General features: G+C 45.7%; 1 protein-coding gene and 1 pseudogene across 1 annotated transcript; one reads left to right on the forward strand and one right to left on the reverse strand.

Annotated features, from left to right (window-relative positions):
• Positions 1-13,253: 13,253 nt before the first annotated feature.
• Positions 13,254-88,169, reverse strand: LOC119283490 (annotated as a pseudogene).
• Positions 88,170-88,532: 363 nt separating this feature from the next.
• LOC119285730 (putative ubiquitin-like-specific protease 1B) lies at positions 88,533-98,329 on the forward strand. Its single transcript, XM_037565057.1, has 9 exons — positions 88,533-89,274; positions 89,678-89,757; positions 89,847-89,940; positions 90,050-90,148; positions 95,183-95,275; positions 95,355-95,474; positions 97,144-97,247; positions 97,570-97,642; positions 97,822-98,329. The coding sequence occupies exons 1-9, from the start codon at positions 88,651-88,653 to the stop codon at positions 97,882-97,884; spliced, it is 1,350 nt and encodes a 449-aa protein (XP_037420954.1). The 5' UTR covers positions 88,533-88,650; the 3' UTR covers positions 97,885-98,329.
• The last annotated feature ends 13,922 nt before the right edge of the window (positions 98,330-112,251 follow it).

Genomic DNA, 112,251 nt, shown 5'->3' on the forward strand with positions numbered 1-112,251 from the left:
CTTGTTCCTTCCCCCCTCCTCTGCTCTCTCTATCGCGCGCAGCCCGAGCGGAGCTCATCGCCGCCGTCCACCGTTGTCGCGGCCACCGGCCTTCCCTCGCCCCTCCGTAGAGTCCAGAAGCTCCGCCACGACCCCCTCTACCTCCTCATCAAGCCACGCACCTCCGGACGCGCTCCATCATCGACACCGTCGCCTTCATCACCTCCGGCCGCCGCAGATCGCCATCGCCGTCGATTCGCCGCACCCAGGACGTCCCCGAGCACACTGGCCTGCTCTACGAGTCCGCCGTGAGCCCCTCTTCCTTTCCCCTCACCTCTCTCTCTCGCGCGTGCCCTGTAGCCGCTGCCCCGCGAGCGCCCGAAGCCGCCGTCCGCCATGGCCGGCGAGCTCCGTGCCCCCGAGCACCTCCGCCTCGCGTAGTAGCTCTGACGTGCTACTGCTGCCTCGTAGCTACCGCCTGTGCTCTCCGTTCGCTCGAACGCGAGATGCAGCCCCACGCCCGCGCTATCCCGAGCTCCGGCCGCCGCCGCGAGCTTTGCTCCGGCGAGCTCCGGCCTCCCCAGCTCCTCCCACCTGCCCCACCAGATGCGCGAGAGCCCGGGCTACGCCCCGGTGCTCTCCGACGCCGCCCCCGTGGCCTGTATCACGGACGTCGCCGCGTCCAGAGGTCGCCGACGACGACCTCGCCGGCCTGACGGGTGGGCCCCGTCGGCCAGGTGATTAGCTTAGTGCTAATCACCGTTAACTAACCCCCCTGACACTGACCAGTGGGCCCCAGCGCCACTAATCCTTTAGTTAGGATTAAACTAACCCTGTTTAACCCCCTGTCACTAACGTGTGGACCCCACACGTCAGGTTTGACCAGTCAGCGCTGTTGACTTGCTGACGCAAGCATGACGTAGTGCTGACACAATTATTTATTTTCTGGAATTAAAATAAATCAGGAAATTCCAAAAAATGATTTAAACATCAAAAAATCATAGAAATTCAACCGTAGGTCAGATTGAAATAATTTATATATGAAAAATTATCAGAAAAATGCAACCTTTCCATCTGTACTAGTTTCATGCATGACAAACCAACTTATACATGCTGTATATGAGAAAACACATTATGGCATTTATAATAGCTTACTTTGGAGATGCATTTGAGCTTTTGGTTCAAATGGACTTCAAACCAAATGAATACTAGTTGCATTAGCTCAACAACATCACATCTACATGCCATGTTCATGCATCATATTGTTGCATATGATTGTGTATTGATTTCCGGCACCGTTCCTTCTCGATAGGTCCTGCTCCGGAGACCGTTCCAGAGTACCTGTCTGTGAAGCAGTGCCTCCCTTGTTGATTTACCAGGCAAGCAAACCCCCTTGTTCATTCCGATATAATCCTACTCTCTCGCTCCTGCTCTCAGTTATTGCATTAGGACAACAACGATTCATCTGCTACTTTGTGCTGCGGTAGTTGAACCCATTCCTCTGCATGACCTGTCATTGCCACAGTAAATAGTTGAAACCCACTAGCATGTGTAGGAGTTGATTGAGCCATGTTGTGTTCCTACCATGCTATGCCTGCTATTGCTTAGAGTTGTGTCAGGTCTGATTCATTGGGAATGAATTGGAGTGTTACGATATGTTCTGGTGCTAAGAGTTAAGTGTGTGAACACGATTTGGTAAAGGTAGCGGTGAGAGGCCATGTAGGAGTACATGGTGGGTTGTCTCACTGGAACCGTCCTTAAGCACTGAGTTCTATGTATGTCGTCCAATGACTAGCTACTACCACACATTGGAATGCTTAAGTGCCCCTCTCGATTTATTAGCCAACTTGATCTCTGTCCAGGAGTCGCAACTAGTTTCTGGTGTTTGTAGGTAGTGCTATTTTTCTACCAAGTGGCACCCGGCAGGGTGGGCTTGGGACAGACTAGGCACACGTGGCCCGGTGTACCGAGTGGCACCCGGATGGTGGGCTCGGGAACCCTGCACACATCATTTGGGGCCGTGAGCGACACCCCGGCCGGATCTCCTTACGGATGGAACCCGAATAGGCGATAAACCTGGGCTAGAGTCTTGTGTGGTTAGTCAGGTTGTGGCCGACACCCTCGCCAGGCTTCCGCTTGAAGGTTGCCGAGATACATGACGTGTACATGGCGGTAAGTGGCGAGAGCGTGTGTGAAGAAGTACACCCCTGCAGGGTTAACATGATTTATTCGAATAGCCGGGTCCGCGGTTATGGACTTCTTGGATGCTTACATGGTACATAGACAACTTGAAGTGGATACTATAAAATGCTCAAGACAAGTGTGAGTGCTATGGATGGCCTTCTCGTAGGGAGACGGGGATGAATCCATAGTGGAGTATTTGTGTGGTGATTAGCGGACTCGTGTGCGCCATATCACCTCAAAGAAGTTCTGGTAGTCGTAGGACAGATTAGCCACAGAGTCAAAGCTGGCTTGCTGCAACTAAACCCCACATTACTCTCTTGAAACAAGTGCATGTATGATAGGATCTGATGTAAGTCTTGCTGAGTACCTTTGTACTCACGTTGCTTTATTTATGTTTTTGCAGCGGAGACTTCGGTCTTACTAGTGTTCTCGTGGACTTCGACAAGTAGCTTGTGCCTCAGCTACGATCTTGATCGGACGTTGTAGATAGTCAGGCTTTCAGCCTTTTTTTCATTTATAGATGTCTGTACTCAGACATGTAATGCTTCCGTTTGTTGCTTGATTGCTCTGAATGTTGGGTCATGTGACCCCTGTTTGTAATAAATGCTATGATGGCTCTTTGAGCCTTATCTATATGAGTTTGCGTTATGTTGTGATGCCATGTTGTACAGCACATACTTGCATGTTATGCATACGTGTAACTTGTATTGCTATGTGTGGGATCCGACAACCTAGTTGTTTATCCTTGGTAACCTCTCTTATGGGGAAATGTAGTCTCGTGCTTTTGAGCGATAGTAGTCCGCTACAGCCCGGTTCACCGGAGTCCTTCTAGCCCAGCACTACTGCTTGGACACCTGACTGGCCGGCATGTGTTTCACCTCGTTCCTATGTCTGTCCCTTCGGGGAAATGTCACGCGGTGATATTCGGAGTCCTGCCTAGCCCGCTACAGCCCGGGATACCGGAGTCCTGTTAGCCCAGTGCTACAGCCCGAATTCATACGTTGATGACCGACATGCTCGATGTGATTCATGTATGCCTGTCCCCATAGGTTAGTGCCACTTTGGGTTCACGACTAGTCATGTCGGCCCGGGTTCTCTGTCATATGGATGCTAGCGACACTATCATATACGTGAGCCAAAAGGCGCAAACGGTCCCGGGCCATGGTAAGGCGACACCCGTGGGAATACCGTGTGTGAGGCCGCAAAGTGATATGATGTGTTACATGCTAGATCGGTGTGGCATTGAGTCGGGGTCCCGACAAAGTCTCAACATAATCATGACCATGCTCCTGCTAAAAGCCACGTGCCACAAGACGAGCTTTGTAGCGCTCAAGAGATCCATCGGAGTGAGTCTTAACCTTGTAGACCCACTTACAAGTGATTGGACGAAGACCGGGAGGAGGAGAAACAAGGTCACATGTGCCGGTGCGCTCAAGAGTAGCAAGCTCCTCGGCCATCGCAAATTGCCATTCGGAATGAACAACAGCTTGACGATAAGAAGTCGTCTCAAGAACAGTAGTACCAACGCTTAGAAAACCAAGACGATCAACAGGCGGAAGTGGACGAGGACGTAATCCATAAGTAGGCTGAGAGGAGGAAGATGGCCCATCAGTAGAGGCATTAGTAGACACATCCACAGGACGCGAATGACGAGTATAATACTGAGGAAAATATGGAAGAATACGAGGAGAAATCATCAAGGTAGACTTACAGGATGGAGAGCGGGAAGTGACCGGGGACGAAAGTGGAGAGCCTGGTGACATGCGAGGTGAGGAAACCATAGGAGATGGGGCGTCAGATCTGCAACAGTCGAAGAGGAAAGGGTAGCTAGACGAATAGATAAGGGCTCAACGGGAGAGCTGTGTAGATGGTGGTTGCTCAGTGCGGGAAGCATCAGTCACAGATCCTGCAGTACCCGTCGAAGAAGAACCTGAAGCGGCAAGCAGACGCTTAAGTCTCAGAATGTCCTACTCAGTCAAGGTGGTGGCGGAAGATGTCGAAGTAGAAGTCCCAGAAGATGATGTTTGCACCTTACGTAGGTGTTTCTTCTTCGTGAAGCACGAAGACTCAACATGACCATCATGGTTGTAGTAGCCGCAGTGCGGACGAGGGCGACCCTGACCGCATGTAGGAGTAGGCAGGAGTGGCAGAGCACTCGAGCGGGAAGGAGTCGGTGTAGCAAGCGGCATAGCAGGAACTCGAGCAGCGAGCACAGAGGGAACCTCAAGTAAACCAGTGCCATGGAGGCGAGTCTCCTCAGCACGGATCTCAGAAAGCGCCTCCATGAGGGAGATACGACCACGAGCAAATAACTGAGCGCGTCGGGGCTCAAACTCCTTACGAAGTCAAGACAAGAACTCGTAGACACGATGAAACTCCAAATCAGCCCGCACAGCTGCTACCTCTTGAGCACTTGTGTTGGTTTTCCCTTGAAGAGGAAAGGGTGATGCAACAAAGTAGCATAAGTATTTCCCTCAGTTTTTGAGAACCAAGGTATCAATCCAGTAGGAGGCCACGCACGAGTCCCTCGCACCTACACAAACAAATAAATCCTTGCAACCAACGCGATAAGGGGTTGTCAATCCCTACACGGTCACTTACGAGAGTGAGATCTGATAGATATGATAAGATAATATTTTGGTATTTTTATGATAAAGATGCAAAGTAAAATAAAAGGCGATAAAAATAGCTAAGTGTTGGGTGATTAATATGATGGAAGATAGACCCGGGGGCCATAGGTTTCACTAGTGGCTTCTCTCAAGAGCATAAGTATTCACGGTGGGTAAACAAATTACTGTTGAGAAATTGACAGAACTGAGCATAGTTATGAGAATATCTAGGTATGATCATGTATATAGGCATCACGTCCGAGACAAGTAGACCGACTCCTGCCTGCATCTACTACTATTACTCCACACATCGACCGCTATCCAGCATGCATCTAGTGTATTAAGTTCAAGAGAACAGAGTAACGCTTTAAACGAGATGACATGATGTAGATGGATAAACTCATGCAATATGATATAAACCCCATCTTGGTATCCTCGATGGCAGCAATACAATACGTGCCTTGCTGCCCCTACAGTCACTGCGAAAGGACACCGCAAGACTGAACCCAAAGCTAAGCACTTCTCCCATTGCAAGAAAGATCAATCTAGTAGGCCAAACCAAACTGATAATTCGAAGAGACTTGCAAAGACAACCAATCATACATAAAAGAATTCAGAGAAGATTGAAATATTATTGATAGATAAACTTGATCATAAACCCATAATTCATCGATGTCAACAAACACACTGCAAAAGAAGATTACATCGAATAGATCTCCACAAGAGAGGGGGAGAACTTTGTATTGAGATCCAAAAAGAGAGAAGAAGCCATCTAGCTAATAACTATGGACCCGTAGGTCTGAGGTAAACTACTCACACTTCATCGGAGAGGCTATGGTGTTGATGTAGAAGCCCTCTATGATCGATGCCCCCTCCGGCGGAGCTCCGGAACAGGCCCCAAGATGGGATCTCATGGATACAGAAAGTTACGGCGGTGGAATTAGGGTTTTGGCTCCGTATCTGGTAGTTTGGGGGTACATAGGTATATATAGGAGGAAGGAGTATGTCGGTGGAGCAACAGGGGGCCCACGAGGGTGGAGGGCGCGCCTTGGGGGGTAGGCGCGCCCCCCTACCTCGTGGCCTCCTGGTTGATGTCTTGACGTAGGGTCCAAGTCCTCTGGATCATGTTCATTCCGAAAATCATGTTCCCGAAGGTTTCATTCTGTTTGGACTCCGTTTGATATTCTTTTTCTGCGAAACCCTAAAATAGGCAAAAAAACAGCAATTCTGGGCTGAGCCTCCAGTTAATAGGTTAGTCCCAAAAATAATATAAAAGTGTATAATAAAGCCAAATAATGTCCAAAACAGAATATAATATAGCATGGAACAATCAAAAATTATAGATACGTTGGAGACGTATCAAGCATCCCCAAGCTTAATTCATGCTCGTCCTCGAGTAGGTAAATGATAAAAACAGAATTTTTGATGTGGAATGCTACTTGGCATAATTTCAATGTAATTCTCCTAATTGTGGTATGAATATTCAGATCCGGAAGATTCAAGACAAAAGTTTAATATTGACATAGAAATAATAATACTTCAAGCATACTAACTAAGCAATTATGTCTCTTCAAAATAACATGGCCAAAGAAGGTTATCCCTACAAAATCATATAGTCTGGCTATGCTCCATCTTCACCATACAAAGTATTCAAATCATGCACAACCCCGATGACAAGCCAAGCAATTGTTTCATACTTTTAATGTTCTCAAACTTTTTCAATTTTCACGCAATACATGAGCGTGAGCCATGGACATAGCACTATAAGTGGAATAGAATGGTGGTTGTGGAGAAGACAAAAATGGAGAAGATAGTCTCACATCAACTAGGCGTATCAACGGGCTATGGAGATGCCCATCCATAGATATCAATGTGAGTGAGTAGGGATTGCCATGCAACGAATGCACTTAGAGCTATAAGTATATGAAAGCTCAAAAAGAAACTAAGTGGGTGTGCATCCAACTTGCTTGCTCACGAAGACCTAGGGCATTTTGAGGAAGCCCATCGTTGGAATATACAAGCCAAGTTCTATAATGAAAAATTCCCACTAGTATATGAAAGTGATAACATAGGAGACTCTCTATTATGAAGATCATGGCGCTACTTTCAAGCACAAGTGCGGAAAAAGGATAGTAGTATTGCCCCTTTTTATTTATATTTTTGGCCTTCTTTTTTGGCCTTCCCCATTTTTTTATTTGGGACAATACTCTATGAATGATGATCATCACACTTCTATTTATTTACAACTCAATGATTACAACTCGATACTAGAACAAAGTATGACTCTATATGAATGCCCCCTACGGTGTACCGGGATAGCAATGATGCATGAGTGACTTATAGGAAAGAATTATGAATGGTGGCTTTGCCACAACTAAAATGTCAACTACATGATCATGCAAAGCAATATGACAAGGATGGAGCGTGTCATAGTAAACGGAATGCTAGAAAGTTGTATGGCAATATATCTCGGAATGGCTATGGAAATGCCATGATAGGTAGGTATGGTGGCTGTTTTTAGGAAGGTATAAGGTGGGTGTATGATACCGACGAAAGGTGCGCGGTATTTAGAGAGGCTAGCAATGGTGGAAGGGTGAGAGTGCGTATAATCCATGGACTCAACATTAGTCATAAAGAACTCACATACTTATTGCGAAAATCTATTAGTCATCGAAGCAAAGTACTACGTGCATGCTCCTAGGGGGATAGATTGGTAGGAAAAGACCATCGCTCATCCCCGACCGCCACTCATAAGGAAGACAATCAATAAATACATCATGCTCCGACTTCTTAACATAACGGTTCACCATACGTGCATGCTACGGGAATCACAAACTTCAGCACAAGCATTTCTCAAATTCACAACTACTCAACTAGCACGACTCTAATATCACCATCTCCATATCTCAAAACAATTATCAAGTTTCAAACTTCTCATAGTATTCAACACACTCATAAGAAAATTTTATTATTAATCTTGAATGCCTAAAATAATTAAAGTAAATTACCATGTTGTTTTGTAGGACTCTCAAAATAATCTAAGTGAAGCATGAGAGAACAATGGTTTCTATAAAACAAATCTACCACCGTGCTCTAAAAGATATAAGTGAAGCACTAGAGCAAAAACTATATAACTCAAAAGATATAAGTGACGCACATAGAGTATTCTAACAATTTACGAATCATGTGTGTCTCTCTCAAAAAGGTGTGTGCAGCAAGGATGATTGTGGTAAACTAAAAAGCAAAGACTGAAATCATACAAGACGCTCCAAGCAAAACACATATCATGTGGTAAATAAAAATATAGCTCCAAGTAAAGTTACTGATAGAAGTAGACGAAAGAGGGTATGCCTTCCGGGGCATCCCCAAGCTTAGGCTCTTGCCACTCCTTGTTCCATAATCCATCAAATCTTTACCCAAAACTTGAAAACTTCACAACACAAAAGTTAAAGTAGAAAATCTCGTGAGCTACGTTAGCGAAAGAAAACAAAACACCACTTCAAGGTATTGTAATGAACTCATTCTTTATTTATATTGCTGTTAAACCTACTGTAGTCCAACTTCTCTATGGTTTATAAACTATTTTACTAGCCATAGATTCATTAAAATAAGCAAACAACACACGAAAAACAGAATCTGTCAAAAACAGAACAGTCTGTAGTAATCTGTAGCTAACGAAAGATCTGGAACCCCAAAAATTCTAAAATAAATTGTTGAACGTGAGCGATTTATCTATTAATCATATTCCAAAAATAATTAACTAAATAGCACTTTCCAAATAAAAATGACAGCAATTCTCGTGAGTGCTAAAGTTTCTGTTTTTTACAGCAAGATTAAAAAGACTTTCCCCAAGTCTTCCCAACAGTTCTACTTGGCACAAACACTAATTAAACACAAAAAACACAACCAAAACAGAGGCTAGATAAATTATTTATTGAATAACAGCAAGGAAAAAAATTGGGTTATCTCCCAACAAGCGCTTTTCTTTAAAGCCTTATAGCTAGGCATAATATTTCAATGATGCTCACATGAAAGGCGGGAATTGAAGCACAAAGAGAGCATCATAAAACATGTGACAAACACATCCAAGTATAACATACTTCCTATGCATAGGCATCTTATAGGCAAACAAATTATCAAGGCAAGCAAAAACTAGCATATGCAAGAAAGCAGAAAGAAACAATAGCAATCTCAACATAACGAGAGGCAATTTAGTAACATGAAAATTTCTACCACCATATTTTCCTCTCTCATAATGATTACATGTAGGATCATAAGCAAATTCAACAAAATAGCTATCACATAAAATATTTTCAACACGATCCACATGCATGCAAAGTTGACACTCTTCCAAAATAGTGGGATTAACATTAACTAAAGTCATGACTTTTCCAAACCCACTTTTATCAAAATTTTCATAAGATTGAACATTCTCCAAATATGTGGGATCTAAAGCTAACACTCTTCCAAACCCACTTTCAATAATATTGCAAACACTATTATCAATCTCATATTCATCATGGGGCTTAAATAAATTTTCAAGATCATAAGAAGAATCACCCCAATCATGATCATTGCAACAAGTAGAGGACATAGCAAAACTAGCATCCCCAAGCTAAGGGTGTTGCATATTATTAGCACAATTTACATAAATAGAATTTATAATAAAATCATTGCAATCATGATTTTTATTCAAAGATCTATCATGGATCGCTTCATAAAGTAATTCATCACACTTTTCAGATTCACGAATTTCAAGCAAAACCTCATAAAGATAATCTAGTGCACAAAACTCACTAGAAATTGGTTCATCATAATTGGATCTCTTAAAAAGATTAGCAAGCGGATGAGGATCCATAGATCTTAGGTTCTCTGTTTAGTAATAAATAAACAACTATTCCAACCATACGAGCAAACAAGAAATAGGCAAAAGAGGCAAATAGGGAAAGAGAAGGAGGACGGAGAGAGAGGGCGAATAAAATGGCAAGGGTGAAGTGGGGGAGAGGAAAACAAGAGGCAAATGGCAAATAATGTAATGCGGGAGATAAGGGTTTGTGATGGGTACTTGGTATGTTGACTTTTGCATGGACCTCCCCGGCAACGGCGCCAGAAATCCTTCTTGCTACCTCTTGAGCACTTGCGTTGGTTTTCCCTTGAAGAGGAAAGGGTGATGCAGCAAAGTAGCGTAACTATTTCCCTCAGTTTTTGAGAACCAAGATATCAATCCAGTAGGAGGCCACGCATGAGTCCCTCGCACCTACACAAACAAATAAATCCTTGCAACCAACGCGATAAGGGGTTGTCAATCCCTACACGGTTACTTACGAGAGTGAGATATGATAGATATGATAAGATAATATTTTTGGTAATTTTATGATAAAGATGCAAAGTAAAATAAAAGGCAATAAAAATAACTAAGTGTTAGAAGATTAATATGATGGAAGATAGACCCGGGGGCCATAGGTTTCACTAGTGGCTTCTCTCAAGAGCATAAGTATTCACGATGGGTAAACAAATTACTGTTGAGCAATTGACAGAATTGAGCATAGTTATGAGAATATCTAGGTATGATCATGTATATAGGCATCACGTCCGAGACAAGTAGACCGGCTCCTGCCTCCATCTACTACTATTACTCCACACATCGACCGCTATCCAGCATGCATCTAGAGTATTAAGTTCAAGAGAACAGAGTAACGCTTTAAGCAAGTTGACATGATGTAGAGGGATAAACTCATGCAATATGATATAAACCCCATCTTGTTATCCTCAATGGCAACAATACAATACGTGCCTTGCTGCCCCTACTGTCACTGGGAAAGGACACCGCAAGATTGAACCCAAAGCTAAGCACTTCTCCCATTGCAAGAAAGATCAATCTAGTAGGCCAAACCAAACTGATAATTCGAAGAGACTTGCAAAGATAACCAATCATACATAAAAGAATTCAGAGAAGATTCAAATATTGTTCATAGATAAACTTGATCATAAACCCACAATTCATTGATCCCAACAAACACACCGCAAAAGAAGATTACATCGAATAGATCTCCACAAGAGAGGGGGAGAACTTTGTATTGAGATCCAAAAAGAGTAGAAGCCATCTAGCTAATAACTATGGACCTGTAGGTCTGAGGTAAACTACTCACACTTCATTGGAGAGGACATGGTGTTGATGTAGAAGCCCTCCGTGATCGATGCCCCCTCCGGCGGAGCTCCGAAACAGGCCCCAAGATGGGATCTCATGGATACATAAAGTTACGGCGGTGGAATTAGGGTTTTGGCTCCGTATCTGGTAGTTTGGGGGTACGTAGGTATATATAGGAGGAAGGAGTACGTCGGTGGAGCAACAGGGGGGCCACGAGGGTGGAGGGTGCGCTTGGGGGGTTAGGCGCGCCCCCCTACCTCGTGGCCTCCTAGTTGATGTCTTGATGTAGGGTCCAAGTCCTCTAGATCATGTTCATTTTGAAAATCACGTTCCCAAAGGTTTCATTCCGTTTGGACTCCATTTGATATTCTTTTTCTGCGAAACCCTAAAATAGGCAAAAAACAACAATTCTGGGCTGGGCCTCCGGTTAATAGGTTAGTCCCAAAAATAATATAAAAGTGTATAATAAAGCCCAATAATGTCCAAAACAGAATATAATATAGCATGGAACAATCAAAAATTATAGATACATTGGAGACGTATCAACAGCGTGGCAACACTGACACGTACGACAACCAGCGGTGCAAAGAGAATCAAGCTGACGCCAGATAGCAGAACTCGGTGCATAGAACTCATCAACAGTGAAGTCACCCTATTGAAGAGCATGCTCCTGACGAACCACGGATAGGTATAAGGCATCACCAGAGGGCTGATAGCGCTGACGAAGTCGGGTCCACATCTCAAATACAGTAGAAGGCCTAGAAACTCAGAGGCAAACTGAGGCAGAACACTAGAAGTGAGAACAGCTGCGGCACGAGCATCATCATCAAGCCACTGAGTGTAACGAGACAGAGCTGCATGATAAGTCCGAAGTGCGTCCTCATAGACCTGAACCTGCTCATCATAAGCTCGAACAGTAGCGTCATCAGCCTGCTTAGCTGCATCCTTCGCAGCCTGATTAGCGTCGGCGGCAAGAACCGGTGGCGTCGGCGGAGTAGGAGCCACAAGAGCAACCAGACACAGCGGACTGGGAACCTCGCCAGAAAGAACGCCCCAAAGACAAAGGCCACGCATATGAATGCGCATGAAGCCAACAAACTCAATGTAGTTGGTACCATCAAAAATCAGCGGACAGCGAGGAACAACAACATAGCCCGAGGACAGAGACATCGCGCCTTCTTTTAGACCGATAATCAGGAGCCTGGATCTGCAGCAGCGGCAGGAGTCTCGATCACGCCCAAGGAATCAGTGGTGGCCAACGATTAGGAGTCTCAATCGGGACCTGGCGACTGATCGAGAGCAGTTGAGACCTGGCTGCAGCAGCGGCTGGATCATGGGTGGGACCTAGCGGCTGGGTCACGGGCAGGACCGGGCAGCTGGATCATGGGCGGGACCGGGCGACTGGATCATGGGCGGGACCTGGCGGTTGGATCCTCCCACTGGATCAGGACTTCAGGCAGAGTAGCGACCACGGGCATTGATGGAGATCGAGCGTTGGAGGGAGGGTGTTGACCAGTGGAAGAAGCAGCGGCAGCGGCTGCAACGTGACGGAAGAGGCCACAGGAGATCAACGCCGGAACAGCACAGCCGGACAAAGGAGAAGGTCGGCGGCACAGGGTTGGATCGCACGAGTTGCCCATGCTAAAAAAACCTAAAGCTCTAATACCATGTTAGGAATATGCAACTTGTATTCCACTAGGGCCATAGGCCAGTATATATATACATGTATAGGTGCAGGACACATGCAATAAACCCCTTATACAATGGGGTAAATATAAAAGGCTACATGACTATACATATACTACTCTAACAGTTTGCTTATTTGCCATTGAGGGCAGGACGGTCATTTTGGCCACTTACCAGATTGAGGAAACACTAGACAAACTGCTAGTGATATATAGGCAATAGAATTTGTTTGTGTTTGGTATATAAGCATTGTAGCTTTGTTGGATGGCAAATGAGCCATTGCAAATGTCGTCGATGGTATAGAAGCAATTTTCTCAAAAAAAGAGAGTATTAAACTAACAGAGCCCTTGATTTTCCAGACGAGGACCTTTTTGCAAAAGGAGCATTCGGTCATCTTCCCTCTAGTCGCCCCGCCTTCTCCCCCTGCGCCGGGCTCAAAGAGAAAAATTCACTGTAGGTCACAAAACTTGAGCCGGATGACACTTTGGTACCACTACTTCAAAATACCCGAACTACGGTCCATGTACTTGCGCACAGGGTTCACTTTGGTCTGTATGTATGATTTCGTCTACGTATTCGCTGACTTGGCCGAGTCAGCGGCCGCCAGCTAGGCTTTGACCGCCACGTAGTCGATCCTAGGGTGAATACTACTCGATCCGGGGTGTCTTTTGCAAAAACGCCATGACCAGCTCACTATCCGTCTTCTTCCCCATGGTGGGCTTCCTCGGGAACAACTTGATCTTCTTCCTGTCGAGCCAGCCGTGGTGCTTGGTGGCGCGTGGCGGGCTGAACCCATACAGAGCGGTGCGGCGGAAGATGCAGCCTGTGTCGACATACATGGGGCCCTGCAGCCCGTCCATGGCGCGCATGGCGACATCGAAGAAGATGAGGTTGTGGTTGGCGTACCGATCATTGGGGTCGATGCCCTCAAACCGCTGCGGGAACTACACGTAGCAGACACGGTCGCTGCGGCGGTCGAGCATGTAGCACATCCCTTTGCGGAGCCCCGCCGAGTTGTGCACATAGTGGTCGCAATACAGGTTGAGGATGAAGGGCCTATTCGACATGATGGCACTCGTCCTGACCAGTGCGTTCATGGCGCCGGCCTTCTTGTTGTGGTCGTACCCGGGCCTCTTCTCGCGCGAAATGTACACCAGCATCGGCAGCCGGATGTCCACGCCCGTCGTGTCGATCAGCGCACCGGACTCCGCTGGATCATCGCCAAGCACAGGCTTCGACGTCGGTGGCGCATGCATTGCATGCGCGTTCATCAATCATTTGGAGAAGATACATGAGCATTTCAAATCGATTGAACAAGCATTCACTACAAAAAATACACTTCCATGATGATATGTGTTTATCACAGTAGGTCGCATTTTTTGTTATGCATGTACATCCATGACAAATTTATGACAGAATCAAGATAGTCATACATGTGCTGTCGTAGAAGTGTTCCATGACATTACCAAAATTATCATCACGGAAGTGTCCACTTCCATGACGATAAATCGTGCGTCACAGAAGTGCTTTCGTCAAGGGTGACCGACACGTGGCATCCACAGTAACGGAACACCGTTAAGCTATCGGGTCGGGTTTTGGATCCAATAACCCGTTAACAGCCCCGACCAATGGGGATTTTCCACGTGTAAAATCATCATTGGCTGGAGGAAACACGTGTCGGCTCACCGTTGGGACAGATGTCATCCTCTCATTGGACCGAAGGCGCCTATGATACGGCGACACGTGGCACGACCCAACAGAGGCCCATTCTTGTGAAAAGGCCGGCCCGTTTGACTTGGTCAAAAGGTGGCACGGCGGCCCACGGAAAGCCTGTTAACGGCATGTTCGCATATAGCCCATTTACAGCCCGCTAACCTAGGGCCCGTTACGCCCTTTCTGAATTAGGCCCAGTAGCGTCATCTGGGCCGTCCAATATGATTCAACCCGTTTTAACTTCCGGCCCATGTGTGGCCCATGACTTCTTTTGGCCCATATGAGGACCTTTGTAACTCTTGGCCCATTAACGGCTCGTGGTGAAACTGGCCCGTAATGAACAGTGTACACTTTATACCCATTAACGGCCCGTTATTCCATTGGGCCGTTTCCAGCCCAAGTTATCTTTCGGCCTTCTCAGGGCCCATTGATTCTTGGGATCATTTGCAGCATTCGGTTACATATGGCCCGTTACTGTCATTTTCTGCTTGTGGGCCAAATTCAGACCGTCGTTATAGTCGGCCCGTTTGCGGACCGTTAATATGTTGGGCTGTTTTCATGTAAAAAAACCCGTTGGGATGTTTTCATAGAGTTATCAAATACGGCCTATTAACGGCCCGCTATGGTCCACGAATAGTATGGCCCATGATTAGCGAAATGATGATACGCCCCGTAGAAGGCCCATTGATCCTTCGGCCCGTATGAGGCCCATGGATAGTACGGCCGGTAGAAGGCCCATGGATCGTATGGCCCGTAGAAGGCCCATGGACCCTACGGCCCGTAGAAGGCCCATGAACCCTAAGGCCCGTATAGAAGGCCGATGGATCCTACGGCCGGACGAAGGCCCATGGATCATACGACCCGTAGAAGGCCCATGATTATTTTGGCCTAGTTACCAAAAATAGGCTATTGTGGCCACTAGAAAAAAACAGAAAAAGAACTGCAGTGAGTACAAGCAAACAACTAAACAAGACAATAAGGAAATAAATAAGCAAGCAATTAACGCTAGCCTATTACCGCTATTACACATATTACATCCACTGGGCAAGTTCGCCACCAGTGCAAATATAGGGAACAAAGAAGCACATTACATACACTTGCCGTCAAAATTGGCCACCAGTGCAAATAAACGCGGCAGCAAAACAAGAGCATAACTGAAACAACTTCAGAAGAGCTCAAGAAACGTTATCCTGGGTATCCACCATGCTGGCAATAAGCTTAGCAAGCTGATTAGCTTTGTCCTGTTTGGCGCTAAAATCCTCCAACGCTTGCTGTTGCACCAGAAAGTATGCATCTGAATGCTCCAGGAACTTCCGCAGTCCTTCCGCTTCTTATCGTAGCACAGCTGATCGATGTCTTTCAGCTTGTAGTTGAGACTCAAGAGACCGAACTAATTCAGACAGTGAGTTTGAATAGCTTGTGCAAGCGGTAGTGGCCAGTAACTCGAACACTAAACCAAGACAGGACTTTGGGGTTGTCTCGCTGTCTTCAAGATAGTCTTCCTTAGCTGTTCTATCAGCTTTGTTGGAGACCAACAAGGATGTGTCACTATCCTGAACCTTATCTGCATTACTTCCTTTACCATTGCTTAATAAGGCACTCTTCCCCAATATTCTGTCAGCACTCTAAAAGAAGAAACAAGTAGACACATAACAAGTTTAGCATGTACTAGTATATGAAACTCATTTCGGTGAACCAGTTCATTAGTAAGGTGGACAGGATTAAACTACCAAGTCTTCTATTGCCAAGTACTAGTACATAATAAAAGCATCAAACAAACATATATCTATGTCCTATGGTCATTGCATTGTCTTGCCAAATCAAAATAGAGACACGGTTCAAATCATATCAGTTCAAGACAAAGCAGAAGTGAAAGAATACAAAGCGTGGGAAACTACACGGCACAACAAGATTTTAGATGGGTACCACGGGTCTACATGTACAACAACACTATTGGCTCTGTTGTGATGCTCGTACTGTGCATGATATGAAAGTCAACTATATACAGAATTGAAATTGAAAACAACAGAGCTATTGATAAGAGAAAACCTATTAAAGAAACATGCGTGAACATACCTACTATGCCATTGGAGTTTTGATTGGATCCTTCAATTTAAAAATAAGTTTGTATGAGTAAATACAGTGATACAAGAGCAAAGCAATCATAGTTAAAAAAAAGGCGCGCCTAAGCGAGCGCTTAAGTGCGCCTAGGCTCTAGGCGTTGGCAAAACGCATTGCATATAACTATGCATAATTTGTGCATAATTGCGCATAAGCATGCGCTTTGGTCAGTAAAGCGCAACGCGGTGGAAAAACGCACAATTAGCGCTTAGCGCTTTTTCAAACTATGATAGCAATGGAATCTTAAATTAGAATAGTTGTTCTTCAGGTTTAGGCACTTGTTCTACATGAACAGAGTATGGTAAGATGCAAGAATATAATACTTAAAAATAGAAAATGAGCTTATAGACCTTACCACATTCTTGGTTCGGGGCCAGTACAGAACAAGACGTTCCCAGTCATCGTCCAGTAAATGTGTCTCAGGAGAACATAAGGGAATTTGATGAGTTTGTTTGCCGGTGAAGTACATTTTCTTCAGGTAATTCCGGTACTGCCACCAAGCATTCTTGAAGATAGTAGAGGTATTAGCACAGGTTACCTCATCCTGAGTTTCCAAATTGGTCCTTCTCTATAGAGAAAAATGGGAAAAAAATTATGTATTATAACCATCATGGAGGTAGGATGTATGGGACTAAGCAAAGTAATTGCCATGAATAACATTACTTACACATAACTCCTGGACAAACACCTGCAACTGGCATTTTCCTTCATCTTCAATATAATATTTCCAAGATGGGAAGATACGCACATACGATTTAACAACATCAAATGCGATAGATGCTAAACTACGACTAGCTAGTTATGCTTCCTTCACTGGAATAGGCGTACTAACTGGTGGAGTTGGGGTTCGCCATGATAGTACTGGCCCTTTGGGCACTGGAGCTGCCTTACTAACTGCTCTTGTTTGGGAGCTCTATGGTGGAGATGGTGTTGTGTCAACAGGAACTGGGTTACTATCGGCTAGGGTTGGGGTTAGATTGGGTGAAGCTGGTTCTCTGTCCATCGCAGTAGGGGTACAATCTGCGAGAGTTTGGGTTATGTGTGGTAGGGCTGGTTCTTGTGCATGTACAACCGGGGTGCTATCTCCACCAAGAGGTAGCACTGTTTTATTTGAAGACCGTGTTTTTAGTCTGCTAGATACTGGCATCACCCGCTCCAATTCAAATGGCTGATAAACAGGAAATATAGTTGAATGTACAGACATTGTATGAGAGACAGATGCAATAGATAGTGTGGAAAAAAGAGGGCATGAAATAGTTGACATGTATATTGTTTAACTGAAATGGATAGCATGATATAATTTCACATATATGATGTCTATCTAAACTGGATAGCATAGCATAACATAATTCAAAGATATGATGAATAACTAAACAAGATTGCATGACATAATTCACCTACATGTTATCTAAGTAATCAGGATCGCATCATTTAATTCACATATGTGAATTATATGCTAAACAGAGGGCATTCGGTATGATGTCTGAACTAAGAACATGGTGTTGAATATTGTGTATATGATGTCTAGACTATGCAATGCAAGACACCGTATGCATGATATGAGCAGTATAACCGTGCCAAGTTAGAGCATACACCTCAGTGGGGGAATAGGACTGGTCATCTATCTCTGAATCCATCTCTGAGGAGCTATCGGGACCCAACAAGAGATCTGCTTCGACAGGTAGCACTGTCTGCTCTGAAGGCCTTGTTTTCACTCCAGATTTTTCCTCTCCCACCCAAATGGCTGATTCACAGGAAGAGTAGTTTATTGTACAAACATTGTCGACAAATGGAAATGTAATGAAAAAAAGGATGGGCAAGATATCATTCAAATATATGATGCCTGGTTAAACAGGATGGCATTGCACATTTCACAAATATTATGGCTGGCTAAAAGACATGAGACTGCATAATTCCCATATATGATATAGAAACTAAATAGGTGGCATTACAGAACATGTCTAAACTAAGCAGATGACATATATGATGTCAAAAGTAGGCACTGCAAGGCAACATATGCATGATATTACTAACATCATCATGCCAAGATAGAGCAAACACCTTGGGGGTAAATAGGAGTGGTCAGCGGCGTCTGAATCCGCCTCAGAACAGATATCTTCCTCTGGATTACAATCTGGAGAGGGGTGGGGAGGGTTTGCCATTGAACCCACCATGGAGCGATGTCTGCATGACATTGTATTGCCACGCAAAACTCTTATCTTTTTCTCTACATGTTCAGCATGACTGTGTACAATATCTGACATGCATACGAAAAAAATATGGTGAGATTATGTAAGGAGAGCATGCAGAAATTTAGAGCGATGGTAACAACCAGTGGATCGATGTTTTTCTGTTGAACCAAAATAGCCCTAATGGATCGACGTGAATGTATAGTAATAAGTGATGCAACAAGTGTACAACCTCTTTGCCATAGCCGTGTCGACCTCAGCATCATTGGGTTGGTCGCTGAAGCAGTTGAGGCAGAGGTGGTTGTCGGAGGTGTGGAGGAAGATCTGAGGAATCTGTAGACGGCGTCCAGGGCACTGCTCTGTTGTGATGGATCGTTCTGTCGTTGGAGCAGCTCCGGTGAGCCGTAAGACGTCAAGGCTGAAGCAGCACAAGACAGACATCGTCAATCTCAAGTGGGATTCTAATAGAATCTCCAATAGATGATGTAAAATGGATGTAAAATTAACATCACCAAAAACTACCTGACTACAACAGATGAGGTAAAAACTATTGACTCTGAACTTAATTGTCGAAACTGAAATTTACTGTGGAATCTCAATGCTACTGTCGAAACTGAACGCAATGGTAGCAGAGAGGCACTTGACATGTAGTTTAGGGAGGGCCTGTAGTTCATCTTCAACCTGCACCCCTGAGCCGCCAGCCACCACCGGCCGAACCGCCGGCCCTAGCGCCGCCTCGCCGCCCCGAAACAACTCACCACTACCGCCCTGGCCAGCCCTCTAGGCCCCCTCCCCACCCTGAACCCTAAGATAGATAGTGGGGTACCTCTCCGGCGAGCCCCTGTCACCGCTGCGGGTGGTTCTTCCTTAACTCCGGCGAACCCCCCAACCCCTGAAAATCGACTGACCCAAAAGTCGATTCAGTCGACTGAAGTGTGGCTTAATCAGAGTAGAGCAGCAGCACGAGCAAGGGGGAGAGCAGCAGCAGCAGCTGGGCGAGCGAGCGATCGAGCGAGAGCCGGAGCAGCAGCAGCAGATCCGTCTGGTATGGACGCCGCCACCGAAGGGGCCTCGCACTGGGGGAGAGCCACCGTGGAGATGTTGCCCGCGGCGCCGGCTTCAAGGTAGCCGCTCCATGGGGTGCGGGGTGGAGCACCGTCAGCGTCGGGAGGTCGAGTTAAGGAGAAGGTGCGATGCGATGAGTGTACAACCTATTTGGTGGCGCCAAGTAGGCCTCGGCTTCGTCCGAGGAGTCGGTGAGGATGCTGCGGTTCTGGTGGAGCAGGTTAAGGCGACGCTGTGGGGATGGAGCAGCCGCGATAGATGAGGCGATCATCGGAGCAGCTCCTTGGAGGTGGAGGACGGGGCGGCTGAACCGGCGGGACGGCGAGATGGACAACGGATCCTCATCCGGGGAGGTGGAAGAGGAACGTCGAGCTGTTGCGGTGGACGACGACGTCGGGGAAGAGGCTCCGGCTGGGCAGCGGTGACGTGGCGGACGGAGGAGGGTGGGGTTTCGCGGCTGGAGCGGAGAGGTTATGGTGGCCTGGGATTTCAAATGGCGAAAAGGGGGCGATGGGAGGGGGTGAAGCATGACTTAGGGACGCGCTTGCCCAAAATGTAGGGTGTGTTACAAAAGTGCCCCCCACCGATTTGAACTAGCGGCCCTTTAGGCTCAGGGTTAGAAGGGGGATTTCGCGTGTCGGGATTTGGCAGCTGAAGGGAGTTTTCGCACGCATTGTAATTTCGGGATAGCAAGGCGCGGGTTGTGAAGGTGCCAGTTGTGGGAGCACGATATCTGAATTTTCGGGATATAACAAAACGCGAGTTGAATTTTAGGGACAAGCCTAACGTGTAGTGATATTGTACTTGTACGTACCAAATCAATTCGCACTTCCCTCAACCAAAAAGAAAACGAACAAAATAAAACTATTCACACCACACAAAGAGAGAGTCTTGCCCTGTTTTACTATACAAATGCTATTCAAAGCTACTCCCTCGTTCCATCTATATAGGGCCTAATGCGTTTTTTGATACTAACTTTAACCAAATATTAGAGCAATGATATATGACATGCAACTTACACAAAGCACACCATTAAATTCATATGTGAAAGGTTCTTTCAATGATATAATTTTCACATTGTGCACGTCATGTACTATTAATCTTGTCAATAGTCAAAGGCGGTCTTAAAAATCTCATTACACCCTATATAGATGGAAGGAGGGAGTATGAATCCATGTTATGTCCGATTAAATTTTTTCACTTGTTGTATAATGCATGTAACCTACTCATACCAACATTTTAGTGCATTCCAAATGTCTATACTACCGCTGCAATTCGAACTAAATTTGAATTCGTTTCTCTATTTCAATAAGAATCTACAATCATGATTGTTGCCAACTTCAACCATCATAGTTTCCTTGCTATCCGCCAGATATAAATCGGACGGCCTATAATGCAGGATGGCAGGCACACCATCATCAACAACTCCGTTTTTTATAAGAGTAGAGATAAAATATATTAAATGTAGTATAACATGTTCATAACTACACCATGTGTATCACCGTTATATATATTCACACATGCGTCGGTTTGAAACACTATGATAAATTCTTCAAATATTCGAATTCGTTTTTATAATGAAGTATATATGATCTCTATTCGTCTTTTACACCCACACAACCCTCTTATCTTTGTAGCTAGCGCTAAATTTCTCTTGTGCATGCACACGCCCGCATCCCTCTCACCCTCCCTCAGCATTCTCTAGCTCCATCGCGCAAATTCGTCTTTTCACTTTAGGTCGTTCACCCATGGTGTGTCTAGGCCCCCCAGCTCCTTCTTTACGGCACACATCGATCGATATGCCTCTCTAGCCAGGTGTGCCTAGCACAAACACAAGCTTCCCCTCTTCTCTTGTCACCGTCCATGCCTCACTCCTACCACTCTTTTCATCGTTCTCGTACTCGCACACTCCTCCCCCTCGATATAGTATGCCTCTCGTACCACCTCCTACATGCATCCCTCTATCTCTATCCTTTCCTCGTGCCTCATTTGCTTCTAACGCACACATGCATGTATACCGATTGATCTCCTAACATATACCTAGATCGACTTTAACTACCCCCCCCCCCATCGATCGACGGACCTCACAAGTTATGTCTCTCCTTTCTCTAACAAAGGGCGATTAATCTTTCTATGTAGTTACGTGTAACATCCCAAATTTTCAATTTGGAATGTTATACATAGATCATTCTTGCATATCATATTTTATTGCATTTCATCTCGTGATCCTCGAAATCCTAAGCAACGCATGGACCCTTGGAGAGAGTTGGGGATTTCCCAGATTCATATTTGATTTTTATCAAATATTGAAATAAGGACTTTTGGTTTTAATTATTTTTCTCTCCGAAAATATTTCATATTAAAATATATGAGAGGAGATAATATGACTTCTCCAAAATAATTGAAATATTGGAGGAAAAATATTAAAATCAAATATTTTATTTTATTTGGATTTTATTTGCGTTAGAAAAATTGCACGTTTTCAAAATTGCATTTTAGGGCCAAGAAAATGTTCATCTCGTTCTAAATATTTTATTTAGACGGAGAAAATTTGTTTTGGCATTTTTAGATTTTCATTTTATTTTCTAGGATTTTTCTTAGTTTTGGCGGAAATATATTTTTTAAAAGGTTTCCGGACCCAGCTGGGCCGAAGCCCAGCCGGCCCGTCCCGGCCGTCTCCCTTGCGCGCGCGCCATCGTGCGTAGCTCGGATGCCGAGGGGAGTCCGAGCCGGACTCCTCCCAGGGCACCCCCTCGCCCAAGCAAGCCGCTGCCCCCGCCCACTTTAAAGGCCGGCGCCAAGCCCCTCCACCACCACCACCCCGCCGCCCCGCACCCCGCTCCCGAGTCGCGCCCCGCCGCCTCCCGCGAGCCGCCGCCGCTTCACTGCCCCGTGCCGCCGCCGCCCCGCTGCCCGTGAGCCCTGCCGCCCCGCGACCCGAGCCCCGCCTCGCCGGAGCCAAGCCGGAGGTACCTCGCCGTCGTTCGGTTTTTTAAAAAAGAAACCAATCCAGTTTTTTTAGAAAAACCCTAGCCTGTTTTTTTCGGTTCGCCGGTTTTTTTTCGGTTTTTATTTTTCACGGACGTTTGTCCGGACGTTCGTTTTAACGAACGGTTTTCGCCCGTTAGTTACAGACAACGAACGCTCATTCGTTAGCCTGTTCGTCGGTTTCCTTTTATCGGATTATTCCGCGATTATTTCTGATCGCGATTTCTGATCCGATTTTCGTTCTAGTTTCTCTTTTCGCTCGTTAATCGGAATCAGGCGATTCAAGCGCCTAGATCTTCATCTCGAGACCTTCTTTCCACTTAACCAACTTGCACAAGTTTTTGCTACTATAAAATTTGACCTTGGTCTAGATTAGTAAACAAATCTTGTTTCTTTCGCCGTTTGAGTTTCATTGCTCCGTTTGATTTGATTCTTTTTGAAAACCAGAGTTCTTAAGTTGAACTTTCTGGTTAGATCTTCTTATTTGAGATTTACCCGTGTTTCTTAGCTTGATTGCTTATGTAAGTTATTGTTTGTTTACGATAGAATTCCCGGAGTGCGAAGCGTGTTATTTGGAGTCTCTAGGTTACGCGGATCGTCAGCAAGGCAAGTAACACTTTGATCATATCCCTTTATCACCCAATTTTTATGCATTAGTTCCAATCCTCAAACATTGCATAGTTAGGATGTCATTGACATGTGGGTTGGGAAGTAGCTGATGAGGTAGAACCTATTACCCTGTTACATTCAAACCCTTGGGAGTTACTTCTACGCGTTGCTTATATTGCTATGCTATGCTCGTAGACATGGTTTGGTTGCGTGAAATCCATGACATATGTGAGATTGTTAATTAATGGTTCAATTTAAGGTGGCAACTTAAATACACATCTGGGTGGACTGAGACACCTGGAGTACCTAGTGATGCCTGTATTTTTGGAAATCCCGGAGTACCCGTGTGATCTTCCTATGGACCGCCACCAAGGCTCAAAGGGAGCTGAGATTATTCATGCTAGAAACTTACGTGTGCAGCCACAAGCTATTATGGGCTCTAGCATAGTTGAGTAAGTTACGTGAAGCTCTTGAAGAGGTGGATCAGAAGGTAGTGGGTTTGTAGGTTTGGTATGATCTGCCCGGAGTAGAGAGTTAATGTTTCTGAAAGACTGTGTCTCGGTCATCCATTTCTCAAACACCCTGTAGTGCGAGAAAACCAATGGACGAGATCGAGTCTTGTGGGGAAAAGTGCGCAAACCTCTGCAGAGTGTATAAACTAATCATGGTTAGCCGTGTCCCCGGTTATGGACAATCTTGAGTATCTAGTACTTGGAATATCTTAAGTATCTCATCACCCTAAAAATAATATTATTGGGTTGTTAATCACCTTAATTGGGATTGAGTTGGAGGAACCTTCTCAATGATGTTTCAACTACCATGATAGTTAAATTAAAATATATTCCTTTGTTGTAGGGAAAAATTGGCTTTCCGCAAAACTATAACCATAGAGCTTTCCACCAGCCAAATATGCATGTAGTGATAGCATTATTCCGTTCCTGCTCTACTGTGTTATTTTGCCAGCATATTCCATGTGCTAACCCGTTTTTGGGCTGCAACGTATTATGTTGCAGTCTTTTCAGACGAAGAGTAAGGTTCGTTAGGTCATTGCCATGCAGCTCAGCTATGCCGTTGGAGTTGATGGACTCGCTTTATCTTCCAAGCCTTCCGCTGTTATCGTATTAGATGGCCTTAAGCCATATTTATTGTAATAAGTTCTCTTCAGAGACATTCGATGTAATAAGTGTGTGATTGCTACTCTGTTATAAATCCTCGAGTACTATGTGTGTCAGCATTACCGATCCAGGGATGACACTGAAGCACAGAGACTTGACCGTTTGAGGTCGGGTCGCTACATTATGTCTGCTTACCACAGCCACATCGTCCCCCTCATCATTCGTGCATGCCTCCTGACCCGTCTCTCACACGCACGTGCACAGACAACAAGCAGCCATCTCCTCTCTTATTGATATTGCGGGCGTGCCCTCCGTTTGTCTAGCAAGCCTATCCCACCATTTGTTAGAAGCAACTCCACTACCACCCCCTCCAACACTCTAGCTCTGTCTCTCTCCCAACCTTATTCCTCTCCTGCACATATGCATGGATGCCGATCGATCTCCCTTAATACATGAGGCAGATCGATCTCCTTAATACATGAGGTAGGCCTCTCTCCTCCTCCACACATATACCAGCCATTGTACCTCTATAGTTAATTGGCCCTCCATCTTCCCCGACACACACCGATAGTCGAGCGATGTAAGTAGGTATCCATGCCACAGAGACAAACTGCACATGTCCCATCTCACGTTCCAGTAGGCCGGCCACTGTATATCTTTGACGTGGGCACACACAAATTCGATGGCACTCTTTATCGATCGCGCGCGCGCACACACACACAACATCCCTCTCTTCGATTCTATGGACACCTCAAGATGCATTTGTATGAGTAGTTTATCTTGTGAGAGAAAAGGTTGAACGAGGGAAGGCCTTATTTGCGAACATGGAGAGACGTGTGGGTATATTTTGCAAAATTGCCATAGTTTCTTCCCTATCCGTTAGATATAAATCCGACGGCCTATATTGCAGGATGGCACGCACATCATCACCAACTCTGTTTTCTACTCCCTCCGTCCGAAAATACTTGTCATCAAAATGGATAAAAAGAGATGTATATAAAACTAAAATACGTCTAGATACATTTCCTTTTATCCATTTTGATGACAAGTATTTCCGGATGGAGGGAGTATTTGTCTTTTTAGAGATTTCAACAAGTGACTATGACCGGACCTTACTAACATACTCAAAAAAGTAGACCATAATTTTGATGTTACCCTCTTTTCTTGGCGGTGCAGTGCCGTCTGGATACCTCATAAATAAATAAAGTACTACATGATACTAATATATGATACATGGCGCAAGAGTACTAAGTATTATTAATACAGTTTTGCTAGAACTCATCTAGATGAGATATAATTTGGTCTCATTCATATTTTATAGCCATTGGATGTGATGCTATATAAGATGGATGTGTGCTGACATGGGTTGTATTTGTTCTTGTGGAACGAACTGACCACTGCATGGCATGTTTGATAGTCTCAAGTCATTAAAAGCATACAAGCCCCACATCTCTTCTTGGTTGATTTCTCTATTTATGTCAAAACATAAGAAACAACGTGAGAGTTAATGCACCACGCCTATGTGTTTACTATTTGGTTTTCGTAAGATGACTTAATACCCACCTAGACGGAGGGAGTATTTGATTTGACAGCGGGCGGCGCAGTTCCCGATACGACTTTAATGCAGACGAGGGAGGGAGTAGCGGTTCCCGATATGTTGAACGGACAATGCTTCCTCCTTCAATTAATGCATGAGGGAAGTAATGGGAGGAGGTCCGGGAAAAGAGGCTGCACGATGTGAATACAACATAGTTTGCCCTCATTGCCCTCATATAAAGGCGCCCCTCCATTCCAATGCATCTACCACATCGTATGCACCTAAGCATTTGCCTAAGCACCTACACTAAGCGCAAAAGAGCTCACTCTAGACCCATGGCGGCGATGCTTGTGAGCGGCCAACGGTTGCGCAAGATGGTCCACGACGCCAGCCTGCGGCATGGCGCCGAGGATCGTCTCTAGACGGTGTTGGAGACTGGCTGGTGGATGGCCGCCTTCGACGCCAACTACGACTCTCAATTGGACCAGATGATCGTTGCCACTAGCAACAAGTTCACCGTCCTCAAGAAGCTCGTGAACGACATCGCCGTACTCCTCCAGCCCGCACGCCCGGGCTCCTCATTGCCTGCTACCCTAATCGGCCTCCATGGTCGGAACCTCTTTCAAGCACTGGTGGCCCTGCGACTGCCTGCCGACTCCATGAAGAATGTCCACCTGGAGGTCGCGCTCGCTGCGAGGCGCCTCGCCCTGCAAGAATTCTTCGACCTACACATCCACATGTACGAGGAAATCGTGTAGATAGGTATCTAAAAGGCCAGTGAGGACGCTACGACGTTGGCCTTCCTCAACCGGCTGGAAGCCTTGGATGCCTTTGCTGAGAAGCACCTCGACCTCGCCACAAAAGCCGTCGCTCCTTAGCCGCCGGTCAGTGGCCCGGCGCACTAAGTTGAGGAGGAGGAGGTCGTACGTTCGTGGATCCATCTTTCTTCTTGCCTTCTGTAACCACCACTGCGATCGCATCATCGTGGCCTTAATTCTTATTGTGTTGTTGCATTCTTGTTACGGTCAATACCGACATGTGCGATCCCTTTGCTTAATTATATGCATCACTTTAACTAGTACTCCATCCGTCAATTTATAAGTTGTGCTTACCTTTTCCATCAACTTCGTGCAACGCGCGGGCATCTTGCTAGAAACACTAGAATATGTCTATATAATCCGTATGTGATAGTCCATTTGAAATCTCAAAAAAGACAAATATTTAGGTACGGGGGGAGTAATATATTAGGAGTATATCAAAACAATAGTGATTTCTTTCAAGTTTGTGAAAAAATACTACTATTCTACTACTTTGGATCTGTTGCAACGCACGGGCACATTGCTGGTAAAAGGAAAAGCCTGCCGCGTTCGCGTCGCACCCCCACACGCCCGGGAATCGGGAGTACAACACGGCCCGTCCGGCACGACACATAGGTTAGGGAAGGCATGTTGCCTAGAATTTTCACTTTCATGTGGGACCTCCGTTGAGCAAACCGACACCCCGCCCGCTGCCGGGTTGGAAAACAGAAACGAGGGGAAGATCTAGCTGTAGCATGGAAGCCAAGAAATTTGGTGCCAGACGAGGCTCGTTGATAGAGTAGGAGCATTCCGTACTAGTACTACTCCTACTAGTACCAAGTTTGTACTCCTAATCCTATATTACTAGTACTACTACTGTACAACTAGTAGGTATGTGCACGGCACAACATCGTAGGAACAAAAAACGGGAAGATCTTGTTTTGGGTGATTTATCTTTTTTTTCAATCAATGTAGTATGAATAATATGATGTGGGGGGCACCCATGAAGCTTATGTGGCTTGGTTGCATGGCTACGGAAGGTTAGAGAAAAATAAATAGATAATGTGTTTAGAGTGCACTCCACTAAATAGATATATATACTTTGGATCCATTGCAACGGACCGACACATCTATATCTATACCCCCTATATAGTGTGTGAAAAACTTTGAAAGTTGGTCGTTGGATGAAGCCAATCCGATGGTACAAATATGGCAAATCCGAGCACTACTGGCTGTTGGATATCATCCACCAGATTCTGCCACATGTATAATCTAGAAGACTCCATGGTTGAACTTAATTAATGACTAAGGGCCTCTTTGATTCATAGGATTGCTAGAAACACACGAATAGGAAAAAAGTAGGATTGGAATGGCATGTCCATTGGATCCCTATAGGATTTGAGTTTGTTTGATTGTGTCACATGAAAAACAAAGGATTTCTTTCAAGAGGTTGGAGTGCATGTTAGAATTCCTGTGAAACGTAGTACAAATGAATCCTTAGGAAAATATTCTACATGATTCAATCATACGAATCAAACGACCAACGTAGGAAAATTCCTAAGGATTCTAATCCTTCAAAGGTCCTATGAAAATCCTTTGAATCAAACAGACCCTAAATTTGCCACAAATAAGCTTAGGCAAAGTTATTAGTTCTTCAAAACGACAGAAACAAGTTGGCAAGCCTAAGGGAATCTTGCCACATTTTTTGTGTGTATGTCATGTGGGGCCTTAGTGTCGCTTGCCTAAGGTGTGGCTTGAACCAAACACTCACCTAAGTTAATCAAACTTGCCTAACCTTACATTCCACCAGATTTTGCCACATGTTAGAATCCAGAAAGCTCCACACCAGAATCTCATGCGTGCAATGCACGTGTACCTTACTAGTACTAGTTGGTAGTAGTAAGAAACAAATTCCAGTTTTGGCATGAGATCGTACTGCGGGAGCACCACAAGGCCTGCCGCAGGAGTTACATTTCCCTCTCGGGGCCCACGGGACCGAACTTCAGTGGCTTAGTGCCCGGCCTATGATTCAATGACATGCAGACTTTAAATGCAGCCGGCCCACATGTCATTCTCATGGTGGTGGCGTGGTTCACGACTCACTCATTCGAGATGAACCGGCCGGTGGTGGCGTGGCCGTGGCGAGGGTGCCACGGCTGGGCGTAGGGGCGTTACGAGGCGTAGATGGCCACACCGGCGGGTACTACCTGTAGTAGTACATAAGTACTCCAGCTGAGGATTGATGCCCGAGACGAAATGTGTCACAGCCACTGGATGAAAATTCAATGGTGTGGGAGTACGGATCGGAGCACAGCAACGGAGCAGGCAAACCGCGTCCAATCGGGTGTGTTTGTGGTAGAAAGTTGATGGTCGCCGCAGTTCAGCTGGCCTGCATGTCATGCACACAAAGGCAGAGGAGCGGTGGGACCGAGGGATGAGGGGCACATCGGGGGATGATGATCCCCTGACGTGAACAATCCTACCATTCTATCACTGACATGTGGGACCCATAAGCGTGGCCCACCTGTCAGCGAAGGGAAGGCAGGGCAAGGCAGTGATTGCCACGTCAGAGGATCCATGTCCACGACGGGGGACGTCGTGCCGTGGGTTGGAGCGGCGTCGTGGGAATCGCGTGTGGGTGTGGCAGTGGTAGAAACAAGAAACGTGATGGTCAACGTGGTTCAACTTCCATGGACAAGCTGTCATGTCTGCTGACACATGTATATCAAAACTAGAGTGTTTATATTTCAAGCACGTGAACAAGTATTATTTACTACTTTGGATCCATTGCAACGCATGGGCCAGCACATTGGTAGTAGTAGTGTCCATCTCTATCTCTAGAGGCCTTCCCTCGTTCATCCTTTTCTCTCATAAGATAAAGTACGCATACAAATGCATCTTGATGTTCCATGGAACGCACGAGGATGTTTCCTTGGGGGTCTCTCCAGCGCGGCGTGGCCGTAGTTGCAAGTTGACGCCCCTTGAGATGCCGACATTGAGGGGCACTCGGATTTCCTCCGATGAGCAGGTAAGATGAGTTTGATCACATAGTAAATGCATTCTAAAGACTACTTCTGTGTCCATTTAATAATTCTCCCCCTGCCCACTATTTCATAGGTTAGGCTCGGTGCGAGTGGAGATTGGCTTGCATATGTATAGGAGGGTACCAACATCAATTTGCACAACATTTACAACGGTGACACCATTCCCGTAGAACCTTTGTCCAACATTGGGATCAGCCATGCAACGGGCCACCGCATGAATTGGTACGATGGAACCACGGTGAGATTGAATAAGATAGCACAAATCTTGCACATGGCGGTCAAAGGCGGACCATGCTGTCTGCGGCCGACTTGTTGCCGTACGAGTAGGAAGACGCTGTGCTCCTTTCTAACCGCATCTTTGTGGTGACAAACCAGGGGACTTATTTTGTATGGGACACATCCTACGATATACTCCCTCTCTCCCAGTTTATTTGTTTTGAATCTTTTCGTTTTATAAGTTTCAAATTCAAATTTAGAGCTCCCCATCACATGTTGAGATTACAATGTCCATTAAATCATTGCGTGCATGTATAGTAAAGAAACAAATCTCGAGTTTGGCACGAGTTCGTGCTGCGGGAGCACCACAAGCCCTGGCGCAGGAGTTACATTTCCCTCTCAGGGCCGTCGGGACTGAGCTTCAGCGCCTTACTACACCTACCTTTGAGTCAATAACATGTGGACCCGATAGGTGACTGGTCCACATGTAATGCTCCCGTAGGCAGAGGGGCAGTGGAGCCAAGAGGGGTGAGCCGCAGGTCGGGGGACGTGTGGTTTCATGGGTTCGAGCGGCGTCGTGGGAATTGTAGGTGGCTATGGTAGAAACTTGATGCTCGCCGCATTTTAGGTTGCCCACATGTCATGCACACAAGTTGTCATGTCTACGGACACATGCACTACATACCGATCACTGGAAGGAGTAGCAGAGAAAGCTATATATGTGGATAAATAGTTCCTTATAGTCAAGCGGACCCACGCTACTACTCTATTCCAAAGACGTGCACACCATCGAAATAGTCCATCTATATCAATATACACCGAGAGGGAATATTTTTTTACAAGAGAGGAAATAGTTCATCCATCCATAATGCCCTCCTGCTGGTGCAACCTTTTCTTCTTGTTGTTGTTCTCATTCTCTGTGGGAGACGGCTTCGCAACAAGCTCTTTGGACCTTGCAGCTATCTCGAAACTCACACGGGCATCGAGGGCAGCATATTTTATCCGCTCGTACGTCAAGGAATTCTCCCATCCAGACGACCTTAATGCCACCGTCTCGTCACCCTTCTGAAGATTTGTACCGAGCACAAAATTTGCTACATCGAATAGGGATGGTGTCTGTTTATCACAATCTTCTACAGGAATTTTGATTCTGGTTTGTACGTCAGCGATGCTTTTCAAATCAAGGTTGTACGGCTTCAGCTTCTGTTTGTCCCCTTCGATGGCTGGTAGATAATAGTTTTTGTAATCTGAAAATATAAAAACAGCAAGGTAATGAATGATAAAAGTGAGCGTAAACGGTATTGCAATGATAGGAAACAAGGCCTAGGGTTCATACTTTCACTAGTGTAAGTCCTCTCAACAATACTAACATAATTGGATCATAAAACTATCCCTCAACATGCAACAAAGAGTCACTCCAAAGTCACTAATAGCAGAGAACGAACGAAAAGATTATGGTAGGGTACGAAACCACCTCAAAGTTATTCTTTCCAATCAATCCGTTGGGCTATTCCTATAGGTGTCACAAACATCCCTAGAGTTCGTACTAGAATAACACCTTAAGACACAAATCAATCAAAACCCTAATGTCACCTAGATACTCCAATGTCACCTCAAGTATCCATGGCTATGATTATACGATATGCGTCACACAATCTCAGATTCATCTATTCAACCAACACAAAGGACCTCAAAGAGTGCCCCAAAGTTTCTACCGGAGAATCACGACGAAAACATGTGCCAACCCCTATGCATAGGTTCATCAGCGGAACCCGCAAGTTGATCACCAAAACATACATCAAGGGAATCACGTGGTATCCCATTGTCACCACAGATATGCACGGCAAGACATACATCAAGTGTTCTCAAATCTTTAAAGACTCAATCCGATAAGATAACTCCAAAGGGGAAACTCAATTCATTACAAGAGAGAAGAGGGGGAGGAGAAACATAGGATCCAACTATAATAGCAAAGCTCGCGATACATCAAGATCGTGCCAAATCAAGAACACGAGAGAGAGAGAGAGAGAGAGAGAGAGAGAGAGAGAGATCAAACACATAGCTACCGGTACATACCCTCATCCCCGAGGGAGAACTACTCCCTCCTCGTCATGGAGAGCACCGGGATGATGAAGATGGCCACCGGGGAAGGATTGCCCCCTTCGGTAGGGTGCCGGAACGGGTCTAGATTGGTTTTCGGTGGCTACGGAGGCTTCTGGCGGCGGAACTCCCGATCTATTGTGTGTTCTGGAAGTTTTAGGTCACGTGGGTATATATGGGTGCAGGGAGGACGTCGGAGGAGCCACGGGGGTCCCACGAGATAGGGGCGCGCCCTAGGGGGGGCGCCCCCCACCCTCGTGAGCACCTCGTGTCTCCCCTGACATGGGGTCCAAGTCCATCAAGTGTGTTTCCTTCCAAAAATAACTTCTCCAGTTGATTTCGTTCTATTTCGACTCCGTCTCATATTCCTTTTCTTCGAAACACCGAAATAGGCATAAAACAGCAAATCTGGGCTGGGCCTCCGGTTAATAGGTTAGTCCCAAAAATAATATAAAAGTGGATAATAAAGCCCAATATTGCCTAAAACAGTAGATAATATAGCATGGAGCAATCAAAAATTATAGATACGTTGGAGACGTATCAAGCATCCCCAAGCTTAATTCCTGCTCGTCCTCGAGTAGGTAAATGATAAAAGGATAATTTTTGATGTGGAATGCTAGTTGGCATAATTTCAATGTAATTCTTCTTAATCGTGGCATGAATATTCAGGTCCATAAGATTCAAGACAAAAGTTCATATTGACATAGAAACAATAATACTTCAAGCATACTAACAAAGCAATCATGTCTTCTCAAAATAACATGGCCAAAGAAAGTTATCCCTACAAAATCATATAGTCTGGCTATGCTCCATCTTCACCACACAAAATATTTAAATCATGCACAACCCCGATGACAAGCCAAGCAATTGTTTCATACTTTTGATGTTCTCAAACTTTTTCAATCTTCACGCAATACATGAGCGTGAGCCATGGACATAGCATTATAGGTGGAATAGAATGGTGGTTGTGGAGAAGACAAAAAGTAAGAAGATAGTCTCACATCGACTAGGCGTATCAACGGGCTATGGAGATGCCCATCAATAGATATCAATGTGAGTGAGTAGGAATTGCCATGCAACGGATGCACTAGAGCTATAAATGTATGAAAGCTCAACAAAAGAAACTAGTGCGTGTGCATCCAACTCGCTTGCTCACGAATACCTAGGGCATTTTGAGGAAGCCCATCATTGGAATATACAAGCCAAGTTCTATAATGAAAGATTCCCACTAGTATATGAAAGTGACAACATATGAGACTCTCTATATGAAGAACATGGTGCTACTTTGAAGCACAACATATGAGACTCGCTATATCATGGTGCTACTTTGAAGCACAAGTGTGGAAAAAGGATAGTAGCATTGCCCCTTTTTATTTATTTTCTTTTTTTATTTGGCCTTTCCTTTTTTATTTGGCCTTTCTCTTTTTTTGGGGACAATGCTCTATTCAATGGTGATCATCACACTTCTATTTATTTACAACTCAAGAATTACAACTCGATACTAGAACAAAGATGACTCTATATGAATGCCTCCGGCGGTGTACCGGGATATGCAATGAATCAAGAGTGACATGTATGAAAGAATTATGAATGGTGGATTTGCCACAAATACAATGTCAACTACATGATCATGCAAAGCAATATGACAATGATGAAGCGTGTCATAATAAATGGAACGGTGGAAAGTTGCATGGCAATATATCTCGGAATGGCTATGGAAATGCCATAATATGTAGGTATGGTGGCTGTTTTGAGGAAGGTATATGGTGGGTTTATGGTACCGGCGAAAGTTGCGCGGTACTAGAGAGGCTAGCAAAGGTGGAAGGGTGAGAGTGCGTATAATCCATGGACTCAACATTAGTCATAAAGAACTCACATACTTATTGCAAAAATCTATTAGTTATCGAAACAAAGTACTACGCGCATGCTCCTAGAGGGATAGATTGGTAGGAAAAGACCATCGCTCGTCCCCGATCGCCACTCATAAGGAAGACAATCAATAAACACCTCATGCTCTGACTTTGTTACATAACGGTTCACCATACGTGCATGCTACGGGAATCACAAACTTCAACACAAGTATCTCTCATATTCACAACTACTCAACTAGCATGACTCTAATATCACCATCTCCATATCTCAAAACAATCATCAAGCATCAAACTTCTCTTAGTATTCAACACACTCATAAGAGAATTTTTATTATTCTTGAATACCTAGCATATTAGGATTTTAAGCAAATTACCATGCTATTTGATACTCTCAAAATAATCTAAGTGAATCATGAGAGATCAATAGTTTCTATAAAACGAATCCACCACTGTGCTCTAAAAGATATAAGTGAAGTACTAGAGCAAACAACAAACTACTCCGAAGGATATAAGTGAAGATCAATGAGTAGTAGAATAATTATGCAACTATGTGAAGAGTCTCTAACATTTAATAATTTCAGATCTTGGTACTTTATTCAAACAGCATGCAAAGCAAAATAAAATGACATCTAAGAATAGCAAACATCATGTGAAGAAGCAAAAACTTAGGATCAACCGATACTAACCGATAGTTGTTGAAGAAGAAAGGTGGGATGCCAACCGGGGCATCCCCAAGCTTAGATGCTTGAGACTTCTTGAAATATTATCTTGGGGTGCCTTGGGCATCCCCAATATTGAGCTTTTGTGTCTCCTTAATTCCTCTCATATCACGGTCTCCCTAAATCTCAAAAGCTTCATCCACACAAAACTCAACAAGGACTCGTGAGATAAGTTAGTACAAACCATTGCAAAAACCTTATCATACTCTACTGTAGCAAATCACTAAAATTATTATTCAACATTGCATACTAAATGCCTCTGCATATTTAATAGTCCTATCCTCAAATAGAATCATTAAAGAAGCAAACATATGCAAACAATGCAAACATAACAGCAATCTGCCTAAACAAGATAGTCTGTAAAGAATGCTGCAACATCCATACTTCCCTAACTCCAAAAATTATGAAATAAAATTCCCACTGTAGTAAATTTATCAGATCCTAATATGCAAAAGGTTTCAACATTTTATCACATTCTGACTTTTCTAGGGAATTATTGCAACAGCGGTAAACTTTCTGTTTTCAAACAGCAACATGTATACTTGTAACATAGGCATAGTAAAGGCTATCAATGCCACTTTTATTGAAATAAAAGATGAAAAACATTGTTCTAAATAACAGCAAGAAAATCCTAACAAAATAAATTAACGCTCCAAGCAAAACACATATCATGTGGCGAATAAAAATATAGCTCCAAGTAAAGTTACCGATGAACGAAGACGAAAGAGGGGATGCCTTCCGGGGCATCCCCAAGCTTAGGCTCTTGGATATCCTTGAATATTACCTTGGGGTGCCTTGGGAATCCCCAAGCTTAGGCTCTTGCCACTTCTTGTTTCATATTCCATCGAATCCTTACCCAAAACTTGAAAACTTCACAACACAAAACTTAACAGAAAACTCGTAAGCTCCGTTAGTATAAGAAAATAAATCACCACTTCAAGGTACTGTAATGAACTCATTATTTATTTATATTGGTGTTAAACCTACTTTATTACAACTTCTCTATGGTTTATAAACTATTTTACTAGCCATAGATTCATCAAAATAAGTAAACAACACATGAAAAACAGAATCTGTCAAAAACAGAACAGTCTGTAGTAATCTGGATCAAACGTATACTTATGGAACTCATAAAATTCTCAAATAAATTTCTGGACCTGAGGAATTTATCTATTAATCATCCGAAAAAATAATTAACTAAATATCACTCTCCAAATAAAAAGGACAGCAGTTCTCGTGAGCGCTAAAGTTTCTGTTTTTTTACAGCATGATCAACAAGACTTTCCCCAAGTCTTCCCAAAGGTTCTACTTGGCACAAACACTAATTAAAAGCATAAAGCCACATATAAACAGAGGCTAGATGGATTATTTATTACTAAACAGGAACAAAAATCAAGGAACAAAAATAAAATTGGGTTGCCTCCCAACAAGCGCTATCGTTTAACGCCCCTAGCTAGGCATGATGATTTCAATGATGCTCATATAAAAGATAAGAATTGAAACATAAAGAGAGAATCATTAAGAATATTACTAGCACATTTAAGTCTAACATACTTCCTATGCATAGGGATTTTGTGAGCAAACAACTTATGGGAGCAATAATCAACTTGCATAGGAAGGTAAAACACGCATAACTTCAAAACTTTAAGCACATAGAGAGGAAACTTGATATTATTGCAATTCCTACAAGCATATATTCCTTTCATAATAATTTTCAGTAGCATCATGAATGAATTCAACAATATAACCAGCACCTAAAGCATTCTTTTCATGATCTACAAGCATAGAAAATTTATTACTCTCCACATAAGCAAATTTCTTCTCATGAATAATAGTGGGAGCAAACTCAACAAAATAACTATCATGTGATTGAAAATTAATATCAAGATGACAAGTTTCATGGTTATAATTATTCTTTAGAGCATACATGTCATCACAATAATCATCATAGATAGGAGGCATGCTTTCATCATAATAAATTTGCTCCTCAAAACTTGGGGGACAAAAAATATCATCTTCATCAAACATAGCTTCCCCAAGCTTGTGGCTTTGCATATCATTAGCATCATGGATATTCAAGGAATTCATACTAACAACATTGCAATAATGCTCATCATTCAAATATTTAGTGCCAAACATTTTATAGATTTCTTCTTCTAGCACTTGAGCACAATTATCCTTTCCATCATACTCACGAAAGATATTAAAAAGGTGAAGCGTATGAGACAAACTCAATTCCATTTTTTTGTAGTTTTCTTTTATAAACTAAACTAGTGATAAAACAAGAAACTAAAAGACTCGGTTGCAAGATCTAAAGATATACCTTCAAGCACTCACCTCCCCGGCAACGGCGCCAGAAAAGAGCTTGATGCCTACTACACAACCTTCTTCTTGTAGACGTTGTTGGGCCTCCAAGTGCAGAGGTTTGTAGGACAGTAGCAAATTTCCCTCAAGTGGATGACCTAAGGTTTATCAATCCATATGAGGCGTAGGATGAAGATGGTCTCTTTCAAGCAACCCTGCAACCAAATAACAAAGAGTCTCTTGTGTCCCCAACACACCCAATACAATGGTAAATTATATAGGTGCACTAGTTCGGCGAAGAGATGGTGATACAAGTGCAATATGGATGGTAGATAATAGTTTTTGTAATCTGAAAATATAAAAACAGCAAGGTAACGAATGATAAAAGTGAGCGTAAACGGTATTGCAATGATAGGAAACAAGGCCTAGGGTTCATACTTTCACTAGTGTAAGTCCTCTCAACAATACTAACATAATTGGATCATAAAACTATCCCTCAACATGCAACAAAGAGTCACTCCAAAGTCACTAATAGCGGATAACGAACGAAGAGATTATGGTAGGGTACGAAACCACCTCAAAGTTATTCTTTCCAATCAATCCGTTGGGCTATTCCTATAGGTGTCACAAACAGCCCTAGAGTTCGTACTAGAACAACACCTTAAGACACAAATCAATCAAAACCCTAATGTCACCTAGATACTCCAATGTCACCTCAAGTATCCGTGGGTATGATTATACGATATGCGTCACACAATCTCAGATTCATCTATTCAACCAACACAAAGGACCTCAAAGAGTGCCCCAAAGTTTCTATCAGAGAATCATGACAAAAACGTGTGCCAACCCCTATGCATAGGTTCATGGGCGGAACCCGCAAGTTGATCACCAAAACATACATCAAGTGAATCACGTGGTATCCCATTGTCACCACAGATACGCACGAGAAGACATACATCAAGTGTTCTCAAATCTTTAAAGACTCAATCCGATAAGATAACTCCAAAGGGGAAACTCAATTCATTACAAGAGAGAAGAGGGGGAGGAGAAACATAGGATCAAACTATAATAGCAAAGCTCGCGATACATCAAGATCGTGCCAAATCAAGAACACGAGAGAGAGAGAGAGAGAGAGAGAGATCAAACACATAGCTACTGGTACATACCCTCAGCCCCGAGGGAGAACTACTCCCTCCTCGTCATGGAGAGCACCGGGATGATGAAGATGGCCACCGGGGAAGGATTGCCCCCTCCGGCAGGGTGCCGGAACGGGTCTAGATTGGTTTTCGATGGCTACGGAGGCTTCTAGCAGCGGAACTCCCGATCTATTGTGCGTTTTGGAAGTTTTAGGTCACGTGGGTATATATGGGTGCAGGGAGGACGTCGGAGGAACCACGGGGGTCCCACGAGACAGGGGGCGCCCTAGGGGGGGCACGCACCCCCACCCTCGTGAGCACCTCGTGTCTCCCCTGACGTGGGGTCCAAGTTCATCAGGTGTGTTTCCTTCCAAAAATAACTTCTCTAGTTGATTTCGTTTCGTTTCGACTCCGTCTGATATTCCTTTTCTTCAAAACATTGAAATAGGCATAAAACAGCAAATCTAGGCTGGGCCTCTGGTTAATAGGTTAGTCCCAAAAATAATATAAAAGTGGATAATGAAGCCCAATATTGCCTAATACAGTAGATAATATAGCATGGAGCAATCAAAAATTATAGATACGTTGGATACGTATCAATGGCTGCCCCACAGAAGTATACGTCCTCACGAGACAAGAAATCATGAAGCTTATGTGGTATGGAGGGAGAGTGTATGATGTGGTACACCAAAACATCATCTTCATGGCACAGCTGAAGGACGGCGGCGCACTGGATCTTCCCAGGGGCACGCTCCGTGTACTCTACGTCGAGACCGATGACCCTCGTCTCTACCTTTTCGAGGGAGTTGGATACATTGTTAATCCACGGCCGAACAACCCTTGGGTGGACGGTGACGGTGGCAACTATGCACATCGAGCCTTCGACGAGGATATGTTGGACGCTAAAAACCTGCATCTCGATCTCTTCCACCATTTGGAACCGTTGGAACGAAGGGCTATGGTTTGGAGAATTAGGATTAGATGGCTAGTCTAACTGAAGTATTAGATGATTATTTAAAGAGGTTAAAACAACGTGAACGCAGTGGGGTTTGGATGCAAATGAAGACGAAGCGGAGGTGAAGAAGCCGAGGAGAATCGGTTCCCGATGGAGAAGTAAATGGGAGAAGTGGCGTGCAGGCAGTTGATTAGACGGCTAGGTAGACTAAACGAAAAGGCTATGCAGGTAGACTGATGAGTCGTACCTGTTCGTGTACGTGCCCATCCTTCTTGATAGGTGGGACCTATGCATGCAAATAGATAAAAAAATGTCCTGGATACAGAACATGGATAACACTGTATATTTAGTGTAGAATCTTTTTAGTACTTTGAATTTTGGCCACTACTTCTGCTGTTTAGTAACTTTTCTGAATTTTGGCCACTAGTACAGTAAGTTCAAGTGAGTAACTATAGTAACTTCAAGTGAGTAACTCCATTTCTGATTTTTTTTACATAAAACTAACCATGATATTTGTTCCTCTGTTCTGGTCATAATTATAATCTGATTGATGAACCCTTAATCATTCTCATAATGTTTACATGATGCACAATTATACTGCCGTCAAAACTACTACATACACACACTGTCGAAACTGACAAGATGGTGGTGGAGGTGGGAATAAATGTTCAGTATTGGTGCATTTTATGTGCTTACAAAATTCAGATTGAATTTCACTACCAAAAGAAAAGAAGTGGAGATTAAATGTTGCTTTCCACTTACTTCACCTGTGTGTAACTCTTTTGGTGCATTTTCTGCAGAACCTATGTGTAGCTGCAGCACACAGGCCAGTTCATCAACAGCTTGAAGAAGAAAAGAAGGTTGCATTTCCTTGCCTTTAGCATACAGTCCAGTTCACTTAATGTCCTCTGGTGCTATATTTCTGAGAACGTCCAAGTTTTTACTTATCACTTTGCTAGCATTCACAAGTCTATTGAAGCATGCATTTCTCTGTGAATCTTGTTGTCTATTCCAAGTAGATGGTGTGTAGCCTGGCAAAGGATATTAGTACTTGGTGCATTCTAAGTTTAAAACCACTCTAGATTTACAAGTGTTTACTGAAGATGACAAGTGTTTATTCAGTTCTAAATTTGAAGTAACTAGTAGACGAACAATATTCATCTTTTTCTGTATATGAAGAAGAATAAACCTAGCTAATTCAAATAATTCCAATTTTAGGGACATGTTTTTATCAGCTCTTAGTTAAGGGGTTATGGCAGTTTTCAGTTTTCAGTTTTGTGCTGCTTGAATTGATTCTACAGGAATATTTAGGGAAGAGTCATGGCTATGCTTAGCTCTCTGTAAAATGAATGACTGAAATTGGACAATTGGAAACTTTAGGTATGTTTGCAATTGGACAAATGGTGTACAAATCCAAATGAAGCAAATAAATTCAAATGATTCAAATAAATCCAAATAAACATGGTTGATCTTCATTTTGCATAAACCTGGTTGAGTATTACAGAGTAATTGACAACAAATTGACCTGGTTGGAATTCGTACAGCAACAGTAACAGTTAACTGAACTTCTTTTGCGTGCATTTATCACTCCAGAAAACTTTTAGTAACAAGTGAGCAGTCTCTGCATTTTCTCAGTGAAATTTTGAGTGCATTTACACTTGTTGGAGTATGCTACAGCTTCTGCAAATCACAAACTCCTTTAGTTTACATCTCAGTTTTAGCAAACACTACAGTTTCAGTAAAGGAGTCATAACTGAATTACAGGCACTGTATTTTCTCTACAATATTGGACCACTGAACATTTTCAGTTAACTGTAGCAAGAAAACTTCCAAAAACTAGCAGATCTCCAAGAATGCCAAGAGTATTACTCAATGAATTTGATGGCATCAAACTAAATTTTCACTATAAGTTGTTCATCATTTAGCAGCAGTGTACAACCTTTGTCCTGGATTATTTCTCTAGCTTTGTATCCCCTGACTGAATTTTCTCCGCCTGTACTGAGAACAGCAAATTCAGACTCACAGCAACAAATTGAACAGTAGCAGTAGCAGAGGCGGGCGGGGCAGACTCACCAGCATAGGCGGGAGTGGCAGCAGAGGCGAGGCAGGGGAAAAGGCAAAAGTAGCATCAGAGGTCCACGACGCCAGTGTGACGCCCAGGTAATTAAGCTACAGTAACACCACGCTAAAGATGCCAAGTCAGCATGCTTACTAAGCTAATTGCCCTTCGATTGAAAAGGAATTCAAATTCAAAATTAAATTGCAAGTCAAAATTATACTTTTCAAAAAATGCAAATAAAATAGTTCATGTTCTGGCAAATAATCCCTAAGTATTTATCATGTAGAAACCAACCTCTTTTGACTTCCCCCCCCCCTAGAAAATCAAACAGTGGACCAATAACGCTTAAGTGGCCCATTTAAATTCAAACTGAAATTAAGGCCTTTCGAAAATAATCTAAAACCTTGTGGATAGTTCCACAATATTACATAGTATTTATGAGACAAGTTTCTTATGTGACAAATTTATTTGGATCTAAAACAAATCAAAACAGAAAGTTTAAAAGAAAAGACAATGAAGAAAGTGCTAGACACTTAGGCCTACTACTACAGGAGGAGGCCCAACCCACGTCCACGTCTCCTGCTACCTCTCGCTACAGTGGGAGCAGGGGGATCGGGCGGCCATCCACGCCTCCCTAGCCGCCGTGTCGAGCATCCAGTACCTCCACGAGGAGGATAAGGTCACCCCGACCCAGTAGACGAAAACCCTAGCCCCAAATCTCTCTACCTCTCTCTCTCTTTCAATTCGGAAGTTCGCCCGAGAGCTACTCGTCGTGGACATCGTCGTCGTCGCGGCCACCGACTCCCCGGCGCCTAAAAAGTTGTCCAGGAGTTGCACCATGGACGTCTCCTTCGGCTACTTCTACCAGTTCGAGCGGGGAAGCACTGCATCGCCGGGATCGACGCGTCTTCCTCGCCTACAGGCGCCGCTGCCCCGCGTCCGATCTACCTCACCGGAGCTCCTCCGCCCTGTCGGATGCGTCCTCAGCCTTTCCCTGTGAGCTCCACCCCCATTCCCCTCGATCCCCCCTCTGTTCGTTGCTCTATTGCGCCGCCCAAGTTCCGGCCGATGGCCACGGTCACCGCGACCACGTTACGCTCACCGCGCCCGCGCCCTGCATCCTGGCCGCCTAGTGCGCGCCCTGGCCGTGCCGACACGCCCTCTGTCCGCAGCACAGGCCACTCGGCCCGCGCCCTGACCGGCTCCCGACCGTGCTCGCGCGTGGCCGCGCCCGTCCGCTGCCGCGCTGCTGCTTCCGGCCGCCGCTGCTTTGTTTTAGCTGTTGTCGCTGCCTTGTTCTGTTACTTGCAGCGGGGCTGCTCTGCTTGCCACTGCGTGCACTCATGCTTGCTGCGGCCTACTGCGTTGCTGCTTGCCTCGCGCCCATGGTTGCTACTGCCGCCGGCTGCTGTTGTTGGAGCTGGCCATGGCGCTGTGTGTGTGGCCGTGAGATGTTCGTGTGTGTGCTATATGTGTGTGCGTGAGTGTGTGTTATGTGTGTGTGGCCGTGAGATGTGCGTGTGTGTGTGCTATGTGTGTGTGCGTGAGTGTGTGTTCTGTGTGTGTGGCCGGCTCAAATAGTAGACTAGTTTAGGGACTAATTTAGTTAGTTAGTCTAATTAGTAGTACTAGTTGATTAGTCCATTAGTAGATGACATGTGGACCCTTGATAGTTTACAGAAAAACAAATTTTAAGAAAAGCCTAAGCCAATGACATGTGGCCCCTACACTGTTCATATGTTGACTTCTCAATATTTGACTGGGTCAACCCAACACCACTGACCCCACTAGCATACACTATGGCTAGAATAGGACTAGGTGACAAAAGTATTTTCCTATTTCATTTTCAAATTAAAAGAATTCTGTAAACTCGAAAAATCAATGAAAACTTTGCAAATTAATATAAAATAAACCGTACCTCGGATGAAAATACTTTATACATGAAAGTTGCTCAGAACGACGAGACGATTTCGAATACGCGGTCCGTTCGTTCGTCACACGTCCCTAGCATAGCATACACGCGACTTTCCCCATCCGAATCATCTGTCCGAAAACGCGAAACACCGGGGATATTTTCTCGGATGTTTCCCCCCTTCACCGGTATCACCTCATACCGCGTTAGGTCACCTCTAGCCCCGCGTATTGCCATGTTATGCTTTGTGATGCTTTGATTGCTCTATTATTTATTGTGTTCCCCTCCGTTACTTCTTTCTAGTAGACCCTGAGACCGTTGTCAGTACCCGTGTGATCGACTACATCGACGACGAACCCTTCTTGCCAGAGCAACCAGGCAAGCCCCCCCCCCTGATCACCAGATATCGCCTACTCTACTCTCTATACTGCTTGCATTAGAGTAGTGTAGCATGTTACTGCTTCCAGTTAATCCTATCCTGATGCATAGCCTGTCCTTGCTACTACTGTTGTTACCTTTACCTGCAATCCTAATGCTTAGTATAGGTGCCATGCTATACTATCGGGCCGTGATCACTTGGAGGTGGTCACGGGTATATACTTATACATAATATATGACACTTGTGGTGATTAAAGTCGGGTCGGCTCGTAGGAGTACCCGCGAGTGATTCCGATGTTGGGGGCTGAAGGGGCAGGTGGCTCCATCCCGGTAGAGGTGGGCCTGAGTTCCCGCAGGCCCCCGACTGTTACTTTGTGGCGGAGCGACAGGGCAGGTTGAGACCACCTAGGAGAGAGGTGGGCCTGGCCCTGGTCGGCGTCCGTGGTTATTTCAGAATAACACGCTTAACGAGATCTTGGTATTTGATCTGAGTCTGGCTACTGGCCTATACGCACTAACCATCTACGCGGGGATAGTTATGGGCACTCGACGTTGTGGTATCAGCTGAAGCCTTCATGACGTCAGCGACTGAGCGGCGCGTGCCGGGTTGGACCGCGTAACGCAACTTCCTTTGTAATGAAGGTTGCTAGGTCTGCTCACCGGCCGCGTACGCAACATGCAGGTGTGCAATGGGCGATGGGCCTAGACCCCTGCGCCATAGGATTTAGACCGGCGTGCTGACCTCTCTGTTGTGCCTAGGTAGGGCAGCGACGTGTTGATCTTCCAAGGCTGGGCATGACCCAGGAAAGTGTGTCCGGCCAAATGGGATCGAGCGTGTTGGGTTATGTGGTGCATCCCTGCAGGGAAGTTAATCTATTCGAATAGCCGTGATCTTCGGTAACAGGACGACTTGGAGTTGTACCTTGACCTTATGACAACTAGAACCGGATACTTAATAAAACACACCCTTCCAAGTGTCAGATACACCCGGTGATCGCTCTTTCATAGGGCGACGAGGGGAGGATCATCGGTTAGGATTATGCTACACGATGCTACTTGGTGAACTTACCATCTACTCTCTTCTTCTGCTGCAAGATGGAGGTTACTAGAAGTGTAGTCTTCGAAAGGACCAGCTATCCCCCTTTTATTCCGGCATTCTGCAGTTCAGTCCACATATGATACCCTTATTCCATTTGATACCAATGCATACATATGTAGTGTAGCTCCTTGCTTGCGAGTACTTTGGATGAGTACTCACGATTGCTTTGCTCTCTCTCTTTTCCGCCTTCCTACACCCGATTGTTGCGACCAGACGTTGGAGCCCAGGAGCCAGACACCACCGTCGACGACGACTACTACTACTCGGGAGGTGCCTACTACTACGTGCAGCCCGCTGACGACGACCAGGAGTAGTTTAGGAGGATCCCAGGCAGGAGGCATGCGCCTCTTTCGACCTGCATCCCAGTTTGTGCTAGCCTTCTTAAGGCAAACTTGTTTAACTTATGTCTATACTCAGATATTGTTGCTTCCGCTGACTCGTCTATGATCGAGCTCTTGTATTCGAGCCTTCGAGGCCCCTGGCTTGTAATATGATGCTTGTATGACTATTTATTGTAGAGTTGTGTTGTGATACCTTCCCGTGAGTCCCTGATCTTGATCGTACATGTTTGCGTGTATGATTAGTGTACGATCAAATCGGGGGCGTCACAAGTTGGTATCAGAGCCGACTGCCTATAGGAATCCCCCTTCCACACTCCTTGGCCGAAGTCGAGTCTAGACATTGCAAAACTTTTTACTAACATGGTTGTGTGCCTTACGGGCCCACGTCGCCATTTGGGTGGTATTAGGATCTTTTACTCCTCGATCCTTACTCTGGGACTCTGATCTCTGTTCTATTCGGGTTAAATGATCTTACAAATTATAACTCTAGGTTCTCGTCACCACTTTCTCTCGGAGAGCCCCTTCCGTCCAGATGATCGCCGGCTGCACCAGATGATTTCAAAGTTACTCTCCGATGTTCCCTCGAGACTTGGTGCCTATTGCTTTTTCAATTCCCTATCATCGCTACCACTATGGATAACCACGTACACTTGCCATTCATACAATCATTCCCCGTTGATCTTGTTATTACAAGATACCCCGAAATTGTCTCTATTATTCCGAGTATACTTTGTGCCTACTGCCTTGCAGTTCCTTGCCACATAAATACCCCTATGGATAATTCCTCGCACTTGCCGAGTATCCGGTCATCCCTAGTTGTTCATGTGTTTCACAAAAGTCCTCGAAATACCATTCGATTTTCTGGAAAACCTCAACAGCCCATTGCTCTTGAATTCCTTGCCTTCCTGCATTATGGTTAATTCCATACTTCTAGTAATCTCCGTTGACATCCTCTGTCACTATCATTTCGAGTCACTTGATTCGATATGTTGCGAATGCTCGCAATCCTCAATCGGATCCTAGGATTCATCCTTCCAGCTCAGACGTCATTTTGAACATGAGCTGGTCCTCGACCAATCAAGTTGTCGTCGAATGTACCCCTAAGTCTATTCAACTTATCCATCCCTAATCAGAGCATTGCTTATGATCCCTTGTTTTGGAATTCATACTTCCTTTGCAATTGAGCTTTGAATTAAGTCAGGTGTTTCTATCATCTGATCTCCTTGCATTCTTTCTTCTTCTGGATGAGTACCGATGCTCGCATCAGATCCCTTATGGACCACCAGATCCTTTGTTGGATTTTATCCGACAACGTCCATTATATTCAATAACCTTGTGAGCCTTTCCTCGGATACATAATGCCTTTGGTAAATTGTATCCTTTGCTTTCTCAACCATGCTCTGCCTTCGAGCTTGAGTTATTTACTCCTGAAGTTTCTGGTTTATGTTCCAAAGAGTCCCCGATGGGTTGAACCTATGCCTTTTCTAATATGTGTGAACCCGAAAGTTTTCACGAGACATACTCTTCTGGTGCTTCGCCAGATAAAATTTCAACACTACAACTTCTTCGTAAACGAGAAGTGAATGAAAGGTTATGCATTACAGAAGTGGGAGTCGGCCTTGAACTTTGTGTTCATGCCCATGGACCCAATGTGAAACTTATCATGGAAGCTTCTCGCAAAATATTTAATCATTTGGGTAATTCTTTCGGTGTCATTAAATTGGATCCCTTGCAGCTATGGTTCCGACCATATTGTTCTTCCTTGATCCCATTTCTCTGCCAAGTTTAAGCATTTGTCTTGTGTGGATCAATGCCCCAGTCCAACCTTTATTTTGATCTACCTTCGAGTATACCCCCTGGTATCTCGAGGATATCAACCGATTGCACTATATCTTATGCATTCCTGATGAAGTAGCGCCTTTCCCCGTCATAGTCACTCCATGGGTTCTGGGTTGTCGTCAACCGAGAACATCGATTAGTGAATCGAATCACCCCTGTGATTCAGTACCCCTAGTACTTTGTGGTTGAGAAGTTTAATACTCCATCACGTCATTCCTAGTCTGATCGACTATATCATTTTGTTCTAAATTTTAACTGTGCTACCTGGTCCTTCTTCCCGGAGCACAATTTTCGATGATGAGATAACCTTATGCCGATCTTCCTCGTCGTATCATTTCGCCTTGAACAGCAAGATCGATTTCGAGTTTGGGTCGTACCTTTGGTTCCAATAACCTTTTGCTTCATCATTCCTTTGACTTGATGTCATCGCCGATCGATTACATCTTCATGAAACCTCTCGAAAAATGTGTCGTGATCATAATCAACATTCTGAGTGTTTCCAGGATATCAGTCGAATTCATGATGAGAGATATCATCCTTGCCCCCACGATGATTGTGTTAACATCGACAACATTCTTGCATTTCCGCAACACAAAACTGGTTCACGGTTTGTGTTGTACCTTGAGTTCCTTGCTATCCAACTTATGTTATGTTCTACCTTGGAGTATTACCATCTTTTATGTCAATAATGTTGTAAGAATTTCACCACCTCTTAAGAATTCTTGATATAGTAATACTTCTCATCATCTCCGTTCATATCTTGGTCCCCGTGTTGTTTCTAACCGGGATACGAGCCATTTAACTTTGATGTGTAATTTCAAAACTTCTAGCAACCCTATTGCTTGAAGTTAATGGTTGATAGCTTGATTCTTAGTCTATTGGTTATTGAATCACCATTCTAACATTGATTTTGCTACCTAAGCCCATATTTCGGGTGCACCCTTCAACCAATGTTAATTGTGTTTGTTTTCCTCGAGCATACATCATTATATCATTTGATCTGGCAAATGTTATGTCCTTGTTCATATAATTGTGGAAATCCATCTTTTGGGAATCTCAATGAATTGGCGCTGAGTCCATCAACCACCTCCTCACCCTCTCCTTGATTTAATGATGAACTCTTGTTTCGGAACTCGCATCCATAGTTCATTTACCGAGGATATTACAATATCATCTTGTCAATTTGTGTTGCACTTTTCTTCTCATGCATCTTGAGTCTGAGATATCCTGACACCAATCAGATCTGAATCTCGGTCAGATATGATGGTTGGAACATATTTCCAGGAGTTATAACACCTTTACATGACCGAGTAAGGTGATGTCATGCCTAGCACACCTGTATGGAGCACCTAGTGTTATGGTTTCCTTTTCTGCAAGGTTATCCATTCATCCATGAGGAAATTGTAAGACTTATTCTACAAGTTGTTCCTGATGGATCCTTTGTGTATCCAAAGTCTGACCTTTGCTTGAAGACCATGTTAATGCTATCTCGAAGCATGTCTGTGGTACTCCGATTTTCGATAAAAACATTTGAAGCACAATGCTAAATTTTCCTGCTCAATTATCCAAACACCGTTGTATGGGTAATGTCATAAAAAATTTCTCCCCTACCTAAAGAGTTTTCTACATTATATCCTATCATGGATATCATGCTCTGCTTATCCTTGGAAAGAATATACCCTTGAAATATGTGTTTAAACACATTTTCCTTTCCACTATTCCGTTTAATTTGATAATCACATTTTCCTTTCCATTGTTTTGTTTAACCTTCTTGTGGTTTATATGATCTAAGCAGTAATAAGTCACTGCTTTTGTAAGCACCTCGGTGTGAAACTCTGTCAGTAAGAACATGTTACTATTGTTGATGACATCCTGGTATCCACCGATGGATGAGAACTTTGCCTATTGGTCCGCCTCGTTCAACGAGCAGGAAAATGGTTCTCTTTATCCCTCACCCTTGGTACCGACGTTGTTGCTAACATAACTGACAGGCTACCCTATGACATGCCTTGCCATCATGACCGTGCAAGATGTCACCGCACTTCCTACTTTTAACCCACATGGTGGGCCCATAACCCATAGTTCCACAGGTTCGAAACCTGACTCCTGTACACCCCTATTCCCAAGGTTGTTCCTTGCACATGGCCTCGTATGTAATTCATGAGCCACCTTTCGAGGGATCATCAATTATGGTATCCAACACAATACTTATCCCCGTTGCTTTGAACCCCTTTCACGCCCTGTTTCAGGCATCGAACGATTGCCTACTCGCTTCAAACTTTTTATGGTACCTTTCTTACTTAGCTCTCGGTGTTTTCTTAAGTTTCAGTTCAAGAGTTACTTTCCGCCACCTTCCCGATGTAATCGACCAGATAGTCAACCTTGCAAAGGTCCATTCTTCCGAAGTTACCCCTGGTCCTTTCATAAGTACAATGAAATTTCCGAAGAAAGGATGATGACATGAAGCAGAGAAATGAAGACATCAATGCTATGGATCGACCTCCTCGAGAAGGGAAACCTAGGCCGAGAAGACTCCTTAGAATTTCGTAACCAAATCTTTTCCCCATTAGTCCCCCTCTTTGATCTCGGGACGAGATTTCTTGTAGTGGAGGAGAATTGTGACGCCCAGATAATTAAGCTACAGTAACTCCACGCTAAAGATGCCAAGTCAGCATGCTTACTAAGCTAATTGCCCTTTGATTGAAAACGAATTCAAATTCAAAATTAAATTGCAAGTCAAAATTATACTTTTCAAAAAATGCAAACAAAATAGTTCATGTTTTGGTAAATAATCCCTAAGTATTTATCATGTAGAAACCAACCTCTTTTGACTTCCCTTTCCCCCCCTAGAAAATCAAACAGTGGACCAATAACGCTTAAGTGGCCCATTTAAATTCAAACTGAAATTAAGGCCTTTCGAAAATAATCTAAAACCCTGTGGATAGTTCCACAATATTACAAAGTATTTATGAGACAAGTTTCTTATGTGACAAATTTATTTGGATCCAAAACAAATCAAAACAGAAAGTTTAAAAGAGAAGAAAATGAAGAAAATGCTAGACACTTAGGCCTACTACTACAGGAGGAGGCCCAACCCACATCCACGTCTCCTGCTACCTCTCGCTATAGTGGGAGCAGGGGGATCGGGCGGCCATCCACGCCTCCCTGGCCACCGTGTCGAGCATCCAGTACCTTCACGAGGAGGAGAAGGTCACCCCGACCTAGTAGACGAAAACCCTAGACCCAAATCCCTCTGCCTCTCTCTCTCTTTCGATTCGGAAGTTCGCCCGAGAGCTACTCGTCATGGATATCGTCGTCGTCGCGGCCACCGACTCCCCCGAGGCCTGAAAAGTTGTCCAGGAGTTGCACCATGGACGTCTCCTTCGGCTACTTCTACCGGTTCGAGCAGGGAGGCACTGCATCGCCGGGATCGACGCGTCTTCCTCGCCTACAGGCGCCGCTGCCCCGCGCCCGATCTACCTCACCGAAGCTCCTCCGCCCTGCCGGATGCGTCATCGGCCTTCCCCTGTGAGCTCCACCCCATTCCCCTTGACCCCCCCTCTGTTCGTTGCTCTATTGCGCCGCCCAAGTTTCGGCCGATGGCCACGGTCACCGCGACCACGTTACACTCACCGCGCCCGCGCCCTGCATCCTGACCGCCTAGTGCGCGCCCTGGCCATGCCGACACGCCCTCTGTCCGCAGCACAGGCCACTCAGCCCGCGCCCTGACCGGCGCCCGACCGTGCTCGCGCGTGGCTGCGCCCGTCCGCTGTCGCGCTACTGCTTCCGGCCGCCGCTGCCGCTGCTTTGTTTTAGCTGCTATCGCTGCCTTGTTCTATTACTTGTAGCGGGGCTGCTCTGCTTGCCACTGCGTGCGCTCCTGCTTGCTGCGGCCTACTGCGTTGCTGCTTGCCTCGCGCCCATGGCTGCTACTGCCGTCGACTGCTATTGTTGGAGCTGGCCATGGCGCTGTGTGTGTGGCCGTGAGATGTGCGTGTGTGTGCTATGTGTGTGTGCGTGAGTGTGTGTTATGTGTGTGTGGCCGTGAGATGTGTGTGTGTGTGCTATGTGTGTGTGCGTGAGTGTGTGTTCTGTGTGTGTGTGGCCGGCTCAAATAGTAGACTAGTTTAGGGACTAATTTAGTTAGTTAGTCTAATTAGTAGTACTAGTTGATTAGTCCATTAGTAGATGACATGTGGACCCCCTGATAGTTTACAGAAAAACAAATTTTAAGAAAAGCCTAAGTCAATGACATGTGGCCCCTACACTGTTCATATGTTGACTTGTCAATATTTGACTGGGTCAACCCAACCCCACTGACCCCCACTAGCATACACTGTGGCTAGAATAGCACTAGGTGACAAAAGTATTTTCCTGTTTTATTTCGAATTAAAAGAATTCTATAAACTCGGAAAATCAATGAAAACTTTGCAAATTAATATAAAATAAACCGTACCTCAAATGAAAATACTTTATACATGAAAGTTGCTCAGAACAACGAGACGATCTCGAATACGCAGTCCGTTCGTCCGTCACACGTCCCTAGCATAGCGTACACGCAACTTTCCCCCTCCGAATCATCTATCCGAAAACGCGAAACACCGGGGATATTTTCCCGGATGTTTCCCCCCTTCACCGGTATCACCTCATACCGCGTTAGGTCACCTCTAGCGCTGCGTATTGCCATGTTATGCTCTGTGATGCTTTGATTGCTCTATTATTTATTGTGTTCCCCTCCATTACTTCTTTCTAGTAGACCCCGAGACCGTTGTCAGTACCCTTGTGATCGACTACATCGACGACGAACCCTTCTTGCCAGAGCAACCAGGCAAGCCCCCCCCCCCCTTGATCACTAGATATCGCCTACTCTACTCTCTATACTGCTTGCATTAGAGTAGTGTAGCATGTTACTGCTTCGAGTTAATCCTATCCTGATGCATAGCCTGTCCTTGCTACTAGTGTTGTTACCTTTACCTGCAATCCTAATGCTTAGTATAGGATGCTAGTTTACCATCAGTGGCCCTACATTCTTGTCTGTCTGCCATGCTATACTATCGGGTCGTGATCACTTGGGAGGTGGTCACGGGTATATACTTATACATAATATATGACACTTGTGGTGATTTAAGTCGGGTCTGCTCGTAGGAGTACCCGCGAGGGATTCCGATGTTGGGGGCTGAAGGGGCAGGTGGCTCCATCCTGGTAGAGGTGGGCCTGAGTTCCCGCAGGCCCTCGACTGTTACTTTGTGGTGGAGCGACAGGGCAGGTTGAGACCACCTAGGAGAGAGGTGGGCCTGGCCCTGGTCGGCGTCCGTGGTTATTTCAGAATAACACACTTAACGAGATCTTGGTATTTGATATGAGTCTGGCTACTGGCCTATATGCACTAACCATCTACGCGGGGACAGTTATGGGCACTCGACGTCGTGGTATCAGCCGAAGCCTTCGTGATGTCAGTGACTGAGCGGCGCGCGCCGGGTTGGACCGCGTAATGCAACTTCCTTTGTAATGGAGGTTGCTAGGTCTGCTCACCGGCCGCGTACGCAACGTGCAGGTGTGCAATGGGCGATGGGCCCAGACCCCTGCGCCATAGGATTTAGACCGGCATGCTGACCTCTCTGTTGTGCCTAGGTAGGGCTGCGACGTGTTGATCTTCCAAGGCCGGGCATGACCCAGGAAAGTGTGTCCGGCCAAATGGGATCGAGCGTGTTGGGTTATGTGGTGCACCCCTGCAGGGAAGTTAATCTATTCGAATAGCCGTGATCTTCGGTAACAGGACGACTTGGAGTTGTACCTTGACCTTATGACAACTAGAACCAGATACTTAATAAAACACACCCTTCCAAGTGCCAGATACAACCGGTGATCGCTCTCTCACAGGGCGACGAGGGGAGGATCATCGGTTAGGATTATGCTACACGATGTTACTTGGTGAACTTACCATCTACTCTCTTCTTCTGCTGCAAGATGGAGGTTACTAGAAGCGTAGTCTTCGAAAGGACCAGCTATCCCCCTTTTATTCCAGCATTCTGCAGTTCAGTCCACATATGATACCCTTATTCCATTTGATACCAATGCATACATATGTAGTGTAGCTCCTTGCTTGCGAGTACTTTGGATGAGTACTCACGATTGCTTTGCTCTCTCTTTTCCCCCTTCCTACACCCGATTGTTGCGACCAGACGTTGGAGCCCAGGAGCCAGACGCCACCGTCGACGACGACTACTACTACTCGGGAGGTGCCTACTACTACGTGCAGCCCGCTGACGACGACCAGGAGTAGTTTAGGAGGATCCCAGGCAGGAGGCCTGCGCCTCTTTCGACCTGCATCCCAGTTTGTGCTAGCCTTCTTAAGGCAAACTTGTTTAACTTATGTCTATACTCAGATATTGTTGCTTCCGCTGACTCATCTATGATCGAGCTCTTGTATTCGAGCCTTCGAGGCCCCTGGCTTGTAATATGATGCTTGTATGACTATTTATTGTAGAGTTGTGTTGTGATACCTTCCCGTGAGTCCCTGATCTTGATCGTACATGCTTGCGTGTATGATTAGTGTACGATCAAATCGGGGGCGTCACAAGTTGGTATCAGAGCCGACTGCCTATAGGAATCCCCCTTCCACACTCCTTGGCCGAAGTCGAGTCTAGACATTGCAAAACTTTTTACTAACATGGTTGTGTGCCTTACGGGCCCACGTCGCCATTTGGGTGGTATTAGGATCTTTTACTCCTCGATCCTTACTTTGGGACTCTGATCTCTGTTCTATTCGGGTTAAATGATCTTACAAATTATAACTCTAGGTTCTCGTCACCACTTTCTCTTGGAGAGCCCCTTCCGTCCAGATGATCGCCGGCTGCACCAGATGATTTCAAAGTTACTCTCTGATGTTCCCTCGAGACTTGGTGCCTATTGCTTTTTCAATTCCCTATCATCGCTACCACTATGGATAACCACGTACACTTGCCATTCATACAATCATTCCCCGTTGATCTTGTTATTACAAGATACCCCGAAATTGTCTCTATTATTCCGAGTATACTTTGTGCCTACTGCCTTGCAGTTCCTTGCCACATAAATACCCCTATGGATAATTCCTCGCACTTGCCGAGTATCCGGTCATCCCTAGTTGTTCATGTGTTTCACAAAAGTCCTCGAAATACCATTCGATTTTCTGGAAAACCTCAACAGCCCATTGCTCTTGAATTCCTTGCCTTCCTGCATTATGGTTAATTCCATACTTCTAGTAATCTCCATTGACATCCTCTGTCACTATCATTTCGAGTCACTTGATTCGATATGTTGCGAATGCTCGCAATCCTCAATCGGATCCTAGGATTCATCCTTCCGGCTCAGACGTCATTTTGAACATGAGCTCGTCCTCGACCAATCAAGTTGTCGTCGAATGTACCCCTAAGTCTATTCAACTTATCCATCCCTAATCAGAGCATTGCTTATGATCCCTTGTTTTGGAATTCATACTTCCTTTGCAATTGAGCTTTGAATTAAGTCAGGTGTTTCTATCATCTGATCTCCTTGCATTCTTTCTTCTTCTGGGTGAGTACCGATGCTCGCATCAGATCCCTTATGGACCACCAGATCCTTTGTTGGATTTTATCCGACAACGTCCATTATATTCAATAACCTTGTGAGCCTTTCCTCGGATACATAATGCCTTTGGTAAATTGTATCCTTTGCTTTCTCAACCATGCTCTGCCTTCGAGCTTGAGTTATTTACTCCTGAAGTTTCTGGTTTATGTTCCAAAGAGTCCCCGATGGGTTGAACCTATGCCTTTTCTAATATGTGTGAACCCGAAAGTTTTCACGAGACATACTCTTCTGGTGCTTCGCCAGATAAAATTTCAACACTACAACTTCTTCGTAAACGAGAAGTGAATGAAAGGTTATGCATTACAGAAGTGGGAGTCGGCCTTGAACTTTGTGTTCATGCCCATGGACCCAATGTGAAACTTATCATGGAAGCTTCTCGCAAAATATTTAATCATTTGGGTAATTCTTTCGGTGTCATTAAATTGGATCCCTTGCAGCTATGGTTCCGACCATATTGTTCTTCCTTGATCCCATTTCTCTGCCAAGTTTAAGCATTTGTCTTGTGCGGATCAATGCCCCAGTCCAACCTTTATTTTGATCTACCTTCGAGTATACCCCCCTGGTATCTCGAGGATATCAACCGATTGCACTATATCTTATGCATTCCTGATGAAGTAGCGCCTTTCCCCGTCATAGTCACTCCATGGGTTCTGGGTTGTCGTCAACCGAGAACATCGATTAGTGAATCGAATCACCCCTGTGATTCAGTACCCCTAGTACTTTGTGGTTGAGAAGTTTAATACTCCATCACGTCATTCCTAGTCTGATCGACTATATCATTTTGTTCTAAATTTTAACTGTGCTACCTGGTCCTTCTTCCCGGAGCACAATTTTCGATGATGAGATAACCTTATGCCGATCTTCCTCGTCGTATCATTTCGCCTTGAACAGCAAGATCGATTTCGAGTTTGGGTCGTACCTTTGGTTCCAATAACCTTTTGCTTCATCATTCCTTTGACTTGATGTCATCGCCGATCGATTACATCTTCATGAAACCTCTCAAAAAATGTGTCGTGATCATAATCAACATTCTGAGTGTTTCCAGGATATCAGTCGAATTCATGATGAGAGATATCATCCTTGCCCCCACGATGATTGTGTTAACATCGACAACATTCTTGCATTTCCGCAACACAAAACTGGTTCACGATTTGTGTTGTACCTTGAGTTCCTTGCTATCCAACTTATGTTATGTTCTACCTTGGAGTATTACCATCTTTTATGTCAATAATGTTGTAAGAATTTCACCACCTCTTAAGAATTCTTGATATAGTAATACTTCTCATCATCTCCGTTCATATCTTGGTCCCCGTGTTGTTTCTAACCGGGATACGAGCCATTTAACTTTGATGTGTAATTTCAAAACTTCTAGCAACCCTATTGCTTGAAGTTAATGGTTGATAGCTTGATTCTTAGTCTATTGGTTATTGAATCACCATTCTAACATTGATTTTGCTACCTAAGCCCATATTTCGGGTGCACCCTTCAACCAATGTTAATTGTGTTTGTTTTCCTCGAGCATACATCATTATATCATTTGATCTGGCAAATGTTATGTCCTTGTTCATATAATTGTGGAAATCCATCTTTTGGGAATCTCAATGAATTGGCGCTGAGTCCATCAACCACCTCCTCACCCTCTCCTTGATTTAATGATGAACTCTTGTTTCGGAACTTGCATCCATAGTTCATTTACCGAGGATATTACAATATCATCTTGTCAATTTGTGTTGCACTTTTCTTCTCATGCATCTTGAGTCTGAGATATCCTGACACCAATCAGATCTGAATCTCGGTCAGATATGATGGTTGGAACATATTTCCAGGAGTTATAACACCTTTACATGACCGAGTAAGGTGATGTCATGCCTAGCACACCTGTATGGAGCACCTAGTGTTATGGTTTCCTTTTCTGCAAGGTTATCCATTCATCCATGAGGAAATTGTAAGACTTATTCTACAAGTTGTTCCTGATGGATCCTTCGTGTATCCAAAGTCTGACCTTTGCTTGAAGACCATGTTAATGCTATCTCGAAGCATGTCTGTGGTACTCCGATTTTCGATAAAAACATTTGAAGCACAATGCTAAATTTTCCTGCTCAATTATCCAAACACCGTTGTATGGGTAATGTCATAAAAAATTTCTCCCCTACCTAAAGAGTTTTCTACATTATATCCTATCATGGATATCATGCTCTGCTTATCCTTGGAAAGAATATACCCTTGAAATATGTGTTTAAACACATTTTCCTTTCCACTATTCCGTTTAATTTGATAATCACATTTTCCTTTCCATTGTTTTGTTTAACCTTCTTGTGGTTTATATGATCTAAGCAGTAATAAGTCACTGCTTTTGTAAGCACCTCGGTGTGAAACTCTGTCAGTAAGAACATGTTACTATTGTTGATGACATCCTGGTATCCACCGATGGATGAGAACTTTGCCTATTGGTCTGCCTCGTTCAACGAGCAGGAAAATGGTTCTCTTTATCCCTCACCCTTGGTACCGACGTTGTTGCTGACATAACTGACAGGCTACCCTATGACATGCCTTGCCATCATGACCGTGCAAGATGTCACCGCACTTCCTACTTTTAACCCACATGGTGGGCCCATAACCCATAGTTCCACAGGTTCGAAACCTGACTCCTGTACACCCCTATTCCCAAAGTTGTTCCTTGCACATGGCCTCGTATGTAATTCATGAGCCACCTTTCAAGGGATCATCAATTATGGTATCCAACACAATACTTATCCCCGTTGCTTTGAACCCCTTTCACGCCCTGTTTCAGGCATCGAACGATTGCCTACTCGCTTCAAACTTTTTATGGTACCTTTCTTACTTAGCTCTCGGTGTTTTCTTAAGTTTCAGTTCAAGAGTTACTTTCCGCCACCTTCCCGATGTAATCGACCAGATAGTCAACCTTGCAAAGGTCCATTCTTCCGAAGTTACCCCTGGTCCTTTCATAAGTACAATGAAATTTCCGAAGAAAGGATGATGACATGAAGCAGAGAAATGAAGACATCAATGCTATGGATCGACCTCCTCGAGAAGGGCAACCTAGGCCGAGAAGACTCCTTAGAATTTCGTAACCAAATCTTTTCCCCATTAGTCCCCCTCTTTGATCTCGGGACGAGATTTCTTGTAGTGGAGGAGAATTGTGATGCCGAGATAATTAAGCTATAGTAACTCCACGCTAAAGATGCCAAGTCAGCATGCTTACTAAGCTAATTGCCCTTTGATTGAAAACGAATTCAAATTCAAAATTAAATTGCAAGTCAAAATTATACTTTTCAAAAAATGCAAACAAAATAGTTCATGTTTTGGTAAATAATCCCTAAGTATTTATCATGTAGAAACCAACCTCTTTTGACTTCCCTTTCCCCCCCTAGAAAATCAAACAGTGGACCAATAACGCTTAAGTGGCCCATTTAAATTCAAACTGAAATTAAGGCCTTTCGAAAATAATCTAAAACCCTGTGGATAGTTCCACAATATTACAAAGTATTTATGAGACAAGTTTCTTATGTGACAAATTTATTTGGATCTAAAACAAATCAAAACAGAAAGTTTAAAAGAGAAGAAAATGAAGAAAATGCTAGACACTTAGGCCTACTACTACAGGAGGAGGCCCAACCCACATCCACGTCTCCTGCTACCTCTCGCTATAGTGGGAGCAGGGGGATCGGGCGGCCATCCACGCCTCCCTGGTGTAACGCCCTCGATGCGGCTATATCTCCCACGTGTCGAAGCACGACTTAGAGGCATAACCGCATTGAAAGCAATGTCGCAAGTGAGGTAATCTTCACACAACCCATGTAATACATAAGGGAAAGAGATACATAGTTGGCTTACAATCGCCACTTCACACAATTACATGAATAAAGCATTACATCATCCAGATACAATCAAGGTCCGACTACGGAACCAAAATAAAAGAAGAACCCCAAATGCGACAAAGGTCCCCGATCGACCCCAACTGGGCTCCACTACTGATCAACTAGAACGAAACAACACAAAGGGCAAGATCTTCATCGAGCTCCTCCTTGAGCTTGGTTGCGTCATCTGCACGGTAACATAGGCACCTGCAAACTGGTTTTGGAGGTATCTGGTGAGCCACGGGGACTCAGCAATCTCGCACCCGCGAGATCAAGACTATTTAAGCTTATAGGAAGGATGGAGTAATGAGGTGGAGCTGCAGCAAGCGACTAGCATATATGGTGGCTACATACGCAAATGAGAGCGAGAAGAGAAGGCAAAGCACGGTCGATAAAAGTATGATCAAGAAGTGATCCTATAGCAACCTACGTCAAGCATAACTCCAACACCGTGTTCACTTCCCGGACTCCGCCGGAAAGAGACCATCACGGTTACACACACGGTTGATGTATTTTAATTAAGGTCAACTTCGGGTTTTCTACAACCGTACGTTAACAAATTCCCATCTGCCCATAACCGCGGGCACGGCTTTCGAAAGTTCAAATCCCTGCAGGGGTGTCCCAACTTAGCCCATGACAAGCTCTCACGGTCAACGGAGGAATAGACCTCCACCCGAGACACTCCGATCAGACTCGGTATCCCGGTACAACAAGACATTTCGACAGGGTAAAACTAAACCAGCAACACCGCCCGAATGTGCCGACAAATCCCGATAGGAGCTGCACATATCTCTTTCTCAGGGCACACTCAGATGAGCAATCCGTACAACTAAAACCAAACCTCGAGTTTCCCCGAGGGGGCGCTGCACAGGGCTCTAGTTCGGACCAACACTCAGAGGAGCACTGACCCAGGGGGGTTAAAAATGATGACCCTTGAGTCTGCAGAACCCAAGGGAAAGAAAAGGCTAGGTGGCAAATGGTAAGACCAATGTTGGGCATTGCTGGAGAAGCTTTACTTAAGGCGAACTGTCAAGGGGTTCCCATTATAGCCCAACCGTGTAAGGAACGCAAAAATCCGGGAACATAACACCGATATGACGGAAACTAGGGCGGCAAGAGTGGAACAAAACACCAGGCATAAGGCCGAGCCTTCCACCCTTTACCAAGTATATAGATGCATTAATTAAGTAAGATATATTGTGATATCCCAACAAGTAAACATGTTCCAACAAGGAACAACATCTCCATGTTCCAACAAGGAACAAACTTCAATCTTCACCTGCAACTAACAATGCTATAAGAGGGGCTGAGCAAAGTGGTAACATAGCCAATCAACGGTTTGCTAGGACATGGTGGGTTAGAGGTTTGACATGGCAATTTGGGAGGCTGACAAGCAAAAGGTAGGCATCGTAGCATTGGCATAGCAAGAGCGAGCAAACTAGCATAGCAAAGATAGTAGTGATTTCGAGGGTATGATCATCTTGCCTGAGATCCCGCAAGGAAGAAGAACGAGTCCATGAAGAAGACAAACGGACGTAGTTGAACGGATCCTCACAAACGCGACGTTATCGGAACCAACCCGAAGAAGCAATCACCGGAAAAGAAGCACACAACATAGTAAACACACAAGCATAAACAAGTCATGATGCACAAACAAGTATGATGCATGTCCGGTTTAAAGAGGCATTGCATGGCAAAGTGCAACAAACAATACTACAAGTTAAGTGGAGCTCAATATGCAACGAGTTGCATATTGACAAAACACCACATCAATTATTTAGTTCTCTCTCGTTAAGGAACACAACAATATTAACTGTTGTTAAACATGGCAAGAGGTGAGGCATAAGAAAACTACCTATCTAGGCAAGTTTAAATGAGGCCGGAAACAACAAACAACAATTCCGGAAAATCCCCATGTGCATATTTTAGATTAGGTACTGTTCTGCCCTAAACACAATTTTAGAGTTGTTTAACATGCAAGATGAGTGCACCATGTTAAACTAGATATTTTTCTACCCCATTTACATGTATAATTTATTAAAATCGGAGTTACGGTTATTTAGTTATGAAATAAAGCATTTTAGCATGGCATATGAGCAAATTTAAACAAACAACATTTTAAACATTTTAAACATGGATGAAAGTGGTATATTATTAAACTACACAAAATTCTAAGCATTTTACATGTTAAAATCATTTTAATCCGATGCACGGTTTGTGAATTATTAATGCATGAACATGGAGGGGTTTTTTTCTGTAAAACAGTAATTCCTCGGATAATAGAGAAAATCGCAGCGCAGAAAAAAAAATGCAACAGGCCGAAACTGGCAGGCCCAAAAGTGCATAGGGTGCGGGTGCTGGGGGTGACCTCACCTAGTGGGCTGAGGCCCAGCCGGTGGAAGAGATGAGGCCGGCAGGGGGCGCGCAGCCCACGCGAGCAGGGGAGGCCGCTCGGTCGATGTGGACGCAGTCAACGCGAGCGCGAGCGCCTGTGGACGAAGAAGGCAGCAGCGGTTGAAGCGGGGAAACAGCGGCGTGACTCCGGTGAGGGGCTAGCCGCGCGGATCCGGCGGGCGACGCGACGGGGAGGTGGCCGGAGGAGGCGGACCGGGGGCCCTTGGACAGGGAAGCAGCGGTCAGCTCCTAGTGGTGGCGCCATGGTTCCCTGTGGCAGAATCAGAACGATGGGGGTGGTAAGGGAGAGCTTCGGCGAAGAAGAGAAAGAGAAGGGAGCAGGAGCGACGAGGACGGCCTGCTGGTGGCGCCTGGTCTCGGGTCGCCGGCGGTGGCTGGTCCGACGAGGCGCACGGGAGGAGGAGGAAGGCCCTGGTGGCTTGGCGGCACGACGAACGGGCGAGGACGGTGGGAACGAGGAAGGGCTCGGGAGGGCCCTGGAGGCACCGCAAGGACGACGGGGAGGAGCTGCTGGAGGTCGCCGGCTCGGGCGAGGGTCGCGGGCGCAAGGCGCCTGGCCTCAGGTCATCGGCGGCCGGCCGGCGCGACGCGGCGAGGCGCTCGGGAGTCCGATCCAGAGCGAGGGAAGCTGCGGGAGGCGTGAAGCAGAGGAGGCTCGAGGATGGATGGGTGGATCGAGCGGGCCGGGTGATGGTTGGTCGAGGATGGATCAATGGAATTGGCTGGTGTGTGAAAACGAGTAGGGGATGGATCCCGAGAGAGAGGGGTAGGTGGCGGCGGCAGGAGGATGGATGGGACAGCTTCCTAGAAATTAGGGTTCGGTCTGATTATATAGGTAGGGGACTGGGTACGGACTAATCCGGTCCGTTCGATTATAATCGGGCGGTCGAGAAAATATAGGTTAGGAAGCCCGAATAATAAAACGGGGATGTTTTGCAGATGTTGGGGGATGATCCGAACCCAACGGTGATGACTGTCCGGGTCGGGTTCGGGCAAGTTTCGGACACGCACACGAGGGTGCTGCGAGCTGGCAAGAGAGGTTAGGTGGACCTGGCGGTAGGTAGTGAGCTGTGCAGACGGTCTCGGGCTGAGAGAGGAGAAGAGAGGGAGGCCCGGCGACTGTTTCCGGAGACCGAAAACGTCCGACGTTAGACCGGCTATAATGCCGCTATAGTTTAACGGTTGGGCTATCAAACGAACTCCGAACGCGATGAAACTTGGCAGGCGGTCTACCTACACTATAATAAGACCGCACGTCAACTCTCATCCCATACCGAGAACATTTTCCGGCCACTTATAAAATACTATTTCGGACATGCCGCGGGCGCGTGCAAGTGTGTCTGGGCTCAGAACGGACAACGGAAGGAACGAGGAGACCGGGACGGATGCAAGTTTTGAAAACATGATGATGCAATGCACATGATGACATGATATGCAATGCATGACACGCAAGCAATGACAAGGCAACAACAGCGAATAACTGCACGACACCTGGCACATCGGTCTCGGGGCGTCACAACACTCCACCACTACGAGAGGATCTCGTCCCGAGATCTAGAATGGCACCGGAGGGAAAACAGAAGAGAAAGAGAAGAGGTAAAACTAAGTTGCTTCTTTGACAAACGAGTGAAACCAAGAACCTTGCGAGGTTGAACAAATTCGAGAAAAGAATACAACGAAGGTGAACTAGGTCGAAAACACTCCGTTAGAAATGAGGGACAAAGAGCATTGCGAAAACCTTGAGGTTGAAGGGAAGATAAATATAGAAAAACACGCCGGTTAAGGAAGGGGATCAAGGAAGACCAAAATTCGGGCAGCACTCCGGTTTAAAAGAAAAAGAATTGAATAATAACTTGATAAGATGAGAAGATACTTGAGCAAAAAGGCACAACACTCCGGTTAAAAGGATAAGCACGAACAAAACATGGTTCTGCCAATCCGAGAAGATGGGTTGAGGAGAGCAACAACACAATGCCTCCGGAACGAAGGGAAACAAGATCTTGAGAGAGCACGGATACAACAAATGCTAGAATGGAGTTGTTGAAAACCAACAACGAAAAGAATAAGCTTGTAGTGGGCTTATGGAAAACATCTTAAAATTATGAGGTGACAACCCGCCACTAACGGAAACGATTGCTAGCTTTAGATCGACGAAGAGATGAACACTTCTTCCACCAAGATGATAAAGAGATAACTTGGATCATTGGCAAGCACCACAAATAGCAACATTCCCAATGGAAGGCTTTTAGGTGAAATATGACACAAGATAACTCCAAAGAAGAGATTGATGGATTTAAAATATCTCATTCTTGATAACTTGTGACTCATGAAACACGAAGGGAACATTATCAAGAATAACATAATACCACCTCAAAAGATAAGGTAGAAAGAATTGCACTTCGGATTACAGTATGAAGAAAGCTTGAGTTTCTTAGAAAAGAATCTTGATGAACACTTCAAGAAGAAATTAAATCCTTTATGAACCAACATGTATAACCTTCCCGAAGAACTCCGTTAAACAAAAGAATGCTCAAACGGAAGGCAAGAGAAGATGGAAACACAAGGTGAAGACTTGCAATGATTTAAATGAATCTCCGTGATAATTAGAGCTTGGAACTCCGGGAAAAAGAGAAGATGAAACAAATGAAACCGAGAATTTTAAGGGCCTCCGGAATAAAGAATTAATCACTTGGATGAACAAGAATAAGAATTATGTTATGCCTTCACCAATTAAATTGACGACAATCAACGGATTTGGCATACTACTTATTCTCGTAGAAAGGATTAAAAAAAGATATAGCGTAAACTTGAGAAAGTCTTCAACGAACCACCGGTAGGATTGGAACAACAAATGAATTGATATGATGGACAAGGAAGAGAGATCTTGAAAGAACCACCGTAAGAATTGAAAATGATCGAAGTAGGGGTGCATCACCGGTAAGAATTAGCAAATGAACGAAGGTGCTTGAGACAAACTAGATACATGAGAACAAAGAGATCAAGAACTGATTAGAGGATATTCGATAGATGCACCGGCAAGATAGGAGAATGATAACTGACAGCTGAGAATGAATAAACCTGAATTGATGGACTCCGGATGACAAACTGAGAAGACTCTTGAATATCTCCTGATGGGTGAAAAAGATTCTCACAATTGAAAACAATTATGAGAGGACGGCAACAAGCTAGCACCATGAATCTTGAAGAGAATAGAGCAAGATTAAAGAGAAACTCTTCTTCGGTCTTCAAATGATGAGAATGACAACGAGAAACACCACCAAGAATTATTGAGGCACACCGGAAGAATCAAAAGCGAAGAGGTTGAGCCAACGATGAAAGAATTTGAAAGATCTTGGAGAAAAGCATTTGACTGATGATAGCTCATCTTACGTCAAACTTGGAGAAGAATTTAGGATAGCTCTGGGAAAATAGAAGAGTCAGGTAAGATCCTGGGAAAAGACCTGTGGGTTAGGGCCCAATCAAAAGAACACCATTGAAATGATTTAAAGAGATATTGCACCGGTTGAATTAAAAGGCTTGAATGAGATAACAATCTCGAAAGAGCTTGAACGAATGCCGAGTGGAAACACGAATCTTCGAGATATCTTGAGCACTCCGGAATAACAAATAGCGAGAAGTAGAATGATAATGAGGTGCACCGGTATGAGAAGACATTGAAATGAGGAAAAAGGTATGATCAACAAAACTTGACTTGAATCCACCGGAGAAGAGAAAGGAATGAGGAATGATGAACTTGAAGCTCCATTAGAATCTTCATGAGAATCACCGGATAAGAACATTGACGGAAAAGAATGGAGAAACTTCCCATCAATAAAATGGATACTTGAAGAAGAAATCTTAGTCCATGAAGAAAAACAAAAGGGAGGGAGGGTGGGAAAAACAAAGGCAACTTGGAGACGGATGAAACAACACCGTTGAGAAGAAGTGATAAATGATCTTGCAAATGTTGACGTGAACGGATCCACTTGAGGAGAGACACACCAGTTGAAAAGAATTTTAGATGACAATCTCGATGACCAAGAAGGATTAGTATTCACATAGGAATATGAGAACACCATTTGGAAAAGGTATGGAATCAACATTTGACTTCAAAGCAACTCGAATACCACAACTCAAAATAAAACAAAGGATTGGCTTGCAAAATAAGCCAGAACAAACATATGATAGAGATTTCGTCCGAAGTTTTCGTGGTGGGGCCTACACGGGCTCGATCGTACAGCACCATCATGTACAAGGCAGTGCACATGACATATGAAGCGTCCCCGAGTCGGCATAGCCAAGGACTCTTTAAGACACAACGAGACCACTGTAAAAACGACCGTGAATAGGCGGACCACTAGACGTCGAACCCCAATTTCAAATCATACATCTGTCGGAAAGATATCCTAAGAGCTACTTGAATTCCCACCTATGAAACTCCCGAAATTTTCCGGTTATGCAATCAGGTGTTGGGGATACAGGGGAAGCATAATATCTCACCCAAAACTAACAAATCCTACATCCAGCTGTATCCATCCTTCAACACATAACCAAGAAACCTTCGGAAATCATCTACCTCAACCTTCGAAAAGCATCCGTTATACAAGTCATGGCAATACTCCCGTACTCACCTCAGTACTGGGTTATCGGGGTTATCTCACCAACAACTGCATAAAAGAGATTTTCGATGTCGGCGTACTAAACTCAGGTATTCCAGAACTGCAACGATAAAATTATGACGACAACACCTCAGAGCTCAACTCCCCGGGACACTTCCACAAAACCCCTGACAGGAGGCACCAAGACAATGTTCTCATCATAAAACCATCGGAACGATTCCAAGATACCCGCGTGATCCTAAATTTTTTTTAGTGAAATTTGAGAAGAGAAGAGTCAAAACTCTACGTCAGGATGCCTTACCAGAGCGATGAAGAGACTGGGGAGTAAAAAGAATTCCTAACTCTCCGATATATAATTCCTAAATGACTCAAAATATTTTTCTAGACACAACTCGGCCGCTAAAAACGATCAAGCAGTGGGGCTCCTAAGGTCGGGGAAGGCTCTGATTACCAACTTGTAACGCCCTCGATGCGGCTATATCTCCCACGTGTCGAAGCACGACTTAGAGGCATAACCGCATTGAAAGCAATGTCGCAAGTGAGGTAATCTTCACACAACCCATGTAATACATAAGGGAAAGAGATACATAGTTGGCTTACAATCGCCACTTCACACAATTACATGAATAAAGCATTACATCATCCAGATACAATCAAGGTCCGACTACGGAACCAAAATAAAAGAAGAACCCCAAATGCGACAAAGGTCCCCGATCGACCCCAACTGGGCTCCACTACTGATCAACTAGAACGAAACAACACAAAGGGCAAGATCTTCATCGAGCTCCTCCTTGAGCTTGGTTGCGTCATCTGCACGGTAACATAGGCACCTGCAAACTGGTTTTGGAGGTATCTGGTGAGCCACGGGGACTCAGCAATCTCGCACCCGCGAGATCAAGACTATTTAAGCTTATAGGAAGGATGGAGTAATGAGGTGGAGCTGCAGCAAGCGACTAGCATATATGGTGGCTACATACGCAAATGAGAGCGAGAAGAGAAGGCAAAGCACGATCGATAAAAGTATGATCAAGAAGTGATCCTATAGCAACCTACGTCAAGCATAACTCCAACACTGTGTTCACTTCCCGGACTCCGCCGGAAAGAGACCATCACGGTTACACACACGGTTGATGTATTTTAATTAAGGTCAACTTCGGGTTTTCTACAACCGGACGTTAACAAATTCCCATCTGCCCATAACCGCGGGCACGGCTTTCGAAAGTTCAAATCCCTGCAGGGGTGTCCCAACTTAGCCCATGACAAGCTCTCACGGTCAACGGAGGAATAGACCTCCACCCGAGACACTCCGATCAGACTCGGTATCCCGGTACAACAAGACATTTCGACAGGGTAAAACTAAACCAGCAACACCGCCCGAATGTGCCGACAAATCCCGATAGGAGCTGCACATATCTCTTTCTCAGGGCACACTCAGATGAGCAATCCGTACAACTAAAACCAAACCTCGAGTTTCCCCGAGGGGGCGCTGCACAGGGCTCTAGTTCGGACCAACACTCAGAGGAGCACTGGCCCGGGGGGGTTAAAAATGATGACCCTTGAGTCTGCAGAACCCAAGGGAAAGAAAAGGCTAGGTGGCAAATGGTAAGACCAATGTTGGGCATTGCTGGAGAAGCTTTACTTAAGGCGAACTGTCAAGGGGTTCCCATTATAGCCCAACCGTGTAAGGAACGCAAAAATCCGGGAACATAACACCGATATGACGGAAACTAGGGCGGCAAGAGTGGAACAAAACACCAGGCATAAGGCCGAGCCTTCCACCCTTTACCAAGTATATAGATGCATTAATTAAGTAAGATATATTGTGATATCCCAACAAGTAAACATGTTCCAACAAGGAACAACATCTCCATGTTCCAACAAGGAACAAACTTCAATCTTCACCTGCAACTAACAATGCTATAAGAGGGGCTGAGCAAAGTGGTAACATAGCCAATCAACGGTTTGCTAGGACATGGTGGGTTAGAGGTTTGACATGGCAATTTGGGAGGCTGACAAGCAAAAGGTAGGCATCGTAGCATTGGCATAGCAAGAGCGAGCAAACTAGCATAGCAAAGATAGTAGTGATTTCGAGGGTATGATCATCTTGCCTGAGATCCCGCAAGGAAGAAGAACGAGTCCATGAAGAAGACAAACGGACGTAGTTGAACGGATCCTCACAAACGCGACGTTATCGGAACCAACCCGAAGAAGCAATCACCGGAAAAGAAGCACACAACATAGTAAACACACAAGCATAAACAAGTCATGATGCACAAACAAGTATGATGCATGTCCGGTTTAAAGAGGCATTGCATGGCAAAGTGCAACAAACAATACTACAAGTTAAGTGGAGCTCAATATGCAACGAGTTGCATATTGACAAAACACCACATCAATTATTTAGTTCTCTCTCGTTAAGGAACACAACAATATTAACTGTTGTTAAACATGGCAAGAGGTGAGGCATAAGAAAACTACCTATCTAGGCAAGTTTAAATGAGGCCGGAAACAACAAACAACAATTCCGGAAAATCCCCATGTGCATATTTTAGATTAGGTACTGTTCTGCCCTAAACACAATTTTAGAGTTATTTAACATGCAAGATGAGTGCACCATGTTAAACTAGACATTTTTCTACCCCATTTACATGTATAATTTATTAAAATCGGAGTTACGGTTATTTAGTTATGAAATAAAGCATTTTAGCATGGCATATGAGCAAATTTAAACAAACAACATTCTAAACATTTTAAACATGGATGAAAGTGGTATATTATTAAATTACACAAAATTCTAAGCATTTTACATGTTAAAATCATTTTAATCCGATGCACGGTTTGTGAATTATTAATGCATGAACATGGAGGTTTTTTTTTTCTGTAAAACAGTAATTCCCCGGATAATAGAGAAAATCGCAGCGCAGAAAAAAAAATGCAACAGGCCGAAACTGGCAGGCCCAAAAGTGCATAGGGTGCGGGCGCTGGGGGTGGCCTCACCTAGTGGGCTGAGGCCCAGCCGGTGGAAGAGATGAGGCCGGCAGGGGGCGCGCAGCCCACGCGAGCAGGGGAGGCCGCTCGGTCGATGTGGACGCAGTCAACGCGAGCGCGAGCGCCTGTGGACGAAGAAGGCAGCAGCGGTTGAAGCGGGGAAACAGCGGCGCGACTCCGGCGAGGGGCTAGCCGCGCGGATCCGGCGGGCGACGTGACGGGGAGGTGGCCGGAGGAGGCGGACCAGGGGCCCTTGGACAGGGAAGCAGCGGTCAGCTCCTAGTGGTGGCGCCATGGTTCCCTGTGGCAGAATCAGAACGATGGGGGTGGTAAGGGAGAGCTTCGGCGAAGAAGAGAAAGAGAAGGGAGCAGGAGCGACGAGGACGGCCTGCTGGTGGCGCCTGGTCTCGGGTCGCCGGCGGCGGCTGGTCCGACGAGGCGCACGGGAGGAGGAGGAAGGCCCTGGCGGCTTGGCGGCACGACGAACGGGCGAGGACGGTGGGAACGAGGCAGGGCTCGGGAGGGCCCTGGAGGCACCGCAAGGACGACGGGGAGGAGCTGCTGGAGGTCGCCGGCTCGGGCGAGGGTCGCGGGCGCAAGGCGCCTGACCTCAGGTCATCGGCGGCCGGCCGGCGCGACGCGGCGAGGCGCTCGGGAGTCCGATCCAGAGCGAGGGAAGCTACGGGAGGCGTGAAGCAGAGGAGGCTCGAGGATGGATGGGTGGATCGAGCGGGCCGGGTGATGGTTGGTCGAGGATGGATCAATGGAATTGGCTGGTGTGTGAAAACGAGTAGGGGATGGATCCCGAGAGAGAGGGGTAGGTGGCGGCGGCAGGAGGATGGATGGGACAGCTTCCTAGAAATTAGGGTTCGGTCTGATTATATAGGTAGGGGACTGGGTACAGACTAATCCGGTCCGTTCGATTATAATCGGGCGGTCGAGAAAATATAGGTTAGGAAGCCCGAATAATAAAACGGGGATGTTTTGCAGATGTTGGGGGATGATCCGAACCCAACGGTGATGACTGTCCGGGTCGGGTTCGGGCAAGTTTCGGACACGCACACGAGGGTGCTGCGAGCTGGCAAGAGAGGTTAGGTGGACCTGGCGGTAGGTAGTGAGCTGTGCAGACGGTCTCGGGCTGAGAGAGGAGAAGAGAGGGAGGCTCGACGACTGTTTCCGGAGACCGAAAACGTCCGACGTTAGACCGGCTATAATGCCGCTATAGTTTAACGGTTGGGCTATCAAACGAACTCCGAACGCGATGAAACTTGGCAGGCGGTCTACCTACACTATAATAAGACCGCACGTCAACTCTCATCCCATACCGAGAACATTTTCCGGCCACTTATAAAATACTATTTCGGACATGCCGCGGGCGCGTGCAAGTGTGTCTGGGCTCAGAACGGACAACGGAAGGAACGAGGAGACCGGGACGGATGCAAGTTTTGAAAACATGATGATGCAATGCACATGATGACATGATATGCAATGCATGACACGCAAGCAATGACAAGGCAACAACAGCGAATAACTGCACGACACCTGGCACATCGGTCTCGGGGCGTCACACCTGGCCACCGTGTCGAGCATCCAGTACCTTCACGAGGAGGATAAGGTCACCCCGACCTAGTAGACGAAAACCCTAGACCCAAATCCCTCTGCCTCTCTCTCTCTTTCGATTCGGAAGTTCGCCCGAGAGCTACTCGTCATGGACATCGTCGTCGTCGCGGCCACCGACTCCCCCGAGGCCTGAAAAGTTGTCCAGGAGTTGCACCATGGACGTCTCCTTCGGCTACTTCTACTGGTTCGAGCAGGGAGGCACTGCATCGCCGGGATCGACGCGTCTTCCTCGCCTACAGGCGCCGCTGCCCCGCGCCCGATCTACCTCACCGAAGCTCCTCCGCCCTGCCGGATGCGTCATCGGCCTTCCCCTGTGAGCTCTACCCCCATTCCCCTTGACCCCCCCTCTGTTCGTTGCTCTATTGCGCCGCCCAAGTTTCGGCCGATGGCCACGGTCACCGCGACCACGTTACGCTCACCGCGCCCGCGCCCTGCATCCTGGCCGCCTAGTGCGCGCCCTGGCCATGCCGACACGCCCTCTGTCCGCAGCACAGGCCACTCAGCCCGCGCCCTGACCGGCGCCCGACCGTGCTCGCGCGTGGCCGCGCCCGTCCGCTGCCGCGCTACTGCTTCCGGCCGCCGCTGCCGCTGCTTTGTTTTAGCTGCTATCGCTGCCTTGTTCTATTACTTGTAGCGGGGCTGCTCTGCTTGCCACTGCGTGCACTCCTACTTGCTGCGGCCTACTGCGTTGCTGCTTGCCTCGCGCCCATGGCTGCTACTGCCGTCGACTGCTATTGTTGGAGCTGGCCATGGCGCTGTGTGTGTGGCCGTGAGATGTGCGTGTGTGTGCTATGTGTGTGTGCGTGAGTGTGTGTTATGTGTGTGTGGCCGTGAGATGTGTGTGTGTGTGTGTGCGCGCTATGTGTGTGTGCGTGAGTGTGTGTTCTGTGTGTGTGTGGCCGGCTCAAATAGTAGACTAGTTTAGGGACTAATTTAGTTAGTTAGTCTAATTAGTAGTACTAGTTGATTAGTCCATTAGTAGATGACATGTGGACCCCCTCATAGTTTACAGAAAAACAAATTTTAAGAAAAGCCTAAGTCAATGACATGTGGCCCCTACACTGTTCATATGTTGACTTGTCAATATTTGACTGGGTCAACCCAACCCCACTGACCCCCACTAGCATACAATGTGGCTAGAATAGCACTAGGTGACAAAAGTATTTTCCTGTTTTATTTTCAAATTAAAAGAATTCTGTAAACTCGGAAAATCAATGAAAACTTTGCAAATTAATATAAAATAAACCGTACCTCAAATGAAAATACTTTATACATGAAAGTTGCTCAGAACAACGAGACGATCTCGAATACGCAGTCCGTTCGTCCGTCACACGTCCCTAGCATAGCGTACACGCGACTTTCCCCCTCCAAATCATCTATCCGAAAACGTGAAACACCGGGGATATTTTCCCGGATGTTTCCCCCCTTCACCGGTATCACCTCATACCGCGTTAGGTCACCTCTAGCGCTGCGTATTGCCATGTTATGCTCTGTGATGCTTTGATTGCTCTATTATTTATTGTGTTCCCCTCCATTACTTCTTTCTAGTAGACCCCGAGACCGTTATCAGTACCCTTGTGATCGACTACATCGACGACGAACCCTTCTTGCCAGAGCAACCAGGCAAGCCCCCCCCCCCCCTTGATCACTAGATATCGCCTACTCTACTCTCTATACTGCTTGCATTAGAGTAGTGTAGCATGTTACTGCTTCGAGTTAATCCTATCCTGATGCATAGCCTGTCCTTGCTACTAGTGTTGTTACCTTTACCTGCAATCCTAATGCTTAGTATAGGATGCTAGTTTACCATCAGTGGCCCTACATTCTTGTCTGTCTGCCATGCTATACTATCGGGCCGTGATCACTTGGGAGGTGGTCACGGGTATATACTTATACATAATATATGACACTTGTGGTGATTAAAGTCGGGTCTGCTCGTAGGAGTACCCGCGAGGGATTCCGATGTTGGGGGCTGAAGGGGCAGGTGGCTCCATCCTGGTAGAGGTGGGCCTGAGTTCCCGCAGGCCCTCGACTGTTACTTTGTGGTGGAGCGACAGGGCAGGTTGAGACCACCTAGGAGAGAGGTGGGCCTGGCCCTGGTCGGCGTCCGTGGTTATTTCAGAATAACACACTTAACGAGATCTTGGTATTTGATATGAGTCTGGCTACTGGCCTATATGCACTAACCATCTACGCGGGGACAGTTATGGGCACTCGACGTCGTGGTATCAGCCGAAGCCTTCGTGATGTCAGTGACTGAGCGGCGCGCGCCGGGTTGGACCGCGTAACGCAACTTCCTTTGTAATGGAGGTTGCTAGGTCTGCTCACCGGCCGCATACGCAACGTGCAGGTGTGCAATGGGCGATGGGCCCAAACCCCTGCGCCATAGGATTTAGACCGGCATGCTGACCTCTCTGTTGTGCCTAGGTAGGGCTGCGACATGTTGATCTTCCAAGGCCGGGCATGACCCAGGAAAGTGTGTCCGGCCAAATGGGATCGAGCGTGTTGGGTTATGTGGTGCACCCCTGCAGGGAAGTTAATCTATTCGAATAGCCGTGATCTTCGGTAACAGGACAACTTGGAGTTGTACCTTGACCTTATGACAACTAGAACCGGATACTTAATAAAACACACCCTTCCAAGTGCCAGATACAACCGGTGATCGCTCTCTCACAGGGCGACGAGGGGAGGATCATCGGTTAGGATTATGCTACACGATGCTACTTGGTGAACTTACCATCTACTCTCTTCTTCTGCTGCAAGATGGAGGTTACTAGAAGCGTAGTCTTCGAAAGGACCAGCTATCCCCCTTTTATTCCGGCATTCTGCAGTTCAGTCCACATATGATACCCTTATTCCATTTGATACCAATGCATACATATGTAGTGTAGCTCCTTGCTTGCGAGTACTTTGGATGAGTACTCACGATTGCTTTGCTCTCTCTTTTCCCCCTTCCTACACCCGATTGTTGCAACCAGACGTTGGAGCCCAGGAGCCAGACGCCACCGTCGACGACGACTACTACTACTCGGGAGGTGCTTACTACTACGTGCAGCCCGCTGACGACGACCAGGAGTAGTTTAGGAGGATCCCAGGCAGGAGGCCTGCGCCTCTTTCGACCTGCATCCCAGTTTGTGCTAGCCTTCTTAAGGCAAACTTGTTTAACTTATGTCTATACTCAGATATTATTGCTTCCGCTGACTCGTCTATGATCGAGCTCTTGTATTCGAGCCTTCGAGGCCCCTGGCTTGTAATATGATGCTTGTATGTCTATTTATTGTAGAGTTGTGTTGTGATAACTTCCCGTGAGTCCCTGATCTTGATCGTACACGTTTGCGTGTATGATTAGTGTACGATCGAATCGGGGGCGTCATAGCCGGCGTCGTCCACCAGTAGCAGCATGAGAGGCGGGAGTGGCCGGAATTGTCCACGGCGCCAGCGGCCGAAGCGGGCGAAATCGGAGGCGCAGGTGGGCGGCGAAGGTGGGCGAACATGGGCGACAACCTTAAACGGGGCCGGCGGCGTAGCTCGAGGAGGGCGCCGGCGCAGGTCGCCTTCACGGCGGGCGGTGCAGGTGGTAAGCCGCGGCACGGGTGCAAGCGGGCAGCGGCGCTGTTGTTGGTCACGGGCTGGGCCACGGTTCTGGTGTTGGTCACGGCGCAGATCCAGGCGGGCGGCGGCGCAGGTGGGTAGCCGACGATGGCTGCAAGGCGCGGGCGACGGGGGAGGAGGAAGGAAGGAGATGGACTTCTTTGTGACGTGTTTAAAACTCTGTGGTTTTTTTTGCAAAAAACAAATACACTGCCCTGTGGACAACTTTTCCCGAACGGAGGGAGTACTAGTTAAATCCGAGCTATTGGTGTGAAGCACTGATATGCCAGTACATTTGATTGTGACCTGTTCTAATTTTGTACCTGAACTTTTTTTAAAAAGGGTTGGACGTCAACTTAATGTGCTAGCAGAATTTATTGTGTTGTCTGTCTGTTTTCTTTGCATAACATTCAAGATATTTCCCCATCATTCATAAAGACGATGAACCGTTATGTACGACTTTGTTGGTTTCAACATAGCCCTCCCCGTACCGATCCACTGCTTCCATCCTGATTGTGCCGCCTGCGTGAAATTTTTGTATGCAAGTTCAGTGTGCTATGATGTTCTATATGATTGTGTTAACTATATAAGTTTTTACTGAGCATCAACAATGCATATGGCTGAAAGATGTATTTACGAGCATCGACCGATGGGTCTCTCTCTCTCACACACACACACACACACGCGCACGCGCGCGCGCGCAGACGCACAAGTGGGACCCGTTGAATTATTTATTTGCTCATGACAACTTTTAATTAGGTTCCACTGTAATCTAACTTTTTTCTTAAGTTATTAATTGAGCTCAGTGACTTCAAAAAGTTGTATAGAAGCCTTGTTTGGGCTTTTCCGGCGTCGCTGAATGTGGGCTGAGTAACCATGTTAGGTTGTACTGTACAACACACGCCTTTTTTTCAACATCAGCAATGCAACTGGGCCGACAGTTGTACACAATATCCGGGTCAACTTGTTATTCTCCGCCCCGCTGGGCTGCAAACTTTCCTAGGAGGTATGCATTAGGCTTAACAAGAAAATGGACTTTAAGAAATAATAAATGGGATGTAATTATAATAACTAGACAATTACTATTCACCAAACACGTAATTAGTTTGAAAAATATATTATTTTTGGAATTTGGAAATTTTAATTTCATTACTTGTTGCGCGCGCAATATTTCGTTGGATTTTAACATAATACAACTTTATTTTGAAATTATATTTGACCTGACTAGAAATTTTGGATAAAAATATTTCGGATCCCATCAAAATGTGGGATTTTTTTTGAATTCTGTTTTGAGCAGTTGTTTGAAATTATTAATCGTTGTCCTAGCTAGAAGTTGGGCTGTACTTTTAACAAACTGTAAATGGACTGTAGTAATTCTATTAGAATTAAAAAATGGGTTGTACATTCTTACAAATCGCAAATGGGCTATATGTTCTTTGCCAAATCCGAGCTGTGCGCCTACTAAGTTGACGCGTACCAAGGGCTTTGTTAACTCAGTCAATATAAACGATTCTAGCTGCAGTGATCGTACGATGTCCATCCAACGGCCGTAGTGCTTCTTCAACCTCTGATCTTCTTGCTCCAGCCGCCCAAAGTAGCGCCGGTCGTGTCGCGTGCTCCTGCCTCTCGTGGCCGGTTGTGATGCCACATAGGCCTCACCGCCCCGTACTACTCCCACCGTTGGCCAGGCCATCCCTCTACTCACCCACATCCCTGTTATTCTGCGGCGACGGCAACCTCACACCACAGCCGAACCAGTGAACCCTCGTACTCCTCACCGTGCGGGCTTCCACTACTGCGTCTTCCCCGGCTCCGCGTCGTCCCCTTCCTAGGCCTCGCCGTCGTCCAGACCACCGCCCTGGTGCTCTCGACGCGGCGTGGTCAACGTGGTCAACGACCGACTTCCATCGGAAGAGTACTGTACGTGGAGAGGCTGACAGCTGGGTCCAGGCGGCCGCAAGGAAGTGCCTCCTTATTACGCGCAAAATAATTATTCCTCCACCTGACAGCAGGGACCCACCGGACGGGCCACCTTATTTCGCGAAAAAACATTTCCCCCCTGACTGTTGGGACCCACCGGACGGGCCAGCGTATTTCGCGAAAAAAAACGTTCCCCCCGCTGTCAGCTCGGACCCACCGGAAGTGTCTCCTTATTACGCACAAAAATGAATACTCCCCCTGCTAGCTGGGACCCACCATGGTGGGAGGCTGACTTGTGGGCCTACTAAGTTGACTGGGACGGGGGCCTTTGTCAACTTTAGTCAATATGAACGATGCTAGCTCCAGTTACCGTACGATGCCCATCCAATGGCCGTAGTGCTTCTTTAACCTCTGGTCTTCTTGCTCCAGCCGCCCAAAGTAGCGCCGGTCGTATCGCATGCTCCTGCCTCCCGTGGCCGGCTGTGCTGCCGTGGAGGCCTCACCGCCCACTACTATTCCCACCGCTGGTCAGGCCCTGCGGCAACGGCAGCCTCACACCGCAGTCGAACCAGTGAACCCTCGTACTCCTCTCCACGCGGGCTTCCACTGTCGCGTCTTCCCCGTCTCCTCATCGTCCCCTTCCTAGGCCACGCCGTCGTCCACCGCCCTGGTGCTCTCGGCGCGGCGTGGTCAATGTGGTCAAGGAACGACTTCCATTGGACGTGGACTGTACGTGGAGAGGCTGACAGCTGGGTCCACGACCGCAGCAAGGAAGTGCCTCCTTATTAAGCGGAAAATAATGATTCCTCCACCTGACAGTTGGGACCCACCAGACGGACCATTGTATTTCATGAAAAAATGTTTCCCCCTGACTGCTGGGACCCACCAGCTACATCTTCGCATGCAAGGAAGTGCGTCCGGGCAAAAAAACGATTCACCCCTGACTGCTGGGACCCACCAGCTACATCTTCGCAGGAAAGGAAGTGCCTGACAGTCGGGACCCACCTGGTCGAAGCGTACGTAGCGTTGTCATTCTGGTCGTGAACGTGTACGTACATATATACTGGTGGATGTAGAGGCGCGCACGTGTCGTAGTAGAGGTGCGTACATGTCGTAGTAGAGGTGCGCACGTAGCATGTACACGTATGTACAGCGGCCAGGGTGCAAGAAAGAAAATACGTCCACGTATGTGTACATACATGCGGGGTCTCGAATGCCTACTCGCGCATACGTACGGCTAGGGCTCGTGTACATGGCTGGGTCGGAACGAAGAAATAGCATCGTCGTCGTGTTCATGGGGAGGCAACGAAATGCGTCGTGTTCATGGGGAGGCAACGGAATGCGTCGTGTTCATCGGGAGGCAACGGAACACATGGGAGCCAACCGGCTGGGTCGGAACAGAATGCATGGTCGTATTCATCGGGAGGGCTTGGACGGAACAGGCGATGGAAACGAGACCTGGCGTACCGCACAACGGAGGAAACTGACCTCCTACGTTCGGAACGGGTCCTGTTGATCAGGAAGGGTCTGGCGTACCGCAAAACGAAGGAAATGGACCTCCTACGGTCGAAACGGGGGTCCTGTTGATCGGGAGGGGTGTGGCGTACCGCAAAACGGCCAAAACGGACTTGTGTTGGAGTGCTACGGTCGAAACGGGGGTCATGTTCATCGGGAGGGGTGTGGCGTACCGCAAAACGGGACTCCACGGGATACTATTCATCTCCACCGTTGACCTCCTCCAACCTCCACGGGCTACCGTCGACCTCCTCCAGCCTCCATGGGCTCCTATTCATCCAGCCTCCACCACGCGCTACTCCACCGGCTACTGTTCAACCACCCCTCCACGGGCACCCCTCCACCGTCTACTATTCATCCAACCCTCCACACCATGGGGTCCTGTTCAACCACCCCTCCACGGGCACACCTCCACCGTCTACTGTTCATCCAGCCCTCCACCACACCACGGGGTCCTGTTCATCCAGAGGCAATGCCACCGCTCACTGTTCATCCAACCCCCACCCCCCCCGCAACGCTCACTGTTCATCCCAGAGGCAGCATCGATCGGCTTCAGTTAGCAGCAGTAGAGAAGGAATCGCTCGATCGGGTTCAGTTAGCATCCATCGATCGATCGCTCGGGTTCAGTAACGCGTATCCTGCAGTGCAATCGCTCGGGTTTAGTTAGAGCCCAATGCCTCGCTCGGGTTCAGTTAGAGCCAACGCCTCGCACACACGCGCGAATGTGTATGAGAGAAACGTGCATCGCTCGGCCCCCGACCTCCCACCGTAACCGGGAACTCCCCGAAATTTTCCTCCCCCTCGCTTCTACCACGGTTTTTTCTGTCATGGATGGCCCAAAGAATGTCATGCAGCTGCGTCTCCGCCCCGCCCAGGATGAAGAGCCCATTTTCTATCATGATTTTTTGTCATAGAAGTAGGAGCCCACCACATCTATGATGATACTGGGTTTTGTCACAATTATCGTCATAGAAGTGTCATATGTATGACAGAAAAAATTCGTTCGGCCCAAAATGTCACGGATGTGTCTTTTTTTGTAGTGATTTCGAAAGGATTTAGTATGTTAGCTGCAACAACATCTATGGATTCGATCAATCACCTGAATGATGCCAGCGTGGTTGCCGCGCGGGTGATCCGTCGCCCCGGCGAGCCAAGTGCCGGCCCACTGGGAGCCGTCAGACATCCATGTCGCCTTCACAGCCCCAGTCTCTGCCAACGGAGCTGCTCCCAACGCGCCACCGGTAGCCACGACCTCCTCTTGAAGGTGCCTTCTTGCTCGCAGCTCCTCGCCGGCATTGTACGCGTCGGAGCGCCGTCGGAGCGCCTCCGTCAGTGAGTTGACCTGCATCTTGAACTCATCGTACTCCCGCTTCACCTTCCAACTCTCGCGGATGAAGTCCAGCCGCACCTTGTTCTTGAGGAAATCCCGCTTCTGGCCGAAGTATGACTCCGGGCAGCGCGGCTCGACGTCGTGCTTCCGGCAGAACAACACCCACGTGCGCGCGAAGCTGGCGGTCTCGGCGAGCGCCTCGAAGGTGAGGAGCGCGCCGTCGTCGTCGGAGAGGTAGTAGGCGAGCTTCTCGACCGGGTAGTCGGCGGCGAGGATGGAGAGGATGGTGTTCGCGGTGACAAGCGGTGGCTCCTTCTCCGGGTTAGCGGTGGAGATGAAAACGTCGATGCCGGGGAGGTCGGAGCAGCCCTTGGGGTTGCATGCGGTGGGCAACTTGAAGCGGTCGGCGAGGACGTCGAGGTCGTAGGAGCGGTTGATAGGGCAGAGCTTGGGGAGGCTGTCGAGCAGCCATGACAAGCGTGAACCACACCTCGCATGTCACCGACAGCGCCCACAGCCACATGGCGTCCGGGTTCGGTGCCGGATGCGCCACGCCAGGAAGAACCCCAACGCCACCAGCCGGATGGCGACCAGCATCCTGCACAGGGCAGAGGAAGATGCAACGAGTCAAGGAGCTGCGAGCCTGCGAGGGAACCAAAATCGCTTGTACAAGGAATTGGTACCTGTATGGGCTGAGGATGGCCTGAGAGACACTGGTCTTCCTCATCAGGGGCCGGCAGCAGCGGGCACCAAAGTTGGGCGGCTCCTCGATGCCGACGAATCTGGAGGTGGCCCAAGCGCTGTTGCCGACACCGCCGTGCTCGTTCTCGGGCCATAGAGCGTTGCCGTAGCTGTAGGTGCCCTTGGTCTCGAAGAGCCACCGGGCGTGGTCGAAGTCGGCCGGCTTGCCGTTGCTGCTGGGCATGGGCATCTTGATGGAGTGCACCATGGAGAAGCGCTTGGACATGGATGTCATGGGCATCTGGTCCCTCTCCTCCAACGAGGAGATGGCGTCGTCGTCGTCCTCGTCGACGGAGTCGTCGGTGTCACTGCCGGCGGAGTAGGCCTCCTTGCAGCCTGGGCAGTTGCCGGAGGCGGCGACGCAGTCCATGTAGCACTCCTCGCAGATCATGAAGATGCAGTCACATGGCGGGTGGCCGCCAACGCCGGCATGTCGCAATCGTGCATCTTGCAGGACATGTTAACGGAGGCGGTCGGCCGAGCGTTGCTACCTCTTGAGCACTGCGTTGGTTTTCCCCGAAGAGGAAGGGATGATGCAGTAAAGTAGTGTAAGTATTTCCCTCGGTTTTTGAGAACCAAGGTATCAATCCAGTAGGAGGCTACGCGCGAGTCCCTCCCACCTTCACAAAACAAATAAATCCTCGCAACCAACGCGATAAGGGGTTGTCAATCCCTACACGGCCACTTACGAGAGTGAGATCTGATATATATGATAAAATAATATTTTTGGTATTTTCATGATAAAGATGCAAAGTAAAATAAAAGCAAAGTAAAAAAGCAAAGGAAATTACTAAGTATTGGAAGATTAATATGGTGAAGATAGACCCGGGGGCCATAGGTTTCACTAGTGGCTTCTCTCAAGAGCATAGGTATTTACGGTGGGTGAACAAATTACTGTTGAGCAATTGACAGAATTGAGCATAGTTATGACAATATCTAGGTATGATCATGTATATAGGCATCACGTCCGAGACAAGTAGACCGACTCCTGCCTGCATCTACTACTATTACTCCACTCATCGACTGCTATCCAGCATGCATCTAGAGTATTAAGTTCATGAAAACAGAGTAACGCCTTAAGCAAGATGACATGATGTAGAGGGATAAACTCATGCAATATGATGAAAACCCCATCTTGTTATCCTCGATGGCAACAATACAATACGTGCCTTGCTGCCCCTACTGTCACTGGGAAAGGACACCGCAAGATTGAACCCAAAGCTAAGCACTTCTCCCATTGCAAGAAAGATCAATCTAGTAGGCCAAACCAAACTGATAATTCGAAGAGACTTGCAAAGATAACCAATCATACATAAAAGAATTCAGAGAAGATTCAAATATTGTTCATAGATAGACTTGATCATAAACCCACAATTCATCGGTCTCAACAAACACACCACAAAAAGAAGATTACATCAAATAGATCTCCACAAGAGAGGGGGAGAACATTGTATTGAGATCCAAAAAGAGAGAAGAAGCCATCTAGCTAATAACTATGGACCCGTAGGTCTGAGGTAAAATACTCACACTTCATCGGAGGGCCTATGGTGATGATATAGAAGCCCTCTGTGATGGATACCCCCTCCGGCGGAGCTCCGGAATAGGCCCCAAGATGGGATCTTGTGGATACAGAAAGTTGCGGCGGTGGAATTAGGGTTTTTGGCTCCGTATCTGATCGTTTGGGGGTACGTAGGTATATATAAGAGGAAGGAGTACGTCGGTGGAGCAACAGGGGGGCACGAGGGTGGAGGGCGCGCGTGGGGGGTAGGCGCGCACCCTACCTCGTGGCCTCCTCCTTTGTTTCTTGACGTAGGGTCCAAGTCTCCTGGATCATGTTCGGTGAGAAAATCACGTTCTCGAAGGTTTCATTCCGTTTGGACTCCGTTTGATATTCCTTTTCTTCGAAACCCTAAAATAGGCAAAAAACAACAATTCTGGGTTGGGCCTCTGGTTAATAGGTTAGTCCCAAAAATAATATAAAAGTGGATAATAAAGCCCAATAATGTCCAAAACAGTAGATAATATAGCATGGAGCAATCAAGAATTATAGATACGTTGGAGACGTATCAAGCATCCCCAAGCTTAATTCCTGCTCGTCCTCGAGTAGGTAAATGATAAAAACAGAATTTTTGATGCGGAGTGCTACTTGGCATAATTTTAGTGTAATTTTTCTTAATTGTGGTATGAATATTCAGATCCAAAAGATTCAAGATAAAAGTTTAATATTGACATAATAATAATAATACTTCAAGCATACTAACAAAGCAATCATGTCTTCTCAAAATAACATGACCAAAGAAAATTATCCCTACAAAATCATATAGTCTGGCTATGCCCTATCTTCATCACACAAAGTATTTAAATCATGCACAACCCCGATGACAAGCCAAGCAATTGTTTCATACTTTTGACATTCTCAAACTTTTTTAATCTTCACGCAATACATGAGCGTGAGCCATGGATATAGCACTATAAGTGGAATAGAATGGTGGTTGTGGAGAAGACAAAAAGGAAGAAGATAGTCTCACATCAACTAGGCGTATCAACGGGCTATGGAGATGCCCATCAATAGATATCAATGTGAGTGAGTAGGGATTGCCATGCAACTGATGCACTAGAGCTATAAGTATATGAAAGCTCAACAAAAAAAACTAAGTGGGTGTGCATCCAACTTTCTTGCTCATGAAGACCTAGGGAATTTTGAGGAACCCCGTCATTGGAATATACAAGCCAAGTTCTATAATGAAAATTTCCCACTAGTATATGAAAGTGATAACATAGGAGACTCTCTATCATGAATATCATGGTGCTACTTTGAAGCACAAGTGTGGTAAAAGGATAGTAACATTGTTCGTTCTCTCTTTTCTCTCATTTTTTTATTTGGGCCTTTTCTCTTTTTTTATGGCCTCTTTTTTTTCTTTTTTTTCTTTTTTTCATCCGGAGTCTCATCCCGACTTGTGGGGGAATCACAGTCTCCATCATCCTTTCCTCACTGGGACAATGCTCTAATAATGATGATCATCACACTTTTATTTTCTTACAGCTCAACAATTACAACTCGATACTTAGAGCAAAATATGACTCTATATGAATGCCTCCAGCGGTGTACCAGGATATGCAATGAATCAAGAGTGACATGTATGAAACAATTATGAATGGTGTCTTTGCCACAAATACGATGTCAACTACATGATCATGCTAAGCAATATGACAATGATGGAGTGTGTCATAATAAACAGAACGGTGGAAAGTTGCATGGCAATATATCTCAGAATGGCTATGGAAATGCCATAATAGGTAGGTATGGTGGCTGTTTCGAGGAGGGTATATGGTGGGTGTATGATACCGACGAAAGGTGCGCGATATTAGAGAGGCTAGTGATGGTGGAAGGAAGAAAAGTGCATATAATTCATGGACTCGACATTAGTCATAAAGAACTCATATACTTATTGCAAAGATCTAAAAGTTATCAAAGCAAAGTATTACGCGCATGCTCCTAGGGGGATATATTGGTAGGAAAAGGCCATCGCTCGTCCCCGACCGCCACTCATAAGGAAGACAATCAAAAAATAAATCATGCTCCGACTTCATCACATAACGGTTCACCATACGTGCATGCTACGGGAGTCACAAACCTTAACACAAGTATTTCTCAAATTCACAACTACTCAACTAGCATAACTTTAATACCACCATCTTCATATCTCAAAACAATTATCAAGCATCAAACTTCTCATAGCATTCAACACACTCATAAGAAAGTTTTTACTATTCTTGAATACCAAGCATATTAGGATTATTTAAGCAAATTACCATGCTATTTAAGACTCTCAAAGTAATCTAAGTGAAGCATGAAAGATCAATAGTTTCTATAAAACAAATCCACCACCGTGCTCTAAAAGATATAAGTGAAGTACTAGATCAAAACTATATAACTCAAATGATATAAGCGAAGCACATAGAGTATTCTAACAAATTCCAAACCATGTATGGCTCTCTCAAAAGGTGTGTACAGCAATGATGATTGTGTTAAACTAGAAAGCAAAGACTCAAATCGTACAAGACGCTCCAAGCAAAACACATATCATGTAGTGAATAAAAATATAGCTCCAAGTAAAGTTACCGATAGAAGTAGATGAAAGAGGGGATGCCTTCCGGGGCATCCCCAAGCTTTGGCTTTTAGGTGTCCTTATATTATCTTGGGGGTGCCATGGGCATCCCCAATCTTAGGCTCTTGCCACTCCTTGTTCCATAATCCATCAAATCTTTACCCAAAACTTGAAAACCTCACAACACAAAACTTAAAGTAAAAAATCTCGTGAGCTCCGTTAGCGAAAAAAACAAAACACCACTTCAAGGTACTGTAATGAACTCATTTTTTATTTATATTGGTGTTAAACCTACTATATTCCAACTTCTCTATGGTTTATAAACTATTTTACTAGCCATATATTCATCAAAATAAGCAAACAACACACGAAAAACAGAATCTGTCAAAAACAGAACAGTCTGTAGTAATCTGTAGCTAGCGCAAGATCTGAAACCCCAAAAATTATAAAATAAATTTCTGGACGTGAGGAATTTATTTATTAATCATATGCAAAAAGAATTAACTAAATAGCACTTTCCAAATAAAAATGGCAGCAGTTCTCGTGAGCGCTAAAGTTTTTGTTTTTTACAGCAAGATTAAAAAGACTTTCCCCAAGTCTTTCCAACGGTTATACTTGGCACAGACACTAATTAAACACAAAAAAACACAACCTAGACAGAGGCTAGATAAATTATTTATTGCTAAACAGGAGAAAAACAAGGAATAAAAATAAAATTGGGTTGCCTCCCAACAAGCGCTATCGTTTAATGCCCCTAGCTAGGCATAAAAACCAAAGATAGATCTAGGTATTGTCATCTTTGGTAGGCAATCCATAAGTGGCTCTCATAATATATTCATAAGGTAATTTAATTTTTTTTCTAGGAAAGTGTTCCATGCCTTTCTTTAACAGAAATTGGAATATAATATTCCCTTCCTTCATATCAATAATTGTACCAATCGTTCTAAGGAAAGGTCTATCAAGAATAATAGGATATGAAGGATTGCAATCTATGTCAAGAACAATAAAATATATGGGTACATAATTCCAATTTGCAACAATAAGAACATCATTAATTCTTTCCATAGGTTTCTTAATAGTGGAATCCGCAAGGTGCAAGTTTAGAGAGCAATCATCAAAATCACGGAAACCTAACAAATCACACACAGTCTTTGGAATCGTGGAAACACTAGCACCCAAATCACATAAAGCATAGAACTCATGTTCTTTAATCTTAATTATAATAGTTGGTTCCCACTCATCATAAAGTTTTCTAGGGATAGAAACTTCCAATTCAAGTTTTTCTTCATAAGATTGCATCAAGGCATCAACGATATGTTTAGTGAACGCTTTATTTTGACTATAAGCGTGAGGAGAATTTAGCATGGATTGCAACAAGGAAATACAATCAATCAAAGAGCAATTTTCATAATTAAATTTCTTGAAATCCAAAATAGTGGGTTTAGCAACATCTAGGGTTTTAATTTCTTCGATCCCACTTTTATCAATTTTAGCATCAAGATCTAAAAACTCCGAATTCTTGAAACGCCTTCTAGGTAAAGGTGGATCATATTCAGTCCCATCATTATTAAGATTCATATTGCAAAACAAAGATTTAATAGGGGACACATCAATAACTTTTAGATCTTCATCTTTATTTTCATATGAACTAAAAGAACACGCTCTTATAAAGGCATCTTTCTTAGCACGCATCCTAGCGGTTCTTTCTTTGCAATCATCAATGTAAATTCTCATGGCTTTGAGAGACTCATTGATATCGTGCTTAGATGGAATAGATCTAAGTTTCAAAGAATCAACATCAAGAGAAATTCTATCAACATTCCTAACCAACTCATCAATCTTAAGCAATTTTTTTAATCAAAGCATTGAAATTCTTTTGCGAAGTAATAAATTCTTTAATATTAGATTCAAAATCAGAGGGAATATTATTATAATTTCCATAAGAATTGTTGTAGGAATTACCATAATTATTAGAGGGATTACTAGGATAAGGCCTAGGATTAAAATTTCCTCTATACGCGTTGTTACCAAAATTGTTCCTACCAACAAAATTCACATCCATAGATTCATTATTATTCTCAATCAAAGTAGACAAGGGCATATCATTAGGATCAGAAGAAACACTTTTACTAGCAAATAATTTCATAAGTTCATCCATCTTTCCACTCAAAATATTATTTTCTTCTATCGCATGCACCTTTTTATTAGTAGATCTTTCAGTATGCCATTGAGAATAATTAACCATAATATTATCTAGGAGTTTAGTAGCTTCTCCTAAAGTGATTTCCATAAAAGTGCCTCCCGCAGCCGAATCTAAAAGGTTTCTAGAAGCAAAATTCAATCTGGCATAATTTTTTTATATAATCATCCACAAATTCAAACCATGAGTAGGGCAATTATGTATCATTAATTTCATCCTCTCCCAAGCTTGTGCAACATGTTCATGATGAAGTTGCTTAAAATTCATAATATCGTTTCTAAGGGAGATGATCTTAGAGGAAGGAAAATACTTAGAGATAAAAGCATATTTGGACTTATTCCATGAATCAATACTATTTTTAGGCAAAGATGAAAACCAAGCTTTAGCACGATCTCTAAGCGAAAAAGGAAATAGCTTCAATTAAACAATATAGTTATCCACATCTTTCTTCTTTTGCATATCACACAAATCAACGAAGCTATTTAGATGGGTAGCGGCATCTTCACTAGGAAGGCCGGAAAATGGATCTTTCATGACAAGATTCAGCAAGGCAGCATTAATTTCACAAGATTCAGCATCGGTAAGAGGAGCAATCGGAGTGCTAATAAAATCATTGTTGTTGGTATTGGTAAAGTCACATAATTTAGTGTTATCTTGAGCCATCGAGACAAGCAAGCAATCCAACACACAAGCAAACAAAAAGTAAGCGGGCAAAAAGAGGCAAATAGAGAAAGAGAGGGAGGATAGAGAGAGAGGGCGAATAAAACGGCAAGGGTGAAGTGGGGGAGAGGAAAACGAGAGGCAAATGGTAAACAATGTAATGCGGGAGATAAGGATTGTGATGGGTACTTGGTATATTGACTTTTGCGTAGACTCCCCGCCAATGGCGCCCAAAATCCTTCTTGCTACCTCTTGAGCACTGCGTTGGTTTTCCCCGAAGAGGAAGGGATGATGCAGTAAAGTAGCGTAAGTATTTCCTTCAGTTTTTGAGAACCAAGGTATCAATCCAGTAGGAGGCTACGCGCGAGTCCCTCGCACCTGCACAAAACAAATAAATCTTCGCAACCAACGTGATAAGGGGTTGTCAATCCCTACACGGCCACTTATGAGAGTGAGATCTGATAGATATGATAAGATAATATTTTTGGTATTTTTATGATAAAGATGCAAAGTAAAATAAAATCAAAGTAAAAAGCAAAGGAAATTACTAAGTATTGGAAGATTAATATGATGAAGATAGACCCGGGGGCCATAGGTTTCACTAGTGGCTTCTCTCAAGAGCATAGGTATTTACGGTGGGTGAACAAATTACTCTTGAGCGATTGACAGAATTGAGCATAGTTATGACAATATCTAGGTATGATCATGTATATAGGCATCACGTCCGAGACAAGTAGACCGACTCCTGCCTGCATCTACTACTATTACTCTACTCATCGACCGCTATCCAGCATGCATCTAGAGTATTAAGTTCATGAAAACAGAGTAACGCCTTAAGCAAGATGACATGATGTAAAGGGATAAACTCATGCAATATGATGAAAACCCCATCTTGTTATCCTCGATGGCAACAATACAATACGTGCCTTGCTGCCCCTACTGTCACTGGGAAAGTACACCGCAAGATTGAACCCAAAGCTAAGCACTTCTCCCATTGCAAGAAAGATCAATCTAGTAGGCCAAACCAAACTAATAATTCGAAAAGACTTGCAAAGATAACCAATCATACATAAAAGAATTCAGAGAATATTCAAATATTGTTCATAGATAGACTTGATCATAAACCCACAATTCATCGGTCTCAAGAAACACACCGCAAAAAAAAGATTACATCGAATAGATCTCCACAAGAGAGGGGGAGAACATTGTATTGAGATCCAAAAAGAAAGAAGAAGCCATCTAGCTAATAACTATGGACCCGTAGGTCTGAGGTAAAATACTCACACTTCATCGGAGGGGCTATGGTGATGAAGTACAAGCCCTCTGTGATGGATACCCCCTCCGACGGAGCTCCGGAACAGGCCCCAAGATGGGATCTCGTGGATACAGAAAGTTGCGGCGGTGGAATTAGGGTTTTGGCTCCGTATCTGATCATTTGGGGGTACGTAGGTATATATAGGAGGAAGGAGTACATCGGTGGAGCAACAGGGGGGCACGAGGGTGGAGGGCGCGCGTGGGGGGTAGGCGCGCACCCTACCTCGTCGCCTCCTTCTTTGTTTCTTGATGTAGGGTCCAAGTCTCCTGGATCATGTTCGGTGAGAAAATCACGTTCCCGAAGGTTTCATTCCGTTTGGACTCCGTTTGATATTCCTTTTCTTCGAAACCCTAAAATAGGCAAAAAACAGCAATTTTGAGTTGGGCCTCCGGTTAATAGGTTAGTCCCAAAAATAATATAAAAAGTGGATAATAAAGCCCAATAATGTCCAAAACAGTAGACAATATAACATGGAGCAATCAAAAATTATAGATACGTTGGAGACGTATCAAGCGCCGTCGGCGGAGTTGCTGAGCACGTGGGCGCGCGTCGCGCAGTTGAGGCCGCCGGTGAAGATGGTGCCGGAGACGTAGCTCCTCTCCGGCAGCACCTCCCCCTCCTCCTCAGCTACGGGCGCGTCCGTGGACGCGGACGCCGTGGTCCTGTCCGGCGTGGGCGGGATGTGCACGGTGTAGTGCACGAACTCGACGCTCGCGTCGGCACCGTCCCTCGACGCGTACCGGCTCCCCCCGCTCAGGCGCATCGGCGAGACCTGCATCGTCGCGGTGGAGGAGCCAAATGGAGTGCCTGGGCACGGGGCTGGTGAGCCCGGACCCCTCTCCTCATGACCCCATCCCGGGGCTCTCGCCGCCAGCACCCTTCCCTCTCGTCGGCGACACGGTCAGCGTGACCGGCTCGCCCGCCGACAACGACAGCCGCCGCGACATCCCTCCACCGATTCACCCCCGCCTCCTCCAAATCAGCTCAAAACTCCAGACGATCAAAGAACCAGCAGCAAGCAGGGCACTCGGCAGCTCAAACCGATTCCTCGCGCTCAAAGAAGAGAAAGAGAAGGGTGGGCATGGCGTTTTTGCAAAATCACCCCGGATCGAGTAGTATTCACCCTAGGATTGACTATGTGGCGGTCAAAGCGAGCTGGCGGCCGCTGACTCGGCCAAGTCAGCGAATATAGACGAAATTGTACATACGGACCAAAGTGAACCCTGTGCGCAAGTACATGGACCGTGGTACGGGTATTTTGAAGTAATGGTACCAAAGTGTCATCCGGCTAAAGTTTTGTGACCTGAAGTGAATTTTTCTCGGGCTCAAACCCCTAGCCCCCGACGAACCCAACCTAGGGTTTCCGCTTCCAGCATGCCCCGCTGCTGACCTACCACCTTCCATGGCGCTGGCATCCTTGTCCCTGCCATGAACACGGACGCATTACTCCGCTTTAATTGCCGCAAGCGCTGCCTACCGGCTGACGGTCGCCTCGACGACCACTGGCGCGGCCAGCAGCGCAAGCGCCGCGGCGTGCGCGTCCTCGTTCCCGACTGCTTCCTCGTGCCCCCGCCGGAAGCCAAATCCGCTGATTTCGACATGTGGGACTACATCTGCAGCATCCCCGACAGGCTGGGATGGGGCAACGGCCTGAGGCTGCTCAAGGGCTGGGTCCGTGCGTCGAAGGATGTGCCGCAGGATCCGTCGGATCTCACGTGTCTCACCAAGAATAGCGATGTGAAGCCAGGGCGCGTGGTGGTCGCGGGGAATTGGAAAGTAGATGACCCCGTGAAGGTCGCCTTGAAGGCAGCGGCGCCGCCTCCTCCTCGGCGGGAAAAGGTGAAACCGTATTGGAAGTATCTCCACGAGGAGACGAGACATAATGACAAGAGCTTGGGCGAGATCGACGCCCGGGTGGCTCTTCTGGAGAAGACGCTTGAGGAGCAGAGGAGGGTGGCTCTTCTGGAGAAGACGCTTGAAGAGCAGAGGAGGGTGGCTCTTCTGGAGAAGACGCTTGAGGAGCAGAGGACGCTGGCTGAGCCGCCTAAGGAGGTATGTTTTATCGGCGCCTTTTTATGTTGGTATATGCAGGGTGAGTAGGAAGATTACGTTCATGGACGATAGCTCTGTAAGGGAACCCACGTTGCAAGAGTGGACAAATTGATAAACGAGGGATATGCCAACTGGATTTGCATTAGGCTTTAGAGAAAACTAGTGTTGCCCCAATCGGAAAACATGCATTGAATTTGCGAAAGAAATGGAGAAGGCATAGCGAAATAGCGCGCAATCTGAAGGTGTCAAATCTGGTTTGCTTCATGAAGTTTTAAAAGAGGCAACCTGAGTGGTCCTCTTCTGTTTCTTTTCTCTTTAATGGGTGGCTGATTGACCTGCTTGGTCGCGACAACCTTATATTCTCCATTAACCCTTTGATTTATGTGTGTTGATCTGTCTTCAGGATCTGTCTCAATTCTTTGTACCTATAACTGCTGAAGATGAAATGGAAGTTCAGGATTGTTTGTATGGTAATGGTTCAAGGTACGTTTGATGACAATTGCATCTTGTTTGAAGCTTTCCTATATACTTCCTCTGTACAGAAATATAACATTGCCCCTTTTCTCTTACAGTAGCAAAGTCCTGGTGCTGCATGAACCGTCTAACATTGAGGTTAGCAGGGAAAAAATTCGGTGTTTGAGACCACATGGCTGGTTAAATGATGAGGTAAATATTCATCTTAAATGTACTAAACCATCTTCACTGATTGCAAACATGTAAGCTTTACACTGATATTTTCATGCGTAATGGGGAAAGTGATTCCTGTTGTTTTCAGGTCATTAATTTGTACCTTGAATTGTTAAAGGAGAGGGGAATGAGAGAACCAAAAAGGTTCTTGAAATGCCATTTCTTCAATACATTTTTTTATAAGAAGGTTAGAATACATGCACCTTGTGTTTTCTCCTATTGAATGTGCAGAGTGTCATATTAAATATTTGCATATCTTTCCTGTGTTCTATGGATTCGTTTGTTTTTGCATTTCTTCTAATCACATGCCGACTTAGGATTAGTTGCAATATGCTTGATGAGCGGTTTAGATACTGTGGTTAGTGCTCGAAGGTTGCTATATTGTACCTTGGTTCTGGCTCAATTTATGGACATGCATTAGCTTATCACTTAGTGTATGTTCCATGCTGCTTATGCCTGTCACTTTATAAATTACTAGTAAGATGCCCGTGCTACGCAACAGAATCACAAAAGACGATGTGGAACATTATTTACTTAAATTGTACTCCCTCTGTAAAGAAATATAAGATCGTTACAGAGGGAGTAGTCAAGAGCGAGTACATTGCTAAAAAACAATAATAAAATGTACCGAGATATTGATCAAAGTGATGTTATATTGTTGATCAATACACGTCGAGCACAGTCGAACCTATGGTTTCCAACTAAAAACCCCTTCTTCTAAGCCAAACGGTTTCTTCTCCATATTCACCTTTCAGGAGGGCTTCCTGTGCTTTATCAGTCCTTGCTCTATCCTGTAGTGCATAGAGCATGTGACAAAGAAAATCTTTCCACACACACATTTGGTAATTGCAATGATAATCCAAATAAGTCTCTGTCTTCAGCTCCTCTTCGCTTAACATGTGCTTCACCCTCCAGCCCACACACCATTCTCTGCTAGAAATAGTGACATATTAAGCACGTCACTTTAACCTAACCTTTACTATCAATAATAGAAGAACGACAATGCGCCAATACCAATACTTGTCCCCATGAATCTGTGCAATGTAGGGGTGGCGGCTACTGACTGAACCTGCTAGCACATTTTCTATTCGGTCACCCTTCCATGTCATGCATCGTCATCTCTCCATGTCTGTGAGCATTATATGAAGTAGCATGCCGCCCATGGGTAAACATGATGGTGAATGCCATCTCAAACAAATTGATATTCTAGCGTTCCAAATCACTTAATTGTATCCTTGTAGCATAGAATTCTGCAATATTGCAAGTGTGTCAGTCAATACCAAATATTGCTAAAACAGTTTGCTAAGTGCATTATAGTCCCACAAACATATCACAATCAGCAATCGGCCAAGAGAACGAACATGGAAAAAAAAGGAAAATGTAATTAAAAGTACTTGATATAAAACTTGAATACATAAGAGAGTATATACAGGTTCAAACCGTATTGTATGCACATGCATAATTGGCACTGGGAAAATTATGGTACAAAAAAGCACAGAAAACACAAAAGAGATAACACACAATGTCCGTTGGTGCACTAAGATAGACTACAACGAAAATAATTTGCTACCATGGGAGATAGATGCACACGGCTGGATAGGATGACACCTGTGGTAGACCGTACCAGCTAGTCCATCCTTCACATCTTAACCACACAAAGCACATTTGATAGGTTCTGTAATATATTTAGGCAAAAGGGGGAAATGTGCCTATAGAGGGTCCATAGTATACCTAGACAAAGGAACAAACAATTGACAACACTTGCGATGCATTTTATACGGAATGCACACTAACTGATGGAGATGTACCTATCAAACAAAGCCGACAGACATTTTATAGAACTACACAGTGACTTGCATCGTCCAGTTTTGATGTCAACTCAGCAATAAAAGTGGCATCCTTGTCTAATAGTAGTATATTCCCAAACCGATCTATATCATTGCTAAATTTTGGGGTGCCAACAAATTATTTGACCACAAAGTTATGGCAGGCATGGTATTGAGGTCAATTGCACAAATAGGCATTGCTTAACAAAGATGAAGCGGGAGTTGTTGATATGTAGAGACGTTCTTACTCTTCATCAGAAGTAGATTAGATGTTGAAGGGCAACAAAAAACATATATTCTTTCCTCTTTATGTCTAACAAAACTCCCGCTTTATAAGTCTGTGTGCTTCCTCAGTATTTCAGTTTCTGCACCTACAAAAGGGGGCTGCTAGGAATCAGCCGGCTGATCTTAGAAAAGATCAGCCGCCTTCCTAGCCGTTGATTTGCGTTGATTAGGGCCACTTGTTTCCCGAACCACGCCATCACAATACGCTCGTGTCTCCTCCGTCGCGACTGCATGTGCAACGCAGAATCCTCGCCTCCAGGCTCCAGCGCGGCACGACACGCATAGCTCCGCGAGAACCGTAGCTACCTGACTTGCAGCATCAACTCTTGCTTGCACTAGCGCAGCGCTCAGGTTGCAGCGGCCGCGTCGCCGCATCTCAGAGCAAAACGTCAGCGAGATCGCTACGCACTGGCAAGCTCCGGGATTGCAGCACCAGCAACTATGCTGCTGCGACCATCCCTTGAAGCATCGGCGATGCTCTGACGGCCCGGCAATGCCCCATTGCAACGCTGACGATGCTCTGGCGGCCCGGAATGCTCCATTGGAACAATCGCGAGGTTTCTTTCGGCCTAGCGAAGCTCCATTGAAGCAGCGGCGAGGTTCGTCGGCCTAGCGAAGCTCCATTGAAGCACCGGCGAGGTTTCGTCGGCCCGGCGAAGCTCCATTGAAGCACCGACGAGGTTCCGGTGGCCCGGCGAAGCCCCATTGAAGCACCGGCGAGATGCCGTCGGACCGGCGAAGCTCCATTGAAGCACCGGCGAGGTTACGTCGGCCCGACGAAGCCACATTGCAGCCGCGCGTGGAGCTCCAACGAAATCAGCCGTGCTCCATTGAAGCCGCGCACGGAGCTCCAACGACTCTGGCGGCGCTTCATTGCAGCCCCAGGCACGCTCCATTGCAGCGCCGGTGGCGAGCTGCGCGACGGGATTGAAGAGCTCCTCCATGGACGGCTGCAAAACGCGGGCGTCTGCAGCATGGTGCCCGCTGCAAAACGAAGGGGTGCAGCAGCAGCGCGCGGCGCCGGCGCAGCTTCTCAGTGCGGTGGTTGGAGGAGTTGGGCAGAGAGGTGGGAGAAGGAACGAGGCAGGAGACGAGGCGGTCTGGCTGTGTGAGAGAAAAGATAACGATAGAAACGAGTGGCTCCAGAGGAAAAGCAGTGCGTCGTGCGTGGAACCACCGCGACGCGTGGCCTCCAGCGAATCATCCGGTTGTTTTTAAACGATTTCCCCTACAAAAAGGTGGGGATATTGCTAGGAGGGTATTCATGCTAGAATGCTTATGGCGGGTTTGGAACAACTTAGTATTGTGCATAAGCCAGCTGCCTACATAAGTTAGAAGATGAAAAGTCTAATACTCCTGAATTTTTAGTTACCACCATACCAAATGTTACACCATCACGCTACAGGATACTTGCCTGTTTCTGAACTTTAACAATCTATTGTTTGAATAAACACTTAGAAACAAAAATCATAATTTGTCAGATTCCACGATCCATGACATGAGTAGTAACCACCGTCCACAGCCCATGACCATTGAAATAACATCTATGTAGAAAGAGTTCTGGATGCAATTAGTCGAATAAATCATATTTCTTACCAGCTAGCTAGGAAAGAATGTGCAAATCCAAATCATGAACTGTCTAATTATTTAACATTTGCACTAACTTGCATTTAAGGAAGAATAAACTGCTAACTGCACATCATCCACTGTTTTGGTAGTTGCTGCTCCCGTATACACATAATGCAGAGAACAAAACTGCTCTCTGTAGTTTCTTCTCAATACGCACATATTCAGAGAGAAATAATTAACTGCTCTATCTCAACTCAGCAAGAACGCACTGATGTAACTGGATGTAGAGAATACCTGGAGGGAAGTTGACGACCAGGTTGTTAATCCGACCACGTGAGTGACTCCTGCGGCAGCCTGTAGGCGATTTAGGGGCAGCGGCGGGACGAGCTGATGCTGGTATTGGGGCCAGCTCCATCGGATCCACGAGCTGTGCATCCGCATACGTGGCGGCCTGGCTAGGTGTCGGTCAACTCATGTGTAGTGGCCGTGGAGGTTTGTAGACTAACTCGAGCCAGCTGCCATATGAGCTCACCCTGGGATTGGGGTGATTTCCACCAGATCCGGCAGCTTGGCACCCTCGTATACGGAGGGCAGAAAAATCGAGCATCTCGTTTGTAGGTTTGGTGGCTTGCTCGGGACGACGGAGATAAGCTTTGGATGGGCGAGCTAGGGGCGGAGGCGCAGAAGAATGGGGCGTTGTAGGCGGCGCAGATGTGGATGGCGGCTAGATGGAGGGGGCATTGGCACACAGGTGGCCGGTGGAGGGGCCGGCGGCGGCGGCGGTTCTAGCCTTCTAGGTGTTGATGGATACGGAGTCGTAGGCCTAGAGGTCAGGAGGTGGGCGGCTTGAGCTGGGAAGGGATGGGGATTGGGGTTGGACGGGAAAGATCAAGCAGTTCCGTGAAAATTTGGGCAGAGTGGCGGGCATGTTTCTGCAAATGTGCCATGCCTTGCATTTGCACGCGTTAGATGGAAATCTGATGGTCTGAAATCATAGATGGCAGGTGCACCTCACACCATCATCACTAACTGAGATTTTTATGTGAGTATAGATGTGGTTCAAAAGTATCTGTTTGGCCACAAATTCTTGTAATATTATCAAGGACTCACGGCCTCGTAATATACTGTGGAAACATCTATTTTTTTAAGCTAAATTATACTTATGTCACTTTTGTGTGACCATTATAGATACATCTTTGGTCATTGATATTAGGATGTTTGAATATACCATGATTGACCTCCTGGGTTTCCTAATTTGAATTTTTTACTTGGGGCATCTGTTTGGAATACATTAGATTGCCCTCCTGAGTAGTCACAATCAGGAAAGTTTCACTTCATGCATGCCATGGACACACACATTTTTGAATGGAGAGTAGTTCTCTCTCTGCCTTATTTGGTTCCTTTTGTTGTGTTGTTACTTGATTTTGAGACCTTTCATTGGAAATTAGACTAGATATCATGCATTTCAGCCTTGATTTTCATTTGGATAAAATTGATTACCATCTAATTCAGCCCTGTTTATTTTCTGAATTCTTGCTCAGCTTGCTTGTGGAAAAACTGGATATGACTACAAATCTGTAAAAAGATGGACTACCTCCAGGAAGTTGGGTTATGAGCTCATTGAATGTGATAAAGTAAAGTGGATGCTGTGTTCTTTAATTTTCTATTGTTACTGCACGTGCTTATTTCTTATGTTCAGAATTTACTTTGCAGATCTTTGTCCCCGTACATCAAAATGTGCATTGGTGTTTGGCAATTATAAACATGAAGGCGAAGACAGTACAATATCTTGATTCTCTTGGCGGCGATGATCTTCGTGTATACGAAATGCTGGTAACTTCCTTTTTTCATATTTTTTCTTCCAGAAAAGACACCCAAAGGGCATGTTAGATCTGATAATTATCAAGGAAAACAGTAGCTAGTACAATGGAAAGACAATTGGTAACAGTAGCTAGTACAAGGGCAACAACAACAACAACAACAACAACAACAACAACAACAACAACAACAAGAAGAAAACCTTTAGTCCCAAAGAAGCTGGGATAGGCAATTGGACGCAAAATGACCAGTAAAATAAAACTACATTGAAAATAATACTAGTCATCTTCCTTCGATAGTACTCCACCCTCCGGATATTGAAAATTGCACTGAACCGACAACAAAGGAAACAGACACCTGCAAACGCCCTCTCCATACTAGGCTTTGAAGACCACAATAGCCACTCACCGCTTGAAACGAAGAAACCGCTGAAGGAACATCGGTTGGGTCGTCACCCCACGCAGCACAGGCTTACAATTCTTCACCACGAGTCCATAGGGTTGGAGAAACCGGGCGACAAATCAAAAGAAGATGCCGAAATTGCCACACCAAGATCCAACCAACAGCTTCTCATGATTGACACACCAACTGCCAAGATCCTTAGAGAGCGAGATACGGCAACACCTACCCTCATAGGCCCTTTGTCGAACAAATCGAAAGAAGATGCCGAAGTCGCCACACCAAGATGCGACCAACAGCTTCCCTTGATTGACGCACCAACTGCCAAGATCTGAAGAGCCAATGGATATGGCAACACCTACCCTCACAGGCCCTTCGTCGGCGTCAAATTGGATGACGTCGAGGTAGGGAGAGGCTGGAAAGACCTTATTCCAATGCGCCATCATCACCACTCGCCACCACTCGGCCAATGTCACCAGGAAACCAACCTAGTAAAAAAAACCCTACTAGAACTAAGAAAAACGAAGTGGACAGGTCCTCACTCCTCTTGCCGCCGACGAGACTGCTGGATGGGCGATAAGATGGGGACCGTGGCAGCGGTGTGAAGAAGGCTTTGGATGACGGATAGGGTTGGGAGGAGGGAGTTCTGCGTTAGAACTGAATTTTTATGTACTGCCTCTATTCTTTTTTTACTTACTAGAATCCTTGTTGTCGAACTTTTTAAAGATTTCCTTGCAAAGAGAACTTTCTAAATTTGACTGTTTAGATTTATTAATTTTTAGACTAGCTATAAAATTGAATCATTAGATTTATCATTAAAAAGTATATGTTAATTCCACTAATACACCGTAATGGGAAGTTCAAAAGTAGCATGCCAAAGACTTTGAAAAGTCATACATGATGTAAAAAGAAAGCAGGGAGTTATTTTTTAGATGAAAAGGGCGAACAGCTGGCAGTAGATGAATCAAATGCACCCTGGTTCCATTCCAATTTGGGAGTGCTTGTTTTTCGTGAAAGTTAGTTAAATATATAAATAACATTTTTTTAGTTTAACTTAAGTAAAACTTTTGGTGCACCTCTTCCAAATGTCAAATGTTAAATTAGGGGGAAACCATATGTTTATGGGCCTCTGCACATGTGCTATGCTCTGGGAGAATTCACCTGATCTTGGTTCTTTCTATCTGCTAGAAGTACTAAATAATACTATCTCCATTAGGCATTTCCGTCTAATTCTTGCTTATAAATTGAGTAATGTAATGGTGTTTCTTCTTTACTCCATATACAGGCTAGATATATTGTGGATGAAGTGAAGGACAAGAGTAATAAAGAGATTGACATAAGTTCTTGGACCAAAGAATCTATTGATCGTATTCCTTTACAAGAGAATGGGTACGTCTTGTTTACACTAATGATCATTTAATGTGTAAACTCACTATTTATGGGTAATATCCGCTTTCAGTTCCTGTAACCATAATTTGTTGAGTATTAGTATCATTTACTCCCTCTGATCCAAAATAAGTGTCACGGTTTTGAACTAGTTTTGAACTGGAGTTAGTTCAAAACTGCGTCACTTTTTATGGATCGGAGGTAGTAGTACATATGCACCATCTGTATATGTCCTTTCTTTGAAATCCATGTTTAGTTGGCTGGTCGTGCACAAAGTATGTTTTAAACTTAAAGATCAATTTTGATGAGTCTTCAATTATTTCAGGTGGGATTGTGGTATGTTTATGCTCAAGTACATTGATTTCCACAGCAGAGGAGTCAGCTTATCTTTTCGTCAGGTGAGTAAATTTGATCTGCCAAAAATTTAGCACTGGATTTGTTTCTGGGACTGTATGGAGATGCTTATTCTAGATTGATGCATACACATTGGGGCTAAAGTATAAAATGGCGGAAGCTGGTCTATCTTAAGGTGATTATATGGTATGAATGCTTATGCACATTAGTTTGTGAACTGCAGGAACACATGGAATACTTTCGGAGGAGAACAGCTAAGGAAATCTTAAGACTAAGGGCTGACTAAGTCTTCTCTTTGGAAAATAAAGACAATTAAGTTCTGCAAATATTAATTATTGGGCCATTCTCCAAAACTGTGCCTTCACTCTTGGATGTTGATGGCAAAGATAGAAAATGTCCATTCCCCTGAGAAACTGAAGAATTGTCGATCGTGACCTATAACTGCTGGCGTTGAAGGATGCCGATGCTAACAATTTTTTGTAAAGCTCTTCTATATATGGATTTGATTGGCAGGAGCAGGAAAAAGGAAAGAAATCTTGAGTAGGGTTTTGAGATTTTTTTTTGTAACTTAGAGAAGCCTAGTATTAAACCAGTGGCGTCTTCTGTTAACTCGCTTTTGTTTCAGAGTTGGAAAAATTCTTTTTCCTGTTTTGTTAGCTTTGATGGCAAAAAATTCTGAAGTTTTGGTCCGATTTCTGTATCTATTCACCGCAGTGACATTTGATCGCTCATGTAGAGTTTTGGTAATTGTAGTGGCAGCTTAGTTTTCAGACAAATAATCCCAAATAAGGCATCGTGGCCAAAATATCAGTCCTCGTATCTTTTTGTGCTGTTTGCTCTGGAAAACCGGACTAAAACCACATAACAAACACATGAGCAATATTGTCCACGGCAGTGCCAAGTTACATGGGCACTGACACAAAAACTTGACACCCGCCTCTGAGAAGAATTACGTGTCGTAGTCATCTACTCCCTCCGTTCCGAATTACTTGTCACAGGTATGGATATATCTATATGTATTTTAGTTCTAGATACTTCTATTTCGGCAACGAGTAATTTGGAACGGAGGGAGTAGGTGTCATCGTCGTCCCCTCGAGACTCGATGACTCTGACTTTGATAGGCACGAACTAGACTCTCGATTACTTGGCAACAATTCTCACAGGAATATGATTTAGGTGGCGGTTACAACTCGATTGCATGTGTTGTGTCTAGGGTTCATGTGAAATGGGGAACGGTAGTAGGTAGCCAAGCCGCCGGGTGCCTGATCCTCTGGATGGTTCTCTCCCAGCGATGCAAGTTAAGTAGTAGGAGGAAGGAGTTGGACCGCGGTTACCTAGTCCGGCCCGCTGACTCGTGGGTTGGCAACTCGTGGACGCTTGGCCCGTGCATCGTTGGCCCCTTGAGCTCCTGTGGATGGTCCCGCCTTGTCAGGGGCGCTGACATCCCCCTCTTCTTGACGTGCGGCTTGCCCCAAGCCGCTGCGTGGGGAAAATGAGCGTGAAGCGCTTCCTTGTCTTCCTAGGTTATGCCGGTAGCTGCCGTTCCGAACCAGCGTAGTTGAACTTGCTCGATGACGGAGCCCCGATGCGCGCGCCAATGGGACTGAAGCACTTCCACAGGAACATCAAGGTCGTCAGTACATAGGGGCAGAGCTGGTTCGACTTGTAACGCCCTCGATGCGGCTATATCTCCCACGTGTCGAAGCACGACTTAGAGGCATAACCGCATTGAAAGCAATGTCGCAAGTGAGGTAATCTTCACACAACCCATGTAATACATAAGGGAAAAGGTACATAGTTGGCTTACAATCGCCACTTCACACAATACATGAATAAGCATTACATCAACCAGATACAATCAAGGTCCAACTACGGAACCAAAATAAAAGAAGACTACCCCAAAAGCTACACAGATCCCCGATCGTCCCAACTGGGCTCCACTACTGATCAACTGGAAACGGAACAACACAAAGGACAAGATCTTCATCGAGCTCCTCCTTGAGCTTGGTTGCGTCACCTGCTCGGTAACATCGGCACCTGCAAACTAGTTTTGGAAGTATCTGTGAGTCACGGGGACTTAGCAATCTCACACCCTCGCGATCAAGACTATTTAAGCTTATAGGAAGGGTAAAAGGTATGAGGTGGAGCTACAGCAAGCGACTAGCATATATGGTGGCTAACATATATGCAAAAGAGAGCGAGAAGAGAAGGCAAAGCACGATCGAGAAACTATGATCAAGAAGTGATCCTAGAACAACCTACGTCAAACATTACTCCAACACCGTGTTCACTTCCCGGACTCCGCCGAGAAGAGACCATCGCAGTTACACACGCGGTTGATGCATTTTAATTAAGTTAAGTTTCAGGTTTTCTACAACCGGACATTAACAAATTCCCATCTGCCCATAACCGCGGGCACGGCTTTCGAAAGTTTAAATCCCTGTAGGGGTGTCCCAACTTAGCCCATCACAAGCTCTCACGGTCAATGAAGGATATTCCTTCTCCCAAGACAATCCAATCAGACTCGGCATCCCGATTACAAGACAGTTCGACAATGGTAAAACAAGACCAGCAAAGCCACCCAGATGTGCCGACAAATCCCGATAGGAGCTGCACATATCTTGTTCTCAGGGCACACCGGATGAGCCAGACGTCGGGTGGGCCAGCCCAGAGTTGCCCCCTGGTAGCTCCGGACATCACTCAGTTTGGACCAACACTTAGACAAGCACTGGCCTGGGGGGGGGGGGTTTAAAATAAAGATGACCCTTGGGCTGGCCTAACCCAAGGGAAAAAGAGGCTAGGTGGCGAATGGTAAAACCAAGGTTGGGCCTTGCTGGAGGAGTTTTATTCAAAGTGAACTGTCAAGGGGTTCCCATTATAACCCAACCGTGTAAGGAACGCAAAATCCGGGAACATAACACCGATATGACGGAAACTAGGGCGGCAAGAGTGGAACAAAACACCAAGCATAAGGCCGAGCCTTCCACCCTTTACCAAGTATATAGATGCATTAATTAAATAAGAGATATTGTGATATCCCAACAAAATATCCATGTTCCAAACATGGAACAAGCTCCAATCTTCAGCTGCAACTAACAACGCTATAAGAGGGGCTGAGCAAAGCGGTAACATAGCCAAACAACGGTTTGCTAGGACAAGGTGGGTTAGAGGCTTGGTTCAACAATATGGGAGGCATGATAAGCAAGTGGTAGGTATCGCAGCATAGGCATAGCAAAAGAGTGAGCATCTAGCAAGCAAAGATAGAAGTGATTTCGAGGGTATGGTCATCTTGCCTGAAATCCCGCAAGGAAAGAAGAACGAGCCCATGAAGAAGATAAACGGACGTAGTCGAACGGGTCCTCACAAACGCGATGTTACCGGGACCAACCCGAAGAAGCAACACCGGAAAGAAGCACACAACATAGTAAACAACCAACACATGAACATGACATGATATGCGGTATGCGGTATGCGGTTCATATGCATGATTTGGAAAGGAATGATTGAACCTAGCCTCAACTTGGAAATCCAAGAGTGCCACTGGAAAGAGGAGTTGATTTCGGTCGAAATCGATATAAGGATCACCGGAATCGGATGCACGGTTTGGAAATGGCAAGCAAAACAAATATGGCACCGGTCTGCGATAAATAGCAAGTGACCAACTAAATGCATCAAGATAAATATGCTACAACACTCAAACATGGCAACAAAATACATGGCAGGGATCCACTCAAGATGTTTGACAAAAGATGAACACTGAGCTACGGCTAATTCACTCAATAGCAAGTTCAAACAAGCATGGCAAAAATGCAAATAATAACAGGTTTCAGACTTAGTGAAATTAACAGCATATCAGGAATTATCCTCAGGAAGCAATCTTAAGGGCATGCAAACTACATGCTACAGGAACATATCATGGCAAAGCAAGGCATGGCATGAAGCTACTCAAATCATATGACAAAAGTCCCTTAGTGACCATGAGCCAAAAGGGATCAGAGAATACAATTGCAAGCATGCGAACATAGCAAAAACATAAACAGATCCAGACTTAGTGAAAAACTAGAGCATGCAAAACAGATTAACAAGTAGGCATGTTTACGAGCTCGATGCACTCACTACGAGGCATTGCATCACAAACTAAGCATACACCCATCAAATAGCATACATGGCAAGAACAACAACATAGCATGCACGGAGCAACAACAAGCTTGGCAAAATCGCTAAACATGTTAACAATCTACCAGGAACATTCTATAGCAAAAGTAGAGCTCGATTGACTCAAGCTAGGGTGCTCCATAAATGTAAACAAAGACATGGATGGATAGAGCACCACAATATTAACAAAACATCCATAATGATCATACTCAAAAGAGGCACGGATCACTAGGAAGCAACATGAACATATGACATAAAAACAATATCAGGACAATGACTTAGTGAAAAACTAAGTCCCTGAAATCAGCATCACCGAGTAAGCTACTTTGCATGCTTGTGCTAGTCACCACAAAGATCACAAAAATACATGGCAAGCACCCCTGTAAAGATGGCATGGCATATAACAAAACACATGTAGAGCTCAGGATCATAGCATGCACACATAAATCATGGCAAAAATGACAAAAGGCCATTTGCTAAAACAGATCTGAAATATTCCTCACATAGCCCTCTTCCAACGACATTTCGGGCATCAAGATGAGCTCAAATGAAAATGATGCAATGAATTGAAATGATGTACTCGTCGAGACGAACATTTTGATATGCTACACGCGCGAATCGGAGCTACGATGGCAGAGTTATGCACTAATGAAGGAGGCAAAATAATTAGGGTTTAGGGAAGAAAAGTCAACCTCTGAGATTCCAGATCTCAGATCCAGATCGGGGCGGCTCGCGGTATGAGGTTCGCCGGCTAGGCTCGCCGGAGATGAGGACGGGGAGGAAGCCGGAGGAGGGTCGGGCCGGACCGGAAGAGTGGGGCGCCGGCGAAGGGCTCGGCGGCGGCGCCGGCGAGGTGCTCCGCGGCGGCGCGCGCGCAGAAGCCGAGGTCGGTGGTGCGGCGAGGCGCAACGGCGGCTGGCGAGGGTGGAGAAGGCGGCGCGGTGGCGGAGCAGGGCGGAGGCGGCGGCCGGAGCTCGCGGTGGCGGCGGCGGGCGGCTGCGCCGGCAATGGAGGCGGCGGCGTACGGAGGCGCGCGAGGCTCCTTGCGCGCGCGTCGGGGCGGCGGCGCTGGCGGTCCGGGCCCCCCTGGGCTCCGCGGGCCGCGGCGGGCGCGTTGCAGAGGAAGGCTGAGGTGGCGGCGCACGAGTGGAGGGGAGCGGCGGTGGAGTGACGTGGCATGCGCTGATTCGCCAGAGTGACACGTCCGGCGGACATGTCCGGTGCGGGATTGACGTGTCCGGCGGTGCGAGGAGGGAGATGGCTAGGGTTTCGGGGAAAAGATCCGAAAACGAAAATGAAGGGGTCTATTTATAGAGGTAGAGGGAGCTAGGAAGCTCCAAACGAGGTGCGGTTTCCGGCCACGCGATCATGATCGAACGCTCTAGATGATGGAGGAGGTTTAGGTGGGTTTTGAGCCACTTTGGAAGGATGTTGTGCTGCAACACACACGAGGCCTTTTCGGTCCCTCGATTAACCGTTGGAGCATCAAACGAAGTCCAAATGGCACGAAACTTGACAGGCGGTCTACCGATAGTAAACCAAGGCCTCTTGGCAAGTCTCGGTCCAATCCGATAACGTTTAACACCCGCACACAAAAAGAGGTAGAAAGGGACACCGGGTGACATAGGAGCGCCGGATTGCAAAACGGACAACGGGGAAAATGCTCGGATGCATGAGACGAACATGTATGCAAATGCGATGCACATGATGACATGATATGAGATGCATGACACTCAAGCAATGACAAGGTAACAACAGCGAATAACTGGAAGACACCTGGCACATCGGTCTCGGGGCATTACAACACTCCACCACTATGAGAGGATCTCGTCCCGAGATCTAGAATTGCACCGGAGGGAAAAGGAAGAGGAAGAGGAGAGGTAAAACTAAGTTGTTTCTTTGACAAACGAGTGAAACCAAAGAACCTTGAAAAGGTTACAAAAATTGAAAGAAAGCAAGCAACGGCGATGAACAAAGTTGAAAGCACTCCGTTAAGAAAGAGGAAAAGAAAGGACCGATTTGGGTAGCACTCCGGTTGAAAAGAGATGGAAGGCTTGATAAAATGAAAGAGATTGAGAAAAGGGGCACAACACTCTGGTTAAATAGGATAAGCATGAAAAGAGCACGATCCTGACAAAACAAGAAGATGGGTTGAAGAGAGCAACATCACAATGCCTCCGGAAGAAAGAAATAGAAGATAGATAATTGAAAAAAAGAATGGAGAAGAAAATGCTAGCTTCTGCTACAAAAGAGCTTGAAAAGGCATCCTTAGGAGAAGGGTCGAACGGAGTTGTTGAAAACCAACAACGAAAAGAACAACGTTGTAGTGGGCTTATGGAGAACATCTCAAAACTATGAGGTGAAATTCTGCCACTAACGAAAACAATAGACTGGATTGATATGAACAAGGAGATGAGAAGCTTAATTCACCGGAAGGATAAATGAAGAGCTTGTGTCATTTAAAAGCACCATAAATAGCAATAATCCTTAGGGAAGGTTTTAGGTGAAAAATAACCCAAGTTAGCTCCAATGAATAGATTGAGGGATTTAAAATACCTCATTCTTAACAACATGTGAATCATGAAACATGAACTCAAATTATCAAGAATGACATAATACCACCTCCAATGATATGGTAGAAAGAATTGCACTCCGGATTGCAATATGAAGAAAGCTTGAGCTCCTCTAAAAAGAATCTTGATGAACACTTCGAGAAGGAATTAAATCCTTGATGAACCATCATGTAGAACCTTCATGAAGAACTCCGTTAAACAAAAGAATGATCAAACGGAAGGAAAGAGAAGTTGAAAACACAAGGTGAATCCTTGCAATGATTTGATGGATCTCCGTGGTGAAAATAAAAAAAAGGTTGGAACTCCGGGAAAAAGAGAAGATGAAACAATTGAAATCAGGAATTTGATGAACCTCCGGAATAAGGGATTGAATCACTTGGATGAACAAGAATAAGAATTACGTTATGCGTATCCTTCACCAATTTAATTGATGACGAGCAAATGGATTTGGCACACAACTTATTCTCGAAGAAAGGATTAAGATAGATATCGCGCCAACTTGGGAAGGTATTGAGCGAACCACCGGAAGACATCAACGAGTAAGCTACTTTGCATGCTTGTTCTAGTCACCACAAATATCACAAAAATACATGGCATACACCTTGTAAAGATGGCATGGCATTCTACAAAACACATGTAGAGCTCAGGATCATAGCATGCACACACTAATCATGGCAAAAATGACAAAAGGCTATTTGCTGAAACAGATCTGACAAATTTATCACATAGCCCTCTTCCAACAGCATTTCAGGCATCAAGATGAGCTCAAATGAAAATGATGCAATGAGATGAAATGATGTACTCTTCGAGACGAACATTTTGATATGCTACACGCACGAATCGGAGTAACGGGTGCGGAGTTATGGCATGATGAACAAGGGCACATGAATCTGGAAACTTCGGGGACTTAGTGAAATTTTACCTCCGCAAAAAGTCAACGCGGGATCGAGCGGAGCGGGACGGTGCGGTACAGGACAGATCCGGCCATTTGGTTGGAGGGATGGGTGGATCTCGTCCATCCCGACGAAATCTCGCCAGAGTTGGCCGGAGTTGCGCCGGAGACGGAGAAGGAGGTCGGAGACGAGGAGGAGGCCGAAGGAGGGAGCTGCTGGTGGCCGGAGGAGCTTGATCCGGCGGTGTGGCAGAGGATCCCGGCGAGGTCCGAACTCCGGTGAGGTCCGAAGGACACGAATGGCGAGGCGGCGCAGGAGCTACCGGAGGAAGGCGGCGCGGTGCGGCGGCCATGGCGCGGGAGGCGGCGTGGCGAAGGCATGGCGGCGTTGGGTGGCACAGGCGGCGGGGATGCGGCTGGAGGCGCGCCGAGCTTCGGCGGCGGTGCGAACCGCGGCGGGGCAGGCGAAGCAGGAGAGGGTGGCGTCGGCGGTTCGTGGGGCGAGGCTCGCCGCTGGCGGGTGGCTCGGGGCGCCGGCGGAGTTCGTGGCGGCGGTGTGGCTTCGGGCAGCCGGGGCGAGCAGCGGCGGAGAGAGAGCACGGTGTGGCCCGGTTCAGCCTCGGGGCGGGCCGGATCTGGGCCCCGGGTGGCCAGCGCGGTAGTGGGAGGCGAAGCGGACAGGTGGCGTGCCGTGAGTGGCTCGGGGTAGCGGCGATGCTGAGGTGGTGGTCACTGATTGGCTGGAGTGATGTGGCAGCGGGGTGGACGCGTCCGGCGGCGGAGTGGACATGTCCGGTGGCGTGAGGTAGAGGAAGGCTAGGGGTAGACCGCAAATTTCAGAGGGGATCACTCATTTAATTAATGCATCTATATACTTGGTAAAGGATGGAAGGCTCGGCCTTATGCCTGGTGTTTTGTTCCACTCTTGCCGCCCTAGTTTCCGTCATATCGGTGTTATGTTCCCGGATTTTGCGTTCCTTACACGGTTGGGTTATAATGGGAACCCCTTGACAGTTCGCCTTGAATAAAACTCCTCCAGCAAGGCCCAACATTGGTTTTACCATTTGCCACCTAGCATTTTCTTTCCCTTGGGTCGGCCAACCCAAGGGTCATCTTTATTTTAACCCCCCCGGGCCAGTGCTTCTCTAAGCGTTGGTCCAAACTGAGCGATGTTCGGAGCTACTAGGGGCAACTCTGGGCTGGCCCACCCGACGTCTGGCTCATTTGGTGTGCCCCGAGAACGAGATATGTGCAGCTCCTATCGGGATTTGTCGGCACATCTGGGTGGCTTTGCTGCTCTTGTTTTACCATTGTCGAGGATGTCTTGTAACCGGGATGCCGAGCCTAATCAGAATGTCTTGGGAGAAGGAATATCCTTCGTTAACCGTGAGAGCTTGTGATGGGCTAAGTTGGGACACCCCTGCAGGGATTTGAACTTTCGAAAGCTGTGCCCATGGTTATGGGCAGATGAGAATTTGTTAATGTCCGGTTGTAGAAAACCTGAAACTTAACTTAATTAAAATGCATCAACCGCATGTGTTACCGTGACGGTCTCTTTCCGGCGGAGTCTGGGAAGTGAACACGGTGTTGGAGTAATGCTTGACGTAGGTCGTTCTAGGATCACTTCTTGATCATAGTTGTTCGACCGTGCTTTTGCCTTCTCTTCCCGCTCTCATTTGCATATGTTAGCCACCATATATGCTAGTCGCTTGCTGCAGCTCCACCTCATACCTTTACCTTACCTATAAGCTTAAATAGTCTTGATCGCGAGGGTGTGAGATTGCTGAGTCCCCGTGACTCACAGATACTTCCAAAACCAGCTTGCAGGTGCCGTTGAACCGTGCAGATGACGCAACCATGCTCAAGGAGGAGCTCTATGAAGACCGTGTTCTTTATGTTGTTCCGTTTTCCAGTTGATCAGTAGTGGAGCCCAGTTGGGACGATCGGGGATCTGTGTAGCATTTGGGGTAGTCTTCTTTTATTTTGGTTCCATAGTCGGACCTTGATTGTATCTGGATGATGTAATGCTTTATTCATGTATTGTGTGAAGTGGCGATTGTAAGCCAACTATGTATATTTTTCCCTTATGTATTACATGGGTTGTGTGAAGATTACCTCACTTGCGACATTGCTTTCAATGCGGTTATGCCTCTAAGTCGTGCTTCGACACGTGGGAGATATAGCCGCATCGAGGGCGTTACAAGTTGGTATGATGAACTTGAGGTTCCGTTAGGATCTTCATGAGAATCACTGGATAGGAATATTGACGGAAAATGATGGAGAGACTTCACAAGAATAAAAGGATACTTGATTAAGACATCGGATTCCTTGAATAAAAGGGGTGGGTGGGCGGGAAAAACGAAGGCAACTTGGTACGAATGAAATGAACACCGTTGAGAAGAACTGAGATTGGATCTTGCAAATGTTGAAGTGATCGGATCCACTTGAAGGGAAGCTCACCAGTTGAGAAGAAATTGAAATGACAAACTCGATGATCGAGAAGGATTAGTATTCACATAGAAATATGAGAACACCGCTTGGGAAAGGTATGGAATCCACATTTGACTTCGAAGCAACTCGAATACCACAACTCAAAAACAAAACAAAGGATTGGCTTGCAGAATAAGCCGGAACACACATATGATAGAGATTTTGTCCTAAGTTTTCGTGGTGGGGCCTACATGGGCTCGATCGCACAACACCATCATGTACAAGGCAGTGCACATGACATACGAAGCGTCCCCGAGTCAGCATAACCAAGGACTCTTTAAGACACAACGAGGCCACTGTAAAACCAACCGTGGATAGGCGGACCACTAGACGTCGAACGCTAATTTCATATAATACATTTGTCGGAAAGATATCCTAAGAGCTACTTGAATTCCCACTTATAAACTCTCGAAACTTTCTGGTTATGCAATCAGGTGTTGGGGATACAGGGGAAGCATAATATCTCACCCAAAACTAACAAATCCTACATCCAGCTGTATCCATCCTTCAACACATAACCAAGAAACCTTCGGAAATCGTTTACCAAAACCTTCTAAAAGCACCCATTATATGAGTTATGGCAATACTCCCGAACTCCCGCCCCAGTATTGGGTGGCGTCGAGGCTATCTCACCAACAACTGCATAAAAAAGATTTTCGATGTCGGCGAACTCAGGTATTCCAGAACTGCAACGATAAAATTGTGACGACAACACCTCGGAGCTCAACTCCTCGGGACACTGCCACAACCCCTAAATGCCAGGAGGCACCAAGAACAATGTTCTCATCACAAAACCATCGGAACAATTCCAAGATACCCGCGTGATCCTAAATTCTTTTAGTGAAATTTGAGAAGAGAAGAGTCAAAACTCTACGTCAGGATGCCTCGCCAGAGTGACGAAGGGACTGAGGAGTAAAAAGAATCCTACTCTCCGATATATAATTCCTAAAAGACTCAAGACATTTTTCTAGACTCAACAACGCCAACGATTCGATCAAGCAGGGGGCTCCTAAAGTCGGGGAAAGCTCTGATACCAACTTGTAACGCCCTCGATGCGGCTATATCTCCCACGTGTCGAAGCACGGCTTAGAGGCATAACCACATTGAAAGCAATGTCGCAAGTGAGGTAATCTTCACACAACCCATGTAATACATAAGGGAAAAGGTACATAGTTGGCTTACAATCGTCACTTCACACAATACATGAATAAGCATTACATCAACCAGATACAATCAAGGTCCGACCGCGGAACCAAAATAAAAGAAGACTACCCCAAAAGCTAAATAGATCCCCGATCGTCCCAACTGGGCTCCACTACTGATCAACTAGAAACAGAACAACACAAAGGACAAGATTTTCATTGAGCTCCTCCTTGAGCTTGGTTGCATCACCTGCTCGGTAACATCGGCACCTGCAATCTGGTTTTGGAAGTATTTATGAGTCACGAGGACTCAGAAATCTCACACCCTCGCGATCAAGACTATTTAAGCTTATAGGAAGGGTAAAAGGTATGAGGTGGAGCTGCAGCAAGCGACTAGCATATATGGTGGCTAAGATATATGCAAAAGAGAGCGAGAAGAGAAGGCAAAGCATGATCGAGAAACTATGATCAAGAAGTGATCCTAGAACAACCTACGTCAAGCATTACTCCAACACCGTGTTCACTTCCCGGACTCCGCCGAGAAGAGACCATCACGGTTACACACGCGGTTGATGCATTTTAATTAAGTTAAGTTTCAGGTTTTCTACAACCGGACATTAACAAATTCCCATCTGCCCATAACCGCGGGCACGACTTTCGAAAGTTCAAATCCCTGCAGGGGTGTCCCAACTTAGCCCATCACAAGCTCTCACGGTCAATGAAGGATATTCCTTCTCCCAAGACAATCCGATCAGACTCGGCATCCCGGTTACAAGACATTTCGACAATGGTAAAACAAGACCAGCAAAGCCACCCAGATGTGCCGACAAATCCTGATAGGAGCTGCACATATCTCGTTCTCAGGGCACACCGGATGAGCCAGACGTCGGGTGGGCCAGCCCAGAGTTGCCCCTGGTAGCTCCGGACATCGCTCAGTTTGGACCAACACTTAGACAAGCACTGTCCTGGGGGGGGGGGGTTAAAATAAAGATGACCCTTGGGCTGGCCTAACCCAAGGGAAAAAGAGGCTAGGTGGTGAATGGTAAAACCAAGGTTGGGCCTTGCTGGAGGAGTTTTATTCAAAGCAAATTGTCAAGGGGTTCCCATTATAACCCAACCGTGTAAGGAACGCAAAATCAGGGAACATAACACCGATATGACGGAAACTAGGGCGGCAAGAGTGGAACAAAACACTAGGCATAAGGCCGAGCCTTCCACCCTTTACCAAGTATATAGATGCATTAATTAAATAAGAGATATTGTGATATCCCAACAAAATATCCATGTTCCAAACATGGAACAAGCTCCAATCTTCACCTGCAACTAACAACGCTATAAGAGGGGCTGAGCAAAGCGGTAACATAGCCAAACAACAGTTTGCTAGGACAAGGTGGGTTAGAGGCTTGGCTCAACAATATGGGAGGCATTATAAGCAAGTGGTAGGTATCGCAACATAGGCATAGCAAAAGAGCGAGCATCTAGCAAGCAAAGATAGAAGTGATTTCGAGGGTATGGTCATCTTGCCTGAAATCCCGCAAGGAAAGAAGAACGAGCCCATGAAGAAGATAAACGGACATAGTCGAATGGGTCCTCACAAACGCGACGTTACCGGAACCAACCCGAAGAAGCAACACCGGAAAGAAGCACACAACATAGTAAACAACCAACACATGAACATGGCATGATATGCGGGATGCGGTATGCGGTGCATATGCATGATTTGGAAAGGAATGATTGAACCTGGCCTCAACTTGGAAATCCAAGAGTGCCACTGGAAAGAGGAGTTGATTTTGGTCGAAATCTATATAAGGATCACCGGAATCGGATGCACGGTTTGGAAATGGCAAGCAAAACAAATATGGCACCGGTCTGCGATAAACAGCAAGCGACCAACTAAATGCATCAAGATAAATATGCTACAACACTCAAACACGGCAACAAAATACATGGCAGGGATCCACTCAAGATGTTTGACAAAAGATGAACACTGAGCTACGGCTAATTCACTCAATAGCAAGTTCAAACAAGCATGAAAAAAATGCAAATTATAACAGGTTTCAGACTTAGTGAAATTAACAGCATATCAGGAATTATCCTCAGGAAGCAATCTTAAGGCCATGCAAACTACATGCTACAGGAACATATCATGGCAAAGCAAGGCATGTCATGAAGCTACTCAAAGCATATAACAAAAGTACCTTAGTGACCATGAGCCAAAAGGGATCAGAGAATACAATTGCAAGCATGTGAACATAGCAAAAACATAATCAGATTCAGACTTAGTGAAAAACTGGAGCATGCAAAATAGATTAACAAGTAGGCATGTTTACGAGCTCGATGCACTCACTACGAGGCATTGCATGACAAACTAATCATACACCCATCAAATAGACATGGCATAGAAGCTATACATGGCAAGAACAACAACATAGCATGCAGGGAGCAACAACAACAAGCTTGGCAAAATCGCTAAACATGTTAACAATCTGCCAGGAACATTTTATAGCAAAAGTAGAGCTCGACTGACTCAAGCTAGGGTGCTCCATAAATGCAAACAAAGACACGGATGGATAGAGCACCACAATATTAACAAAACATCCTTACTGATCATCCTCAAAAGAGGCAGGGATCACTAGGAAACAACATGAACATATGGCATAAAAACAATATGAGGACAATGACTTAGTGAAAAACTAAGTCCCTGAAATCAGCATCACCGAGTAAGCTAATTTGCATGCTTGTCCTAGTCACCACAAAGATCACAAAAATACATGGCAAGCACCCCTGTAAAGATGGCATGGCATATAACAAAACACATGTAGAGCTCAGGATCATAGCATGCACACATAAATCATGGCAAAAATGACAAAAGGCCATTTGCTGAAACAGATCTGAAATATTCCTCACATAGCCCTCTTCCAACGACATTTCGGGCATCAAGATGAGCTCAAATGAAAATGATGCAATGAGATGAAATGATGTACTCATCGAGGCGAACATTTTGATATGCTACACGCGCGAATCGGAGCTATGATGACAGAGTTAGGCACTGATGAAGGAGGCAAAATAATTAGGGTTTAGGGAAGAAAAGTCAACCTCTGAGATTCCAGATCTCAGATCCAGATCGGGGCGGCTCGCGGTTCGAGGTTCGCCGGCTGGGCTCGCCGGAGATGAGGACGGGGAGGAAGCCGGAGGAGGGTCGGGCCGGACCGGAAGAGCGGGGCGCCGGCGAGGTGCTCCGCGGCGGCACGCGCGCGGAAGCCGAGATCGGCGGCGCGGCGAGGCACAACGGCGGCAGGCGAGGGTGGAGAAGGCGGCACGGTGGCGGAGTAGGGCGGAGGCAGCGATCGGAGCTCGCGGTGGCGGCGGCGGGCGGCTGCGCCGGCAATGGAGGCGGCGGC

The sequence above is a fragment of the Triticum dicoccoides genome, chromosome 4A, assembly GCF_002162155.2.
Source record: "Triticum dicoccoides isolate Atlit2015 ecotype Zavitan chromosome 4A, WEW_v2.0, whole genome shotgun sequence".
Lineage (NCBI taxonomy): Eukaryota > Viridiplantae > Streptophyta > Magnoliopsida > Poales > Poaceae > Triticum > Triticum dicoccoides.

Coding starts and splice junctions, on each gene's coding strand:
- LOC119285730 (XM_037565057.1), top strand. CDS start 88,651: ATGAACACGGACGCATTACTCCGCTTTAATTGCCGCAAGCGCTGCCTA. Junction 89,758..89,846: donor TTGTATGGTAATGGTTCAAG/GTACGTTTGATG, acceptor TTTCTCTTACAG/TAGCAAAGTCCTGGTGCTGC. Junction 97,248..97,569: donor ATTCCTTTACAAGAGAATGG/GTACGTCTTGTT, acceptor CAATTATTTCAG/GTGGGATTGTGGTATGTTTA.